The following is a 139,638-nucleotide window of genomic DNA, read 5'->3' on the forward strand; positions in this document are numbered from 1 at the left end:
AGAGGTTATCCATTACTAGAATCAATGTTTCGCACAACTTTTGTAACGCTTCTTTCTTCTGTCATTTGATGAGCATTTAATAAAAAATATCGCCAATTAGATTCAAGACAGCTGATCAAAATAACAAGGTTTTCTTTACTATATGAGTCAAATTTAAGTTATAATTTTTTGACATAAGTTTTTTTTTATTTCAGTCAGATAATTTAAAAATTTAAAAACTTAATTTAAAATAACGGTACAAAAAATAATGAACAGAAAAATATACTTACGGTCCACTTTATCGTCGCTGTCACTATATCGGAGAGGTGGGGATTGTTGGAGAAAAATATACATATCACAGCGATATTTTATTTGTCTTTAAATTGACCCTACTGTTAACTCTAAACATCAATATTTATTAGAAAATTGTATACGTAAAGATTTATAGGATTCAAACAAAGACCCTGTGTACGGTAAACATAAACTGTATGGAATAAAAGTCATAGAAAATGTAGTTACATAATACCCGTATCAAAATAATACTGAGGTTAAACAACAAACCTCTTTTTATTTTATGCCTGCCAACTAAGTGATTGCAAATATAATCTGTTAAGCAATACATCTGTAGACAATTTAATAAAGGAAATATCACTTATAACAAATAGATCCTAATTAAATGAGCATTAAAATCCTTTCTATACAACTTAAATGATTAATTTCTTAGAATAACGACATATTTAGTTTACCAGAACGAAACCGTACAAGGTGTACAACAAAATTTTAATAATAAAACATAATATTATCTAGTAATATTATCTAATAAGTAGTTTAAGATTTAACATGGCTACTAAATTACGTATTCTTGTTAAGTTAATCTATAATTATTATTGAAGCGTTTACACAGAAAGCACTAACTACTTAAGCCATTCATCACATCGAACCTTACGAACTAACAGTGCAAGAACATCTATGAAGTTATATGTTGATACAAATAAACCAACATTTCTGAAAAGAAAAGGCCATAAAGGCGGCGGAATGACAGGATGCCACTCTACGTAATACGGCTTTAATTGAAAGGGCTATTCTACCAAAGTTTATATTTTTGTTTTATGTGGTAGAAGCAGATTTATTTAACTTGTGCTACACAATCAAAGCGTATTTATCATCTAAGAACTTCAGATTTGCCACATTTTACTAGGGAATGAAAAAAATATCTATACCATTTTTTTAATAAAAAAGAAACTTTAATATTTTTAATAAGAGTTCCAACCAATTATAAACAGTTTAAAGTTGTTCAGCGATGTAAAAATATGTAAATAATCTGAAGCTATCTTTTTTTTATTAAAAATATGGAATTATTTAATTGACTTATTACATAGATTTAGGATCATGTAGTTAGGAGGTAGAAACATAATTGATCATTTTATAACTAAGTACTAATTTGAATAAGTTTAAAAGAGATCTACTAAAATCGTTCCAAATTCCAATATAATTTTAAAAAATCCGTTTTATTCCAAGTAATCATAAAAAAATACGACGGCATTTTTATTTTATTCATAACTATTTCAATTTTACCTTGTGTTTAAAGCTCCCAAATCTTATGAAAGATTCATGTCAATTTAAAAATTGTTCCAAATTTTTATACAATAGTAACAGGAGCAAAAGATAGTTTTAGGCGGACATTATTTTAACATAAAATTAAAGTTTATGTAATTAATGAGCATCTTCCGAAAATATTAATTAAAATTTTCAAAAATATTATTACATTCTCAAATATACTTAATGTATAACAATGTTCAAAGAACTTTATTTAGTGGATTGTTACATATTAGTCGTAATTATTTACAGAGGCGGGCTTTTCAGCAATTATCAAAAAAAGAGGTCCTTACCTAAGAGGATGACGAAAGATTAATTTCGAACTGTCCCAATTTGACAATTTCCAAACACAGTAAAAGCCTTTTTCAGTCTTCTGCGGTTTTCTACCGCCTCTCAAAATGGAAAACGGGGGCAAATTTTAGTACTATTTTAAATTAGGCTTAAATGTGATAAATACCAATGTCAATACTAAAGAAAAAGTGTAAAATACAAGATAAGTTTACTGACGGTGGCGTTGTGTCAATGCTATGCATTGTCGGACGGAACAAGCAGAAAGGAAATTGCAGCTTACAAAAAAACAAGATTATCTTTTAGTTACAACGTACTTTCGTATAAAAATAATATATCCTATTGAATTTAACTTTATAAGTTGACTTAAAGTCGAAAAGTTTAACAAAGATTAAGTGTTTAAAACGTTGATTATATTAATAAGGCTTTTCATAAATAAGTGTGACAAGGTAAGAGAGAACTAAAAAGGAACATGTGGTTTTCACTATACTGATTGTCTTCTGCTAAAAAATAATTCGAAATCATTGAAATGCAACAAAAAAAATTCGCGGGTTAAGGTAAGATCAAAATACATAAAAGGCAAATGTAAATCGCATTCACATTTGTGAATTTTTATACTAATTTCAAAACTACTGGACCCATTAACCATCCTTGGCTCTCCGGGGCTTTGAAATCACGTTCGGAGTTAAACAGCGAAGGGTTAATCTGGAATTGACTTTAATCTAAGAAATATGTATATACACATTTAGAGAAAACATTAAGTTACCTAATACCAAGATTTTTCTAACGCTACAGTAACATTGATATAAGTTTCCTACTAACATCAAAAACATCAAGAATGTCTAATAAATATTTCACAAACTGAACATGCGTTCGCGCTGTCACAGCTTTGTTATTTGTTAGTGTGAAATTTCATAGTCGTGCAGTAAGAATTATTTTAACACATTCAGTAACGGTTCTTGCTCTACTAACGCCCTGGCCAAGATTTCTGCGGCGTCCTATTTTTTTTACCACGTCTTTGGGGGTCACCCTTTCTGTCCAGTGTCATGGGCGGTCGCCAAACCGCGCCCTACCCTAACGCCGACACTAGACGTTATTGTTATCCCTGTCTTTTCGAAGACAATGAGTGGGATGTAAATATGATTTAATACAAGTTAGTAGAAAATCACAATATATTCATTGAATCCTTATAAATTAAATCCTTTATAGAGATATATTCTTCAGCGAAAAAGGTTCATTAACCTTTAATTGTTTCTAACAAAGAGGAAATTTGACTTCGATATCACGACATTTATTTAAGCAATATCCTATCCTAAGACTATGTTTTCTTATTATTCTACTTTTAAAAATAAATGTAACAAAATAATTGTACTTACATATTTTTCTTCAGTGTAAAATAAAAAAATACGTAAAAAATGTAAATTTTAAATGTACTTCTGAATATGTTTTGGACATTTTTCCTAAGAGAACTGTCTGAAATATTACTAAGAGTTGATTGTATTTATTTCATTTTTTTTTAATTCAGCTAAATTTCAATTACTATTTGTACTGTACCCTTTTAAATGGTTCGTGCTCATTTTCATCAATTGTATATGTACAAAAATTGTATCTTAACAAATAAACTACTTGATCTACGGTAAGAAAATGTATTTGGAATATATTTACATGTTAACAAAAATTATAAAGAAGAACAAAAAAAGGATTAATGTTTTTAACACTATTTTTCCTATGGCGCATCTACACAACATTATATCTACACAACAATGTAACAGTTAACAACTATTACAGCTACCACTACAAATAACAAGATGTGTAACTATAGGTTATAACTCGAAGTAAAACCCACCTAAGACGACACCAACAATGTCTGAGATATATAACTTGGTTTCATTCTTGTTATAGCAATAGCCTTGCTCAAGAATAGACGTAAATTACGTATAGAAATTTCTAATCTCAGAGCCTACCCTAGTAAGGATTGACTAAGTCATAGTCAACCACGCTAGCCCAGTGCGGATTGACTGACCTCTGACATATCTTTGATATTCATCGCACATATGTGCAGATATTTTACTCTATTGTACGAACATCAGTTGAATGTACATATATAAAACAAACGTCGAAAAATACATTGGTACATGACGGGGATTCGAACTCAGGGCTTGCAGATTACAAGTCAAATGTGTAACCCCTAAGTATTCGTCGCACTAGATATAAACTGTACATAAATTACTTTAAGTTTGTTAACATACGAAGCGTGCAATTGTCTTTTTTATACCAATCACTGACAACTATATGGATAAGCCCATGAATGCAACAACACATCTACAAGTACTTTACGCATACTCAATTAAAGAATCATTAATTTGAACTGTATTTCTGATTTGTTCATTTCTTTGCCTAATACACACTTCAATCAACAACGACTACAATCATCAGAATGTTCATGCAAGCAGTCAGCTATAACTATCCAGATATATCTTGCACTACAACAAGCACACTGTTTTAGTACATTCTATAAAATAGACATTTTTAAATTTCATGTTTACAAAAATTCTAAAAGTAATAAAAATGATAGGTTTACAGAGTTTAGTACAAAAATATATTTTTAAAACATATTCACTCGGTTTTAATCGGATTTAAATTATTAATATTATAACAAAAAGACGGAACTTGTATTATTATATACACGTTGTATTGTATACAAACGATATCCTTAGTTAGATAATTTATTTACACGGTAACCTAATATGTAACAGAAATAATAAACATAGCTAACTAATATGACTAACAGGGTTTATATCAACACAAAAATTATAAACGTTTTAACAACTCTTTAAACTAAAAAAACATTGTACCTAAATAGTGAAACCTGATCTTATATTAAACTCTGAATTTTCTTGTTTTTTTTTTTAATACTTAAATATCATCTATGGCAAGTGCAGCAACCTCTAAGTCTAAGGCTATACGTAAAATTTTATATTTAGTTTTTTTTGGGCCCAGCGAGTATGGTGACTAATAATGAATTAATTACATTTGACACTGAAAAAATATAAAAATTTAATAATATTGTAGTCATTTTCTTTTTGTAAAGTCCAATTGCGATGATGAAGTTTTAAATAAGAGCCGATTGTTTTATTTACATTACAGTTCAATATATTCAAATGGTTATATCAAAATTTATAATCATTTTTAATTAAATTATCAGTGTTGTTTACTTAGAAATAATTAAATTATATTATCCATATAATTTAGAGATTATAAGGTACGCATCGATTTATTTTTCTTCACTGTTCACCAGTGGACCCAAATCACGTATAAAAGAAAACGATCTCCTTTGTGAGACTATAAAAATGAGTATAAGAACTTATTTTCAATTCAAGTTTCACTACTTAGTCAAAATAAAAAATAAAGAACATATATCTAATATTATTGTGCGTTCTAATAGTTCGCATTAAAAAACACGGCACCCTGTTATCTTCACATATAAATAAGAATATATAATAAATCAAATTATGTACATAAAAGATAGGTAGTTATTGTCGAGAGTTACCTAGTGAATATGTAGTCAAACTTAACTAAAAAAACCTACATAATAAATAATTCTAAATAATATAAACAAAATTTATTAGAAAAAAATCTAACGTCTTATCAAATTTGAGCAATAGTTGCCAGGTCATTTTTAAAAAACTCCCAGCAAATTACAATATATGTGAATACTTTATGAAATAATGTTATGAAAGTAAAATATTTGAGTATAATACTCGCCACGGTTTATCTTTCTTCTGAAGGTTATAAATTAAAGATACGAACGAACAGAACTGTAGTCTGACCCCAATGAACGTTTTATTCGTTCTAAGTTCGTTCTTCAAGTAGAAAGTTCACACTGGAGCAGAATGCCCATTCACACTTTGGTTTAAGTCCATGTCTTTAGCGATTCGTGATTTTTGTATATGTTTAGTAGCTCATAACTAGCACTAATTTGTCAAGTTGACATATGCGTGTATATATGAAATTTTACTAAGCGCAGTAGCTAATCATAATTGGACCCAACTCGCAGCGTACATTTAACTACTACTTAACAAATACAAAAATCACGAATCGCTGATGGCCGAGCTCAAACTGAGCAAAGCGTAAAATGGGCGCAAATTTCACTTTCATACCCAAATGTACCAATAATAATTGCAAAATAGTGAATTTCGCTTGCAAATTCATGGCAAGTATATACTGGTCAATATTCAATATTATGATATTTCCCTCAAACATATTTACCAATAATTTCGTGCGTTTACGGTTCCTGTATTCATCAAGTAATAATATATTATTATAATGAATGTACATTATGTTAACACCTGTGCAAGTCAGTCTCACATTCGTCGCCTTACTATCAGAATACCTTTATAGCAAAATATTTACAAAGTTAGACTTGAATATTATTTGAAAAATGTATGTGTCGTTTAAAATCTTTTTGTCTACTGCGTTGGCATAATGTTTAGAGGTTAGACGATTTGCTACAAAAGAATTCTGATATTACCTCTCTGCCGTAAAGAAGACCAAGTCTTCATCGTCATTAAAAAAAAAAAAACAGCGCGATTGCGCGTAAATTCGACAAGTATTACACCTTTTTTAAATTATTTTTTTCGTAAATTTTTCATAAAACTGAACAATTTAAAGCCAATCAGATAACATACAACAATCTTTTCTTCCAAACACCTTAGACAACTGCATAGGTTTAAATTAATTACATTTGGTGATATAGTGTTTTGTATATATGTGAATGAAGTTTACATAGTTTATTGCAAAGCGTCCCTATGTTGCGGATACGTAGTGTACTGGTAACATTGGAAATATTCATAATGATAACAGTATACATTTGTGGGTACTACAAAAGGTTGGGGTTGCATCAAAGGATATACAAGAACCGGTTGCACAATACCCACACATGTATACCAAGAATAGTTGGGAACTTGGTAGGCAAGATGGGGCTGCGCTCTATATCTTTGCAACATGGCCTCATGCTAGGCAATTTCATGGGTCATTCTATGACCTGCATAAACTTTAGCCATGAGCAAGCCAGGATTTCGCTCATTAAAGCTGAAATAAAACGCGCTACGTAAATAAGCGTTAGTGTAATATTAGCAAGCAAACATGTGATCTAGCTCTCTATTATCTAATTGAACATTATAATTGTTTAAATATTTATAATGATTTATTAAAATGAAATATTAAATAAATATATAAATAAGAATTTAGAAGCAGCAAGCTTAAAATACTTACGCGATATTCCTTTGTGCTAGCCTCTTCTGAACTGCAGGTTTTATTCTAGGCAGACCAGGGCTGTGCAAGCCACGGCCCGTTATAAAAAACAATGTCATAAATTGTACATTGCTTGTCCCTTGTATCTCCCGTAGTCTATGTATATTAGAGTCAAGGAAAAGATCGAGGCCTTCCATTGCTTCTCTAACTCGTAAATTGTGCAAATCCATTGTCGCCGTGTAATCGTTTTTAGATGTACCCACCTGAAATTTTCATTAGTATTTAATTACCTTAACCTTATCAATGAGGAAATTTATGCTTAAAATTAGGGGTCGCCAGGGTTAGCGCAAATAAAAAGTAGTATGACATGCCCAAATGCATCAGCTACCTTTCCATCAAAGTCCTATAAAAGTCAGCCCAGCCGTTTGGAAGATTACCCGGGGCAAACGCAAACATACAGACAAACATTTTAAAAGATTTCGCTAAAAGCATCGCAAGGCCATCGTGTTTGCATATTATATACACACACTGCAATTTTATTTATTGCAGATATAGATATACATAGATAAATTTGCAAAAATCATGGAAAAAAAGTCTGCCATGAAATCCGCGTTTGTTCCGAGTAATCCCTGAAACGGCTGCATCGATTTTGACCGGACTTTGATTGCGTGCGGAAATATTATAGGTTATTTTTTTATTTTGGCGACCACTAGTATTAAATACAATCGTAGTATTTTTTATCAAAGATAAATATCAAATATAAAAAATGTGTTTTATCTTATCTTAAATATTGATACTTCTACATTTATCTATATAACACAATATTTATCGATCGTATTATGCATAGATATTATTTTAATTGTAGTTTATTTGTGTATAGATATTGTTTTTCTCCAATGCGTCGGAAATGTTTCTTTTAATTTTAAATTTTATTTTATTCGTTTTAAAGAAAAGAAAAAACATTACATAAGTACATCTCAATACATACTTTCATGTATTCTCTACATAAAAACACATAAAAATTTAAGCACAATTAATTTATCAATGCTGTTTTAATGTACAGAGTCATGTAATACGAGCCATTAAGGAAATAACCTTGAATTATTACATCTTTAATATTGTTACATATAAATATCACTTATTTAATTATATTAATTATTGCCTCATTATATCTATTCCTCCTAATCATTATATTACGTGGTGGTACATTACAACTTTATACAGTGAAACCTGGTTAAGTGAGACATCAAGGGACCTGCAATGTCGTTTCACTTATAGAGGTATTCCACTTACCCAGTGTCTCAGATATACAGGTATAAATAAATATCTGTCTCATTTACAGAGGGTTCCATTAATAGAGGTGAAAATACAGGTTATTTCAGTTTGACATTTTTCAAATAAACATCTGTATGATAGTAAAGCGAAACTAAAACTGAAGGTAATTGAAGCTCAAAATTTGTACTTACGTACTTGGAATTACGTGTGGAATTTGTGATTAGAATAAGAATGAGTAAACAAACAATGTTATCTCAGTTACAGAGGTTTATGCATATAAAATTTACTCGCTGTCTCAGTTATAGAGGTAACTATGATGATAAATCGAAAGAACAAATCCCAGATATAGAGGTTTACCTCGTCCCACTAATAGAGGTAATTCAGTGCCAAAGTGTTGGGACCTCAGCATGAGTTCCAGTTATGGAGGTTTCTCACTTATCCAGGTCCCACTTAACCAAGTTTCACTGTACCTCTTTTTAAGGAAATTGCGCAAACGGATGAACGTGAAATTTGACACAGTTATGTGCATAAAGATATTTTTAATCAAAAATTAAAAAAAAACTCGATGAAGTAAGTTTAGTTGGATGGATGGATGGATCGATAGATGGGTGGATGGATGTTTGTTACCAGGTAATTCCGGATCGGATCAGATCTCGATGAAATCTGTCATAGGTGTAAAACATAGTTTATTGTAAAAGAAAGTCTCTAATTTTGTATTGTAGTTTAATTATTCGGCAGTATTTTGTAACTACTATTGTTACATAAGAAGATATTTGTTTTAATTCATATTATTAATTCTTGTGCAAAATATAAATAAATTTATAGTCAGGTAGAACACATAGTCTACTTATTATTTTTTTTTATTCGCCACGAACGGATTCACTGGCGACAACTATTTATAATTATAAACTTACCTGTATGAGAGTTGCTACAGCCAAAGAGTTCGCATGATCAAATTCCTGTGTGTGCATTGCCGCAATCTCTGAATAGTATCTGGCGACTTGAATGTTACCATTTGACATGTTCTCACGAATTTTCTGGTATATCCTGGAATAGACCATGAATATACAAATTGAAAAGACAAGAGAGAAATAGATATGGTAGCAAATATATTTTAAAGGTAAAGTATAAAGAGTAAAGACCGAGCTATAACTAACGTACTTTCATAAAGATAGCCCTTTCTTCGAGAAATCCCCAACATGCTGAAAGATCGCGTTAACTACAAATGAAAACGCATTTTAAGGAAGCAATCACAACTAATCGATATTTTTACTCAGTAGTTTGTTAATAAACAAATAAGTTGCGATTAAAACGAATTTACTAATAAGTGATTAAAATTTAAATTACTCAACATGTGAAAGGTCAACCGCAAATTACGCCAGCACTTTGGGTAATAATTATATAAATTATTAAAAATACTACAGGGTGTGTCTGGGAAAGACTTTGACAGTGTTTTTTTTTTTTTTTGACAGAGAAAGGAAGAAAATTTAACGTTCCTCAATTTATTTAATTTCTGCGTTACTTACTGATTCCTTCTTATTAAGTGTAACTCAGCCTGATGGCGAAAACGTTCGACCAGATTCATATCAACTTTTCCCCCTCCTGCTAAAAACAGCGGTTCAGACTTTGATAGCTCCTGTTAATAAAAAAAAACATTTTATCTAAAATTCGCCGTTTCATGACTTCAATTATGAAGAAAATTTTACATCACTAGTTACTTTTATCAAGAAATATCTATCCCTAATTATAACCATTATATGACTTGATACAAATTATAAAAGGTCCGAAAAAAAATCCGTAGAACAAACCTTTACAAACTATTTTCTCGCGAAATAACAACTTTGAAAACATAGTGACAATAATTACTATGATATTAAGACTGTATTTTTTTTATTCAATAAACGTCTGCTGTAAAAGATCATCTGCTGGATCATATAGACAAACTCACTTTTTTACGTTCTTTACGCATTTTCTCCCGGTGTTCTGTTCCTTTAGCCATGATGAAATCTCTTAATCCATTCTCCCTCTCCAATATTTCCGCTTGTCCAGTCGATAATAACAGACCCTACAAAATTTTACAAAATTTAGATGTTGATGTTGATAATAAAAAAAATTTAAATGCATCAAATAACATACCTCTACAGTATTATTAAAATTGTTATTATGCGCAACCAGTAATTCAGACAAAACTTGTGGATGTATATCTGGAAACAAATTGTTCAATTTTTCTCGTGTAAGTTTAGCTGCCATGTCCATTGGCTCTTCCTTCCGCCAATCCGAGTTAAATTTGTTTTGCAAAGATATGGCTAATTCATTGTCCATTAAATCTTTAAAATCGGGTGTTTTCGGCTCCTCTGAAGCGTTTAATTCGAATTCGTGTCTCTCCAACTCCCTGAAACAAATATTAATAATTTTCATAAATACCAGTAATTCTCACTAAAATATAAGTCCCCACCGAGGGGCTCGGAGCCTACCCTAAGTTAGGGGTGACACTAAAATATACCAAAAACAAATTTTATAAAACATTCGGGTAGTGTAGTATAAAACATAGATTATTTCTTAATTATTATCAACTATTAAAAAATCATTGTAATCTGAATAATACCAACCTAGCTATTTCTTCATCTTGTTGTATCATTAATTCTGTTTCCTTAAATTTTGCCTGTGATTGATTAATATAGGATTCCATCCAAAAAGCATTTATTTCATTTAGCAAAGACTCTGGAATGTTTACTATAGGTGTAACATATTCAGGATAAATCATTTCATCTCTCCCAAAATGCTCATCTAATTTTGAGATAAAGTCCCAACTTAAATTGATATTTACAGTTTTTTCAGATTTAGGAAAATCGTCACTGTTGCTTTCATTATCCAAACCAATAGTATTATAATTTGTTCTTATTTCCATGAGCGCATTGGAAGTACTTGGTAATTCATCATCGGGACTTTGAGTATTGTCAGAAAGTTCTATGTTGTCCACGTTAATATTTTCTTGATTTTCGTTCACATTAGAATTAACTTCCGACCCAATTCCTAGACGCTGATTTCTTATCTTTAAGCAATGTTTCGAATAGTGGTTTTCGGAAATAACAACGTTTTTCTCTATTTGTCGCTTTAAATTAATATGATGCTCAGATATATTTGCTTTTTTACCTTTTCTAGGTGTTAATATGGCAATATACTTTGAGTTTTCTAATATGTGATCTGGTTTCGCGCTTGTGCTCGGTTGTGAATTGTCATAAGGAATTATTTTTCTTGTATTATTTATTGTTTCTTCTGACATTTGATCAGCTTTAGCGCTTGTGCTAGTTTTAGAATCATGGATTAGAGATTTATTATTTACATCATCAACATGATTTGACATTTTGTCATCAGTGCAAATGCTTTCTTCATCACTATCAGATGAGTCTTCACTTTTTACACTTGGAAATTCACCATTAGCCACTCCTTCAGCCACAATAAGCGTGGCCCAGTTAACATCACCACGGCAAATGTCAAATACATTCTTCAAATCGATTTTGGGGATATTCTTAAATACATTCCTGAAGGTTCTAAATTGTGTTTTTTTATCCTCATTCTTAAACGCTTCTTCTAGTATTTGTTCATTAATCATGCTACTCTGATCTAACATTCTCTTTTCGGGAATTTTTTCTTTATCGAGAGGCATGTAATATAAATTTATATCTCTCGATACTGCGCTCATAACTTTATAAGCTTTGTTTACATTACAAACGTCCGTATCACTGAGGTCCATGGAAGTGCCGCTACTAACTTTTTCGACTGCAATTAAGGGACTTTCTTCGTCTAATTTACAGGTATCATCCCATGGTTGCATAAACATGTCGATTTTAGTCCAATCCTGACATTCGACTAACAAATTATCTGCGTCTGGTTTTGTATCTTCTAAACTTCTCCTTAATTTGTTCAATTTATTTCGTGGTGGCTTTGAATTTTCCGAAATCTCATTCTCGCAAGTAACATCCTTTTTACTACAAGTTCTTTTATTCTCTGCCGGATCGTCTTCCCACTTTTCGTTTGTTTCCCACGCTGCATCAATCTCTTCAAGTTCTTCCACATGCATATTAGATTCTATGTTCTGCTCTGAATTATTGTCTAATTCATATTGTTTATTTTCTGCGTCTTTCGTATTTGATAAGTCATCGTTATTTTTAGTTATTTCCTGCATTTGTTCATCAGAACTTGACGAGCCTGATGGATTACATATATTTTCTTTATTTTGAACAGTCATATTTTCCTGGGTAGTATTACAATCATGTTCTGAATATTGAACACTAGATACAACATTACCGTTAGGATTAAGTTCTATGGGGACTGTTTGAATTGGTATGACAGGAAAATTCCTCAAAACAGGTGGAATGAAATTATTTGGATAGGACAATTTATAGTAATTCATCATTCTTTCAGCAGTAATACCATCCTGAAAGTTGCTAAGCATTCTTTTAATTGTATGCAATGATACATTATGAACATTTTTACGTGATAGTTGGTTTGCTTTCTTTGCCCAATGAGTATTTGGCTCCACGATTTCTATCAAATATCCATTATTTACCCCATCTCTGAGGTAAGGCTCCATTTCCCAGGGTTCAACATTTGTATTATCAATTATAACAGGACTCACTCCTCGGTTCATTGCTGATCTAGCTTTGCTACGATTCCAAATATGAGCGTCTTGAAGCTTCGTTTTGTCAAATCGATAAGAACCTTTTACCAAAAAATAATCATCAGCTGAAAAAATATGTGTCGAGAAATCACATTCATCACCTCCAATAGTTGCTTCTAGAATTTTTTTTGCCAAATATGTTTTCCCACTTCCCGGAACACCTCTCATTATAATTAATATGCGGCTACCTTTATTATGATGCATTAGAATTTGTTTAATTTGATTCGTCCAGAAGTTGAAATCTGATATTGGAAGAGGACTTAACTGATTACTGGTATATGTGCCAGGCCTTGCGCCACTTTGTGCAACCCCAGAGTAACTGACATTAGTCTTGGCCATATTTCCTGCTGAACTTGAGTTATGAGGTTTACAATGTTGTTCAATGTTTTGAGAACACCCTAATTGTTTTCTATTCTGGGGATTATTTACTGCAACATTTGGTACACTGTTACTATCATCGCTATTATTATGATCAAATGATAGTGTTCTTGGTGTAAGTGTGGGTTGATGAACTTCCACGTTATTTTCGACATTTGGTGAAGATGATTCTGCTTCCATTTCATTTGTCATATTCATGATGGCATTTGCAGATTGATCCACTGGAAAGTAGACATATAATTTTTTTATAGTATGATTTTCGTTTATTTTCTTTTGCTATTACAATTTAAGATTCAAATGTCCTTCGCAACAGTGACATCTTTTCATTATTGGTCCCACTGCTTGTTTGCCCCTGTTTCATACCATAGCATAAGCATATGTTTACTTAAATCACATATTTTGTACAATTCATTTACAGACTCTTTCAAGAACTTTATATTGCCATGCGGTCCTAATATGTCGAAATCATAAGTAAACATTTTATTAATTTAAGCATTTTTATTATTATAATTTTTATAAAAGTAACTTTTTTACTTATAATTGAGTTCAGTCAGATAACACTAGAATTAGATTATCAAAGATAGCCAAATGATACAAGTATTTATTGCATAATGTGTGGCATAATGTGTGGCATAATGTGTGGCATAATGGTAAATATAACAAATTTTATGTATGTGTATTTCATATATTTTTACATATTGCACCCACTTTCGCATTCATATTATCCAGGACTTTATCCTGTTGTAACATTAACATAAAACATGTTGTGATGAGAAAGGATATAAAAAGTACTTATGTAAATACAAAATATGCTGACTTAATGTGTGTGACATGATGTATGAAAACAGATAAAACCACATTAAACAGTAACCAGTGACAAAACAGTGTTTTTAAAGTTTTTCGCAGGTATTCAAAAGGGTAAAATATTTAAATATCACCCTATACAACAAAAAGCTCTAATCTCTATGAAACCCCTAAGAGATGTAACTCTTTCCACCCCAAAAAGTCAAGTTGATATACATATAATAGCTGAAGCTAGCAAAGTAAATACAATGTTAAATATTTAAATAACCAAAGGACTGCTGCTTTTAAGTAGGAATACTGTCAGATTCCCTGATATTACCTTACAAACTACTATATCGACGCCCCCACCGAATAACCCCGTAATATAGAAATAGATAGTATAGAAAAATCTATTTCTTTAATAACTTCATCAATAATTATTGTATCTTTTAAATAACAAAAAAAGCTAATTTTTATAGCTACATTGTATTTAATTTTCATTCTTATATTCCGGGCGTATTCTGTGCTACGAAGGATAAATGATTACACCGCAAAAAAAAAAATCTGTTTCAATAATGATTTTTACGATACTATGGTGTAAAATCCTACTTAAAACATTTATCAGTAAGATTGCATTACTATGTTATTCTTAAGAATATTTTCATCATCTGCTTTTGCACTAGTTTCTTACAGTTTTATTCTTGCCTAAATGGCATTTTTTGTGATCTGTAAAGTCTAACAGGGTTGTTAGTTGTAGGGAATAAAATCATATTGGTGTTGTGCCATTTAAGCTACTTAAAAACATTGACATAGACATGCACAACATAGTTTTTCGTATAAAACATTGATTGAGTGTAAGTAATAGAATAAACTGGTAAAATAAGTTATCTCCGTAGTTAACATTAAGAAAAATATGAAAAAAATTCACAATGTGTAATAGGACCTCTAGATACCAAATTCGATGGAAAATCAAGAACCCGGTAAGAGTGCATTACAGGATTATTCGATGTGGGCGTCGATATATACTTTACCTTAGAGATATACTTTATATATATAATTTATATATCTATACTTTACCTTAGAGATCATGCTTAATTGGAAGTTGCACTTGCACACAATGCACTTAAACTTTGATGATTTTAAAGTACTGCAGGCAAAATCTACATTATTTTGTATTTTTTATTTGTCTATTTGTCCAAGTTCACAACTGCCTGATTAATAATCCAAAATTAACCATTGGGATACTGATTGATTGATATGTTATTGTAATGCTTAAATTCACAAGAACTAAATGTCCATCAATTTCAAAACAATAGAATTTTAGTTAACACTCAAATTTCATAGATTTTATTATGCTAACTACCTGTGGCGCAAATTGTCTTTTTCCTTCAAACATGATAGGTACATACATATATATATTGGATATCGCTTATCGACGCAGTACAAACAGCGCAGCAGAATGGATCAATAACTACTCTCCGACCCCCAGAGACACACAAACGTAGACGTACTATATACAGTGTTGCAAAATTTCGCAAAACTATAACTTTATTACTTACTGTCTCCGTTGCAACCTTCGACTATTGCACATATTATATCTCTAGTCAGCACTTCACCAAAAGTCTGATATAAAGTCTCAATAACGTTATGGTATACGCCTTCCTGATCGCTGAGTGAATCTTCCATTATGAATAAAAATCTATATTAAAAAAATAAAAATTAAAACTCACACATTGAAAATCACAATTATTTTGTATAAACTTAAAATTTTACGTATAGTTACGGGAGAACAAAATACATATTATCTCTGCAGTAACGTATTGGAAATGCTATTTTGACTTTGACATTAAATAATTTTTTTGGATTTTTGTTTTTTACATTAGCAATAAGTGACAATGACAAATCAATAAAACAAAGATTAAATAAAACACAACAATGAGAATTGGGCACTGACTACTTTTATGCAATATCTATCTTACTAATATTATAAATGCGAATTTTGGATGGATGGATGGATAGATGGATGGATGTTTATTTGAAGGTAACTCCGGAATGGTTCATTGGATCTTGATGAAATTTGGCACAGATGTGGAGCATAACTGGGAGAATATATAGCCTACTAAACTACTAAATAAGTTTTTTTTAACTCCGCGCAGACGGAGTCGCAGGTGACAGCTTGTGAATAATACTTATAATTTCAAGGTGTTATGGCCTACCAATAATATTGTGAATATCGCAACGTATGAAAAAGAGATGGGTTGGATTAAAGGAAAAATAATAAGAATTTTTTGTGTCAAAAAGAATATATAAAAGTCGTCTTTTCAACAGCGAAAAGCTACAAGCAGCTATTATTTTTTACCATTTTACATTTACGAAACTTTACGACCCTCGTATAATGTCGTTTGTAAATGTCTTTTTTTTTGTGACTGAGTAGTCACTGTTTGTCTTGAAGAGGCATTTACAGCTTCACCGGGCTTGAGGTGGCCGGGCACGGGCACAGATGGCGCTTAGCCTAAACCTCGTGCGTAAATGTCGTAAATAGGGGTGTAAAAAAAATCGATTATGAAAAAATCGATTATTTTTAGGTTTTTTACGATTTTTATGGAACGATTATTTTTTTACAAAAATCGATTTTTTAAAAATCGATTATATAATTTATTCGATTTTTTAAAAAGCGCTATCGATTAAATATTTCACGCCCTGCGACATATAATACGATAAACAAGTTCATTAAAAATTGTTGTAAATGAACGAGTCAGTTTGATATATTTTTATAATCTAATTCTTATGCCATCTAATATTAAATTAAATGAGAAAACAATGTCTCGCTTTCACGCTAAAACTACTAAACTGATTTAAATTAAATTTGGTACAAAGATAGTCTCGATCTAGTGCCTGAAGAAAGGACATAGGCTACTTTTTAAATAGAAATATATAATAAAAATAAAAATTGATATAATAAAAAAAAAGGGTTTGCAAGTGGTTGAAAGATGGGATAAGAAACTATATGGAAGTATCATGAATTTTATAGTTAGAAGCGTGAAACTTATTTTTAGTCTGTTAATTTGATATAAATAAATATGATATGACATTTAAAATTTGTAAAAGTTTTACCCTCTAGGGAGCAAAATAACAATAGGGAATAGGAGATGGAAGTTTGTATGGAAATATATAAGGTTTATGAGAATGTTTTGTAAGTTCAGTATGTTTTGATGTTATTTTTATAATTTTAAGTAAAATAATTAGCGTAAATAATTAAAATGCTACCCGAAAACAGTGTTTCACACGGACGAAGTCACGATCACAGCTAGTTTATGATATTTGTGACTATAGATTTTTTTTTGTGTTTAAATGAATGTTTAAAAAAAAATTTATTTTATATTTTCGTTAATAAAACCATAAGTTTGTTGTTTTGGTTTTATACATCTACTTAATTTCATTTTATTCTATAAAATGTTTTATGGCAATAAGTATTTAGGAAATATCTATTGTATTTTTATGTTTTCCCTGTAATTTTAAAGATTAAAAAAAAAATCGATTATTCTTTCTTTAAAAATCGATTAATCGACTAATCAATTTTTATCACCAACTGTAAAAATCGATAATCGAAAAATCGATTTTTTTACTCAATGTTCTATCCCTAGTCGTAAATGTCACCAACGTTGGTGACACTATACTTTGGGTATGTTCCGATATGCACTGCGAGCACTGCACAGTGCTATCACTGTAGAAAAATTCGTTCCGTTATATCTGGACTGCCAGTATACTGCCGCAGTACCCTAGGGAAATATATGACGTCATAAATCGCCGCCATATTCTACTGTGAGCACTGGCGTTTTCGAGGTAAGGTACTCGCAGTACCTTGATCACGTGATCAGTCAAAACCATTCGAGTGCCTAACGTCTTATAATCAAAGCTACAGTTTAATCAGAAAATTTTAAAGTTCTGTAATTAGTTTGGATTAACAAATAAAACAATGGAAGAATTGCAAAAATTAACCTTATTAGACTGTGTTTATAATGAAAAACATATTTTTTTTATGAAAAATTACTTACTTTTATTATATTATAAATTCAATTTATAATTAATATTAATTAAAATATTTTTAATTTGACAGTACTCCAAAACAGTTTTTTTAATGTACACACACCCACAGAGTGATACAAGCTTTTTTGACATCCAAATCCAACATAAAGGTGTGTTCCGATTTGCACTGCGACCACTGTAGAGTGTGACGTCAATTCAGTATACTGTGAAGCCGTTCCTTTATAGCCAGTTATACTGGTTACGATTTAAAACGGAACGCAATCCCGTATACTGTCAGCCGCATTTTTTGACGCGACATTCAAATGAGTGTATTCAAGTTTTCTAGTACATTAAAAAAACTGTTTTGGAGTACTGTCAAATTAAAAATGTTTTAATTAATATTAATTATAAATTGAATTTATAATAAATAAAATAAGTACTTTTTCATAAAAAAGAATATGTTTTTCATTATCAACACAGTCTAATAAGGTTAATTTTTGCAATTCTTCCATTGTTTTATTTATTAATCCAAACTAATTACAGAACTTTAACATTTTCTGATTAAACTGTAGCTTTGTTTATAAGATGTGAGGCACTCGGGTGGTTTTGACTGATCACGTGATCAAAGTACTGCGAGTACCTTACCTCGAAAACGCCAGTGCTCTCAGTAGAATATGGCGGCGATTTATGACGTCATATATTTCCCTAGTGTACTGCTGTAGTTTACTGGCAGTCCATAACGGAACGAATTTTTCTACAGTGATAGCACTGTGCAGTGCTCGCAGTGTATATCGGAACATACCCTGTATCAGTAAGACTGTTGACTGTCAATGTGACACTGTCAGTGTCACCCTCTCATCGTTCGTGGCTTAATCACAATTTATGTTATATTTTTTTTTTGCTGCTGTAAGTGTAAGAAATAAGAATACATTAAAATGCAGTACAATTAACTCATACCTCTTGTATACACACATCAGTTTTTATTTTTATTTCTGATACCAATCTAAACCGATTACATGAATATACAAGCAGTAAATAAAAATATTTTTTGATGATCATAGTATTTAACTCTATATTTCCTAAAAATGGCTGATAATTTTCAAAATAATAAAACTATGGCTCCGGTAATGATGGACTACGACTTTAAAGTCAAAACTCAAAACGAGCGATCTAAAGTTGAAGATCTCTTTGATTTTGAGGGATGTAAAGTTGGAAGAGGGACATACGGACATGTATATAAAGCTCGGCGAAAAGATGGATCTGATACTAGAGACTATGCATTGAAACAAATAGAAGGGACTGGACTTTCCATGTCAGCTTGTAGAGAAATAGCCGTAAGTACATTTTAAACTATGTATTATAATACAGATTAATATTAAAATGTTATGCTTTATCTAATATTTGTTCGAAATAATTCTAGTTATTCTTTTTTCAATTTATATGAAATGACAAGTATTATTATTTTTCAGTTGCTGAGGGAATTAAAGCATTCTAATGTTATAAACCTTATTAGAGTTTTTCTTTCTCATACGGACCGAAAAGTATGGCTGTTATTTGACTTTGCAGAACATGATTTATGGCACATAATAAAGTTCCACAGAGCAGCCAAAGCAAATAAAAAATCTGTGATGGTTCCAAAGGGCATGGTGAAAAGTTTATTATACCAAATTTTGGATGGGATTCATTATTTACACTCAAATTGGGTTCTACATAGGGATTTGGTAAGTTATTTTTAACTTTTTAAAATAACTAAATAAGAAACCATTTAATGATTGCAATTGATAGGTTATCATTATTCATATCCATATTTCAATAAGCTGGTTTGCAGCCCACATAGTTATAGGTAGATTATTCCAATTTAGTTGTTGAGTCACAAATCAATGGTTGAACTTTTATGTGAACTGATCTTTTGACCCAAATCTAAGCTGATTTACATACATCCGCGTGTGGGATTATTATATATTATACATTGGTCTTTTCAGAAACCAGCTAATATTCTTGTGATGGGAGAAGGACCTGAAAGAGGAAGAGTTAAAATAGCAGACATGGGTTTTGCAAGATTATTTAATGCACCTTTAAAACCTTTAGCGGACTTAGATCCTGTTGTAGTGACATTCTGGTATAGAGCACCAGAATTATTATTAGGTGCTAGGCATTATACAAAAGCTATTGGTAAGATAATTTATGTATATAGTACACAATAGTATTAGGCAGCCTACAATATGAGGGCATTTACCAATTATTGACTGATACATACTGATACAAAAAGCTTATGTGACAAATCCATGCTTTTATTTTCTTATGGTAGTCTATCTTTGACCATTACAATAAATACATAGAAGTACCGTATTATGTGCAAATTATAAAAGTTACTAATTAAATGTAAAATATAAGAAAGTGTAAAATTAACATACTTTTCAGATATATGGGCAATAGGATGTATATTTGCCGAGCTGTTGACATCAGAACCTATTTTCCATTGTCGTCAAGAAGACATCAAGACGAGCAACCCATATCATCATGATCAATTAGATAGGATATTCAATGTAATGGGTTTCCCACAGGAAAAAGACTGGGAGGATATCAGGAAGATGCCGGAGCATGCTACCTTAGTAAAGGACTTTAAAAGATCAAAGTAAATATATTTTTAATTATTTACTTATATTAGATTTTAGATTATTATGTATTAGGCCCTTCATACTCAAGGAGAAGTCAATCTTCGAAACCCAGCGATGTTAATTGCTAAGCTAAACACGTAATACAATATCGTAGAACTTCGTACACAGGCACGCGTATTTATATATTGTTTTTAGATGCCAAAACATGTCGCTTGCAACCTTTTTGTAAAGATAGTCTCGAGAAATTAGCTGTGATTTTTTAATATAGAGGAGCGAGTTGGAACTTGTAGTGGCCTGCACTGACTGAATAGACGATAGTTTTCGACGATTCAACCAAGTGTGTGTATGGAGCGATAATTGTGATGCAAGGATTAATTCAATTACGTTACAAGATGTAAAGTTTGTTGAGAACTTTAAGGTTTATCTTTAAATAACATAGCAGTAAGGGGAAGTGGACTTAGCGGGGGAGGTAATGGATAAGACATAATTTTTCTGTATCTTCCCTTCTCTGTTGATTTGTTTATATACAGTGGTCACTTTATTATGTTAACCGAAACTCGTGGCTGCTTGCTCATTTACCACCCTTTTACAATGGAAAAGAATTGCGACATAAAAACGTTACACTTATACATTTCCAGTTACCAAAATTGTTCATTAAGTAAATACATGGACAGACATAAAATCAAACCGGACAGTAAAGCATTTAGTTTACTCCAAAGATTACTCTTAATGGATCCAAATAGAAGGATAACATCGGAACAGGCGATGCAAGACCCTTATTTCACTGAAGATCCTTTACCAACACAGGTAAGTGAAAATAAACTTATATTTAATCATTACCACCTTATTTTTTCGTTATTAAAAATATACATTTTAAAAATAAGCACTGAATCTTTGATGTTTTTTATTTTGCGTATTTAATTTCTAAACACATTGAATAATAAACTATATATTTCGTGGATGAACATAAACTTTATTACCGTAAGTTTTCACTGGCTATAATACCTATGATTTTGTATATACTTTTGTACCTGTTTCAGCAGTGGAAACCGTCAGAACAGTTTAATAATTTAAGATTGAATATGTTTTGTATGTTTACAGGATGTTTTTGCAGGATGCCCCATTCCGTATCCTAAGAGGGAATTCCTGACTGACGACGACCAGGAGGACAAGAGCGAGTCCAAGGCACGCCAGAATCAGCAACAACAGCAGAACCCTAATGTAAGTTTTCACTGCATATTGATAAATTTATTTAAAGATACATTTTCATCCCATTTCATTCTCAATGAATAAACTGAGATAATATTTTTTTAGGTTTGTAATATTTTTGAAATCTACTTTGAAGCAATGTAAGAGGAAGAATTTTATGTTTGTATTCTTTTATCTAGTAACTAGCTTTTACCCGCGACTCCGTCCGCGCGGAATAAAAAAAATGCACACAAAATAAAAAAGTTCCTATGTCCGTCGTAAATCAGTTCGATCGATCTTGAGTTATAAATAGTGTAACTAACACGACTTTCTTTTATATACATATAGATGTCCTTTATTTCAGACCCAACAAAATCAAGTACAAGCAAACAGTCATGACCATGGAGCTAACAATGCTAAGAGAATGCGAATGCCAGGTAAATTATTTGCATGTACAATCGCCTTCGTTCGCGGTGTTTTAATTTAAAATCAACTAACGTTTGAGCGTCTCATACGCCTCGAAAAGATAAAGTTTGATTAATGTTATAACTATAAAGTACTTTACGTTATAACATAGTGTGAATTACAATGAAGGTAACCAAGTTTTATTTCGTTGTGAGATGCAAATTAATTTTCTCTAAATGGAATACCGCGAACGTAGGTGACTGTACCTGTGTGTTTTTAGGTAAACTGATAGCGAAAATAATTATAAATGCTTACTAATATTATAAATGTGAATGTTTGGATGGATGGATGGATGTTTGAAGGTATCTCCAGAACGGCTCAACGGATCTTGATGTAATTTGGCACAGATGTAGAATATAGTTTGGAAGAACACATATGCAACTTATTAAGCTAGTGTTACATATAGTTGTAATCGTCGAGTGTATATACTTAATTACATGATTGATCTACCTACTATCTTTTCAGGACCAAATCAAGGCCAATCAAATCAAGGTAACGGCCAGCAAGAGTTCCACCAACAACAACAGATGATGTTTGGTGCACAACAACAAGGAGACAATTCACAACAGCAGGCCAACTTCCAACAGAGGTTCTAGATGAGGAGTCTGATTGATTTAGAATGACGAAATGTCGCTAATATGTCAAATTTTAAAGCCAATCTCAATGTTGGACGAATGAAACATATCATTGGCCAAAAATGTTGACAACTATTAAATAGTAAGTAGATAAAGGTCTTAATTAGTCAGTTTTCATTCCAGGATTTTTTTCTGTTTGACATCATTTTTTATACTGTTGTGATAGTGTCTTGTTGATCGTAAAATTTTTTTCCCACTGAAAATTTTCATAAAAACAAATTTCAATATAATTTAAATGTGTTGTTGTGTTTGTATGGATGTATTTGTAATGATATTAAATAACGATCTCTACAGATAATAAAATGTAGTATTTTTAATAATCTTTTTTTTTTTAATTTCCATTATGTTTTTGGATAACTCAGGACCTGCCGATACCTTTTCATGTAAATATGAATGTCATATGAAAAGTGCAATATCTACAACTTACTAACTAACTTACTAAAACTAGCACCACACGTGTTTTAATTTTTCGTATAGACTTTTCCTTAACATATTAAGTGAAAAAAAAAGGTTTTTTTCTTAATAATCTGCATAGATAAATAATTGGGTTCTTGGTGATCACTTAACAAACAAAATGAAGTAAAAAAAAGCAAAACACCAGTTTTATTAACACTGCAAAGCTCTTCTTAGGTATTTTTTTTAGCAGAAAATAAAACATTTAACGTAATTCATACATTTTTATTTATATTTACAGTTATCACTCTACACTCTATGACGACACACTATTTGTAAAATATATGTTATATCAATATGTTTAAAAATAACTTAAGTTACTAATTGTCATGGACGGAATTGTTCTATTAAAATTAGTAGACAAACTTTAAAAAAGTAAAATTAATGGTTAGACATTCTTGAATAAAATTTACTATAAAATAATCGCAATTAAAAAAAAATTACATCATGAATAGTACAAAGATTTATTGAAAAAAAAATATGGAAAAACAACTTCAAAAAATATTTATTGATATTTAACGGACATTTCGTTAAACTATGAGGTTAAAATAACTACAACTACAAACCTTTAGGACTTATTTCAACATAAAAAATAATACTTGAACATGTTTTAAAATTGCCATTTAATAAGGAATGTTAAATGAATCCAAACAAAAATCTTAGATAATGAAATTGCTGGGTATATTTATAACTAGCCATAACGTTGGTTCTTTTAGTGATAAATTCGGAGTATTCATATTGAATCATAATATTATCAAAATGTAGTTGCCTAGACTTATATTCGGTAATTAGATTAGATAGAAGTCATCATCAGCTCACAATACGTCCCCACTGAGGGGCTCGGAGCCTACCCTAAATTAGGGGTGGTTTATAGTAGTACATGAAAAATACTGTCGGTAAGTGGTAGATACCTTCAGTCTGCTATTTCTCTCTTAGTACAATTTTATAAATTACTAGCTTTTGCCCGCGACTCCGTCCGCGCGAAATTAAAAAAATAATAATAAGTAGCCTATGTGTTGTTCCAGACTTCATCTGTGCTAAATTTCATCAAGATTCGTCTAGCCATTCTGGAGATATCTTCAAACAAACATCCATCCATCCATCTAAACTTTCGCATGTATAATATAAGTAAGAAGTAAAAAATTATAAGAACTACAACCGAGAAAAAATTTAAGTCGTTGTGCAAATAATTGTTAAATTGTATTTAGTACGTGAGTTATTTAATGTTTCCAATTCATAAAACGTGATAAAATCAATAATATTGTAAACATAATATAAAACAAACGCACACGCTTTGAAATTATGCATACGTATAATGATACAAGAACATCATTAAAACGAAAAAAAAATAGCACAACGTATATTAAAAAATGTTACACAATAACTACTTTTTTAATTTCATATTATGTACACGATGTAATAAACAGGTTGTTACAAACACAAGAGTACTAAAATTTTTGCGTTCAAGTTTGTAACGTATTTTTGGTTCAATAAAAAGGCGGTTTTATATTTACATAGCACTTAAGAACTGAAAATGTAAGGCAGTGTTAAAATAGCTTCTTATATTAAACAAGAAGATACTAATTTGGCAACTTACAGCTTTCCTAAAGTACCATCAGCAAAAAACTGTATCAGTTTTTATTGATACTTGAAAGGCTTGCTTGATATAAAACATTTCAAGCACTTCTCTCATTGGGTATTATTTGAACAACAGTTTCTTGGTTGTTACTGAGTACAGTGTATTGCGATTTGTTGAGTTCATCCCTTCTTATCTTGCTTTTGTCGACGGTACGAATGCGCGTTCTCAACTTGCTGCACCGACCGTCCATGATCTTCTCATATGGCTCTGGAAATTACAAAGTAACATTTCAAAATTTAAACATACAAAAATATATTATTAAATAATAATAATAAAAAAAAAATAAAGTAATTAATTTTCTGGAAATTGTCAACTGTCCGGTGAGTTTTTAACTAATTTAGGACAGGATCAACAGCAAATTTTCTTAAGAAAATCATATAGAAATCCATTCATCCATCCATCCATTGAGTGTTAAGGTATTATGTAATAATGCGGTGACAGACATCATTATTGTACAAACAAAAGGATTCCGGATTCTTGTTTACAAAAGAACACTTGATGCTTTAAATATAGAAAAAAGTTATTTTACAATGAACAATAAGTTATTTAGGCTTATGCTCGGTGATATTTAGAACGTAAAGTGATTATCACCTGCTAAATGTAATGTAACAGCGACATATCTAATTTATGTGCCATATTTCTACCGATTGCAACAAAAGTGTTTAATTATAGTCCACATTTTTACTTTGTATCATTATCTATCTAACATAATTGAGAAAAATTATATGAATACTCACGATTTTTTCTGAAGGAGTTATGACACGCCAAGTGACAAATCGAAGGAAAACCTTTGAGCTTATCTGGGTTTATCGGGACCATATTAAGGGGAGCTCCACAAATAGGTTCCTTTTTTCCTTTGCATGAGTTGACACAGACGCTGTAGTTGTGTCCTTTCCGGCTCTGCGGTCTACGTGATGTCGGCTTCCTTGTCGTAGTCGACGGGTTAATTTTAATGTTTGTGATCGAACCTCTCGGTGCGCTCACACGTATTGTCAAAGCTGGGGTTTTATTAACGCGTTGTGTGGATGGGACTGCACTTGTTGCATTAGTTGTTGGCATAACGCTCGCTGTGGTTGCAATAGGGGTTGCAGAAGAAGAAACGCTAGGGGCAATTGTAGAACTCGGAAAGATCGAAGGGCTGTAATATGCTGGACCTAGTAAAGTACTTGGATTTTGCCATGGCCCACCGAAAAGTATAGGCGATGAAGTGATGAAGATCTGCTCTTCGCGTTTCATCGGTCTAATAGTTGATGAGCTCATTTGTACCGCAGATATTACGTCCGGTTGCGGTCTTTTCGATGTGGCATCCGTTGTAGTTGTCGTCGATTGAGTTGTAATCGACGGGGCAGTGATTTCTTGAGTTGTTCTCGGTGTTATAGGTTCTCGTGTGCTTCGTTCAGTCGATTCCGGAATAGTACTTGGTCTAAATTGAGAAGCAGATTCGGGATATTGTTGAATGGATAGCGGAGCTTGCTGATATATAAGAAAGTAATTAGGTTGCCCGGTCGATTGCTGTTGCTGGGGCGATGATTGAAATTGAGGAAATGATTGTATTTGAGGCATAGGGCGTTCTGGAAGACTTTGCGCAGATATAACTTGAATTGGACGAGGTTGAGGCTGGTATATGACTCTCTGTTCTCTTTCATCTTGAGGCCTAGGTAATATTGAAGTATTTCTGTCTATGGGTAAAACTCTCCTAGTGGTATCTTCTGTAGTTGATTCCTCTATTGAGGCTTGACTTGACGTTGTCGAAGATATGGTTGAAAGCTCCTTTTCGGTTTCGGAAGTTGTGGGTGAGGTTGCAACTACGATGGGATGAGATGATAATGTTTTAGGGGTCGTAAATATTTCAGTTATTGGTTTCGGTTGGTAACTGGACTCGTTTATGAGATTTGCCTCGTACCATTTTGGTAATGAATTCGATATTTCTGCTCGGCATAGTTGTAACACTGCAAAAAATAGAAAGCCATAAGTTGCAACGGTCATACATAATTGTGTATTTATTAAACGTATTATATTCTATTAATAAGGTACTTTTTGTTGTGAATTAAAATATTTAAATTGGAACAAGAAATTGAAAATCCTTAGATAGTAATCTACTAATCGTTACTAATTTACGAAATCATTGATGATTTTTACATTATTTGAATCTTATACGTTGGGTCTACAATGTTTATTTATTTCATTCTTATTGTAGCGAGCTCCGTCACATGTTGCGGCGGAAAAGAAACCCGTTTTCAAGGTCCGCTTTTTGCAATCGGTCTCCCCTAAGGTCAAGTCCCTTCGTCAATATAGAGGGAATATTTTCGTTTCATTGATCAAACTCTCGCTAAAAATAAAACGTATATTATCAACTTTATATCAATATGAAAAGGAAGTAATTTATGGAACATTCCAACTGTATTTAGCTTAGGTCACAGCTAATAGTAGGCTAGCGTAAAACCTAAAACTGTGACTAACATTGATAGAGCCACCTTCAGCATCTGTTGTTGCATAAACGGCTTTCGCGGAATCTCCGCATACTTAATTGGCACCTGTCAAAAGTATTTTTTACTTTTCTATAGTACACGGTACTTTCTGCGTTTCGTCTGATGAGTAAGGTGCAGATATGTGAGATAGTTGATGGGAGATTAACAGAAACTATTTGATATCAATAAAGTATGAAGGATATTGAAATCGTAAAAATGATAACAGTTTTTACTTGATCAGTAAAGTTTTGTTTCACAACATTATTATTTTTCACGGTCTATGTGGTGACCTAATTGCAAATGGCCAGTGTGTCTTTCTTTACCAAAGATCTATTTGAAGGTTGGTTGGTGTGGGTAGTATTAGTAGTAGGTACTTAAATTTTTTAAGATATCATGAAAATTGGTTATAAATTGTTTTTAAAAAAGTGTTATCTTATTGGGGTTATCTCTCTTTTGTCAAAGATAATGACACTGATAATGTCATGAGACCAAAATCTAGAAACCAACAGTAATTCTATGTTATACATGGAAGTTTCTCAGTAGCAAGGAGGTTTGAACCCGATCGATAAACACCATCGCATACGCAATGTCTACTGTACGTATCTAGATACGAATAATGTGTACGATAATGTACACAGTGTCCATATTTAGTATAGGAGTGAATGATACGTTTCACATTCCATTGGCAACTGTGACTTGTGTAGGACAGCAGTTGCATTTAGAATTTTATAACCACGGCTCAAACCTCGTATTATCTCTGCATACCTTAGAATTGATAGCTTTAAATTGAAGTAAACGATACGACTAGAATTGAATTTAAACGCAAATTTTATGCAGTTTGAAAAGAAACCGAAACATCCCAGTTAGAACCGCCTAGGATAATTTTTCACATGCTGAATTAAGTATTTGTTGAGAACTTTTTATAAAAACGATTTGAAAGAAAATATTACATTTAATATAAATACATAGGTATGTCCAAACAAAGTCCGAGAAGAAAACGGTCCGAGAGTAATTGTTAGAAATAATAATAAAAATACTACTGCCATTTCCTGAATCATCGACCATCGACCATCGTTTATTTACTTTTTCTTTATGTAACAGTAATACTGTATAATAAAGAATGCATAAATACACGAAAGGATATGATGTAACTGTTATTTCGCAATAAAATTTATTTGACCGAGAGCTGTTCGTTGAACCGAATACTTATGAGCTTTTGGTGAAAAATAGTTTTCTCACAGCATAAGTTGTTCCTACTATTGCCCTTGCACGATGGTGCTTCAAACTTTTATTACCTTCTATAAAAATATATTTCTACGCTTTTTTATTTTAGCGTTAAAGAGACTTTAATTTACCACTAAAGAATCAAAGAAACGAGATAGACAAATAGAAAGCCAACGATATTTTAAGTGAAAATACAGATTTAGCTGTCCATCTCGTTTGTTTTAAAATATACGAGAGCTTATTTATACAAATCACAAACACAAAATTCCGTAATTTTTATTAACATTATACTTATGCATTTAGAATACAAAACATTTCGTGCATTGATCACTTAATGTATGTATACGAAATATATAGGCCGTATACCATGCTCCATTAAACCTTAACACACCGGTTATGTTTACGTTGTAACAATATGAAAGTGTACTCACGCGCTATAACGACGAGCGTCGGTACGTGCTTCATGGTGAACTGCTGAGGACGGAGTGCCGACTGCGGCCACCGACCGTACGGTAGCAGTAATGTGTGAAAGATGACCAATTGTTGTCTGAACGACCGGACAGTCCCGTTTTTCTTTACGGTTTACCATAACCCGTCCTTCCTGTGTGTATCTTAAACGGAACACTGACTTGTCTTGGTACTCAGCATAGTTTTTTGAGTTGGTTTGCGTTTACGACGATAGTTTGATCTTTTTTGTCTTTTTAGTTTGGATTATACCTTGCCTAGTATCCACTGTCGCATAGAGATATGGTCACACTTGGTCTCAGTTTTTCAGAGATAATCCAAGGGACGATGATGTCCTAAATACATTAAAATGGTATCTATGAAATCTATGGTTTAATTATTTTTAAATGTTTCCTTTAAATAAAAAAAAAAAACCTTTCAATACATTGGAATCAATAGAGTTTGAAAAAATCCTGAATCTTGAATTAAATGGTTCTAACATTCGGATTCAGGATTTTTTCAAATGAAACGTCGTCGTGACGTCTTATTCAATGCTATGTTGTATTCTCTTAATTCTTATTGGTTGGTCCCGTTCATTTCATACATTTTTCTCATGAACTTGGTTACCCTAAGCATGGGAGTGGCAGGCTGGCCGAGTGCGTGCTTGGCACAAAATCATCAAAGGCGTCGAAGTCAACTTTAATCGAGTCCATCAGGAATTGTAATTGAGTAATGACGAAATTAAAGGCATAATTGTTCGCATATTTACTGATATGTCTAGCCATACTTAAGTATCTATGAAGTTACTGTACTTAAGTGATCTAAAAGAACTTTTAAATAAAATTTAAAAATATGTAACTAAACGTAATTCTGGTAAAGGTAAAGTATTGCTCATACCTTCTGGATATTTTGAAAGGTATGGATGACACAAGCATTGAAAATAAATGAAGAAAGATTATTGTGGGATTCCACTGCGAAAAAGTTGAACAAAACACTATCATGCTTCAAATTTCTCATTGGAATAACAAAGATAATATGTTCTTGTACATTTGTTTCGGTAGTGGAACTTACCTTAATACTACTATTATACAACAGTGTGTTCATTTCTCTTTCATATTAGTTTGAATTGTATCTATCTATACTGTTATTGTTCGAAAGGATATATACTTTCATTATGATTACTCATCGAGTATATAAGCCGTCAAGGTAGGCAGCATTGTAGGATAGGATCTAAACATTACTGATTGCACCTTATGTAACTTTAAACAATATTGAGTGACGAATTAAAAGATGCTATAGATATATATTATAGTTTTATAAACCAAAACACATTATTTATATGTCTTGAAAGCTGAATTTAGGCGCCTTATTGATAAAACGAAACGCAGCATACTACGCCGTGTTTGTCGTCTTTGAGGTCATGGTATTTCACCGGTCGAACCGGCCCATTTGGCAACAGATGTTGACAACAGTTTGTGGGCTCTATAAAATGTTTACCTCTGATATGATTACAAATATAGTTAACCCTTTAAGTGCTTTTAAGATTTTTCAAACTCGCATGTAGAGTCGATTGCACTGAACGGGTTTAATGCTGTATGGGAAGATAATATTTTCTATATAAAACGGATAATAACAGTAGAAGAACATAAATCATAACCGTGGTGTATAAAGGACAATGGCGATTGTACACTTATTGTAAAATCTTCAAACGTGGAAACTTCAATATCAGAAGTGATCTATGTCTTAGATAATAGAAGCAATATCAATAAGCTCCCACGATCGTGTACCATTATAGAATAGAAAGAAATATAAGAATAGAAAGGTGCACATGTAAGATAATTTTAAGTTGAATTAATCTTCTTCCAGCCAGAATTTATTTATACCTTCACCATTGCGTTTAGCCTCGTATTGTAAGACTTTTTTTATGAGGGAACAAGAAACTTTATTTTTATAAATATTAATTATGATGTTACTAATTTATTTTGAACATATCTTTGTAAACCTAATTATGAAATTTTCTCTATTATATAATTATTTGAAGCTTTTTAAAAGAAAGTACGTAGTACGTACGAAAGTACGTTTAGTAAGAAAGCATTTATCAATCAAATAGGCTTGTTTTAGCGTCTAGTTCAATCTATTAGGATACTATGCGACTGCGATAGTATGCGTATGATGTCCTTACTCCGAGAAGTAATCATAATTGAGGACTGATTAACATTGATTTTAAATTGAGAAAGTAATTGCTTTAATAGCTTGGATATTAGAGACAATAAAGAGTAAGGTTTACTACAAATTGTCCATAGTCAGTTTAAAAATAGCGAAATTATCTGCCATCATCGAGCCAAGGCTCCCACTAGACATAAGAAGACTAGTGAAAAAAAATTCTTATGTAAGTCTAGGTAGTGAATGTCCTCTAATTTTCCTACTGTCGATAATTATAAGAGTGTGATTACAAATGTCTTCGCTTGATTAAATGTTTAGTGTTATGGCTTCGGGGTTGCATCCAGTCTTTTTCGTCCAGCCTTTTTGGACTTTTTTATAAAATATTTTTAAAATCTTCTTCTTGACATCTTTTCGTTTTGACGTTTTTTTTTATATCTTCTTGTTCGCATTTTTATGTTGTGTCTATTATATTAAATTTATTGTAAAATTCATAATGAAAGTTTAAACATTCCGCATCATTCATTTGGCCATCCAGTTTTTAGTAATTATACTTTGGTATGTGTAGTCATGTTTACAGAGCAACTGGATGTTTATAAGATAATCATCTCTGAAAAATTACAACAAGCACATAATGTTATATTGTAAAACAGCTTGATTATTTGAATTTATAAAGATGGTTCTGTACCGCAGATTCTGCCACCATATCTAAACATCTGGAAACTTTCTACAGTCCGCAATGCTATACAGTGCACATTAATAAAAAAATCATTTAAAATTTACATTGGATACTTTTATTGACTTATGATCTATAATTCTCTTCAAATTCAAAATGTATTTATGAAATGAAACAAAATCAAAGTGATAAAGATTGCGCCAGTATAATTATAGCATGAACAAAATGTGAAAGACTTTTCTGGATTGAATAGGATTTGTTTCTTTCTATGTAATTATAAAAAGAGGAAACTCTTGTAAAAAAGGATCCCACTCTCAGTCGGTGACCGCTCACGATGCCCACCAACACTCCTGCTCCTTTTTCGTTAGGATCACCGGTCCCATTGCAAACTAATGGACCACCAGAATCACCCTAAAATTACCACATATTTATTGAATGGGGCATTTGAATTGGTACATTGGAATCAAGAGTAGGTACGCTTCTGAGCGACGTGCCAAGTGAATATATTAAACTTTTCAATATTCACAATGTCATTACCACACATTCCTTGATGTCTTTAGCTGAACTTTTGCATATTAAATTTGTTAATTTAAATGGCAGGTTAAGTTAAATAGTAAAAATAAATGTGGCTAAAACTCACTACTTGCCTTTCCAACATCTGTAACCACACTAGAAGTACAGACAAAATGGCGCATATTCCTAAAATGTTTACGGTTACATACACTCCTAGGCACAATTTCCAGATGTGCCAGAAGTAACTTTTCTGACTTAGCCTGAAATATAATACAAATAAGGTACATTTCAATATCCTTATTAAAACATAATTGAAATGTTTATCTAGTAATTAATGTATTTATTTATTTACTTTCTTAAATTATTATTGAATTTGAAATTTTCATCGCATTAAAATAAAAATAGCCTGAGTTACTCCTGTACCTTCACCGCATCAGGTACCTTCCAGTAAAATTCCCGTCAAAATCAGTTCAACTGGAGAGTACCAGAACCAAACGAAGATTTACAGAAGAAGAGACAGACAGACAAAGATTTTCAAAGTTGAATTTTCATTTTAAGTAACGCAAATACATCATGTGTACAAAATATATTTTTTATTACATACAAACAATCCAATGTCCACTATAATACTCGTAGTACTGACTGGCGTAGCTCTTGCGCAAAATCATATTGTCATCTAACTCATTTGTTTTGATAAAAACAGAGAAAACAATATGCGTCAATCCAAATGTCCCGACGGTGGAATTTCACGGTAAGAGTATGTAACTACAAAACAATTCAGAAACAGTGAGTTAACGGGTAACTTACCTTGCCGACGGATACAATTTGACCATAGCCAGAAACCAGACACTTGCCTTTGTAGTCGGCGTACTGCTTCGCGTAGGGAATAGGGCCCACATTGCTATTGTATATGAAATCTTCCAAAAGGAACTGGCAGGAAATACATAAAGATTTTTTTTTTTTTTCAATTATTTTTACATTAACATTATTATACATCCTCACATTATATTTGATTTAAAATCTAGACGTATTTTTGTAAAATCCAAATGCATGATGCAAGATGCATGATTCGGGAAATATAATTTTTTTTGATGTTACGTACAGACACTACGATTTTATGAATTTTATATTGATAGAAGATCATCTGTCATTTTATGAACAAGAAATTATTTTAAATTATAATCTGTAGTTAACAGATTAGTTAACATTTACTAGTATTGAAAATATTAAAACTTTGTTTTGAATGGAAAAACAAAACCAATTTATGTGGAATAATAAGTGCGGACATTTTTCCGCTATTGCTAGCTGATTTAATTTGTAACTGAGTTCTAACGATTTGAAAAAATCAATAAAACGTAATTTACTATTACATATTGTACGCGTTACGTTCTGATTAGCTCACTAATTATAGCGCTTAAGCACAAAAAAGTTTTCTGGTGGTCTGTTACAAAAGTAACCACTGATTTATTTATATTTACATATCGACGCTGGAAAGCATAAACGCTGTAACCCTTGAAATCGAATATGTTTTTCACATTTTAATAATTTCAACCATTATATAACGATAATGATTTTATTATAGATTAGCACAAACTACACAACATTGCTAAATACCGCATGCTTGTAGGCGTATCAGCTCACGAGTTATCATTTTTTGGCTCTCCTGTAAAGTTCATACTTTCGGGGTTACAGCGTTTACGCTTTCCAGCGTCGATATGATAGATATGAACGGTTATCGGAAAAATAAAAGAACATATTAGGGAATTCGAAAAACAATCCAGACACATATTTACGAGTATCTCTTACTGCAGCCATACATCTGCTCAAGATTCAATTCAACTATTCGTCTCATTGCATAACATTCTATTTTCTTTCAATGTTTTTAGCACTTAGGGTTTAATAAAGATCTGTCTTTTGGCATTTGATATTAATAGCCAAGGTATATTATCGTAAAACTGATACAAAATAAAATTGCATACCACAAGTGCAATGTCGTCTTTTGGGAAATTGTAAGTTTTTGGGTAGATTGCTTCCTTTAGTGCTCTCCATTGGCCCTCATCTGTATTGTCTGTTGTTGGTCTCTGGCCGCTATTCTTAAGTGTTCCGGCAACTGCGTACTTGTTGAACAATTTTTGTTGATCTATGCGTCTATAAAAAACCGTTAACCTCCTTCAAACTTTCGTGTACTAATTTGTTTTGATTTCGAAGTGGTAACCAATGATAACCAGAGTTGGTATAAGGTATCACAAATGATCACATCATCCATATCATTTAAACAAAATCATATTCGTAAGTAATTTAAGCGCATTAATTTTATTCTAATAGGAGAAAGAAAGATAGGAGCGTCACACTTAACCTTCATTTTTTCATTTGTTGATTGCAAATTGGTGAATAGGTATATATATATTTATATGTTAACGTTTGTTGGAGATGATAGGAATATTAAAACGAACCCAACTTTTACGAAGATCCTGACACACATGCTCATGTCTGGGACGAAGCAATGTGCAGCGGAGAGCACTTTGTTAGGAGCTACTATTGTTCCGCCGCAGAACGTCATGTACGTTTGTCTTGTGCGAGAGGAGAGCGCTTTGAATCCAACCTTACATGAAAATAACTTTAATTTCAGTGAGAAAAATTTTGATTTTCAAGCTGATTATGAGTAACTTCTATCACTTCCTTCAATTTATGTCTTGTATAAATATGTAGGGTAATTTTTTTTTTAGAGGTTAAAATTAATACTTCTTAAACATGCAGGAGGAGAATATGCTGTTTAGCCTACCTGATACGGGACATCCCCGAGCTTGGCCGGCCAGCCATTGACAACACGAGGGTAGAAATCTTCGTAGACTACAGTTTTATTTTTTTCCAATAAACATTTATCGACAATGGCGAAGAAGACGAGAAACACAAATTGATTTACAAACATTAACACATCAAAATTTATCTAAAAGAAAATGTAAATTGACGTTGACATTGCTTGGCCAAAATTTGAAAGACTTTTGACAACAAGAAACATTCTCTATTTTTACAATCGATTCTAGATTGACAAATACTAGTGACCTCTATATACCTTTTATATCTATACAACGATATCTATGACAAATACGAAACTATATCATTTGCCCGTGGTTTCACGCAGATTTAAATTTTCGGCATTTTAACCAATGATAGAACTTTGAAGGCTTCCAGCGGGTCGAGCGTTCATCAACCACATTTATTTGGTATGAAGAATTTACACATTACTTTAGAAAGTGATGAAGTTGTTTAGGTCATCGTAGTTGCAAAGCTGCAGCAGGAAACCTTATGACATGGATTTACTGCACATTGATCCACTGGAATGATTGGAATCTGAATGGATTATATCCATTATAATCCATTTGTAGGACATCAAACTGTAGCAACCGGCGGATTAAACCAGCCGTACGAAAGGAAATAAAGCCATTTACGGATTAACTTATAGGATTAATGAGGGAAAGATTAAATCCGCAAAGATTATTCATGTAGGAAAAATCCTCTCACTGCACTAATCGCTTCTGACGTCTGACTCGAGAGTTTAAATTATTAATGCATCCATAAACTCAAAATACGTCTTCTAAAAATTATAGCAACATTATTTTCATCTTCTTACATTCCCAAGTAATCAAAGAAATATTTGTGAAATGTCATTTTTGTCAGGCAAAAACTTTTAATAAATTTACAAATTATTGATATTACAGAAATGCTTTGGTGATAAGATAAACTTCTATAATATGTTCTTTAAATTAATAGTTTAATTTACATAATGTATAAATGAGGGGAATACGGTGTAAACGCACCTTAACTGTAATCATTGTTTTATTGATGTTTTTTGAACAATATACGTGCAAATTGGAGCCTTTTGTTGAAGTTGTCACAACTAACGGTACTTTCAACTTTATTGTAAGTACCCAATATGCAATGCCAAATACTTAAGTATTTGGTAACAATCCATACTGTGGGAACACCTACGAATGTTTTGTTTAGTAATCCTCCGAACAAAATCTTAAATATTAATATTCACACAATTCATTCAAACTGTCTCTCTTTCTAGTGTCTTGAACTATAAGTCATATTTAAGAGTGTAAATATACTAAAATAGTGTGAAAACCTTTATACTCTGCTTTCCTTTTTCTTTATAAAGTAGAAAGTATAAGAATTAAAGAAAACGCTCCGAGAATTAAATGTTTTCTTAATTATTAATTAACATTTTTTAAGGATATATTGAATGAGAATAAGAAATACCAGGCTATTCAGGACTTTTGCCCTTTGAAGATAGTAGGTGGTAAGGCAGTCAGCAGTGCTTTGGTGCCTTATCAGGTAAATTAAACTTACCTCTTTACAAAACTCATTTAATTTCGTAACCTTTAGACATTTCACATTGCTGTTGATTCATAATTCCTAACAGTGTGACTAGAGAAATTTATAATAACTGTAGGTTATTATCTGAATAGTAGAAAAAGGTGTATTAGTTATTATTACTTATTTTTCAGGTTTATTGCATTACACATTCCTACGCGTAACAATACAATAGTCAATAGCTCTATAAATCAACTCATTTATAATTCAATATGACTACGACAAAAACTCACTACACCGAATGTGTATGAATCGTGACCGATTACATAGTTAAGACAAAGTTTTTTTCTATAAGAAAGGTCTAGCGATCATAACATGTAATAATATTCTATTACTTGAAATTCTTAAATTCGCAACAAAATAGAGCTATTTTTCACCTATCTACAATATCCAGATGCTGGCATTTATGGAATACTAGCTGTAACCCACGACTCCGTCTGCGCGGAATTAAAAAAAAAACTTAATAAGTAGCCTATGTGTTCTTCCAGACTATGTTCTAGTGGGTATCCCTTAATAGTATTGAGCTTATTAGCTTAATCGATTTATAAATAGTGTGAAATAAATTTATGGCTTCAGTTTTCTTGACTTTGTTATTTTTATTTAACGTTTTGTTGATCATTATTTTTTTCAGGTAGCTTTAAGAAAACCACATTATATTGGAATGTATTGGGACTCTTTTTGTGGTGGTTCACTCGTCACTTATAAATATGTGCTCACCGCCGCTCACTGTATTGTTTCCGATAAGTAAGTGTACAGTAACAAAAATGCGACAATGATACACAAAGTTTTCACCACCGAAATACCCGTACAAAAATATGTTTATAAAAAAGTAGAGCTAAAAATATATACTTTTTTGTATTAATATAACGTTTCCACACAAACAATTTGCATAGAGTTATTTAAACGCCCTTGAAATTGGGTCATTTATACATTTGCGTTTCATGCGTTGCGTTTATAAGTGTCGAACAGAAAGCTACATCTCCCTGTTTTTTAATTTATTTATCATCTTAAAATATATTCATATCTGTATTTTGATGATTACAATTTATTTAGTTTATTAACTGTTTGTTTCTTCGCTGCCTCTCATTAAAATATAATTGCATACAGATTAAAATTAATAGCGAGTGATATTCGAGTGGTCGCGGGCTCCGCGCTGTCAGGTTCGATGTTCCTCGCCATGTATTTCGAGAACTGGCGCAGCGTCGAGCATTACTACATACATATGAACTACCATACAACATTCCTGGAAAATGACATTGCTCTACTTAACGTAAGTTACAATTTTCTTTTCGTTTCTATCGAACATATCACCTAACCTAATCTGTTCTTCCTAACAAATAGATGCTGACATTCTGTTTAGTTGTACGTTGAACGTCTCTTCAACTTTATGTTCCATACATTTCTTTATTTCCATCCACATCCGTTTTATCTGAGTAGAGTTAACAACAGATGTTAATAATGATAGATGACTTCTATCAAGTCCACTTATTGTCTTAAGTAAAAAAATCCATGCATTAACATAGGATAAAGATTATCTTCAAACTACAACTCTGAGCAGGTGTTCTTTTTAGCCGACTTCAAAAAGAAGGAGGTTATCAATTCGACTGTATTTTTTTTTTTTTTTTTTTTTTTTTATGTGTGTTACCGCGAAACTCCGCCCCTGGTGGTCCGATTTTGATGAAAAATATTTTAATCGAAAGGAAGTGCTTGCAGGTGGGTCCCATTTTTTTGTTTTTTTTTTTAAATAACTAGAAGACTAGTAGATTTTGAATATAGCTTCAAAATTTGTTGCGAACATTAGGGACATTTTTGCTTTCAGCGCTTACGTAGGCTAAACTATAGGACCTACATAAAAATGATGTATGGCGAATTGTAGCTCTTTAAATGTGCTAAATAAAAGTCCGCGATAGCATATATCTATCTTTTATAGTTTTCTCACAATAACCATTTTTTTCTTCAGAAACATCAATTAAATTCATGCCCTATTTCCGACGCTATTATTCGAGTTCAGTATTAACCCTTATGTAAATAAACATGTTCATTATCAAGAGAATTTAATGTAGATTATATTTGCAATTGAAACTATATCATTCTGCCTAATAGTTTAGGAGATATCGTAAGAATAAAATTACCCGGAAACGAAAAATGCTACACGAAAAGCACAATTTTGCTTTCTGGGCTTACGTAGGTCAAACTATATGACTTACATAAAAATGATGTATGGAGTAATTATAGATCCTTAAATTTGCTAAATAACAGTCTTCGGTGGCATATATCTATCATCTATGGATGTCTCACAAAACCATGTTATTGTGAACAAACTTCGATTAAAATGCACACGAAAAACAGCGTCGTAAGCTTACGGCGCTATTATATTATATTCGATATGAATCCTTATCCAAATAAATATGTTTTATGGCTAGAGTATTAAATGCAGATTACATTAGCCTTTAAACTATGTAATTCTGATCAATAGTTTGGGAGATATTAAATAATTAAAAACTACGCGCATTCGAAAAATGCTAGTGCGGCGCGCGGCTGGACAAAATTAAAGGCACGCTACGATGTATTAGTTCGGTAATTTTCAATTTGTATACCGATTTTGATAATTATTTCATTGTTTAAAGGATAAGTGGTTATCTGCTGCATTCTAAATTAGTTTTTGAATTGAAGTACACACATATCAAATAGGAAAGTCCTTTTCTTTATTTGTCTTATTTATGTCTTTATATGTATTAAGGAAATTTGTAATTGAACTTCAAATTCACTAAAAATTGTGAAATAAAACAAAAATTTTAAGAAAAAAAAATAGCCGACTTCAAAAAAAAAACAATCTCAAACAAAATGCACTCAAAAGTAACCTAAAAAAAAAACAATTTCCAACAAAATGCATTCAAAAGTAACATAAAAAAACAATTTCAAACAAAATGCACTCAAAAGTAACCTAAAAAAACCAATTTCAAACAAAATGCACTCAAAAGTAACATAAAAAAACAATTTCAAACAAAATGCACTAAAAAGAGACAAAATAATGTCATGAAAACTCTCTAAACTCTAGTAGTTAGAAGTAGGGGCTCAGTTTTCCGCAACTCCACGATAAGCGCGTATTTTGCGTGTCTCTAAACTCTAAAGAAAGTTCTCTTCTTTCTTGTAACATGTCTATATTGTATAATTATTGTTATTTTGGAGTCGGTTTCGGCCTAAGTAGGGACATAAACGTAAGTATGTCTAATACATCTCAAATACAAAATGTCACCTATTTACTTCGGCCGACACCGACTGCGAAATAACAATAATTATACAATATAGACATGTTACAAGAAAGAAGAGAACTTTCTTTAGAGTTTAGAGACACGCAAAATACGCGCTTATCGTGGAGTTGCGGAAAACTGAGCCCCTACTTCTAACTACTAGAGTTTAGAGAGTTTTCATGACATTATTTTGTCTCTTTTTAGTGCATTTTGTTTGAAATTGTTTTTTTATGTTACTTTTGAGTGCATTTTGTTTGAAATTGGTTTTTTTAGGTTACTTTTGAGTGCATTTTGTTTGAAATTGTTTTTTTATGTTACTTTTGAATGCATTTTGTTGGAAATTGTTTTTTTTTTAGGTTACTTTTGAGTGCATTTTGTTTGAGATTGTTTTTTTTTTGAAGTCGGCTATTTTTTATAATAGTAACATTCAGGATAGTTTAAAAACAGAACAAGAATTCTTATTTAACATTATTATCGGCAAAGATGAAATATTTATCATTGCTCATATGAAATTTAGAAAATATAATAAGTTTAACTGTGAAAGATCTCTGTCATAGTTTAAGCACTTTCATTATAATGTTTCTGTTGTCGTAAAGAAAGGAATTACTCATTTAAAACTATACTGATGGATTGATGATAACACCAAAATAAGTTTGCTTTTGCGAAGCGATTGAGTTTTGATTGTTTTATATTTTTTCAGTTGCAAAAGCCATTTATCAAATCAATTGCGGTAAGACCTATACGCCTACACACCGAAGATTTAAATGTGAATATCGACGTCGGCTCCAAATGTATGATTTCTGGTTTCGGTACCAAAGAAAATGTAAGTATAGTTATTGGTAGGAATTACGATGACTGAAGGATCCTGCTTCAAGTTGAATTGATATTTTACTGAGTTTTGGGATGTATATAGTTCCTAATCAAAGTCATTTAAGATAATATTGATAATCAATACGAACTAAACCGTAACCCATGCATGACAAAATGTAGGTCTTATTCCAAGAGAACTAAGTTTAGTCTGGCATGCCCGCATTTGTACTGAGACTGGTTTCAAGTCATGTCAAAAAAAATTCAGCATCTGTATCTAATGACTTTATCAGAATGAACCGTCAGCAGAGTTGAGAATGGTGTGCATACCAATTTTGCCAACCACGAAATGCGAAGAGACGTATGGTATGGCGTATCAACGTGATTTCTACTGGTGCGTCGGCGCTAAAGGGAAGGACAGTTGTCAAGTAAGTAGGAACCCTGAGGATTTTGTACCAACTTATGTGATTAGGCCTGATGAGAAAAGAAAATGCCAAGAAGATAAATCATATTCTATAACTAGTGCATTAAATATAATTTGAGGTGTGTAAAAGTTAATGACTTAACTACGGAATAAAACAAATTTTTGCCAAAGGGGGAAGAGACGTATAATGCGAGTTGACCGATTACCAAAATCTTAATCCTATGACGGTTACCTTAAAGTTAAGCCGTTGCTCATCATAAAGTGGTAGGCGCATAGCACAACGACGAAGTGGCGCGAACAGTGTGTCTTAGTAAAGTATGATTAACAGATATAATTGGGCCCAATATATGGCTACATTTATACACAAGTAGTAGATCAATTAATGTTTATAATTTGTATCTGGATCACACATTATCCCAGCGCTTCTGTTCTTCAAGTCAGAAATGCTGGCAATCATCTGCTTCAATTCGGCCGTTGTGGGCACATTTTTCACCAATAAATTCGCGGTATTTGGTTCTTCGATTGAATGCATATTTTGCGGGTGCTTTTCGTACACAACGTAATAGTTATCATTGATAAGACGAAAAATGGCTTGCCTTTTGATTTCGTCATTACATTTACATTTTAATTCCAAGGCTGGTGCAACTTCTTCTATATTCTCAACTACTAAAGTTGGCATTACTATTGAACGAGCTGGTGTATCCGTTGGTCCTTTTTCTGATGTTATCAAATCTGCTGTTTGATTCCCACATGTGCATGCATTCTCTTTTTTCACAGTCATGGTATATTTGTCACATATAGGGTATGTTACTACGTTCGGAAATGTGACTATCGGTAGCCATTCCCCCATAAACTTCTCTATTGATGTTAATTCCGCGGCACTGAACAAAAATAATAAAATAATTCTCCACATGTTTATACTTTGGAAGACTATTTGTAACTGTATTAAAAATGGCCAGTTTCATTTATAAATAATTTATGGTATGATAATTATAGGGTCAATAACCAAATAGTTTAGATAAGTCATGTTTACATAAATGATGTTCATTGTTTAACAATCGATTATATATTACCACAGATATAATTAACAACACTTTAATGGGTTATAATTATAATATTATTATTTTGATAATATTGTAGCAAGTAGTTCCTGTTTGTACATTGTAAATTAAAATTTAGTTATTAAGTTATATTAAAAATTTAATTTTAAAAGTAAGTAAATAATGTACAAATTGTTAATATTCTAGACTTCATTCGAGACCAGAATTAGTGATTTTTAATTAGGTACATTTGAGAAATGTCTAAACATCTATGTTACTCCTTGAAATGAGTTATATACGGTTGATTTTTTTTCTTAATTTCATTATTGTTTATATAGAATTTTAATACCTTATTGGAAGAGATTTTAGGTTCAGACAATTTAGATTATTTTTTCTTTACTATATTTCTCTAGGGTGATTCCGGAGGTCCCCTTGTGTGCTACGGAGTTCAAGTTGGCATCGTGTCGTGGGGTAGCGACTGCGGGATGTACCCTGGAGTTTATACACGGATTTTGCCACTGACCAAACAGCAATATGTGCCGTTTATACAAAAAGACGCTATTTGTATACGTCTGAATGTTGCGACTATGCTTGTTTGTTTTTTAATAACACTGTATTTTGTTTTTTAATAAAGATCGTATGCATTTCGTTACATATTATTCTTTTAATTTGCAAATTTGTTTATATAGAAAATAGTGCCATCTATTGGGAGTTTCGAACACGCGTATGACATAATGTTTGTGCTTCAAGTTAATGTTCGTTAAGTTTGCTTTTATTAGAAGATGTCACTGGTTGTTTTTATTTAGTTGAAGAGTTTTTTTAATTGTTTTTATCAACTTAACCTTTGTAATACAAATAAGATTTGCCATTCAGAAAGCTTAATAATCTTAAATTTTTTATAGCTAGTTTATATAAAGATAAATAAATTGTTATTGGGTCACAAATTTGAACGTAAAAGTACGACAAAAACGTCTTACCTATTGCACTCAACGCTTAATTAAAAATTGAAAACCTACAAATAAACTTAAATCTCATGAGTAAGAAAATAGATTGCTCAGAAAATTATTTATGAAACTAAGATTTCAGTATTCTAAGACCCGTCTTGCGAAGAAAGTTATTTCCGCGTTGATGTAATCTTGGAATTAGTTATAAGTCGATCTCAGACGTCTGCTTGCATTATATATCAAGAGTTTCATTACCGCCTAGGTACCTCTCTGCTGGGCCCCGACGGTGCGGACGTGAAGGCGGCGCCCGGAACTCGCTCCATAAATTATAACTTCCGCTAGTTTAGAGATGGATGCCTCTAATGCGTATCACACTATAGGAAATTTGCTGGAAAACTATTCTATTCACTATTTAGTAATTTACCTACGATTACTATAGAAATGAGTTGACGAGAATGTGACGTGATAGTGATCCAGGTAGGGACCTGAACTCGAATTCACCCGCTGTTGAGACATGGCAAGACTCGCTGCGACGCGGCGCCGGCGACCGCGACGTCACGACCGACGTCACGACCGGCGGCACCAACGAGCGAACGGCGGTCGACGGCGACGACACTCGCCACCTCGGACTCCACCGGCAACGGACTACTCTTCTGAACTAGCCTTGACCCGAACTTTCAGTGCGATTTAAGAAGGCGATACAACCGGCCCTTTCATACAGTCCACTTATCCTCGTAACAATAACATTGGTCCTTTAGGATTCTCACCGTCTTAATTTTCGAAATCGTCGAAATAACGGTCACCGCAATGTTCAACGTCGAGTCTCTGCGCACTTCAAAACGCGGTCTTCAGCTATAGAAGATCTTCGGGAGCCTTCATCGTCGTCAAGATCATCATCCTGCCGAAGAAACTTCGCCCGGCAACCGCGCGCGCTCGAGAACAAAGTAGTCGACGGAACGCCGGACTTCGGACCAACCCGCTGAATCTGCGAGTCATCGTCAAGAAAAGGAGAAGATTGCATCAGCAAGGATTCACTGGTGGATGGTTTGGTCACTCGTGAGTTCGTTCCAATTATTCCTTCTATCTTTTCCTTTCTTTTAATCTTAAATTCCCTAAAACAGTTTTTTTTTTTTTTTGAGTGGGTACACACATTTGTCGCATATTCTTTGTCTTACTGGCAGCGTATTTCTTACTTTTATACAAGCTTAAACAATAATAAACAATATTCTATGCCTTTAAAGCTTAACTTCGCTTGCATTTAGCAAAAAACATTGCTCCCGCATAACGGGATATTGTTTGTCGCACTCCAATCACTGTCGCTAATTAGTCTGGCTCGCTGCGCCGCTGCGCATGCACACCTGTATTTATTATTCGTACGAAAGTAGGTCAAGTTTACGTCATAGTGACCTATTTATTTAGTTTCCCTTTATAATATTTTTCATAGTTAATCGCTAACTATTTATCGTCTTTCGCTATGACGGACGACAAGTTAACCAAGTTAAAACAAAAACGGGGGTGTATAAAAACTAAAGTGACTATTTTTAGTAAATATTTAAAGCAACTTGTGTCCGGCGGTCAGCCTAGCAAATTACAATTGTTAGACTTAGAAGGCCGTTTTAAAAAATTCGATGCCTTATATGCCCACTTCGATAATTTACAGTGCGAGATCGAGATGCTTTCGGACGACCCCTCCGTTTCCGAGTTGGAGCGCGAGGAGTTCGAAGCCGGGTACCACCCGCTGGTAGCTGAGGCGCGGCGCCTGCTGGGTGCACAGCCCCAGGATACTTCCGTGATACAGCTCGAAGATGCACAGGCAAGCGTTATTAAATCCAATTGTGTTAGGTTGCCAAAAATAGATTTACCCGTCTTTAATGGTCACTATCAACACTGGCTTGAGTATCGTGATACTTTCACCTCTTTAATACATTCCCGAAGGGATATTGATGACATTAATAAGTTGCACTATCTTCGTGCATCTCTTAAAGGCAGTGCTTTGCTAGTTATCGATAATTTAGATTTTAAAGCCGAAAACTATCATTCGGCGTGGAATTTATTATGTAATAGGTACGATAACAAGCGGCTGCTCGTAAATAATCATGTCAGGGAATTATTTAACGTAGAACACATTCGTAACGAGTCCTACTCAGCTATTCGTCGTCTTATAGACGTCACGAATAAAAATCTTCGTGCACTGTCAACCTTAGATCAAAATACTGAGCACTGGGATGTGTTAATCATATACATGATGTCTGAAAAGCTCGATAGTGTTACTCATAGGGTCTGGGAGGAACATAGAAATACTCTCACTGATCCACCATCTTTAAATACATTTCTTACCTTTCTTAGCAACAGAGCAGATTTATTGGAGACATTGCAAGAAAATAAAGGTAAAATGCATAAACCAGAATCTCATAAATTAAATACAAACTTGCTTATAGCTTCAAACAATCAAAAATTTTATCAAAATAGTAATAAAATAAATAAAAAATTAAATTCATCCAACAAAAAAATATTTACATGCCCCTTATGCAATCAAACTCATTTTCTATTTAACTGTGAAACATTCAGAGCCCTCCCTATTGAAGTTCGTATTCAAAAGGCCAAAGAAGCTAAGGTCTGTCTTAATTGTTTACGACCTGGGCACTTAGAAAATAATTGTAGCCTTGTACCATGTAAATATTGTAAAAACGTCATAACACACTTTTGCACTTGCACGAGACGCAAATAATTCCTGAGCCCGCTCTGCCTTCAACTAGTAACGTTAATCACTTTGCTAATTCAAGCAATTCAAAGCAGTTTACTACTCCTCCGCACGTTTTGCTTTCCACAGCGCTGGTGAAGGCGGTGGACAGCCAAGGTGCCGTCCACGCCGCCCGGATGCTCCTTGACAACGGGTCAACGGCCAACTTTATAACACAATCGCTCTGCGGTAAGCTGGGATTGTCACGACGAAGTGCGAGTTCCACGGTGACAGGTATAAACAATAATACTTCTCATATTACACAGTCTTGCAGCCTTACCTTTGAGTCCTACCATAGCGACTATAGACTTACTGTTGACTGTCTTATATTACCAAAAATCACCAACGCTTTACCGTCTTCCTTCATACATATTGAAAATATTCCTCTTCCTACGGGAATAAGTCTAGCTGACCCTACATTCAATGAACCGTCAGTCGTAGACATCTTAGTTGGGGCCGAAGTATTTTGGTCTGTCTTATTAAATAATCGTGTTGATTTAGGTAAAAATCAGCCCACATTACATGAAACAAAACTGGGTTGGTTGGTGACAGGGAACGTTTCCCGTCTTAAGTCACCCTCTTCTCCTATCTGCAATCTTGCAAATGAGGAACCCAATCCAGACTTAACTCGTTTCTGGGAACTTGATACTGTTTCAGCCAAGCACTCCTTATCTCCTGAAGAACGAGCCTGCGAACAGAGCTTCGTTGACAACACTACACGCAAAGAGGATGGCACCTTTGTCGTCACAATGCCGCTGAAGGAGGACCCTTCAGTCTTGGGCGATTCTTATCAAATGGCAAAGTGCCGCTTTTTGTCCTTGGAGCGTAAGTTTCATCGAGAACCTGCCTTTAAAGATAGGTACATGGAGTTCATGCAAGAGTATGAGCGCCTTGGTCACATGACTGAAAACAAAGAGTCTGCACCTAGCTGTCTTCAACAGGTCAACTACTTCTTACCTCACCACGGCGTAATCCGTGAGTCGAGTCTTACTACAAAGTTACGTACAGTTTTCGATGCCTCGGCCTCCACCACCTCAGGTGTGTCTCTCAACGACATTCAGATGGTCGGTCCTACTGTACAAGAGGATCTTTATTCCATTTTGCTACGTTTTCGACAGCATAAGTACGTCGTGACTGGAGACGTAGAAAAAATGTATAGGGCGATTGAGCTCAATCCTGTTCAACGCCCCCTTCAACAGATCATCTTCAGGTATGATTCATCAGAGCCTTTGAAAACCTACACTCTTAATACGCTTACGTATGGTACTGCAAGCGCGCCATACTTAGCGACAAAGTGTTTGGTTAGTTTAGCATCCAGTGCTATCGATAATGACGTCAAACAATCGATTCAGCGCGATTTCTACGTTGACGATTATTTAGGTGGTTCATCCACTATCGATAATACAATTAACCTCTGTAAAGGAGTTATCACCACCTTAAAATCTGCAAATTTCAATTTGAGAAAATTTCGTTCTAATAACACTACAATACTCGAACAAATTTCCACTTCATCACTTGAATCTGACAAAATTCTAGACCTATCTAGCAGTGATAATGTTCACACGTCTTCAAAAACTTTGGGTCTCAACTGGATCTCGAATTTAGATATGCTGTCATATTGTATCAACATTGAACTTCGTGAAAAGGTCACAAAACGCAGCATACTTTCCGTGATAAGTCAGATATTTGACCCTTTGGGTCTTGTAGGACCATGCGTCGTTGAATCAAAATTAATCATGCAGGAGCTTTGGATTCAACAATATTCGTGGGATGCAGAGGTTTCAGAAGACATAAAAGAAAAGTGGATCTCGTTCGCCAGCACCTTACCTCTTCTAAACCAATTAATGGTTCCACGTTGGGTTCTTGTCCACGACTCTGTCTGTCATGAAATCCACGTCTTTTCAGATTCTTCAGAACGGGCCTACGGAGCGTGCATATATGTGCGTTCTGTGACTGCTTCAGGATCTGTAGAGGTACATCTCTTGACGTCTAAAAGTAAGGTGGCACCGATAAAGCCCATGACGATTGCTCGTCTCGAGCTTTCCGGAGCTTTGTTAGCTGCAAGGCTGTGTGATAAAGTATTAAGCTCTCTTACCATACCTATTAGCAAATGTAAATTCTGGTGTGACTCAACCATTGTGTTAGGGTGGCTAAAGACTCCACCGACTAATCTGAAAAGCTTCGTTCGTAACCGCGTTCACGAAATTCAGGAAAGCACGGAGGGTCACACGTGGAGCTACGTACCGTCGAAAGACAATCCGGCGGATCTTGTTTCCCGCGGGCTGAAGGCTGACCTCATCAGCTCTTCGTCTTTGTGGTGGTCAGGGCCAACCTTTTTGGCAAAAAATGAATGTGACTGGCCAACAATGCCCAATTGTAACGTGAAACAGGATCTACCCGAGTTGATTACTTGTTCTTTAGCGCTTGATAATAATTCTAATGCTGACTTAATTGCTAACTTAATCAAAAATAAATCAAAACTAACTAGCTTACAAAATACAATAGCATATTTACAGAGATTTATTTATAATTCTCGAAACCAGACCAACAAATTAACAGGTCATCTTTCGGTTCAAGAACTTCAAAATTCATTAAATTTAATCATACAGAAATCTCAAATGGAGATGTTTCCTGATGAATATGCTATTCTTAAAGCCGGCGAGACATTGCCCAATAAAAATCGCTTGATTTCATTAAGTCCATTTCTAGATCATAATAATATTATCCGAGTCGGTGGCAGGCTAGATAATTCCCCTTATAGTTTTGATACCAAGCATCCCATCTTGTTATGCAGCAAGCATCATTTTACAAAAATATTATTTAAACATTATCATATAAAATATTTACATTCCCCACCTCAACTTCTGTTAGGTAATATCAGACAGACTTACTGGCCTCTAGGTGGCACAAACCTTTCCAAAACCATCGTCAATAAATGCGTACGATGCGTCCGATTTAAGGCTGAAAACGTTCAGCCAATCATGGGCCAATTACCAGCCACCCGTACGGAACTGGAGTTTCCTTTCTTACACTGTAGTGTTGACTATGCAGGGCCAGTGTTAATAGCAGATCGAAAGGGCAGAGGCTGCAAACTCATTAAGTCATTTTTGGCAATTTTCGTTTGCAACGCAGTAAAGGCTTGTCATATCGAGCTCGTTACGGATTTATCCAGCGAGGCTTACAAAGCTGCATTAAATCGTTTTGTTTCTCGCAGGGGGAAGCCCAAAAGCATCACGTCCGACAATGGGACAAACTTCGTCGGCACTTCCAACGAGCTGGCTCAATTTCTGGTTCAGTCCGACCTTGAAGGTCACATGGCTCAGGAAGGCATTGAATTTAAATTTGTGCCTGCCTATACACCTCATTTCAACGGACTCGCCGAAAGAGCCGTGCGCTCTACAAAGCATCATCTTAAGCGGTTACTGCAAACCACTCATCTTACTTATGAGGAAATGGCGACTTTACTCACTCAAATAGAAGCTGTTTTAAATTCTCGCCCTCTCATTCCCTTTTCCACTGATCCTACAGATTTTTCCGCTCTAACCCCTGCTCACTTCTTAATTGGACGCTCGCTTATGACTGTTCCGCAACCACAGGTGCCTGATGTCAGCATCACCCGCCTGGAGCGATTTAGGAGGATTGAGCTTTTGAAGCAGCACTTTTGGAGGCGCTTCTGTAATGAATATGTAACTCTTTTGCAACAAAAGCTTAAGTGGCATTCTTCAAAATCCGAGTTGAAACTTGGTTCTCTCGTCCTCGTGAAGGAGAAAGCTCTCCCGCCATTGCTTTGGTGCTTGGGACGCGTCATTCAGCTTTATCCTGGCAGCGACGGCACCGCTAGAGTCGCTGAACTGAAGACAAGGAGAGGCACCATTCGAAGGGCATTTAATAACATCTGTCCCCTTCCAGATTTTTGAAGTCTTTCAACACCTTCAGTACTTCAACCCGGGGAGCATGTTGAGACATGGCAAGACTCGCTGCGACGCGGCGCCGGCGACCGCGACGTCACGACCGACGTCACGACCGGCGGCACCAACGAGCGAACGGCGGTCGACGGCGACGACACTCGCCACCTCGGACTCCACCGGCAACGGACTACTCTTCTGAACTAGCCTTGACCCGAACTTTCATTGCGATTTAAGAAGGCGATACAACCGGCCCTTTCATACAGTCCACTTATCCTCGTAACAATAACACCCGCAAAAGTGAAAATCTCTCTCAGTGATGTTTTCCCTTAGTTTTTTTATTATTTTATCATTGAGGTTTATTTTAATATTATTATACTGTCATATGGAGATCGTGTATTTTATGTCAATAATGAATCTAATCCGGCATTCTATTTTTCTATACTTAATTTTAATATTTATAATTCTTCGTAATTGTAGATTATGCAAATACATATGTAGCAAAATTATTTATTCATTTTTATTTAAAATTAATTGATTGATTTATTTATTTAAATACATGTGTAATATCCCTAAATATCTTTGTATTTAATTAGTTGTAAAGCGAGACAATTATAAAATTACATACATTGTAACATTTTCACATCGTGTGAATAGTTCATAATGTGATCGCTACGTATTGTCTTGAGATTCGTATTTAATTAGCGAAACCACAGACAGATGGCGCTGCCCAGATATTAATAAACCATTTTAACTTGGTGTGTTACATCTTGAATTTTAAAGTAACCAAATGTTATGGTAAATACTAAAGGTGGTACTGATGATTTTCTTGTACGATGAAACAACGAGAATATTGATCTTTACATTTTGTTCACCATAGTTCAAAAATTTTGGCTCCTCCGTAGCCATTGAAAACTGAGATAACTAATAAAAACTAAGATCTTAGACTATACCTTATGAGTCAGTAGTTCGTGTCTGTTATTTAAAACAATTTAACTTAAATTTTAATCACAAGTATGATTGAAGTAATTTCCTTTGAGCAATAAGCATATAGTATGCTTGTCGATTTTGTATGACATCAGGTCTTTTCGGAGACCAAAATCCCTGTATAAAATATATCACCATCCCTCTCATAATCTTTGACAAAACAGAGATAACAATATGTTATTTACAATGATTTTGATCTCAGAAACCAACGATTAGTGGGATTGTCATGATTTTACTCACTTCTGCGACACAAAAATATGTCATGCTTATCTTTAATTATTGTAGCTAGTAACTAGCAAGCTCTATTTTGCACAGTCTAGCTAGAACAATCCCTCCAAGGCGTTACTAATTAGCTTTTACTAAGTCCAACTAATTAGAACTATGTTAAACTGAGCTACTAATTAAGTGGTACGAGACTGTTGCACTAAGTTTGCAAAGTTGATTCCAAGTTGTATTGCCTAAGACCGAATCCTGTTAACCGCAGCGCTAACTTGCATTAAGTTACTAAACTTAGATACTCGTACTTCAATATTAAAATAGTTTATTTAGTTAAATATTTAATATTTAAAAAAAAATGACATTTTTTTTATCTTCAAGTTTACTTTTACCTGTATTTCTTTCAACTTAGTTGTTTAATTTAGGAGTCACGCAACAAGCGTTTAGCTTTTAAAGATATGTGCATATATTTTTATTTTCACTTTTCCTCGGCAAATTTTCGTAACGTTTAAGTAATTTACACTAATTTACATGATTTTCACTAATTTAAGTGAAACAATACACACTTGTTTTATTTGTATAATAAGGGTTTTTAAACATTCTTTAAGTAAAAAAATATTAGTTCGTTTTTTATTTGATTTATGTAATATAAACACATTATTATTATGAGAGGAGCATATTTCGTGAAGTGCCGTCCGCGCAGCTAACGAAGTATTGTAAGCCATCTGTTCCCTCATCGCTCTAGTGGTTTTTTGTGTTCTTTGACTTTGATGGTTCGCTACCATACGCATTCAATAATGTCTATCCATTTGGTTCGTTCTGTGACATTTATGCGTGTTATTTTTAACAAGATACCAAAGAATATTATTAATAAGACAAACTCTTGTTAATATAACAATAACTGCACAGAAACTAAGGTTGTATACTCTTAGATATCAATAAAAGCACGGTAAACCATCATTTGGAGAATGTAAAGGCAACAAGTAAGAGTAGATGTGACATATTCTGACGCCTTTATTGACGTAAAAAATGAATTCATGGTATTGATTACTTAATTAGTTACTAATATTCTTCAAGTAGATTTTATTCTTCTTGAATTTTACTTTATAAGTTAATTTAGTGATTATAATCTCTTCATAATGAGAATGTCACGCTTAAAAAATTCTAAGCATGGTGAGCAAAGGTCAAAATTTTATTTAAATCTGTAATAAACATTCTCCTTCGCTTTGTTTCTAACGAAAAAAGACTGAGTAACCAGTTCAAAAGTAACCATAACTGACCAGTGGCAGGGGCGAGTTGCTAATGGCATAACAAAAAGCTATTTAAGTGTGGGCCCAGCCGAGCCATTACTGCTTGCATCGGGGTCCGCGCGACGGCGCTTATTAAAAATGTGGCCTGAATATCAAATTGCTATCTCTCCATTGTGTTGCACCCTAAAGAGCACAGATACACCAGCTAACCCTCGGATTTTAGAGTGAAGTACACAGAGCAATGCGAATACAGAGACTAATTAAATATAACAGGTTTTCTAACTTTTTTATATTAATCAACTAATATGGCATTCATAGTGCGTCGGTGGCTCCAAACCAATATCCAAAATACGTTACACAAAGAACAAAAAGCTTTTAGTCTCCACCGACGAGAAAAATAAATAAGATGCGATCAGCGAACCCAATAAAGAACAAATTTTTTACACAATATACTTACACATTTTAGTACTACTTGTACCCGTGTTTGAATATAATTAATTTACATCGATCGAGCCTACCTAGTACTATACTAATTACTGTTATGGCAATACTAAATACAAAGTCTAATACTTGTACTTATTACCAGTATATTATTGCATTATCTGACACAAATTGGAAATATCTGTTTATTCCTACTCTATACACAAAAGACTTCGGACAAGCAAAACTGTTATTCAGGGGCACAAGCCCATCCCTAACAGCGCTATTGTTTGTTTTTTATATAAATAAATTCAGTTGTCACATCTCCCATGATAAATGGTACTTCTGACACGTCGGTCATATGGCGAATTTTGAGCCACTTGTCGGCTCAAGGTTTGTTATATCTAAGTTTTTGAGGGTCGCGTTTTGATATATGGAAATGTTGTTTTTGTGAAGGGAAATTATTACCATTGTTATCGGTTAAGTGGAGAATGTCATGCAAACAAACAAATGACGGAGTACCGGTAAATGAGTAAAGAGCTTTAATATAATTGAGAAATGAAAATATAACTCAATATTATTTTTCTTATTCGATTCAAGGCAACGGATACTGTTCCATGACGTCTTTTTATTATTAAACAAATATTTAATTGTGATACAAATTGGTCCTCAGTTTTTCCTTGGTATTTTTATATTATGTATAAGGTAGCAAGCGAACAAGCGGCCACCTGAATTCATCGAAATAGTGAAAATGGCTGTTGCCTGTAGACATCCGCAATTGCCGATGCGTTGCCTACCTTTACCTACTACTACTACCTTTTTAATCGATGGAGGAGGAGACGTACCGAAAGAGAATACTTGCTCTTCCTATGCGTTCACTTCTTCGTCAAATGCACTTCCCCTTTTCATCCTTTCTTTATAATAAAAGAGTGGTGAGGGAAAGATGATTTAAATTAGGCCTCCGGCACGCACACTCATCAGACGAAACGCGAAATTGCGTCCACTTCACGCCTGTCTTCTGCCTGGTCGTGGTATTTCACCGGGCGAGCTGGCCCATTAGTGCAATAGGTGTTATTTTTGCTGACGTCTATCACTGTTAATGTATCTGGTTGTTGAAACATTAATGTTTTTAAAGTTTAAACTCAAGTCGTAGTCTTCTCTGTCAAAACACATTAGTCATCTAAATCGCAGAACTAACCGAGAGAGCAGTTTTTTAGGCGAATTTCGGCGAGTTTAAATAAATAATGAACGCTCAAATCCATTTGCCAGGACTTCCGAATTTTTTTGGCTCCATTACAGCAGCGCGAGGCCAATTTGAAAATATTGAATAATATAAAACCTCCCGAAATATGAATGTGAAGATGATATTACGTAGAAGCGACACAATATGCGATGGTTGAAAATTATTTTTTACCTAACTTCTACCTATTTTTTATTTACTTTAATACCTGGTTATATAATACCACTAATTGGATTTATGTGTTCGTGATTTCATTGCCCAGAAAATTTTAGTAAAATTTCCGTACATCCATTACTGTTTTTTCTATAATCGCATATTACTTTTGCTTTTGAATCAATATTTCAAAAATTATTATTAAATTTCTCTTTAATAAAGAATCGAACACATGACCTTTAAAGCTTAGCATAATTTCACTTTAATGTTTTAATAGGTTTGAGGTAATTTAATACCTAACCGTATGGCAACTTTTTCATCTATGACCAGGGGAAACTGCTAAACGCATTATGACGAGTTCACGTCGCATCTCACACCGGTGAAATAGAGAAATGGCTGCACAGATCCTGCGAAATGTGTCAGAAAAACGTAAAGCTAACAAAGTTAAACTAATGAGAATTGTTTGCGACACAAAACTCCTCCAGGAATTTATAAATATTATTGTGAAATGTTTACTGGATATACGAACCAATACTTTTAATAGCCAGTCATGTATATTAGGATTATAAGAACACAAGGTATCCAATACTTAAATTTAATTCAAAGGGGAGTGGGGTCAACTTTCTTTTTTTAATTTTTCCCACTTCGCTCTAACCTCGACATTTTGATCTGAAATTTGGCACTTGCCCTTGTCTTTCAGCATCACAATATTGATATGCATAAATAATTTAATTAAATGTAAGAGAGATAAAACGAGAGAAAATAAAAAACAAAAGAGAATGTCTGTCGCTCATTCATTGAGTAAAATGGAAATTTCTAGACATACTTGATCTGTACATCTATCTTATATATATAAAAGAAAGTCGTGTTAGTTACACTATTTATAACTCAAGAACGGCTGAATCGATTTGACTGAAAATTGGTGGGCAGGTAGCTTAGAACCAGGAAAAGGACATAGGATTTTTACCCCTTTTTCTCTATTTTTTATTCCGCGCGAACGGAGTCGCGGGTAAAAGCTAGTAACTAATATAACTTAATTTACTTTCAATTATTACACGTACGTATTGCAACCACAACTCTGAGTAAAAACTCACCAAAACATGACTGCATTACTCAAAAGAGTAATGCAGTCATGTTTTGGTCATATATACGGATGCTAGCAACTTTTACCAGTCTATATAATATAATCCTAAACTAAATGAATCCTTATATCTCAATTTAAATATTTCTTACGCGTAGCTAAGACGCTTCATTTGAATGAAATTATCCATTTCCTTGCGGTAGACCTTAAACAGAACAATAGGATCTAGATCCAGGCATTACAATTAGGTTACTATTGTGTTAAACCTGGTATCCTTATAGGTCAAAATCCTTAGGGAAATAATTTGCATTTGAAAATAAGGATCTCCATTTAAAATTTACTATGAAAATTTATATTATTATAAGATAACTCAGTTAATTAATATTCTGAATTAGTCGCACGCCTTCAAAACATTTTTGTGGTAAAAAAAATACTTTATACTGAGGCAAATCACAAGTACTTAAAATGCATGGTAATATACATTATAGTACATTTGTAGCAATTATTATCCGTCCAAATAAAAGAGTCTAAAAAAATTAAGAGGTTTACTTTGGAGTTACATCTACCTGATTGCCAAGGAAAACAAACATAGGAAAATGTTAAGAAAAAATTTACACAGCATTAGAGAAAAAGATTATTGCGTACATTCGCTGAACCGAATCGGAATATCGTACCCCATTAAAGCAGCAATATACAGTAACTTATCCTATCCTTGCCGTTGGAAACGGACTCCTAGCGATTCCCTTCCTACTTCATTTTAATTCGAAACCTTAAGTCAGCTTTAAATTACACTTTTTGCTGCCCTTATAACACCCTCGACGACTGTCCCGGATTAAGGGCTACCAACGGGTACTTTTTCCAGTGCCAAGAAACATCGTAGTACCTTTAGATGCCCCCCGGGGGGTACTTTCAGACCCTTAACGTTTACGACTACACGATTGCTTTTCTATGAAGGGACTAAGAAATGTTCGCGACAAAAACAGACATATGGTTCGACGGAAGTTGATAAGAAATTGATTAGGCGAGTGAGTGTGAACATCGTGTCTAGTGGCCACTCGAGTGGTTACGGTTACAACTTTTGACACCCTTGTTTGTTATTTAATTGCTTCCGATTTTTTGTAGATTGTTTAAGGATTTCGTAATACGTGGACTTAAGTGTAGCAAAATCGTCTTTAAAAATATGTTCTTTGATTAATTTATTGTAAATAATAATGTAAGTTACAAACTCCCTCATTTGAAATAAAACCCAAAATAAACGCTTCCTAATAATGGTTTAAAAATATTCTTTTAGAAACTAATTATTTTAGTTCTTTAGTCTCTTCTGTTATTCGAAATTTATTTTTTCAAAACAAAATGTAAATTCTGTTAACTTATAAAAAAAGAAACGACATTTCATTATTAGTTTTTGTCTACGTCGGTGCTATTGATCTGACACTTTTCTAACAATGTTTTTGTCTAATTTTGTTCGCTTTGTTACTTAAAAGAGTAGCCAAAAGACTTCTTGCCCATTGAATGTGCCAGTCAAAATGTTTGTCGATTTGTTGAAACCGCATGTGGCAAATATTGTGGTCATTTGATTTTAAACAATCCACATTTTTTGTTTCTTTTTAATGCTATCTTTTTGTTATCGGCAAACAGTAGTTTGCTTAACTTGTTTACTTATCAATAGTAAAATTAAGTGAAGTTGTTAGTGTATACTTTCTGTATTTGATTGTACCACGTTTTATGTTTTTTTTAATACTACAAATCTCCGGTGAATATAGATCAAAAATTATGCTGACTACTTATGAAAACAGCTAATTAGCTGTTTTCATTTTGCAGCATAATATTTCTCTCCTCGAGTATAGGTACAGTTACTTCGAGATCTTAGTGTTGTACACTTTATTGATCATACATCTCAAGTTGTAGCAAAAAACAATATATCACATGGATCAATTCTCTAGGCACTGTCGAGAGGCGTGGCTAAGAGTGGGCGTGTTGAGAGGGCGGTCCCTCTGTGGCCTCCCAGAGCACTTTGTGTCCGCTGAGGCCTTGCCAACTTGTTTGTTGTTGTTCAAATAACTTTGATATTAGTCATTTTATATATCTACGTTGCTGTATGAGAACTTTTTATTAAGTAGGCAAACAGCTTTCTCATTTTTATGTTTGTTTAAGCTGAGTATAAAGTGTAATTAGTATTCTTTAGTTACAGTATTCTGCTAAGACTAAGATTTCGCTATAACTATGAATGTATATGAGATAAATGCGTCACTGATTAAATCAAGGTACTAGAATAATATAATATGTGTTTCTATATTGTGAAGAGGTTTGAATCATTCTTTGTGCGTACTTCAAAGGATAGGTACAAGTTGCCAGCGATTGGTTACAAATACAAATGGCCGAAATGCCTTTACATTTCAAATTATAAGAGCTTTGTAAAAAGAGATGTTAGTGAAAGATGAAAAAAAGGAAATTCAATTGAGGAAAAAAGATTCTTGTAGTTACGGTTGCTCATTGGTTCGCAATTAAAATTTTAGTATGTCAACTTGCACTGATTATTTTACAAATATTTCATTCGACCACAGATAACGAATGATAATGTCTAAATGCATCCATAGAATAGTGAAGAAAATCCATCTTATAATTGAAAATGGAAGCTGTTTAACAATTCGTCGTGGAAATTATAGTCAAATTAGGTAAAAGTAAAGGCGTAAGCGTGTGAAACAAGACGATGCTCGGCAAAAATTAAAATGTATCTAATAGTTTGTATGAAAATTAGATTTGAAATATTAAAAGAACGCTCCGAGGGCGTGTTGAATTATCTTCTAAAATTGTAATTAAAGTTTAAAATTACATAAATAAGTGCGTTATATCAATTTGTGTCTTCTTAAGTTTGCATTGCCGATACTAATAAATTCGCAAAGGTTCCATATTCTGTAAGCTTGTAATAGTTGCATTTATATTTTCAAAAAATAAATATAATTAATATATAAATATTTCAAAATATCTTAGAAAAAAGAAATAATTTATCTTACTTCTTACTAATATTATAAATTTCAATGTTTAGATGAATGAATAGATGGATGTATGTTTGTTTTAAGGTATCTCCAGAACCCCTCAACGGATCTTGATGAAATTTGGCACAGATGTAGAGCATAGTCTGGATAAACACATAGGCTACTTATTACGTTTTTTGTTAATTCGGCGTTGACGGAGTCGCTGGCGACATCTAATTGATTTATATTTTATAATAACCCTATACGTGTCAAATGGGATACTTAATAACACAATTATCGCAAAATTACTGAATCTGCTCACTGAATTAAAATAAATGAAAGTACATTTATTCTTGTAATAATTTCTGTGTTAATAATAGTCTATAGCAATTTAAGTTAAATGTAAATTCGTCTATAGTTAACGTTGGGACTACACGGTAATAATTAATGACCTGACATAACCTCATCTTAGTAGTTAAAGTCAATTCCCACTGAAATTTCATCATCGTCAATCCAACTCTGATTAATAAGTAATTCTTGCGCCGAGCGGCGAGCGGCAAGCGGTGAGCGGCATGGGCCATCCCAGTGTGGCCGGTGCGGCGCGCCGTGCTGCGTCTCATCTCTCAACCTGTCCCTTACGCGCGCCCTCGCCGAACGGTCTCTGAGGGAAACCTCACGACGACCCGCCATTAACATACACTACGACCTCATTGCGGCGAGCACACGTCTGTATTCCCCTTTCAAAAATTAAATTATAAAACTATCTAGCCAGTTGTAATAAAACAAAATCGAACTATCGAAATTTTCGATTTTAGAACAGGCTTAGAAATGAAAAAAGTGGCGCCATCTGCGTCAGTCGCGTCGTCTCGCTCTCGAGGCGAGGGCGTGTCCCCAGGGCGCCTCCCACAGTCCGCGGGGACGGACGGGGCGCCGCGAAGCCTTGCACTCGGCGGCGCGCTCCCGCGACGCTTGTTAGTGTGCCGCAAATCCACAGCGGGATCGCCCGCACAACCGGGACCTCTATCCCTCTACGCACATACGAAAATAACATACGGCCCTCTATTCGATAGTTATACAATTTCGTCTAGTCCTACTTAAACATTTTCTACGACGTATTAGCACGGTTTTTTCTTACTTTTAAAAGTCCTTGGTGTTTTATTTTTTCGCATTTGTGTAACGCATTATGATTTGGAGTTTTAATTAATTTCAAATAGAAGAACGAAAAAAATAATTTTCTTTTTGAAAAATTAACGTTGCTGGAAAAAGTGCGTGTAGCTATTTTGAAAGCGGTTTGTTAAGCGCGGTATTTGCTTACCTTCGTACCAGTCCGGGGGTGTTCGCGCGCTCTCGGGCGCTTGTGTGGGAGACGCGCGCGCTTCGCGATTCGGTCGGACGAGTTGAACGCGGCGGGCGGGTACACGGGCTCACCGTGGCCGCCGCTGGACCTAGACCCCGTGGGATGGGGACGCAAGCTGTACCCGACGGGAGCGCCGAGATCCTCGGGTAAGTACTTTATTTATTTCACACACAATTTTTTTTACACCAAATCTCTAAAGACATAATCCGAGAGGGACAGTCAATTAATATACGTTGTCTTTCAAAGTAGCTTTCAAAAATAGAGATAATTTTTTACAAAAAAAAAAAAAAAAACTATATTGAATACACTAAAAAATGACGCAATAATATTTTTTAATTACTGTCACATTTTTATTGATTTTTTAACGATTTTTAACATTTTTTTTAACGATTTTTGATCACTTGAGTTTTTTGAAAAATGTTTTTGAAATGATAATTATAAATAAAAGGAAGATAAATTAAATATTATTATTAAAATCATGTTTTTATTTTAGTTCGGTACAATGTTTAATAACAAATAAGTCGAACACTTTACAAAGTCAAACAGTCGTTGTGAACAAAAGTTGCCGGAACTTCGCTTGTAAAATGTGTTTTGGTAAACGATGCGACAATTATTCTCAAGTTGAGAAATTGGGTTGTAAATATAATAAAAATTTCAATTATTTAATTAAATATACGAGTATTCTTTAAAAACTGTCTGTCTGTTATACAATCTTATTAACACCTAATTTTAAATCAGAATAGTTAGTAGAGACTGAGATTTACAACTCTCTTATTTTTTTTATTACGAAACACTTCTTTGTTATTATATTATCGCCAATGTGTTTAAATAGATGTAATTTAATAATTTGTAATTCGGATAAAATAATAGACCACTTTTCAAAGACGAGTAAGAAAAAACTATTTTATTAATTTTCATTTGCTAGAAAAATCGTAATCTTATCAGTTTCAATAGAAACGCACTTCAGTTTACATTTTCATTTGTTGCCCGATTGGTAGGAGGTAAATTTTTCTAAAATTATTGAAAACTACTTCATGTAAATTCATATATTTAATAAAATAATCCAGAGTAAAATTAAGTAAAAAAAAAAGCATTGCTCAATTAAATTGTTAAAACTCCAGATAATTATGAGTGTTGTTTATTATTAATTGCTTAATTGTATCATATCGTAAGTAGACCAAATAAATTAACTCCTGTGTCTTCCCACAGACTTTCCAGTATACTCGTAGTACAGTTTTGTAATGAGTTTTACATCAATTATTTGCGATAAAACGACCGAGTGACTTAGTGGTTTTATTGTTCAGCAGGTGGGCTGATGTTCGGACTGCACCACCAGGAGGCGGCAGGCGGGCTGGCTCAGCCTCGCGGGCCTGTCACCTCGCTCAAGGAGGAACCCCTGGCGCGCGCCTGGATGACACCCGGGGCACTAGTTGACAACACCAAGTAAGTTCTATGATATAAATGTGTTTATCATGTTTAATATAAAACGTATGTTGGAATATTAAAAAATAGTTGACCAATCTTTACTAATATACTTTTTCCATGAAAAAGCAATGACTATAGTAAGTTCATTTGACATATGTATGTAAAAATGTCAATCCAATAACTCCACAACAATGTAAATCTAGTATTTTGTCACAGTCACTTATTTTTTTTCTATCTTCACAATATAGAAACTACCATTTTCTTGGTATAATTCAATTTCACAAATATTTTATTGCGCTTATTATCTTTATATACCAGAATTTAACCTACAGATGTAGGTAACAAATATACAATATATAGTAAGTTATTTTACAAATGTAAATAATCCTTTATTTACGTACTTTTATTAAGCCTGTTAGTTTCCGAAAAGAGCAGCCCACTAAACAGATTTGTCAGTAAATTGTATTAAAGCCCACAGAACCGGCAAACCGAAACAAACGGTAGCTCGATGCCTAATAACTAAACTAAATAACTGAGAGAGATTATGTATCCATGAGATTACAGTTTTGTTGAATGGGGGACCTTTACTTGACGTTAAACTTAATTCCTATTATTTTCGGTAACTGAACATTAAAATGTACATCAAATTTCTTTGTTTTAATGTATTATTTTGGTTTATGCATTTTTTCATCAACTTTCGTTTAATGGACGTGTATGAGATTGTCTTGTTCAAAATTATCCCCTGTAGTGTTACAAGTTAGGTAGATTTTTGCTTGTCATATTGATGCTATAATATGTACGCTATTATGTATAACATTATAAACTGAAAAAGCTATTTAGTTTTGCCCGGCATAAGATATGTTGTAATGTTCTTTTTGATACTATGAACAAAGTACCTACACAAAGTCAACTTGTCGATAGCACAATGGCTTCATTACACGGCGTGTCCAATCAGGGTTGCTGATAATGAAGCGGTACCCGTAACAAGTGTATTCATAATCGGTAAGGGCGCGATAAATCATTGCGTGGTAGGGGACGCCGCGCCAATGCGGTTCTCGAAATGTTGCACTCAAATTAAATTTGTTATGTTACAAACACTTTTAATTTTAAAATATTCAGATTTTTTTGCATAAACGCTTTAAAAATAAAGTTAAAAATAATAATTTTTTAATCTTTAACGTTAAGGAGGAGTATGCCGGTGACAATGCGTATTGAAGCCAATTTTCAGTTCAGAAATATTTTACATAGTTTTTAATTTGTTATCAGTCAGTAACACTACATCTTGTTTTATTAAAATCCTAGAGTTACAGGAATATATTAAGGAAACATTTCAATCTCTGTATCCCTCTTTCACATATACAATTAATATCAAGTTTCCCTTTTACGTATTTACAGTCAGGCGTAGAAATGTTAGTTGAACTGCATTGATAATGTTTGTTTATGAAATGGACCACTAAATAGTATAAATAAACACAAATAAAATTAGTTTTTATTCCAAGAGCAATAAAGCTTAAAATTAGGTGACTGGGTAAAATGGACTATGTCTTTGTTGTAAGCCCTTCTAACATCTGTTATGTTTTTCACTGCGGTTTGTTCCTTTAGATGTTTATTCAATTAAGGACCTCTTGTTTATTTAACTATGCAATTCATTATTTTACGCTTTAAAACATAATAATCGAAGTTAGTACAGATTATATCTTTGATTTGTCACGTATATATTGTTCGAGTATTCGTAAGAAGGTTATGTACAGTCAAAGCCTTTCGCGGTGTTCCTTTTACAGAAAAATTGGATTGTAAGGAGCCAAACTCTGCCACTTATTACAAAATAACAAATTAAGTAGCAGTGAGTTATGTAAACGACGGCACAATATAAAAAAGCAATTAATCATTTTTTTCGTACTAACACATTTAAAAGCTGCTTCCTCTTAGTTATTACTTTCGCGTTGTCTTCCAATGGTTTTGAACCGTTATAGAGACTGTCGAATTTTATGTGGAATACCGCTAGATTTTCCGATAGTACCTACCATTTTTTTATTTAAAAATTAAATTGTAGTCGCTTTGGTTTTTGCAATCAAACTAAGTTATCGAAATTGACTAATTATGAATAAAAATGCTGTTAATGTTATTTTTCGATGTCATAAACTTTATAAAGGATAAAAATTCAACACATTAAAAATCTCATAGCTTTTAATATTAAAAAAGCTATTTTAATTATAAAAGCATCTGCCCGATAGGAATATTTTGAAATGACAAATGCTCACAAATGACCGTCCTTCAGCGCTGACAGACACATTTATAAAGTCGGCTTTAAATCACCGACCCGCCCTAGACTTATTAGACCCACCATGTTCGTAGGATTACGTCCACCAGACATCGGTAATGATGCACATTTATTATCTATATTCCTTTGATTAAATAAAAACACGGAAATTATCATACAATTACAATGTTGCACCGACTACTCTGTAGAGTTTTTCGTTAATATGTATGTATGTAATTGATATTGATTTGTTAAATTTGAAATTTGTTGCCTTTTGATAACAATTACAATTTTGGAGCAAACATTTTGTACAAAAAAGTAGTATCGCAGTCATTGTATTCCGAATGAAATTTCCAACGCGAAGATGTTTTCTTGTATAAAGAAAAAAGTAAATCACAAAAGGGATTGACAAATCTAACGTGATCTGTAAGCGAAAAAAGCGCTACGACCTAATCGCAAGCGCGCTGCCAAAACTGGTAGCGATAAATAAAACAATGGAGCGTCGCGCGCGAGAGTATAAAATGGCAATCGCGAAACCAATTTGTTTACGCAAATTCTGCAGCGGAGAGAGATGAATGGCCGACCATAGCGTAATACGGTCCTACCCGCTGCTGTACCCTAGTGCTGTCTGCGCCCACGCTATAAATTATATCGATATACTTTATTTAACATAAGTTATTAGCTCAGATACTAACTGCGTTGTATCAGGATATAAATGTCTAGTATTTTTTTTCTAACATTTTAGAACCGATAATAACCGAATCTCGATATAAGTCGTCTATATTGGATGCAAACTGCAAGATTGGAAAAGTACTTAAATCATACACAACTCACAAAGATCAAGGTATTGTAGCTTGAAGCTTAAATTTTATTTTAAATCTGAGGTTAAGGTTCTGTCATTCAAAATGATCACTTCGTGCATTATGATAAGAGTGATAATGAAAATGAATTTCAACTCATTTCGCCATATGTCGATATCGAACCGGGTGGCACTATTTGTGTGTCAACACTCTATTTTATATAATCGATATTTTGGGCTATTAAGATTTATTGTTTTACGTTAAAACGAGTTTCAATAGTTTTAATTTTTTCGATAGTACTACTGAACAAAACAACAAATTTTGACACATTTATATTTCCTAAATAACATTATTTTGTTCCTATTAAATCTGTAGTCTAATTGAAAATGAAAAATGAAAATCTTTATTATTGCACATAATTAAGAATTAGAATTTAGTCAGATTACAATTTTTAACGCATTAAAAAGAAATTTAGAAAAAAGGAACATGTCAATGTCATTTCTAAACATCTGTAAGTGAAATGTCACTGAACGGGTTTTAACAAAAAAAATCAAATGGTTGACCACACCTCGGAACGGTGACGATCGTAAATCAATTTTAAAACTAACATGATCTATTCTATTGTTTTCGTTTTCAAAGCGGCAACAGTTTAACGGTGGTTCAAACTGGTGGCAAAATGTCTGCATCCGTTGACAAATAGCGGGATAAATATAAAAGGACCGTGAAAGATGTTTAAAATTTATGACCGACTTATGGGTGTTCGCCGAAAGGAATTTTTTGTTGTCAAGTCAATAGCAGATTATGGTTGCGGTTTGTCACTTTATTTCGCTATTGAAAGTTTAATTGTATTTGTTACTTAACCTAACTTAAACCTCTTTTTTGTTTATAAGTATAACTAATAAACTATAAGAATAACTCAGTTAAATATTTAGATGCCTAATAAGTTTTAGAAAAAAAACCTTACTGCCTAAAGTCACTACGTTATAAAATTAAATCACGTTATATATTCAATTAAATTAAATATAGGTATCAATATCAAAGTTTAGAGCTTTTCGCAAGACTCAACCGGTTTTTACATAGAGCATATCCAAAAAACAGAACAAAGAGAGAACAACCTAACAATAGAATAATTTTAAAAATAACTAAATCATTAACCTTGGCATGAGTAGTTGAATATTTAATTCCTACTACGTATCCTAGTACGTAGTTGGTATCAACTTTAATATATGTACTAACAAAATAAAATCATTTAATTAAAATACATTTCTAATATACCTACGTCGTCTTAATCTTTTAACTGCTTAATCATTTAACTGATAACATTATTTGAAGCAGCAGCGTGGGCGTGGGGCGAGCACACTTCGAGAAACAGCCACCCAGCAACCTGCGCAAGAGCAACTTCTTCCACTTCGTGGTCGCGCTCTACGACCGCGCTGGACAACCCGTTGAGATTGAGAGGACAGCGTTCATTGGATTTATAGAAAAGGACCAAGTGAGTTACACCAATAAATATAAAGACAACTATCTACATCCGTACTGTGCGCTATTGTTTTAAATGTTATAAAAGTTATATCGGTGGGACAAACAAAAATACTTACCTATCAATAACTTAAAGGCTTTCATTGGAGTCTTAGGTACCTAATAATATTTTGTCCAATGCTCAAGTGAAGCTTCATTCCTCTACTCAACTCTATTTTTTTATGTTCGCACCCACTATTTTTTTGAAATGGCTAGTAATTAGTAAGTTAGCGACAGTTTCACTATGAGAAAGCTTCTTGCATTCATCATCCTACTATTTTTTTTACCCTTTAAAAATAATTAGATTGTACGTCTTGAAAAATTTGCTTAGTACCTAGAATATCCGTTATACTATTTGACTGATAATATTCTTTTGTATTCCAATCGTCATTAAATGTTGCTTATCAATAAATCCTTAAACATCGATGGTATCGTGAATTAAAGCGGTCCATCAATCAGGCTCGACCCGACGTCATGTCTATTGTGTGGTACAATGAACATTTACATAATTCAGACTCGACGTATACGTGGCCTGCGACAATTCGATACTATAAATTGTTGATCTGTATAAATTCGTTATAAAGCTTTTGTTTGAAACTCTATAAGATAATAACACGTGCAGACGTACAGACGTGATTCGGAATATCCGAATATTTTCCAACATCTGTTTATTGATACGCATTTTATTTGTTGGCAACGTAACATACATTTTTAAATTTATATTTACGTATTAACACTTATGTTTAATTTTCAAGGACATATAATTCTTGTCGTAAAATATTTTTTTCAAACCTTACATGATAAAAAATAATTTTATAAATAATTTGAATTAGTAAGATTTTTTTTCCTCATTCTTTAGGAAGCCGAAGGACAGAAGACTAACAATGGAATTCAATACAGACTTCAACTACTGTATGCCAATGGTAAGTTATGTTGTACTATGCTTAGCTTATAACAATAGAATGTAAACGTTTCATAAATCTGTCACTTTTATTAATATTATATTATTTAGCTACGGTTTTGTATGAATATTTAAGTTACACAGACAATTTGAGAGACTGTTGAATTAAACAAACAATGCCTCTGCCGTACGCATTGTCAACCCGATTTGCTTCTCTATTGTCTTGCTTTCCTCGATAACATTACGTAAACACCATGTTAGAGTATTGGGAGATGGTTAGCTTACAAATTATAGCGAATTAGTTATAACATGCTGTGCATTAATAATTTGTTAATTTGACTATCAAAATAAAGATTTTTAATTATATAACTTTTGAATCTAAATTATTTTCCCTTATTATTAAAATTTTGAGACATACCAAAACTTTAAAAAATTTAAAGATTTTTATTTGTAATTAATTTGACTTTTAAATATAAGCATCAAATATATTATATTTCGACTATTTAATTAATATTCATTGTTTTTATAGGACCATAGTTTACTTTATTAAAAATTAAACCTCAAAAATTATATTCCATTATCGAAACACGAAAGCTAACGCCGTGTTAATGCTACAGTTTCATCCAATTACGTGCGAAATTAGTCCCGTTAAACTCGACGGTTTTTAATTTTCCGCCCACACCATGTCTATTATTTTAATTCTTGTCGCGTGAAAGGGAAAAAAGAGGAGAACGTGTGGAGGCAATTTCAGGAGGTTAACAAATTGTGCAGTCTGCCTCTACAAGGCTACGTTGCTACGAGAGGCTACGTTGTAGCCAGCGCGCTACGATCTTTATTGCTACTATGTGTAAACGTTACTGCTTGAAGCTGTTACAAACAAAGCATATTTATTTTATAAAATGTGTATTGTATTTCTGAATTTTTTTGCTATGTTTATTTTATTTTACGCTAAATCTATTGAATTTTAAAAATTAAGTTTATTACGCAAAAAACAGCAATCGCTATATCGCGGATGTAAAAAAATCTAATTACGATGACCAAAATATTACGTTAAGAAAGAGCTTAGAAGTTCTGGTTTTCGAATGACTAAATTAATGTTTTATTTCTCAGGTATACGTCAAGAACAAGACATCTTCGTTAGGCTCATTGACTCCGTCACAAAACAGGTGAGTTAAATAGATACTTTATTTGATATACTAGCATTAAACATCTAATAATTAAAGACCCTTAATACTCATACTTTATAACATTCTATATCTTTGTTGAAGTTCATTATCCTACTTTATCCCAATCAAATTTATCTCAAATACATCGATTTAATGATAAGAGAAAGCAATAACAAAACGTTATCATTGGAAATAACTCAAAAAAATATATATTGTCGTCATTAAGAACAAGAGATTTTTCTATTAATAATTTGAGATCTCAGCTTCGTCCAGTTTACCCGGCATACTAGTAGTAGTTAGTAGTTCCCTTCGCTTGCACGTGATATGCACGCGCTGGTCACGTGACTTGTTGGCAGATTTTCATCGCCGTCGTCCGATTAGAACCTAATCCACACGCCCCCGCATCATCGAATTGGCTTGCGTTAGAGAATAATCATTAACATTATCTCATGTTTCAAACTTTATTTCACTGCACTTTTGTAATTCGACTTCGAAAGTGCGAACGGGTGTCGAGTTCTGCTTTTGTGCTGCGTCACAAATGTTTAAGTTTTGATTGGCAGTCAAAGGGTTCAGTAGTGTGGACAATCGTTATGTTTCTCTCGATCGGATATAATTACGTTGTAACTTAATATTTAGTGTTGCGAAATATTTTATCGCTTGAAATATTTTTTTCGCTTAAATATTTACTTTTTTTATGAGTTACAACCATGATTTAGAATAAACTTGAATGCGTTTATAAGTGTGAAAATAAATATTATGTGCTATGTTATAAATTATAAAGGAAGTGATAAGTGTAATGATAACGAATAACTAAGGCTGTATACACATTGAGACAAGACAAAGGGTACAAAACGCACCGGCCGTGTGTAGCAATTATCACGCTCGCTTTTATTACATAAATAACAATTTTAACGCTCGAAGCCATCATGAAACTTCAACGTGTGCCCCACATATATAATTTCAACACGTCCCGAGCTCTTAGTGTTGTGTAACAAGAGGCCAATTACGAAAGATTTATGCCTTGAACATAATTAACTCGGCCCGAACGTTGTTAACTAAGAATTACGGAATTACGTCTGCACGGGGTAGGTGCTCAATGCACGTATTCGCGGCGTATGTCTTACAAGATGTGTAACGATGCCCTCTAATGATAAACTTATCTTAGTCATACGTATTTACCAAGATATGAAATGGATTTTTGTGATTTTGAAATAATTCAAAAGTAAATGTTATCTCAGCAGGTTTTTTAGTTATTTTATTAAAAAAAATGTTATAAATTAAATTTACAAGTAAATATTTAATCGACATTAAATCGATTATTTAACGAATCTTTAATTAATGTTTGCATTAAAAGTTATAAACTTAGATGAAGCGTTAAAAGATATAAACATAAAAAGATAACGTGAAGCTAATATTAATAAACTATGTTAATAAACTTGTAACGATGTCAGTGATTCATAATACACTTAGTTACTTAGTGTATGATGATGTATTATTTTCAATATACTTAGTAAATGTATTCGGACATAAATCGAGAGGAGATTGACACGCAAAACAGTCATTCACTAAAAATTGCGTAAAGATGGCGTCCAGATAATAGTGAGTGGTCAATTTAATTGTATTAAAACGTCAGGCACATGGCCAATCAGCTAATGTCCTGCACTGCATGCGAGCACGACACGCGACAAGACTTTTGAACGTTTCTCGATATTACATCCTTGTGTTGTCTTTCGAATCGAAAACCACAAAACACGACACAAAAAGTATTAAATGTAGCTTTTGAATTTTATATTTTAAGTATCGATTTAAGAAAAAAAAAATCCAAAAAACAAGTTACGAAGAGAGAATATTCAAATGTAAAAATAGTTAAGTACAAGAAAAAGATAAGCATAATGTTGCTTGCACAAAATTTTAGTTATTCCACACCTGATAATTGTAACGTAAAGCCTATCATTATTATCATTAAAAGTATTTGACTCTTTCGACTATCTCTGTACAGAAGATCTTATTTTTTTAAAGCATATTATGAATAGCGGATTAAGAAACATGCTGTTAAACGACAGAACGGTTCGCACACTAAATAACCATCATATCAATATCTAAATCATCAATCTGCCAACCCTCTGTTTGAATATAGTCTTAAGATACTGACTCGTGGACCTCGGAATGAGATTCGCACAAATCCCATAGAAGTGCCGACCGTTCGCAAAGAGAAACGCGCGCGGCGCACGTGGCCCAGTGATTGTGTTTACTTAACAACGATCAAACAACATATTAATTTAGGACTTTTTGTTATAGAAAATGAGCTTCGGAAATCATTGTATGCATAGCATGGGATGGGAGTTGTTATCGAACAAATACAACACATTAATGTTGTAGATTGTATACAATTTTGACGTAATATGAAGTGAAGTTAAGAAGTTTTTATGTTTAAATTTTAATTAATATTTTTCATAACTTAACCGAATCAATCTTACTAATATTATAAATGCGAAAGTTTGAATGGATGGATATTTGTTTAAAAGTATCTCCGGAACGGCTCAACGGATCTTGATGAAATTTGCATGGCACAGATTTTGAACATAGACTGGAAGAAGACATGTAGCCTATGATAAAGTTTTTTTTTTAATTACGCGCGGACGGAATCGCGGACAAAAGCTAGTAATTAATTATTAAAGATATTATTTGTTTAATCGAGGTTTAATTTATCGACCCGGTAAAATAACTATAGTCATTTATCGTTTATATTTATAGTACAAAATGTGTTGTTTGCATAAATTTATTGATTGATCAATAGTGATAATTTACCTTCACATTTTAACTTTTATAATGTAATTGTTGATAAAAAAATGTCACGTAAAAATTTCATAATTCCGATTCATAACAATTTATATTTTCACAGCAGTAAAAAACCAGCATGTACCAACTTTTAAACATTCAAAGTGGTGCAAAAGCAATAATAGTTAAAATATGTAGGCATGTAGTAGTAGATGGCACTGGCGAACGCGACGCGCTTTGTCGCCGGCGTAGCGACGTGTAAATCACGCAGCTCGTGCCTTTTTAATGTTCTCCATCTTATTTCTTGGTGTCTCTATTGCATTGCCAGCGCAACTTATCAGTGCAAACAATGCTTTAATATAGTACTTATTTCAGTACTTTATATAAACATCTTTGGAAAATATTATTGTGAAGCATATCTCCACCGTTATTGGTACTACGTCATATGGATACAACTAGAAATTCTGATGCCTACAAATCGTACTAATATTATAAATGTGAATGTGTAGATGAATGGATGGATGGATGTTTGTTTGAAGGCATCACCAAAACGGCTGCATGTACCTCGATGAAATTTAGCATAGATGTAGAACATAGTCTGGAAGAACACATAGGCTACTAATTAAGTTTTTTTTGTCAATTGCGCCCGGAAGGAGTCGCAGGCGGCAGCTAGTCTAGTATAAAAAGGTTATATCCACTAAAGGGAATAATTATCAACATTCTTGTTTCTCTAACGATAGAAACATGTTTTATATGATTATAGTTACTATTACGTTTATTATTATTCTGTGAATTTTCATATTTTATCTTAAATGTAATTTTTGCCTTCCGTTTGCCATACAATTTTGTGACGACCTAATATACCGAGAAAAGAAAATCTGTGTAAAAGTGTTTCTTGTGTTTTCGGATTCGAAAGCAGTGCGGCGTTGTCGCTCATGTAAATCACTAGACAACTGCAGTTCTACATTTCGCCCGCTCGCTGTTCTTGTAAAGAAAATTTTTATTCCTTGTTTGTCTATAAATCTAGGACAATGGTAGTAAAGTCTTGACAACTTGAATTTATTCTCTTATTTTACTATTACCGTTAATAATGTTTCAGATGCTTTTATGTTGCGCAAATGGATAATGTGTGTCTTCTTTAGTCCAAGTGAAGTTCGGCACTATTCAATGCAGACAATAAAATCTTTCCTCTTTATGATATTAGTATGGATAGCAAAACTTTTTATTTCTTGATTTTGTATTACCTACCTTTATTATACCATTGCTATTTCGTAGCATGTGCATTTAATAATGCATTAATTAAACCATTGACAGTAGCACTAAATAAGCTTATTTTTTTTGAACGTTGACTAATTCCCCTGAGATTGAATCCCATGCGGCGCTGCGCGGTGAACCCGCCTCACTCGCACAGCCTAAGGGGCCCCGGGGAGGCGACAAGAAAAATGCCGGCTAGTTCTCTGCGAGATTACACCAGCATTACATCCCGTATCTATACAATAGTATGTTCTCTCACATTTAGTTGTTGGCTACTTTATAAATGAAAGGAATCGTTGACCTTAGGACTAGTAATGTGTTTTATTACATTTTTTTTTATTAAATTGTTAAAAATTGCTTTAAAATTATTATACAATGTTGATTTTTGAAGAAATGAAACTTTTTAAATAACATATTTTTAAAATATTATTTATCGATAGTCCGCTATGACGGATCCTATAAACATCTATAATTTATTACCTGTAATCCTTGACTCCCAGTATTTTGAATAATAATTTAATATATTACTGTAGGAACTCGATAAAAAAAAAATTTTTTTTTTTTCAAAAAATATCAAATATTTATATTGAAATTGCTCAACATCTGATGCTAATTCCTAATATGCTAAATAATATTTCCATTTTTCCCTAACCATTCCTCCCCTCCATTTATTTAGCTATGTTGTCAGGTTTAAATACTTTTGTATGATCCTTAAATACCTTCCTATGAAACACCCTACGAAGCTGAAATCCTTCCAAATCCTACGTACAAAAGATTGTAATACCCCGCTATTTCATATTCAATTAAACGTTTTGTTAGGGACAAAAATCTATCTTCAAGTATTTTGGGGAGATTATGGATACTAATATGTGCTATGGAGGGTAGTTGTACTCTTCATTTTATGTTTGTTTTATTATGTCCTTTCTATTTAATATGCTCATAACAATATTATCAAAGCTGATTTATGTAAAGTGGATTTCATATAAAATTTTCGTGTTTTAGATTAAGTATTTAATTATTCACATTAAATACTTAGAATTGTATTAAAGAGTAATCTTATTTAACTGAATATTTTAATTAAAATTGTCCAATAAATTATATTATTATGAGGTTAATATTTTAATCACATTTTAAGTTACATACGGGACTCTTAATAACTTTAATTTCAAGTTACTACTGTAAACTATAAAAAAAATCCTCTATCGTCAGACCCTCTACAAAAATTGAACGAAACGTATCTCGGATTATAGCGCACCCCGCAGCTTAAGGCCAACCAGTAATTAGATATTAATAGATAAACGAACCTGACACGTGTTCGAGGGGAAGTTTATTGCGAGCCAAATAAAGTTTGTCGACTTTATATTAACCCACATCCTGAGAATATTATCTAAATGGATGACCGAACATTGCACTTCTTCGATTTATTGCATTCATTTATGTAACTCTCAGTGTTCACAAGCAAATGTAAAAACATTATTTTATTTTATTATTTTTTGTTGGGATTGTTCTAAAAAAAATCATGGGCCTAACTTTGATAGTGTTTCCATTACATTGTAGCTTAAACTTATGACAACCGTATTATCGCACACTGATATTGGACACAACGCATTAACGCAACGGACAAAGTGCATAATAAATAAAAAAGTATCGGAAGCAATTTTGGTGGTATATGTTTAAGGGTAAACAGCTTTTTTTATAACTATTACGTCTATAATATCAATCAGCATCGGACAAAGGGCTAAAGTACGTATTTAACTAAACAGTGTCCTAGTGTATTGTTTCGAGTTATATATAATTTTTAGTTACAAATGTATGCAATTCCTAATTGAAGTTACTCAAGATAAAAGAGGGTGCAGCATGCTTCGAAATTAAATAATTATAAAAATACGTAAATATATGTTGACCAAGATAACAAAGCGCAATTATAGCGGAAGGGGTGCATAAATTACTCAAATGTAATAACTTGATGAAGACGAAAAATTATCTTATCTGAACTCTGATTTTTAATTATATAATTACTTTTATTTGGGAACAAAAAATATGACTAGTTGTCGCACATTAGCTGCCCTATAGTACCAGACTTTTAATATTATACTACTAGCAATCCCTTAAGATTCTTCGTACTATTTTTAGACTAAGGCCGCGGGCACGGAATTAGCGACGAGCGTGGCAATGTAAACAGAATACTACTCCGCTCCCGCTAGTTTCGGCCACGTCGCTGTTTTGTGCCGCACCACTCGTTGCAAATTTCATGCCCGCGGACTAATGGGTATATTTTTATTATTAAATTATTGAAATAATTTTTCTTGTTGTTTGTTTTAGCCAATCGTCTACGAGGGTCAAGATAAGAATCCAGAAATGTGCAGAGTGCTGTTAACCCACGAAGTAATGTGCAGGTCAGTTCTTCTTAAATCTTTACATTACACAGTATTGTGAATTTTTGTTTGGTTTCGATTGACCCAAAAATAACGTTCGCAAAACTTGTTTTATAACGTCCAAAACCTTTCCTAGAAGTGTCTTTTCATTTCTAATATTTTTTTTATATAAATAAGCAAACAAATGCAAGTCATCATTCCACAGCATTCAGCTTTGTGTCATATTTCTGTCTGTTTCATAATTTATCATATCATGTCCATTTTTAAACGCAAGACACTGAAATATGATCTTAAACGTTTGCTTTTATATCCTATAAACATTTACTTAGACGATTTACCCTGGGTTTCTGAGACCAAACCTGACTCCTTTTAATACAAATTGCTATCTTTGTTATGTCAAAGATAATGACTCCCTGTTATTACGATATGTTTTATACAGAGATTTTGGAGTCAGAAACCCACGGTTATTGTATTAACGAGATTAAAGCATTAGTCAATAGCCATGATTTGTAATTGTTTTTTGGAATCTTTTCTTGTATTTACCGGATAACTTAGAGATTGAGTAAGGAATGTCCATGTTATACATTATTTTGTTTGGGGGGTATATTTCCTGTCGTAACCGTAGCGCATCGTCTCGTCGGGGTATCGATGTGTTTGTGTTGTAGCAACGCGTCGTGTTTGTGTACGCAATTAAAATTTTATTCTACCTTAGACGTAGTTTTGCTGTCTCACCGTGCGCTATATGTGCATCCCTGTTGTTCGTCTTCAGGGGAGGAGTCTCTGGGGAGTCTGTCCTTTCAATGTCTTTGCCCTTTGCGTCAAGGAGGCACGGTAGGGCGCGTGCAACATGCTCTTTCGCTTAGGATGGATAAGACTTTTGTAGCCGATTATTTTATTTTTACTCTACAACCAAACCACACTTTTAAATTACGCATTTTTGAAACCATTGTGTTTGTTTCAGTCGATGTTGCGACAAGAAAAGCTGTGGAAATAGAAACGAAACGCCTTCGGATCCTGTTATAATTGATCGGTAAGCGATTTAATAAACATAAAAACTTCAAATATCTTCACGAGACGTTTGTAAAGTATTTTTGAACCACTTACAAGTGAAGCAAAATATAATTTACTGTCCAATTAATTAGTGTTAATACATTTTCCGTCGCATTAAGCTCGATTCGTTTTATTTTAGATCCGTCAAGCTTGGCGACTGCCATATCCAAACTTTGCAATATTCAATGCATTCTCCACGTAGTCCGAACTTTGGAATGCTGCCACTTTACAAGCTTTTATTTTTTTCGGCATTTGCATTCGTGCAATATATTATAATATGCGAATTTCACGCTGAAAAAGTTTTTAATTTATTTGTCGTGGAAATTGTTGCTTTTTCACGTTTTTAAGACCGCGGTCTGCATCGTCTGGATGAACTTTAATATTGTTGAATATAAGAGATATCAAACAGTTCAGTAGAAGAAATATTTTTGGTGCTAATTTTACCCAAACGTCACCGAGTGTAATCAGCTAATAATTGTGGATAGAAAAATGAAACCAATATTTTGGTACTTATTTTAATTTGGTATAACAGTGAAGGGAGCAATTGTTAAAGGAAATGAACCTAAAACCTCAGGATGTACGCGCATTGATTACATCAAGCCGTGAGTTGGTCGGCTCATGCTGCGCCATTCAGTCCCCCTACAAAGACCCGGGCGGTGTGCGAGCTAATCAGGCTGACAAATATCGAAATTTCAATAGAAGTCGATGCGAGCACTATCCGCAGGGGGGTGTAAGGGGGGAGAGTGTCGCGGTGCTTTTATTTTGCGTCCTTTTTCGGGAATTCAATTGAGATAGGCGTCTCCCGTTTCGAACAACGTTCGATATTTTCGAATTTAGGGTTGAACAGATAGCTGCAAGAGATTGTTTGTTTTGGTGATTTTATATTTTCATAATAATTTTAGTCTTAAATGATAACTTTTTTTGTTATCATTTTCCATATAATTCCGCGATTGACTACGAGTTGATAAGATTTGATTTGAGGAACTCTGGGCAATGGAAATGTAAGTTTTGTGTTGTGAACTGTAGATTTAATCAGGTTTGAATGCTTTAATAAGCGTATTTTAACAAACCTTTCCAATATTATAATTGACCTAGAGATTGATTAATAATCTACTTACAAATGAGAAATTACAATTAAAGGTTATTTTGATTTTGTAAATTTAATAACATTTCACATCCCTATTTCCGAACGTTCCTTTTGTAATTCGTTCGATTCAAATTTTTTGTGCTTTAAAAACAAAAAAAAATTAAATGACGGCCTTTGTACGCCAACTCTCCTTTGCTTTTCAACAGAGCATAAAGTTGATCCTGGAAATTTTGTAACAGAGAATAAACTTGTGATTTACGAACGTTTGATGTGTCTAAATTAAGCTTTGCTCAAACGTACGATGGATTCCTTCATTTTAAGCCGATGCAAAAATCGTGATTGCTAATGAATATTTATAATCGAATCAAAATCGATTTAAGTATAGGTTTTGATAGCTACGATTTATTTTTAAATACCTATGTATTTTAGAATTCGTTGATATAGAAAATTATACGTACAAAAACAGCCATTTCTCGGTTTGATTATTAATATGAACTGACATTCATGCCTATTGGAATCAAATTTGTAATTTGTTCTAAGAATTGATTCTAAGGCCAAGTTTAAACTAAACCAATGTTCACAATTGTCGTTGGCAAGCAACAGTAGGGTAACAATTGCCACAACTATTAAATGTTAAACTTAGGCAAGTTAAGCCTCTAATAGAAAAGCTACCGTGAATCTATTTGATAAACATTGTAAGTTAAAAAATTAATCTAAAACAAATAGTGCGAACATTTAAAACATAGGTTGGGCAAACAATCCATCAGGCATTGAGCCTCGCCCAGTATCACTCACACATTCATACAAACGACCCGTTCGTAATGTGATAATTGAAATTGTGCAATTGCGTGCAAAACGCCGACGCCGAATTCATTACGCGGCGTTTCACAATTTGTCTTTTTTTACATTTTTCGTACGCTGTCGTTGCCCGAGGAACGATACCTTTTTCGTTGATGTTTTAATTATATTATGCGTTAGTTTATTTAGCAAATGGACGGCTTTCCATGTTGGACATTTGTTGGGTTCTTAATTTAATATCCTTGGTCGTGATAATAATTATACGAGTATTAACTCGCACATGCAAACTTTTATCAGTGTCATCGTATAATTTATGGTGGAAATTTATAAATGTGTCCGTGCAACATGTTTTAAGCGTACACCTTATTTTTTACCCTAATAAAGTTAGCTGAGGGTTTTTCCTAAATAATCATGTTGTAAAGTAAAAATGTTTGCAGGATATGATATTATTGTAGGGCAAACATAAGTTGAAAACTTGGAATTTTGATAAATCTGCCGTTTAAATTATTGTAATATTTAGAAAACTATTGATAAAATAGTAATGTTGTAAATTGGATTTTGTAAATTTAATAGATATGTACTGTTTTTAATTATTATAAATGTGTAAAAATTCTAATATGTTATCATAATGCCATGTTAAGAAAGGCATCATCGAAGCACGTAGATAACATTATAGGCGCGAAACAAGGTAAGAGAGGAGGAACTGGGAACAGCGCACAGTCGGTCGAAGCAGCGGTAAGAGCGGCCAACAATCCAGAACCCTTCGAATCAGCAGCAATTTGTTAAGTGGATTTTTGCCCGAGACAAGCTCGCGGCTCGTTGCGCTCCTGTACACAATTTCATTATCTCTGCCCGCTACCCCGCTACCCCGCGCGCCTTCCCCCGCATTCCCAGTTTCCTCTACTATTAACTTATTTGATGCTGTGTTTCAACTATGGAAATATTTTTAAATTTATTTACCACGATTTTGATATATTCTGACGTTCATAAATATACAACACTCTCTTTGTATCTCATCTTCATAAATGTTATAAGTTACTATGAAAATTAAATGAAATAGGAAATTACGCTTGTAACAAAGACCGGTAGATAGGAATTAGAGATTTCAATTATGTACGAATGAACATTAAAAGTAATTGCAAAATCTGTAAAAAGTCTCTCCTTGTTCAGGGTCAAATTCTGGACGAAAGGGTAACGTAGATATTACGCCACGTGCCAGGACCAAGGTACACAACGCTCCTTGTTGTTTTCATAGTTGTCTTTCAATCAAAATATTGAATTTGTTATTTCCATTTAAAAAATTAACTCGTTTTTATTAATCAAGAATTTTTAAAAGTATCCTCGCAATATAATTTTCACTTCTTAAAAACATTTTTTTGTATACAAAGCATTACATTATGTCAGCAGTTAGTACGGGTAAAGTGGATTATATTATGCTTTGTTTGAATTCTAATTTTAGTTTTTGAAACGACAAATACATCGTTTGTGGTAACATCCAATCGATAAAATGGCTACCACACTATATTATGGGGACAAGTACTTTAAAAAGATGGACTTTCGAAATCAATTCGTGCTCACGCAATCCGTCCCCCTTACGCAATCACTTAAGGGTTTTATGAAGCGTAATGATTAAGATGTTTTGTCGTGCTTGAATTTAAAACGATACATGACCGAGGGGGCGCCACTACTCCAAGTAAACTGCTTTGTTGCATTTAACATATTGTGACTCGGATTTCTATTAACGGATTAAAATCCCGTTTACAATTTGTTTGCTCAATTAAACTGATGACAAAGAGAATGTTTGAATTTTAAATATTATGGCAAAACCGAACAGTCTATAGTAATAGAAAAAGAAATGTAACTTATTTCAATGCATAATTTTTGTGTAATAACTAGACTACTTTTTTATATTTTTAAATGTTACATACATTCTTATATTTCATTTTGATAATTTCGAAAGTTTTATGGATACTTAATAGAAATGTTTTTTTTTATCAACAAAGTATTCGAGCAAAGACAAACAATCACAGTGAGTCAAATAGTAGGAACTCAGTCGACATATGGGCGACATCTAAATTACAATGGGATCTTTACACCCTATTTCGAGTGCGACAAAATCGATTCTCAATTCGATATGACCCTCTTGTACTCGCTATTTGATAAGTATATCCCATTTGGTAACTATTCATTTAATCGATACATCGATGTTTTTTATTGTTATTGAAGATTAAAAAAAAAAAGTGTTAAACTACTGCTTAATCATATTATTTTAACAAATATTTGTACAAACTTAAAAACTATATTAAAATATCGTCTTGAGATTGTCGATGCTTTGGTCGGTAATTTTTTTTTTAATAAAGACGTAGGTACACTTTTTAAAAACCAATATACATAAGTCTATAGTAACTTATAAGGGTAGGCTATATTAAAGATGAGGTAACCTCGGCTGCAGTTTCCCGGTAATTTTGGGCGGCTCGAGCACCGGCGCGGGAGAATCACGGCTATTATATTATCTGATTAGACACGCCACGCTGCCGCGCCGCCGCCTCTTGCCTTTTCGCCAAATAAATTCTTCTTTCTCAGCGGCCGATTTCTCTATTACATTTTTTTGAGAATTAATTTAATTTATGTAAATGAGAATTTTGATTTCTTCTGGTAAAATCATTATGTAAACATTAGATTCTCTGACCCTGAGAGATTTTACAGAATAATGACGAATTAAGCCAATATCTTCCCAGGCACTTTTTTACTCTCTTTGTTTTTAATCGAAATAGCATACGATACCATGCATATCATGGTATTATTAGGTCTCAAATCTGTTAGGTATTATTGTTTTGTGTTTTTTAACTTTTTTAAAATTAAAAATAAAAAGTTAAATTTGAAATACAATGATTACAGAATTATACTACAAATAGTTTGCAAACACAAGTTTGTTGGTGCGCGACCTCTGAACGGGCCGCGTTCCACTTAAGCTGGCAAAGTTTCGATAACTTCATAACTCTTTATTAATAGCTTACCGTGCTCTTTTAGTGAGAAATAATACGAATTCTCTTTAATAAGCTTTCTTACGAAAACATTTTAACAAGAAATTAGATTCACATTTGTCATAAAAATCTTGTGTATCTGTATAAAAATACGCAACAAAAGAATTCGGCACACTTACAACGAAATGTAAACCAAAAAGAAAACTGGTCCCAGAAGAGTACCCCGGGGAACACCGCTCGCCGCTCGCCTCTCGCCCGATACAACCACCACTGGTGATTAGACTTCTTATCCAACTGATAGCGACACAAACTGTACAAGACTTAACAACTAGGGCCATTTTCATATTCCCTCCGACCAAGGATTTTCTTTGCGCACTTATCTAATGCCACAGCTCAGCTAAAATATCTATGTTACGTAAAGGCAAAGTTTTCGGCTTTCATGAATTTTTATTCCGTCATTACCTAACGGGACTATTGGATGAATATTTTTATCTATTATCCCACTAAAGTACACAATAAAAAACTGTCTTCAATTGTAATGTTCTAATCTGGGTTCCTGAGATCAAAATCTCTGTCAAAAATATAATATTACCTCTGTTTTGACAAGGATGACGATTTATTTTAAACAGAGATTTTGGTCTCAAAAACCCAGTCAAAGACATAAGAAAGAATCGTCAGCTCTACATAATATACGCAATATTAATTGACATCAATTATTATAACAGGCTCAATTCGTCAAATCAATATACCCATATTCAAGATTCTTGATAAAATATCCAAAGTATTAACAAAGTCAGATCTGTGATAAATAGAATTCACTCCGAATTTTTAGATTCCGATGCTAAGTACCTAATACCATGTAAAATAAATCAGTGGATCGCGGTAATGAGACGTCTCGTGTTTGATTTATATCGCGCACTCGCCTGCGCCCTCTGATTTTTCTGCTCGATAAGGCCGAGTGACGATAAATTGAAATATGATAGAGCCGATCTAATGAACTTCCGTAATTGTATCGACCCTTCGTCACATAGATATTTCTGTTGAATAATTATATAAAATCGCTATTTCATTATACTCAATAAATATATGTGTTTAGATATAGTTACGTAGAAACTAAAAAGTATTTTTCATTCACACCAGTACGAGCTATTTCTTGAGTCTTAATTATACTAAAGATACAATTATTTCTTTTTCTTTGTTAAAGACTGGAAAAATTGTAATTAATAAATTTAATAATCTCTGAAAATAGGAAATAAATGCTATTGAAGAGATTGTGGCGTAAAAACGTAATGCTCACCGACGCGACGGCAAATTGTTTCCGTTTTATCCTTATCCGTTTCTCACTTAATGCTACTTTTATCCCGAGCCATGTACAGGTCTTCTATCTCAATTTCCAACCTCATCCCCGATTCCAATACGTGATTCGTCGGTTCTGGGAAATTATTCGGTGAAAATTCAGCATCTCGTTAGAATGTGCGAACCGGCGAGCGAGGCCGGGAGAGACCGGGAGAGGCCGGGAGAGGCGAGCCAACCGCTTGATAAATTGCCTGGAATAATAATGATGAATTGCAACTAGTGCGATCTTGATGCTTGATCTAATCTATGGACCAATTTTATTATACATACATTATTTTAAGTGTTTTCCTCGTAATTCCAAAGAAAAATAAATACTACTGTGTGTTGATGCAAATGTTATATTTTTAATTAATATAAATAAAATAAATTACATAAATTGTTTAACTTTTTCTTTCCAGTAATTTAAAAAGTTATCTTACTAATAGTTGTTAGAAGGTTTCACCGGAACAGCACAGCGGATCTTGATGAAATTTGGCACAGATGTAGAACATAGTCTGGAAGAACACATCGGCTACTTATAAAGTTTTTTTTTAAATTCCGCTCGGAGTCGGGAGCGACAGGTAGTAGTAAATAAACGCTCGACTACTCAATTATTATGTAAGTACTAATGAAACTGAAATACTATCGATATCTGTATTTTCATTTACTAATGAAACTGAAATACTATCGATATCTGTATTTTCATTTACTAATGAAACTGAAATACTATCGATATCTGTATTTTCATTCCAAACATTTATTATTTAATTTTAATTTCAAGTTTTATATCTCTTCAAATTAGCAGCAAATCAATTACGAAGACGACTTGGTTCCATTTAATTGGACGGGGGTTTTATCATTTGCCCTCTTTCAGCTTTTCACTCGTCGGAATTTTAGGCTGAGATTATATGAGCAAAAATTGAATTAAATTTTAAGAGAAAATAGCACGATACTTTACGGTATTTTGATTATCCATACGTGCACTGTAATTCTACCAAAACTAATGTGTTGAGATTTACTATTTCCTTTGTAGACGTAATTTAATGAGATCCATTAATGTGGTTAGTTAAAACGAACGTAAAATGTCTGACATCTTTGAAGACAACACCCAGTTGGTAGTAAAACGAAATAAAGTTAATTGTTGCTTTTATGATAGTCTCGCGTGAGTCAGAGCTCCGGTAAACAAATAATCGTCCTTGTTATCTAGGATTCAATACAAAAATGGATATGGTAATCGTTTTTATTAAAGTTATCAAATATTTGACAAGACAATGCGTTCTAACGAACTGAAAATAAAAATAAAAGCACCTTAGAAGGTTTAAACAGACATAGACATGTTCTTCTCTAAATATTGTTATTATGGCTGTAAAATCAACTTATTGAGGTCCTGGTATTGCGATTTAGATCGATAGAAAAAAATCTGAATAGCATTTTGCCTGTTTTGTTTTGTAAATTTATAACAGCCATATCCATAATATATACATATCCTAGTAATTTATTATCCGTCGCTTTCAGTCATTAAACTATAATACCAGGAAAGCTTGCCCCGAGGCAAAAGCAGAGCGTCGTTTATGTCAATTAATACGAGTGCGGTATTCAATTAGCGATCAAGATTCGAAAGTAATCTGACCTTTTACTTTGATTAATGACAGATTTGTTATTAATTTACCATCAAAAAATACTATTTTATGTACTTCAGAAATAGTATTGAAGATTTTTATACTTTATGAGCGAAGTTGACTTGATTTGTTTCTTTGATTTGGCTTTTCTCACAACATTATTTTATGTTAGGAGAAGAGCTGTTTTGACTACTTTAGCTTTTGAAATTTTCATGATGATTTTGGTAAATCAATTTGTAAATTTGGTATAGAGCATACACTTACGAGCACTCTCGGAGCATATGCAGGCTACAGTAAGTCCCCCTGTGGAGGAAGCAAGACGTCAGCGCGTTTAAGCGGCAATTAATTATTAAGGAACACTGAGCTCCTTCCTTTGGCTCTTTGACGGCGCCCGTACAACAATGTGGCCGGCTCTCTTGATTGCCTGCTTTGTAAATTGCATTAGCGTGGCTTGCTTGTTTTGCTCACTTAATTTATGCACAGCAAAAGATCAAATTGTAAAATAGTATTTCATAATAGTATTACACTTCACACATATTTTGTGTCTGATATGATGACCTGGCTTATCTACTATCTTTTATTCGTGTAGTACCTAGTTTAAAAAAACTTTTACTGCATTTCATTAAAATTATTTTGAAAATCAATTTTAAAAAAAAATTCTAAATCCACAATTATTTCATTATAAAACTTACAGTTTGAAGTTTAGAGTCTCAAATCGCTTGAGCTCAGACTGAAAATGGCGTATACAAGAATAGAAAGTGCTTTTAAAGTGTATTTCGGTAAACATATCGTAGGGGTCGGTATTGATAGAAGCGCCTTTTTCAATTGTCAGTTGTAAATCCAATTTTCGCTTTATATCGATAGTGTCACTTGTCGCAAGAAGCAATATCTATATATAATATATATGTATGTTTGTAACTCTGAAATGCACAAAATATTTTAAAAACAACTTTGATTATATTACAATTATTTGACATGAAGTTAAACAAATTAGTTTGACAGTACTGAGCCCGATAACGTAGGACTGACGGGAAGGTACAGTGAAAATTATATTTAGTGCGTTGGAAAATTTACGACCAATACATCTTGTACAATGACTTTGTCGCTTACTGTACCGATCTCGTGAAGAATCCGTAGTCAATCAATAATCAAACATTATAAAGCTAAACACATACAAATTTAGATTGAAAATATGCATTTTAAATGTAATCGTAATATCCGCCTATATCAATGATAAAATCATATTAAAAAGAAAATGCATTGTAACAAATACGCGTTAGGAGCTCGAAAAAAAGAAATTCACTTACGTGCGTCGACAGGGGTTGTTAAAATTGCATTGAGCCACCCATTAACGCCTTGTCAGATCGGATTTCGATTTATAGGTTTGATAAATGAGATATGCAGCTATTGAGTTGGGTCTTATATAAACATATAAAGTAATCGTATTTCTTTGCTATTACCAAACATTAGAACAAATACAGCTAAAAATAATTATGCTACTTTTAAACCTGTAAGTTAATGTTAGCACAGATTATAAAATGTATTAGTTTAATGAAATAGACATTTATTTAAATATTTAATCTACAAGAATAATAGTAGAAATCCCTTATCCATTATTGCACAAAGAAAATCTACATAGATTCTTGGCAACAGTAGGCATTCGTAAGCGTTTGTTTTCTTACATTTTTTTCCCAATGTCGCGGCGAGTTAATGAAAGAATTAGCTTTCATTACAACTGATACGATTCGTTAAAGGGATCGCCGAATGAAGATGAAGTGCCTTCGCAACCTTTCTAAAGGCTAAGGATCAATGTGTGGACGTGAGGCCGTACGCTTATCTGTGATTAGTTTTTTTCTCGGGGCAGGACGCGATTGGAATGTTTGGTGAAAATGAGACTTTATTATATTTTTCATGTTGTTATAAGTACGCATCATGTAATTTATGATATGCATGCATCGCAGGTAAATTAGTTATAATTAAGATAAAAAAATAAAGTCTATAAAATTAAATTTTAGATAAAAAATCCTAATTTTTTTTCAAATACTATGCGAGCAGGAATTGAAACTTCTGACTTAGACTTATTTAAAAACTTTCGATAGAAACGTACAGTAATAATATGTCCTCATTTCTTTCATTTAAACAGATTAACAGATTTCATAACAATGAAATAAATCTTATATCTTTTCATTTAACGACCAGAATGGCAAGGCAGGTGCGTCGTCTCCACGCGACCTACAACTTTAATACATTAATTAAGCCCCCTTCTGCCTGATCTCCGAAAATCGTCTCGAAGCTCTCTGCCTCTGCTTAAATTAGTACGGAATTCATTTTCTTTTCTTTTTAATTTGTCTTCCAAATTCAAATAAGACTTTTTTTTATTACACGGCGCCGCATAAAAGGGTAGATCAGGATTCGTCGCTTCGTCGTTGACTTTCAAACGCTAATTCCTCTTTGCCGGGGACACTGATTGAACGATATATTTAACGTTATTTCGGGCGCATTTTAGCGCAAAAATTCCGAATTTTCCCGAGCTTAGACTTTTATTAGCAGTAACGAGAAGATATTTTTGTAGCTAATCCTTTTGATTTATCATGAATTTGTATTAGGACAGACTCCGAATTCAACTTGTAGCCTAGCAATTTGGTCATTGAATTGTTCGGAGATCATTCAATCCTTGTACACTTATTTATCATCATTATTTTTAGTTGTTAAAAATGAAAATAATTTTTGCTTAGTCTTACTTAATAGGAATAGAACTGAATAGGTACGTAAATGTAGACAGGGTGTTTAAGAAAAAAACTACATATTTCGTCTAACATTCGAGGTTTCCGTTAGATGCAGATGGTCAATGTCTGACTAGAGAACGGCTGTCTCGAAGCTACATAGACATAAGTCCTCTATACTAGTGATGCAACGGAAGTGTCTTACCGGAACCAGAAACGGAAACAGATGTCAAAAATAAATTTTAGCAGAAACGGAAACGGAAACGGAAGCGGAAACAGAAGTGTAAATAATAATAAAAAAACATATTTACAATTTTTTTTTTTGTAAGAACAGTTTGTATTCGTTTTTAATTTATTAAGGCATTGGATATCGGTGTCCTTTGGCCTTCAACATATGTATTTTTACTGTTTTGCAATAAGTTAAATACGTTTTTTTTTAAAATTTATTTTCAGGAAACAAAATCACACTATTTACAAATTAATGTACGCCAAACCACTCGTGTTGATAAACGACAAATGTATTTCTTTATTAATACATTCACTGCTGACCACTCGGATCCGAGTGGGCAGAGCTATTAGTAGCGGCGCCTCCCCCTCGGATCCGAGCGAGAGGCCCGTTCACTTTGTAGTAGCCAGTAAGCCGCCGGCGTTTGAAGCGAGTCCATGTTGCTTTGTGTGGCCACTCTGGCAATATTGTCAACTAACGAAAAAGAGTATTAGTTTCATTCTTACAGTGTTGTAGTGACCACGTTCGTACGGAGGCAAACATACAAATATCTTGTATCACATGAAGCTAAGGCTGAACTTTATGTTATGTATGTATATTTTTTAAATATATGTATGTCCTGTATGTGTGTGTACGTGTGTGTGTATACGTGTGTGTATGTGTGGGTGTGTATGAAATGTTACAAGATCTTGAACCGAGAAGATAAAAGCTGGTTTTGATTAGTATCCTTACATGTTTTACTCAATATTCTGGAATTTCATGAAAAACTTGACTTTGTCAAAATCTTGTAACATATGAACAGAAATGCAATCGTGGAACAAATATCTACATATTAGTGAACTAAACCATTGCCATCCCTAGCGCTCAAATACAAAAAACATTATTAATTTATCTATATGTTCAAACACTCCCAGATATACTAAATAAAAATTCACCGTAAAAAGTTTGGCTCCAAGCTGTTACATTTTTTATTTTGTAAACATTGAATGTGTTAAGTATCAAAAACACCAAATCTAGATTAGAAAAAGATATAATTATTAGGCACTTGACTTGCAATCTGCAGGGCCTGGGTTCGAATCCCGCTATGTACCAATGTGTTTTTCGATTTAGATATTGACATTTATCCGACGTTCCTACGGTGAAGGAAAACATAGTGATGCTGCCTGCACATATCTGAGAAAAAAATTTAATGATATGTGTGAAGTCAACCCGCTCTGGGCCAGCGTGGTTGACTATGGCCTAGTCACCCCTAATTTGGGGTAGGCTCCGAGCCCCTCAGTGGGGATGTATAGTGAGCTGATGATAATAATGATGATGATATACTACATGGTTATCACTTATTCAAAAGTACATTTAATAACTCGTAAGTATGAAATAGGTGCATTGTGCCAGTACAACTACTAGACAGTTTACTCCAGCAAGAGAAACTGATTGTTTCAAACAGCAGCAGAAAATATTACGCGCTTAAATTCACGAAAAAGTACGTAAACAAACAAATGCGACAAGTGCCGAAAGGCCGCGTACGGACTGCGCGTCTCGCGCCGCGCATTTGGATCTCTCAGCCGTCGTAAAGTTCCGTTTTATCTCCGTTATAAAAGTTGCGGAAACAGAAACAGAAACGGATGTTGAAAAGCATGCGGAACTTCCGCACTTGCGGAAACGGAAACAGACATCCGTTGCATCACTACTCTATACTATACTGGATATTTAGGTATACTAGTCTAGTCTGTTTTACAAACAACCAACTAACAAACTGTGTTTTGACGTTGGACATCATAAAATATTTAACACCGATCTTACTGAGTGGTCCGAATATTATCGATTCGCCTATAAAACGAAAAACTTCTGCCAGAAAAAGATAGGAAATACACATTACCACTTACGACAGAAAAGGATGTGCAATCGGTTATTGTACGATCTTTGGAAATTCATCGGTAATGGTTGCTTTCTTTTCTATCGGTTTTATAGCGGTCGTTATATTTTGATAGAGCAGTTTGGAAAGAATGCCGGTATAACATTTACGTTTCGGCTTTCGACGTGAACCTTCTAAAGAGTGGTTCAAAAATAAAAAGCCAATGATCTCGAAATAGAAAATTTTACTAATCACTGAACTAAAAGTAGATCCAATCCAAAATTACCCCTTTAATTTCTTAACTAATAATAATTTAAGTTTTTCAATAACAAAGATTGTTACATCTATATGTAATTAAATTAAAAATAGTGTACTGTTTTTAATAACTTCAATCAATACCAGAGTAAAAACTATTTTTTTTACCTAGAGTTGAAGTAAGTTAAATATATTGTTTTTTTGCAAAGCCTTAAACTTTAGTTGAAGTTTAATTTATACAATTATAACTAATAATAATAGTAAAAAGAGAGGATTGTAATTTATTTTTTTCAACTTAACATTTTATCAAAATAACTTAATGTATTATACAAATTTATAGGTCAAAAATATCGTTAAAATATTCGCATTTTATCAAGCAAGTTGCTACGAACGCGTAAATATGCTTTACCTTAAAAGTTTCTTGTGATAAATACGATGCAGGGTTCTCGCGAATATAAAACAGGCGGTACAGTCATGTTTGAAAATGTTTAAGAAATTATTTTATACTATGATAAATTCAGAACGAATGTTTTCTGTTTTTGACTGTCTGATAACATTACAATGAAAGTATTATTACATAATATTGAATTTGGTAAATTGTAAACCTTAGAAAGCATTAAGAAAGTACTAGGGAATTATGTAAGGATAGAAAAACAAAGCAAACGTAAAATCTTGAAGCTGAATTGATTAAGGAAAATTGGATGAATAGTTAGTAGTATGTTATTCAATAAACCATCAGTGATTAATTAAAAAATAAATAATTCGTGCATGAATGTACCTCCGCTATAATAACTCAGCGCGACCCCTTGCGAAGATGATACAGTGCTCACTGCAACTATATTTTCCATTGCCAAGTCTAACCGTACTCCCAATACACGCGGTCTAATAAACGTTCACTATACGTTCTTGATAGTCATATGTTAGCTGTTTGTGTGTGTATGAATGGTATACACTTGCGTACCATGATAATGTGTTCGAATTGAAAAATAATGTTTTTGAATTACATTTGCAGTACATTTTGAATTATTTTGATCTTTAACTACACAACTAGCTGTCGCCAGCGACTCCGTCCCCGCGGAATTAAAAAAAAGCGTTATAGGTAGTCTATGTGTTCTTCCCGACTATGCTCTACATCTGTGCCAAATTTCATCAAGATCCGTTTAGGCGTTTCAGAGATACCTTAAAAAAACATCCATCTAAACATTCGCATTTATAATATTAGTAAGATTAAGAAAGATAAGGAATTAATTATGTTTCTTTATTTAAAAAAAAGCAACTTTTATCGCCGAAATAGTTTCAAACTATACTTATCTGGAATCCATCATTACTTATACATAATAATTCATTCGAAAGTAGACAGAATCCAGTCAAGATTATTTACACTGTAACGATACATTGTTCGCTGGTGACATTATGCCGCGCGTTGTCCCGATGGCCGGCCGATATTACGCATATAAAATGATCAATAGCGCATATGAAAATGCGCGCCCGCGAATTTTCCAATAATAAATTATGCTCCTTGTCCGCTTACCTCGGGTTAACCGGCTTTTATAAACTACCCGGGTAATTTATAACTATTACCCGGCCGAAAACGATCACGTGATATCACTTTATAGCATATTCAGCCGGTAAATATGAGGGAGGTTCGCTACATGTTACTAGTGTTTGTAAGTTTACCAACGCTTAAATATAAACACATTAAGCCGCATGAATATACGCAGGAAGGTTTTTCCTTCGCGTGAGATATCTTGATAGAGGTCTATTTTATAACTGAACCAACTGTCCTTATTTAGGGCACCATATTAAATATTGTGAGTATATGTATGTCTGTAATTTTATTCTATGTAGAATTTTCTAGTAGATAGTAAGTCTAGTGTTTTTAATTTTAAATTAAGAATTTACTAACCGTGGGTTTCTGAGCCCAAAATATAATAAAGTATAAAACATATCGTCATCCTCGACATTATATTTGACAAAACAGAAATAACGATATGTTTTAAACGGAGATTTTGGTCTCATAAACCAATAGTACGTCATCATCATCAACCTGCCCTTATCCCTTTGGAGGGTCGGCACAGTATGTACTACTCCTCCATACATCTCTATCAGCCGTCATATCTGAATTTACCCCCTTCTTACGCATATCCTCTTTCACACAATCCATCCATACTTTCTTTGGTCTTCCTCTACCTTTATAGCCATCCACATTCAATCTCATTACTTTTTTGTTTATATGATTATTATCCCTTGAAACCAATAGTACGTATATTATATAATTAAAAAAATACATACTCTCTGATGAATGGTTGATCAAATCAAAGAATCGTAACAAACATTTATGATCGGTTTCAATAATGATTAAGACATATTTATCTGTTTTTTTGACTACTACTATGCTTATCTTGCAAGTGTCGAAAACTAGCTTACCTCGCCCGACACTACAACGTACTTAATGTAATCGTGTTCAATATCCTTTGTTCACTTTCAGACTCATTAAAAAGGCGATGCAATTTAATGAGTTGATAGTGTGCGTTAACCCGCGCAACGTTTGCGAATACTATTCTAAACCAACATGTGAATTTGGACTTTACGTTGTTAGATTTAAGTTGAAAGTTGTTTGTTTAGTTTCGGCGTCGTATCGGTATGTTGGGGGTCGAAGATTAGTGGCACACGCCTACCCGTCGGAGCGCTGAGCGCCTGATGGTGCCCAAGAGTGTAGTTACAATTAGAACGGTGCCCACAATGAAGTGATGCCCGCGTAATGTTGCCTCTTGTCTTTGTATGTTGATTGTATAGGAACGAGGTCGAGGCGAATGCGGCGTTTTGCGTTACGACCACTACGACTTTAGTTAGACTATCGAGATAGTTGTTACTAAAATTCTATTGCGTTGTGAATTACTTCAGAATTGTTCTCTTCTACCTTGTTAACTGGGTTTGTTGAATATTATGAATGAAATACGGTGTAAAAAAGTTAAAATTAAACTTTCTAAGATATACGAAAAATTGCTCATTGCATTAAATGGGATGTTATTGAGTTTTCATTTCCTCGCATACGTTAAAGTAGATGTTGTTCATTAATGAAAGCCATGTATAAATCAGACTTCGTAGTATTACTGATGGATTATTATTTTCGACGTTTTTAAGCCGTTTATTATAATAAAATTTATATTAAAGAAGAAAAAGTAAACGAAACTTATAACGGCAACGTTTACAAAAAGCTCACATTGTAAGTTTTAAGGGGGGTCGTAAAAAACTGTACATAATATCCCGATATTTACTGCGAGCTTATCTTGTAGCGTTCAGTTCGCGGAGGGCTGTGGAAAGGCGAGGTTTTATCGCGTTGCCATGGCGACGGCGAGACACCGCGTCGCCCGCGAACCCTCCTAGGGCTCGACACGTCGGAAAAACTACCGCTGCCCCCTGTTTACAGCACATAGACAGGCTTACTTTATTCTGTCGTCTCTACACTAAAGTGTTTTAAAGTTTTAGTGTTTGTTTTATTTATTGTCATTTATTTTCTTTATTGCATTAATCGAATGTAATGTTCTATTTTGACACTGAAAAATTTTAGGAATTATTTTAAAAAAATTGTACAAAATGTGTACAGATAAAACAGTTTTCTCTCAAGAATATTACATTTATGTTTTAGTGTATTTACTAAGATAATCAAATTGATGTGACATAAATAGGATGATGAACAAGCTGAACATATGTATTTGTTTTCTAAAGAATACAAATATCGTTTATTAATACTGTAAGTGCGAACGTAAAACATAAAAGGGACATGTACGTCATAAATATTGTTAACGTTGTTTGCACAATTTCTAAACGGGGAATGTTGAAATGGTTGTTATTGTTTCCATCTATTTCCACCGTCGTTCGAGACGGGGACCAGTTAACCCTTGAATTTGGTACATACTGAAATATTAACACCGGCTATAGACGTATGCGGAAAAACAAAGTCGAAAACTCGGCCGGTTATGGGCCCGTCGCATGTTCTCAAAGATTAAGTATCCGCGGTAAATTACATTTTCGTTTGAATTATTTATTTTTAATTTACTCAATCTACCTTTTAACAATTAAATGGCGATTTATTGATTTTCGAACGTGACTATAAATATTAACAAAACACTTTTCATCGAATTCTATGTAAATATGTATTTATCATGTTTAGTTTAATCCTGATATTCACAAAATATATATGAAGATAATCATATTTGTTATCGTCAGTAAATAGCTATTCTTGAATTTAAAAAATCGCAATTTTTTAATTTACAAAATAACGTTTTGTCAACTTATATTAATTCAAATATATATTCGTTGAGCTCTTCACGTAGCAAAAATTATCTTACTTCATGAAAGATGCCGTTTCTTCTTTTAAAACTCCTTTTTTTTCTGCCCGCTTCCATTACAATATATGCAACATATTATATGTGATAATGTATCTTGTAAAATAAATGGTCATATTTTAGTTATGCACATAAATATCTTAGGTACTAAATATAGCAGATAGTTTTCATCAATCTTACGCGTACTTAATCTTTGGCGTCCGCATGGCGTGTCGGTATTGAGTGGTGGCAGGCGGGGCGGCGTGCGCGGGGAGTCGCGCCGGCCCTGGGGACCGCCTCCCGAGGGAGCGGGCGAGCGGGCGACCGGCCGGGGGGCGCGGGGTGAGGGGAACCAAAGGTTAAAAGGGAAAAGTTATAAGAGACCGCTTGTTGTCAGAACCCGCGTTCTTACAATGCGTTCGATTTTACGAATGCGGTTTCTAGCTTCAGTTTTGTACTGAAGTATTTGTTTGACTGGTTAGCCATCTTCGATTAGATCGTTTTAAATTATTTCTGATAAACACCTGAATTTGTTATTATAAGTCTAATCTGTATTTAATTTTTTCCACTTATTTCATCAAGCAATATTTCAAGTGCAGTTTTCACGCTAAACAAAACTGCACCTAGTTAGTAAAAGTAAACATTTTGTTTTACCGCATACGACCACATTTATATTTCAGTTAAGTAAACTTTATTAGAAACAATTAAAGTGATTGGAAGCTGTGCATTTGTAAGCTACATTGTTGTGTTCTAATAATACATCATATATATATGTTATACATGTTTAACTTTCCATATCTTTGTTACCTTTCTCAATAGCACTCTCTAAAGATGTTTTCAAAATTTTAACCAGGCCATGTACGTTTTTAGAAACAAGTTTGAAAGAACATTCGATGCAAATAAACATAACTAGTATAGAAGGCGGTAGTGTGGGAGATGGAGGGAGCTCAAGTGTTCCTTGAGAGGGCGCGCCTCCCACCAACTTAATGCCGTAGTAGATTTTTTCATCTCATAGTGCGGCATTTGCGAAACTGGCCTGAAATAAAAGTATGAATGGACCGAATAAGTTTTTATTAACAATGTTCCTAGTGTAATGCTGGCAATATCGGTTGATATGATTTAGCTTAGTTTGAAATTACTTTTTGCATTTATATAGGGGTTAAAATGTGTCTATTTAAAGCTAAAATGCGTCTAACAGATATAATGTATTCCTCGTTCTTGTGATTTTCTTAAATATTTTTAACAGATTACACTACCCAAAAAAAAAAAAAATTAGAATTTAAGGCAATTTAAGTTTATGTAAATATTACATCAGAGCTTAGTATTTAAAGGTTTAGATAAAAATGAACTTGTCATAAGCTGTTAAAGATCGTTCTAATAATTTCAACTTTAACTTCTAAAGGTTGTGTTTTATAACGATTAAAAAAAACAATAAATTGTGTAAACCATCATCTAAAACCTGTTAATCGACACTTCTTATCTGTTTATTGAAAGAGTTAAAATGTTACTATACAACGATTCAAATAATTTCAGAAATTCCTGAAAGCATGTTGCTTTACGTGTACCATATAAAATCTATTGATAAGCTCTACCGAACTGGGGCTGTATTATATACGCGGGCAAGGGATGAAAAGCGAGGGTAGTTTTTACGACGAAAATACAGAGTTTCCTTTCTTTGTGATGCGATAGGTAAATATTCCTAGTTATAGGTAGATGTTTTTCTTGTGTTTGGTTTGATTTCAGCGATTTTCACTTGAAATGGCTACGGTTTGTTGTGTTCTGTCACAACTTTTGAATCGAAAATAGTTGATAAGAAATTTATTTTTTTGGAGAACTCGGATTACTTGGCTATTTATCTTAATTTGCCTAATAATTATAACTTTACAAGTAAATTTCTATCAGTAGTAGAAAACTTTAAAGTGTGCACTTGAAGAAACTTTCACTTCTAAACATATAAATGCAACTTAATCCAAAAAAATATATAAACACAAGATATTATCTGACAACCAGTTAAATAATATTTTAACAGCGGTAGAGCCCTTAACAACATTATTTGTTTGGTGCGCGAACTGGTCAGCAAGACTGGTGAGATACCTCGACCACATAGAAGACAGCCGTCAAGTGGAAGAAATTACGCTTTTCGTCTAATGAGTATGCGTGCTGGTGGCATAATTTCAGTCCACGTTCCCTTCCTATTCTTTTGTTATAGGGAAATGGTAGGAAGGAGAAGTGGATTTGGCATAGGAGGGGATGCATAAGAAATATCCTCTTTCTGTGAGTTCCTTACTCCGTCGATTAAAGGTAGGCAACGCATCTGTAATTACAGATATCTGTGGGCGGCGGTCGTTTTGCTATTTTGGCGAATTTAGGCCAATTGTTTGCCACCTTAAATGCCATAAAGACTTAAAAAAATATTTCGTATCGAATTTTGATTCTATGTCTAGTTAGATAGACAAATCACAGAGCATTAGACATGTTACACGCGTTAACATGATCGTGCAAATAAAATTGAATGTGTGAGGCGTTAATGAATGTAAGAGAGCTATTAAGCTATCAGAGTTATTACCGACAGCACTCAGCGATCGTAAGGCATCATTCGGCATCGTAAATCGCGACGCTGCTCAGATAAATTAACGCCTGTCGGGTCTTGAACTCCATTGTGAATGTCACCGAGATTCACAAGTTAAATGTTCTTAACTTTGTGTGTGTAAATTTGGATATTTTATACTGAATATTTTGTCCACACATATATCGAAGTTTTAAAGTAAACATTAAAAAATAAAAATAATTGAATATCGTCGTTTAGAAGAACAAGGACTTTTTAAATGTCAGGTTATACTAGCCATTATTCGTTCACGTATATGTGACAAAAATATAGTGAAACTCCACTGCCCAAACACTCTTAAAACATATGTTATAATCTGTTTCCTTAAAGGAGAATGAAAGGATAACAAAAAAAGAAAAAGGAAAGGAAAAGACACATATTGAAACCAATCATACTAATATTATAAATACGAATGTTTAGATGGATGGATGTTTGTTTGAAGGTATCTTCGGAACGGCTCAATGGATCCTGATTAAATTTTGCACAGATGTAGAACATAGTCTGGAAGAACACATAGGCTACTTATTAAGTTTTTTTTTAATTCCGCGCGGACGAAGTCGCGGGTGACAGCTAGTATAAATATTAATCGAAAGTTGTGTGTTAAATGTCAAATATTTACTATACTTCGCGAATGCTAAAAGAAACGTAGTTTGGCCACATTTCTGTCTTCGGCTGTGACTAAAATAAAATCTCCATTCATAGCTCGGCGAGGCTCGGTGTCGCTTGACAGCCGTAAACTCCTAACTCGCGATATTGTGACATAAGGTGTTTAACATAAATAATGCGGGAACAGATGTGCGACGCCGCGGGCGCCCAGACCTCGAATACGTTGGAGCTACGCGCCACCTACAATACACTCATATTGTGAATCTTTAGAGTTGTAAACTTACTTTTAATTCTTATTATTTTATGACTCCGAGCCGACTTATAATTTTTAATTATTTCTTGAGATCTTGTCAGATCGTGCCGTTAACTGTTGCATTTGCACTGTACCTTGACTACTTCAATATATCCAGATACGGAATAACTTTATATCTGGAGATTATGACTACTGAACCACCAGTATCGTATTCATTATTAACAAAAACAAATTACATTTTAACAGTACAATTTTGTAATGCACAAGATTGAATTAAAATAGAGGTAGTTAGCGGGTGTAGTATCCACTCTATGTTTATACTTGACTGTTGGCACAACAATATTCGGCGTGGCGCTGGCTTTGCCGGGGGCCATGTAAAATATTTCTGCTAAAGCATTCATCGTGATCGGCCGCCTGATCGCATACTCTACGCTACGCATCAACAACTTTATCTTTACAACCCTTATAAGCTTAAAGTCGTATAAAATAAGGGATAATTTGGAATAACACAGTAATCTCACACAATAGCACAATATAGGTGATGTATAAGCCGATTTAATAGACATTCGATCTGAAAATTGTTTGATACAACAGTAAATGTAATATATGACTTAATAAAAATTTCTTAAAACAAATATTATAAAATTAAAATAAATACTCTGTAAACTAAATATTACGTAAGAGATATAGAAAGACGTATAAACTTTAATAATAATAAAAAATGTAAATTTAGATTCTTCTGCGTTTTGCATTTTAACAAAAAATTATGTGACCGGCGAAATATGCTTCGAAACTCGGGCACAAAAAATCAGACCGGAAAGGTGGGAAGAACAAATTAGTGAACACGAGAAACAAATTAATACGTTATTGCCTCTGTTTATGTCGTGGCCTTTGAAGTGGAAACAGCTGTCGTTAATGTCAAACTTTGGGTTACAAGTCTCGACCACAAATAAATAATAGACATCGCACTTTATCATTTTATCACTTTGGAACAGACATGAATGGAATTCAAACATTTATGATTATTAATTAAAATTCTGATTAATACAGAGCATTGTTGATTATTCTGTATTTTATAATTTATGGTAAACCAACAGCTGTCAAGCCAATATTAATAAGAGATTCATAACTAAGAGCACCTTAACCAACGTGCATGTACATATGCGTAGATGTATGAATGTAGATGTAGAAAAACTGAGAGAGTTGTACCAGAACCGCACCAAATGGACGTGGTCTCTGCTTACGCCTTTGGGTTACAGGCGTGAGTTATGTTGTTATTGTTGTTGTTGTAGTATATATTATAAATTAGATAAGCTAGACAGTAAATAATGCTGTCTTATTATTGAGAATTCATATAGATTATTTTGCCTTCTGTTTCTGCATTTAATATCTTATGTTACAAAATAATAAGATGGTTTTTTATTGTTTCAGATTTTTTCTTAAATTCTTTCTGAAATGCAATCAGAATTGTTTGAAAAACGCTGGCAACCCTAGAGATATGAGAAGATTTCAAGTAAGTATACATTTAAAAACTTTTTTGGTTCGAAATATTTTCGCAGTAATAACGTAAGTTTTAAAGTGGTCATTGTTTAATTAATAATAATAGCCTCAATGTAGTACTACAGTTGTACCAAATCACGTAATTAGTGTTAACTCGTATTTGATGATAATTTTATATGAGAAATGTGTAAAATTAATAGTTAGACGCAGTATCGGACATTTAAACTGCCTAGACTAGACTTTAGCGTATTTCGTGACTATCTCGCTTTTCTTTCATAACCATGTAACTCATCAGTTAAAGAAATTAGAAACATTTTCAGATAAAGATACATGGTAATTACACGAAAATATGTTATACTGCTAAGAACACAACTACGAACTGAATAATGAGATTTTATAACTTTATCTCGTTTGCGATTACAATAGTTAAATTTCGTCTCTCAAAAGGTCGTTGACTTGCAAGCCCCACCGGCTTTACGTAAATTAAAAGAGAATTACATTTTCGGAATAAAATTATAACAACGGAGTAAATTCTTAGCGGGGATGAAAACACGCTTCAGCAGTAACTATCTCATCTCAAGGTCCGGCCGTAATTATTCCTGCTGTCGACATGTAAATGGTCGCTTGTTTACTAGACTCGAGGAAAAATTACTTTGCAGCCTGCACGCTCTGTCTATACCGTTTCCGATAATAGAGTAAGATATAAGCGATAGCGGAAACATTTATTTTTAATATACGAAAATATTTGAATCGTTCTAGTAATATATATTACTAGAACTGTATACTTTTTATTATTTTAATTACATAAATCATAGAAATAAGAATAGAACAGACATGACATTGAGTCCATTTTTTTTAATTAGAGTCATTTACTGACCTAAAAATATAATAGACTTATATTTTGAAAACGTTTTTAGCAACAATGTGACTTAATCAGAAAGTTAAAATTTTTGCTTCATGTTGTGTAATTTCTTTGAATTCATGTTATTTTATCAGATTCAATTTTATTTGCTTTTTGGCAACTTTAAATTGGATATAGTCACTTATGAATTGTACCACACAGACAGTGGTATCACCCTTGCTGAAGAAGGGTTGCGTTCATGACTCTTGAATATTTGAAACGCCTCCAATTTAGAAGAGGGATGAAATTAAATTTATTTACACAACTTTATCTACTTACATTTCTACTTCCTTTATATTTTAAGATAAGATTTTGATTTATACAATAGCATCGTTACATAATACCTACCTATTATCATATCGAAAAAAAAAATGATTTAGAGAAGCTAGTGAAGTTAGTTATCTAAAACTAAAATATATTTCATCTTTTATTATTTATTGATGTATTTAACATGTAAAAAACTTAGACTGAATAAAATAATTACAATTAAAAGACGTTGACAAATTGCAACCATTTTAATATAAATAACTACTTTAATAAATTATTATTTAAATCAAAAGATTTATTCTAACTGACGATATAATGTTCCACTGTATTTCATAGTTAAACAAAACTTTCACAAAGTTACATAAATTAATTAGAGACAACCCTAACGCGGTTGACATTAAAGGTGCAGTCACACTTAAGTCTACTTATGAGTACAAATTTGCTGCCACAGTTGGCTAAGACATATTTGTCTTACGTGGTACTATTACAAACTTTAACCAAATATAGTGCTTATATGTGTTTGCATATAGCATATAATTCTATAAACAGTTCCGCTGGTGTGTAAAGCTATGTCTATATTTGGGCTTTCTGTGTGTCATTGAATAATTCAGTGGTCGTTCCCTGTTTCAAGGGTAAGAATATATGGGTATAATATATAACAGACATTTGTGGTGGCTCTTTGGGATCGAAGTTATGCAGTCTTCTATCGGTGCTAGTGTTAATATTAATACTTTTCATTATTATTTCAATCGATTTGATACTTGAATTTAATTAAGTAACATATAAACAGTAACTTGGAGAAATTATTAAATAATAATTAAACTAAACCTGTTTTAAAACATTAAACCTGTTTAAATGTAAAGATAAGAAAATAAATTAAATAAAGTTAAATACAAATTTCATTTGTTAACAAAAAGGGCTCTTAATACTACAATATATTGAAATGCAAAAAGTCCCCTTAAAATAAATCTTGAACATTAGTCCACCTATGTCAAAATATGCGAAGTGCACACATTCAATGCATTTCCTTGCATACCTATTGGAAGACTTACGTCCATTTCATACGGTCCCGAGACATTGGCTCCTCCCTAGGGACTCTCCCTTTCGATTCCCTTCCTGTACTTATGTGTGTGTAGTAGCCCCTCATTGTGTGAGAGAACGTTGCCGTTATGTGCGGTATCGGGGTTTTATTTTCGTTGAGTCAACTTTTTTTCTTGATCTTGAACTTCGTTCAGATGAAATTTATGCATGGCAAACTATGCATCAGACATCGTTGTAGCTAACAAACAAGGCTATTTTAACCACGATTTAAACGTCGTTTATGGAAATAAAACGATATTCATACGGAGTAAAAGATTTTTTACGGTTAGATTTGGTTAAACTCAGGTTTCATTAAATATTTAACTAACTATTCAAAATTTAATAATTTTTATTATTCATTGTTCATTCGATTTAATTATCTTTTCTATAATTTATAAATGGATCCCTATTTCCCTTGGTCAAGTGTCAAGGGTCAAGTCATCATGCGGACGGCTGGAACGATTTCGATTATTTTTTATACTTGTTATTGTCTTGTAAGGTTCTTATGAAAGAAAACGTTAGGAAAAAAGTTATAAACTTAAGATCTAGATTCAATTAAGAAGCAAGTTTAATTCCACGCGGAAGAAGTCGCGGGCTAAAAGCTAGTTATTTTATATAATGGATCTAACATTGATTTATCTCGCAGGTGGTGATATCAACACAAGTAATGGTGGACGGTCCGCTGCTGGCTATATCAGACAACATGTTCGTGCATAACAACAGCAAGCATGGCCGGCGCGCCAAGCGCCTCGACCCGTCTGAAGGTACTGACGCCGCGCCAGACAATCATTGTACGTTTTTTTTTTTTTTTTTATTATTTCCGTTTATCATTGCGTCATATTTTACGATATGCCAGTTGTGTTTGATATTCCATCATATTCGACTTCAATGTATTTACAACTGTTTATTTTTATTTTTAACGATTACAATATTACACAATTTAACGATGACTTTGACGTCATAGTGGATACGTAACAAATGTCTGAGAGTCATAATAGTCCGTTATATGGTGTCGTTTGTATGCAAGGAATCACTGTAGACATTCGCTCACCCCGAGGGTGTCCGGGGGTGTGAGCGGGTACGAACAGGAAAGGGATAATTTAGTGTGAGATTATTCCTTTCAAATGGTTGGACACGAGAATGAGTTCAGTTTTTTTTTTTTTGGAGATAAATTGGTTTTGCAGAACAGAAAAGTCAAATTATTAAATTGTTACACTAACCCCAAAATGTCATTACGAAAACTTGTATCTAAGGTACAAATTGTAAATTAGGTCCAACAATATTTTAAGACAATATAAAATTATTCGCCGGCCTTTATAATACCATGAACCCAATTTATGAGATTAAATATTATTTTGCCAAAAATATTTCTATTAAAGGCCACGACGAAAAATATTTTATTAGCCAAATTAAAAAGGAACCGACTGCGTAATCTCCTTTCGTCCCCTTAAATTCACTTTCTTTTCTCGTCTTTATTACCGAGTCGTTTTGTTCGCAAGATTTGAGCTTCCCCCCGTTGTCTTCAGGCGCGTGTCCCCCACACTACAACCTTCTTGCACCGCAACCTAACACTTCGATAATGTCATAACAACCGTTAAACGTTGATGCTATCTCCAACTTTATTGTTTGCCATTAAAATTCATTTTCAATTAACATCGTAGATCGCTTCTTCCCTTTGTAATGGCTCTTTGTAACTTTTACGGTCCACAATTGTCCTTTTTCTGGAAATCTACTAATACTGATGTTCAAGCAGGACGGAATTAGTTTTAGTTATTCGTGTACTAAAGTTTTTAGTTGGTTATAAAATTTGCCTTTTACTTGTGTGTTGTCTGTAATGAAGAACTTTATGACAATGCCTTTGGCTGCAGTTAAATTTATTTTTAACATTTCATATTAAATTAACTTTCTTGATGATACCAAACAAGGGACATTAAAATCCATTTCAGATTAAAAACTTTTAGTTTTTAAGTGAATATTTTTAATAATTATTTCAGAAATTAGTCACTATGAAAGATATCAATTAAGTGCCTAACTTATTTTTGAATTTAAATTTTAATAGCCTATAAAAAACTTACACAGTGTTTCAATTACATTTTAGGTTAAAAATAGGTCAACCATTTTATCGCACATTGATGTTAGACATTAACAGAAATCATGATAATAGAAATACGATTATGCACTGACTTCCGAAATGCGATCGAGTAAAACATTTTAATTTTAAAACCTAGGCAACTAACAACATTACTCATTTTATCATTGTAGTTATTTGAAGTATTACCTAACCTATGGTTGTTTTTAAATATAAATATGCTCCTAGAAACTCCAAAGGTTTTTTATCATCATATTAGCCTTTACAGATTCACTGTTAGACCTAGGTCTCTTCTCTTTCACAATTAATTTTCTTATGGAGGTTTTTTCCTGTAGCAGGTCTGTATCCACCCCTGCCGGTCGCGACGCCTTGTATCAAAGCGATATCACCCAGCGAAGGCTGGACCTCAGGAGGTTCCACTGTCATTATTGTAGGGGACAACTTCTTCGACGGGCTTCAAGTTGTGTTTGGAACAATGTTAGTTTGGAGTGAGGTAAGTAGACACAGAATTGGTTTTCAATTAGTTTTATCCTTTTGTTTAATTTCTAAATATTGCCAAACATAATTTAAATAAACAATAGCTGGATTCTTATAAGACATTTAATAAAATAAAATTATACGCGACTCAAAACTTAAAAATGACTCGGTTCTATACAATTAATAATGTTTTTTTAACAGTTAATAACATCACACGCGATACGGGTGCAGACGCCGCCGCGACACATACCGGGCGTCGTCGAGGTGACCCTCTCATACAAGAGCAAGCAGTTCTGCAAGGGAGCGCCCGGCAGATTTGTATATGTTTGTGAGTAGAAGCATAGTATGTGTTATTAAATATATTACATTTTAAGATAAAGTTATAACATGTATAAAAACAAAACACGAACGGATGTAATTACGTTTTTTGAGAAAGAATATACGAGCATAAGCATCCATCTTATTATTTAGATATTGTACGTAAGATCAAACGAATTCAGACATAAAAATCTCATTGGAGTTTTCTCAAGTAATCCTATTGGCGTATTCGATACACAATCCGTCAATTAGACATCGTTAGAGTTGTTCGCGTAATGATTGATTTTGTTTTCCTGTTCCGCATAGCAGCGCTCAACGAGCCTACGATAGACTACGGCTTCCAACGACTGCAGAAATTGATACCGAGGCATCCAGGCGACCCTGAGAAATTACCGAAGGTAAAGAAATATTACTTCACTGACCAATGGTCATAGATCAACAACAATTGTTGCAATGTAGCGAGGCGATGTAAGTAATTAACATGACGAGAAAATGTTATACAATGGTTCATAAATTTTATCTGAATATCGAACTAATTTTTTTACTTAAATAAATGTACTATGATGTTTGAAGTTAATCTAAAATTAATTATTCATAATTAATTATCTACTCAGCACTATTATGCTAAATACCCGCTAGTATTGGTGTTGCGAATGGTACTACATAAGTAATTTTTATTTATAGTACTAGTTTTAAAAACGTTGATGCAGAAGATGTGTTGCATAGACTTGAAGAATTCAGGGAATATAAAGTCGTATATGTGCGGGTTCTTTGAGCCGTGTTATCCGCATCTTACAAGATCTTTTCTAAGACCTGCTCGTTTTTCTGTGATAGTAACATCTTTTCATGAACGTAGGTTTTTGTAAAAAGCAACAACTTGAAAGGGTTTTCACGAATAATACGCATATACATATATGGGCTAAACATATTAAAGTTTAGTGTAGATGTCTCACGCTAAATCTACATTGAGGTGCTCCCTAAGTTACCATTTAACGATTCTGAGTACGGTAGTTAGTCCTTAATTCTAATTTCTGCAATGATACGAAGTTTATGCTTGCTATAGGAGATAATCCTGAAGCGAGCGGCAGACCTAGCGGAGGCGCTGTACTCGATGCCGCGCAACAATCAGCTGCTGCCGCGGTCGCCGCCACCCTCTGCGCCCTTCAACACCTATGCGCAGGACGCCACCCCTCACCAGTGGACAGAAGGTAATATTCCAATGCAGCTGATAATTAATTAGAATTTCTTTAGTTTTGTACGATATTGTGATATTGCGAAAGAAATTACACTTACTTTTGATGAGCATTTTGATATCATCGTCTATCTTCAGTACCGATTTTGAATGTGTATAATTTGGTAGTGGTTGTGAAATATAATGTATGTGCTAACTGCAACTATAATGTATTAAAAATTGAAACACAGTTCAATATATGCAAATAGTTTATTTAGTTTATACTCAAGTATATTTACGAAATAGTAGGCAAGGAGTATTAAAATTAATAGAATATAGTATATACGTAAAATATATGTATCGCATGTGTTCCTAACGTAATTTGTTGTTGACCCCAGGCTTTTTCTTTTAGAGGAGTACGCGCGCAGCGGCGGCTCTGTTTCTCCGAGGTACTGCGCGGGCGCCGCCACGCCGCACTACGCGCAACACTACGCGCCGCCCACCTCGCTCTTCAACTCCACCTCACGTGAGTAACTATAGCCAATGCTTAAATCGATAGAAACATTGCAGCGCGACCTGAAGTGAGTAACTGTGTATAGGTACTTATATAACCTCACGTTCTGTTAATAGTAGTTAGTTTGTAAGCAGTAGCTTATTCTACGACGATAACTTGACCTCTCGTGCGTAACGTAACTATAGGTAGGAACTCTAAATCACATGAGCGACTATTGGTTGTGCTCATCACATTAGGGACTATAGGTTGTGTATCAACTCACGTTAGTAACTGATTATTCTATGTACGGTGACAGCTTCACATAAGACCTGCTAGCATCATCAATAACTACTTAAGTGGGCACTAAGTTATATACATCATTGTAACTCATTGTGCTATTGTAACTCATAACGTAACTTTTATAACCCCTACATTTTGATATTCCCTCTGTACTTCTTGATAAATCTACATGCAATATCATTCTTTTCAAGGCTTATTTAAGTTAACCTATTTCTTTCTCCAACCCTAGTGTCGTTAGGACCTTACCACCCGAGTGCGAATGGACAAATAGCTGACCATCACAGCTATGACGTTTATTACTCTAAAGATAGCGTCCATTACGATGAAAGGAATGAGAAATGCTCGGACAACTTCCAAGCAAACAGTCATACAAAATGCAGTCCCGGCCTTATGAAAAGGCAACAGTGTAAAGAGGTCAAGCTAAGGAGCGCGTTCGCGGCTGTAAAACAGAACCAACTGCCAACGTTTAGTGCCAACATTTAGTGCAGTGTTAGTAGTGCTCCAATTTTTTTAGACATTTTTTTGTTTACTACAATTTTCAGAGTAACAATTAATATTAAATTTATATCTACATTAAAATCACGTTATGCCAACTGTCATGTTATGTTTCCATATTTCAGTAAAACATCTTTTCTCAACTATGTATTATCAGCATTGGAAGAACATTATAATTAACTCTCTGGGACCTCCTACCACATAGACCTTAACTCATAATATTCAATTTAACGCCTGCTTTGAAAGAACACGAGTATTTCACCAGCCAGTATTGAAGTTCAATAGTTGTTCTTGCAAGCTATACCACTGTAAATATCAGTAAGAATTCTATCGTTTTCCTTTGTTGCAGGAATGGGCGGATTGGTGTCGTCTCCGTTCAGTGTCAACCCGTTCTCTTTGCCGACTTGCAGCGCGCAGCAATACGCACAAACAGCACCATTAGCCTCCAAGTAAAATACTCAGTAATAATTATAATAGTTTTTGTGTCTTCCTCTTTATGTTTGTATCATATCAACTATTTGTGTAAAGCTAATAGTAACTTGTACTATATTTTTAACTAGAATATTAAAATTACATTTAAAATTCGTATTAAATACTATCATTTTGTTTCCCTCTTTAGAGTTTTCTTAATAAGAATACTAGATAATTATAAGGGTATTGTAACCAGCAAATAAACATAATTCATTTGTGTATATTTTTAAATAGTAGCCTGTAAACCTTCAATAGCAAGAATATAAAAGAATTTCTTATATGAGATGCATTTAAAAATTCTTTAATATTTCCTGGAAATTTGAAGGTGGAGAAATAAAGTTCAGTGTACTTAAGGGCGGCAATTGTACATAAATTTGTAATTTTCTTGTAAATACTAGAACTTTGTAAAATGTTAGGGTAATTTATAGTTAATTTGCTAGATCGATTTATGGCGTAGATTTTTATAAACGAGTCCCGGTTTTAACTTCAACTGTTCAGGATTTCGAATTAAACTATTGTGTAAATTATCTCATAAAGCTGTTACAATTCGTGTCGATGTTTTTTTTTTTTTTTGTAAAGTCTGTGATATATTTATTGTAAGTGACGTTTGTAAATTTTAATGTAATCGTAAATTCTCAAACTTTTAACTTGACTTAATTATTGTTAATATTATTTCCTTTTTTTTGCTTAAAAACATCGAATGTAAATATCAGAATCGATCATATCTCTCAAAACATATCGTATACAAAGTATAAATGTATTTGAAATTGTCTACGTAATACAACGAAATGATAAATCCTGTATACGAAATAGAAAAAATCTTACGCATCAATTTACTTGAATATTTTCAATACGGGAAGCGTGTCAGAGGATTTCCACTGGATGTATTGTATGTAGTTATATTTTAACAATTGTATATCAAGTAAGTCATGTAAATTGTAATCAATTTGAATACAAAACTATCACAAAATACCAAATTAAATTACTACATATTAAATTGAAACTGGTTTAATTTTATTCCTTTTAAGTAAAATACATATTCCATAAAATAATAACACCTACGAAGATGCGGACTAAAACTTTATTGAACCAATCATTCGACTCAATCCTGCCAGTAAAATATTTCTCATACAGATTTTAGTTTTTCAAAATGTTTCAAAAATTAAAGGTTAGAAATATATTTTAATCATTTTGTTCAGTTCGAACTATTAATATGTACATTCATGAAAACAATGTAATATTCAATACTTTGAATATTATTCAAATAAAAGAACACGATGCTAAGGAGACTAACTATTAATTTCTGAGACCAAAAAATCCGTATAAAACATATCGTCATCCCTGTCATTATCGTTGACAAAACAGAGATAACAATAGTTTGAATTTGGATTTTGGTCTCAGAAATGCACGATTAATGTTGTTATTATGTCTTTGTCGATGAGATCTCAAGTGAAACAATGCTTTTTCGTACTTTCGTATTATGTGAGCGTATGTATATTATTAAATAATTATCTCAAACACAAACTATGAGGCAAATATATTTTTAAGTGCATATATATTATGTACAATAATATTTTTAGTATGGCTACAAAATTTGAACAAGGATTCCACATTACTAATGATTTTGGCCCATCCATCATACAAGTGATCCAAACAAAAACACCATCACAAATACTTGGGCACCATTGTGATTTCACACATGCTAACGTTCGTACCCCAAATGTAATATTATACTAACTATTTTTGTACTCTTCCAAGGGTAATATTTTCTATTGTTAACGGTGACTAGATAATGCATGGGTTTATCGCTGCTCCTAATTGTGCCGCCGAAGAATGGGGATTGTATTACACGAATTAGCATAAAAAGAGGCAACTAGTATTTTGCGAGTGCTCTCTTTTGTAAATATAAATTAATTATGATAATTTCTAGTAGTTTAAAGGGTCTGGATGCATATATGCTTATTTTATTTAACTTGATATTATTTTAATTTGAAGCAAGTAGAATTACATTAGTTCGATGATATTAAAGGCACGAATAAGGCAACTTATAACACATAACAACAAAATAAGGCACAAACAAATAAGACAACAATTAAAAAAATCTTCATACAGAAACCAAGTACTTAATTTTAATAATATATATAAATATTACAAAGAATAACGATTTGATTGTTTTCATAGAATGGGTTCAGAAACTACTGAACATATTTGAAAAATTATTTCATTGTTGGTATGCTACACTGTATCAGGTAAACATGGGCTATATTTTTTACAAGTCACGGTCAACTGCAAGTGGTTTAATGTTTTTAATAGTTAACATATACAACTTCACTAATATTAGGTCCTTACATATGAAATTGGCGTTTTTCGTACTGGCCAATTTAATCACGAATTTCTCCTCTTTGGTAAGGAATTCCAAATTCAAATTTGTACAGCTATAGACTCATGTATCTGTGGTTCGATGACCGTCATTCGTTTGTTTTTTTTCTTCTGTTTTTTTCTGTTTGCGTCACTCATTTTACAAAATGGAAAACTAAAAATATCGCATTATTTACGAGTACGAGTTCCACGGTGGCACTAGTGCTGCGGAAACGACTCGAAGGGTGAATGATGTGTATGGCGGTCGTGTTGCAAAAGAAAACACAGTTCGTTTTTGGTTCAACGTTTTCGTTCTGGAAATTTCGATCTGCAAAACAAGCCCCGTGGACGGCCTGAGACTCAAGTTGATAATGAAGAGTTGAAGGCTATTTTGGAAGCGGATCCATCGCAAACCACGTCCGAGTTAGCTGCAGGCTGCGATGTTAGTGATAAAACTGTTTTAATTCACTTGAAGCAAATTGGGAAGATTAAAAAGCTTGAAAGGTGGGTACCTCACGAATTGACTGAAGCAAACCGGCAAACGCGCGTCGACTGTTGCGTTACATTACTAAACCGGCACAATAATGAAGGTATTTTAAACTGAATCATTACCTGTGATGAAAAATGGGTTCTTTACGATAATCGAAAGCGCTCAGCGCAATGGTTGGATCCTGGCCATCCAGCAAAATCCTGCCCCAAGCGAAAATTAACCCCAAAAAAGTTACTTGTAAGCGTTTGGTGGACTAGTGCCGGTATTGTTCATTACAGTTTTCTCAAATCTGGCCAGACTATTACGGCTGATGTCTATTGTCAGCAATTGCAAACCATGATGGAAAAGCTATCGGCTAAACAACCTAGGCTGGTCAATCGCTCCACGCCACTGCTGCTTCACGACAACGCTAGACCACACACTGCGTAACAGACGGCTACTAAATTAGAAGAGCTTCAATTGGAAAGTCTAAGACATCCTCCGTACTCCCCGGACCTTGCTCCAACAGATTACCATTTTTTTCGAAATTTGGATAACTTCTTGCAAGGGAAAAAATTCAACTCCGATGGGGCAGTCAAAATCGTCTTCAAAGATTTTATTGATTCCCGTCCGACTGGTTTTTTTAGTAAAGGGATCAATGAACTACCTATGAGATGGCAAAAGTGCATAGAAAATAATGGTTCATACTTTGATTAATTAAATATATTATATTAAAAAATATTCGACTTTTTTTCCTCCCATACAAAACGCCAATTTCATATGTAAGGACCTAATATATTTGTCGGACGAACTAATGACAAATAGGCAACAATTTAGTTCAATTGCCTCGTAGCGATGGCGGGCGTTGTTTCGTAGTCGTTTCACTAGCCATGTGCGGCGCACGTGCCTACGCCGTAGCCACGCGTCTGAATGACATTCCCTCGCAGCTTTTACTAATTCAACAAACAAAATTATAATGTAAAAGAAATGTGATATGCACATCTTTTAGTTATCGTTGGATATTTTTTTATAAACGGAGAAGCATTTTCATAACTTAGGTAATTTCAACTAAATATTAGTATTTTTCTTACGCGACTGTAACTAGATAAATAATGAACATGCAAGCCCGCTCATAGCCTAGAAGGGTAAGTATAAATGACTTCTGAACTATCACAGGTTCCTATTGGACTTCCTCCTGGTAAATCTCAATAAGTTCTACATCTATCCATATATACATGCAAGTCGGCTACGGCTATTAAATATAATATAAATATTTAATATAATAAGCTATTGTAAGGTATTTGACTTACTTAACTTTATCCTTTTGTTATTAAATTTACATATTTTTGTAGCTTATGAAGATTAAAAATCCACTTTGAAATTTGATATCGTAAACTCATCAAGGATAAGTGACATTTTTATCTGTCCGGACACATATTTGTCGGTGCTAAGTTAGTTAAGTGAACAAATCGTGGCTGCGTGCGCGCGTGTCCGCCGCGTGCCGTGTGACCGCGCATTACTAAATTAGCACTCCGTGTACGCGCGCCCTTAAATCGTATTAGCAGGGGCGGGTTGGGTTACTAACTCGAATTATTTTTCGGGGAAATTTTAATGCGAACAAATGTGTTCAACATCGGCAGATTATTGTTAGACAACTACTATTATGTTATCTTTATTTTGTTGAATCAATAACAAAGAATACTTTTGAGTTCAAATAAAAGGGAAACTCGTTATTCACTTATTGTCAAATTGTCATTATATTGTCAGAATTAGCTTTAAATAGTTGTTACGTTGAATTTTTTACTTAAGAATTACCTTAGAATAACCAGTTCGATTCGCTAATAATAACGCGTAACACTTTTATTTATTAGATTTTGAAGACGATAAAATAATGTTATATCTCACAACACACAAGAATGATAATATAACGACGTAAACGAGTCAACTTAACAGAGTCGTACAATGTTTTGATAATAAAAGAATTGCATAATGCTTGGAATTATTTAGTTTCTTTGTTTTATATATTTTTTTTTTAAATAAATTTGATTGATATCAACAAGTGCCTAAAAGAATCAACATTGAAACAAACAAACACCGCTGACTTAAAACCGGGAAAGCTCGTGGAAAATAAAACAAAGCGTGAAATGCGTAAGAAAGTCCTTCAGCGGGTGGCCAGGGGGAGGTAAAGGGGGTGGCCGACAATAGGTGTACAGATAACTTTCCTTCCATAGTAGAGTCAATACCGACCCTAGGGAGTTTTACCCTCGGGGCTCGGTCGCTTGGGAAAACTAGACCCAACAATATAGAAAAGGACAGATTTATATGTCGTCCGCATGCGGGAGGAGTGCATGATTGTACTTATGTATTAATAATATATAAAGGAAAAATGTCGAGGACGTGAGCGGCGTGATATGTAGCGACTGTTAGCGGGAGAGGGATGGACGACATCAATTTGTCGTGTCGTGATGGGGTTTTATTTTGTTTCAACGTTTTCAATTCTTTTTTCAGATCGTTTGCCATTTTTTGCGATTGTCTAAATCTGTATCGGTTCATTTTAAATTTAGTAACAACATCGTAAGCAATTATAGTAATTTAGATTTTTTTAAATTCAAATGCTTTAGCTCTAAAAAAATAACTTGAAAATTAGTTTATGAATACTTTATTTGTAGTTTTTATTTAACCGGTTTTACATTGACTTGTTATTTTGTAAGCTGTTGACTTAAGTTGACTGTAAAGTCAACAACTGGAATTCGGCCACATAAGACAGTTGTAAAACTGTTATAAGGCGATACCGTAGCGGCGGCGGCGGCGGCGGCGAGGCGTGTCAACGACGCGGGCGTTAAGCGAAATTGAGTGAGAGTCGAGTTAAAGTATTAAAAGTTTTCAGCTAGAGATCCTTGTGAGCGGAACAAGCGGAAGACGTTGCGATCTACCGTGCAAGGGAGGTGACACTCACGTTATTTATCGATACGGATACGATTGTAAACATTTCTTTACAACTCTTAAATTACAGATTGTTAAATTTAACTATTCCAAATTTAAGAAAGAATTAATGTTTGTTTATAATTACCTAAAACCAAAATTAGTATGGCAACTAATTTGAAAAGTTGATTCAAAGTAGTAAAAAATAACTGCTTAATGTTTTTGTCACCGATTATTCAACATTTATTTTTATAATATTTTAGTTTACGGAATTAAGAAAATAATATTTTTTTAGAAATTCTGGTTAAAAAATTTGAGTAAACCCTGATGGAAGATTGTTACAAAAAACATAATCGATAAAAGAATTGTAAAACAACGTCGATAAAATACGTGACGTCGCATCCCTAGATCTTTAACACGGTGTAAGTTAATAATGTAATAGAATTACGAGGAAAAACTGTTGAACTCCAGTGGAGCGGGTCGCGGCTTAATTGTAGCAGTTTGTTCGACGCCGACAGCCCGACTTGCATTTAATCTATATGTTATCTTTCTATAGACAACTAAGTAGAAGTTTTAAGTCAAATAAGTAAATGTTATAAATTAACCTGTCGTGAAATGCAAGTATGTTTATAGCCACACAAATGTCATCAAATTTCTAATTCAAAATTTGTTTAAAATATATTTAACTTGTGACTAAAATGTGCTGGTTTTTAAACACAAGTCTTGGAACAGTTTAATAATAAATAAATATAAATATAAAACTATTTAATATTTATTTATTTTTACTTACATAAAAATAAAACAAACTTAGCCCAAATTAACATTTTTATAATTCTATATAAACTTAAGATACTTATGTATTTTTTATGAACTTATAAAATGAAAAAAAAAATCGTTGGACTACAAGGACTTGTTAAAATTAACAATGTTAATTAAATATATCTTTGCTAAAAACAATATCACCAGCAGGATTTCAACTAAGAATGTCCCGAGTGATAGATACACTGTTTGTATATGCATAGACGTTAATAAAACTGTATTCAAATGCACAGGATTCGGCTGGAAAATTTCCTGAACTGATGCCTCGGGACATCGACCGGTAGACTGAAGTTAGTTTCAAAAATCAAGCGAATGCAGTAGCAGTTTGGGAAAAATTAGGCGTTCGTACTGTCAAAAATGTTACCCGAAATAGTGAACTAATATAGTTCGTGTGCAGTCTGCGCTTGAAGTCTACTAAAAGCTGTTAAAATTTTCCAGTTGTTGTTAATTGTTGGAACGGTTTTGATCATGAATTATTACTGAGAAATAGAAATTTGTGTTTTTGTAAAATTTTGGCACTGTGCAGCCAATGCAATACTGGTTATGTGTAATCAGATAAGTCTGAATATCGAATAAAGCAAAAAAAGACAAGGATAATGGCTAACTCATTTGACTACACGATACAAAATCATCGGCTACCATTATTTACGTATAAGCCAACCAAAATTTATAATATAATATATTCCAACGTTGTAAAAATTAATATGTTATTGTTACCTAACGTTTGTTTAGTCTTGGAATTATCATGTACTGGACAAATGCCACATACATACGAACCTGTCCATATATCGATAGGTGAGTAATTCATTCAACACAAACGAGATAGGTTTGTTAGCGATTTTCGCGCGTCCCTTATCAAGATCACATCGAGTTTTATGGGTCTAATCGCTGCGACCGCAAATAGGGCCCGCGTGGCCGATTTCCTATCCCGACCGATTATAGGATTATAGCTAATTAGCTATTAGCAATACAGCGTAACTTAGTACGCAATTTTGTGCCTGTAATGCGTTAAACCAATGGACACGGATTTAACAAATACACATGTTGACGTCAAATAGAGAAAAAATATCTCAGTCTACATTTTCGTTTTCCATTTAATTTAATAAATAAAAGTCACAGAAGCATATAGTATTTATCAAGAGATATATATAATATTGCATAAAAAGTATTACAACAATGATACTTTTGTTTTCTTTGGTCCAATTACTTACTATGTTAACACGGTAAGAACGATGTAGTACAAAAACTCGTAGTAAAAATGATTAGAAAAATATCGTATCATAATTTGACAGGGATATTTTAACTAAAGCTTTAGGTACAATTTTTCAGGGCTAAGCGCTCACAGGCCGTCCCACTAAGCTCCCTTATAAAATTGGTAAGCTACTTATCAGAGATCGATTCCATGCGGCAATGTTTTATAGACTGCGCAGTTTTATATAGAATACAGCTTGGTCGGGGCTTTTGCTTTATGATTTTTCAAGATTTCCCATTTAAAGTTAGAATAAAAAGTTGTGACAAAAATTAAATGTATTTTAATTGAAAATTATTTTATACATTTTTGTTGAAAAATTAAATGTAATAAGTAAAAATAAGTAATTACGGTTTTATTTAAAAAATACAGACAATTATTTATGAAAAAGACAAATAACAAAAGCAATTTAGAGATATTATTTATAGTCGTAGATCAACAATAAAACATTTTTTAATATTAAAAAAAACTTGAGAGGTGTCAAGGGACACCCGGATGGAACGAAGTTCCTTTCAATTAATTAGTGAAGGAACCAATGTTTATTCTATGAATAAAAAACTTAAGTCTTCACAAGAAGTACATTTTATTTCTATGAATTTTCGTTGTATATTGTCACGTCGTTGCCATGGTGAAGTAGCGCTCATTCGTCGTTAACATACTTACTATAGCAAAAAGTGTCGTGACAACTTTTCGTAAGAATTTTTTCCGTCTAGCCCCATTTCACAACGCGCGATAAGGAACTTCGTTCCAAAACCATTACGTTATATAGCTTTTGTAAAAATCTAAATGGAACTATAGTAATCTTAGTTATATTACTAATGCAAAAGATTACCTGTATGAATGGATGTTTGGTATTACGCATCTCAAGAATAGATCGGATCTCGCTGAAATTTGGCAAAGATGTTGCACATAGTCTGGATGAAGACGAAAAGCATACAAATTAACTTTTTTTAATTACGCACGGACGGAATCGCGTGCAAAAGATAGTTCAATATAAAGTTTAATGTTAACATTTTCCTGCTAATAAAGATTCAATAAAATTAAAAGTTAAGTTAAAAGTTGTAAACTTCAAGTTTCAAGCTTTTACAATTTAAGCAGACGACCGGCGCCATCTTGCCGAAACTGAATCTGAATGGTACCAACACTTCTCAACAGATGGCGCTATTTAATCTCTTGGGATATTTGAAGCGAACCCGTTTTCAGTTTGCACCGTCCTGAAATACAACAAACCGGCTTGAGAAAGGGAGAGAGAAATTCTCAAGGCTCTGCCGTCGATTGCGTTTTGGGACAAGCTTGTTGTTCTGAAATTTTCCTTTTTGCTACGTTTGTGGGTGGTTTTTTACTGACCAATGGGAGTATCTTACAACAATTGGCCACTCCTACCCAGTTTTGATGCCTACTGGGAGTTGAATGAAAAAAATTGTTGGCAATAGGTAATTTTCAATGTCGTTTGTAGGTGACGTAATTGCGGCTTTATAGACGGACTTCGGTCGATTTGTAAACCCTACCCCAGGGTGCTGTAGCGCTGATTGAATACGGAATCAGTATAAACTTAACGATTACTTTTGCGTTAGATGTAATTTCTGTATAAACCTTTATAGAATCCGTTTTATATTATTTCAAATACTAACAATAAACTAGAAATGTTTAATTTTAATTCAAAGGAAATAACTTTAAAAAATACATACACCACGATATGAAAATAAAATCTTAACGATTTAATTGTTAAAATATTTTGTTTCCCATGTGAATCTACAAAGTAATCGCATTGATTTGAAGAATTATTCTTATTTCTTTATCTATTTTCCGGTTATCTGACTAAAATATTTCATGTTAATTGTTATTTGCTTTGAAAGATATTCTAATAATAACTAACATTTGTGATTCATGAATCAATATAAATTTATCAGCTACTAAGTCAATTTAAATTTGTCGGCTACAGCTACATCGGCTCCATAGTCCATACTTAATTCAGTTGATAGAATTGACTTTTTTAATTAAATTTCACTAGTTAACTGTCAAATCAATCAATCAATCAATGTCCGAATATTATAGGAGAAGCCAAAGCCCACAGACTCCGATAGCTTGGCCACCTTATGAGGATGGGGGAATACCGGAATGCCAAAGCAGCGTATCTCGGGACCCCGACTGGCCGCCGACTTATTGGCCGGCACAGATACCGCTGGCGAGACGCCGTAGAGCTAGACCTGCTGGAGCTACAAGCGATGGACTGGCAGGAGAAGGCACAGGATAGGCGACTCTGGCGATCTCTTATGTCGGAGGCCAAGACCCACTTTGGGTTGCGCCAACGGAATAAGTAAGTAAGTTTACTGTCAAACGAATCATTTTGGCGCCATCGGTCAATAACATAGGTGTTATGAAATTGTATGAGTAAGTATAATACGTTTTTTTTACGTTTTAAAAAAGTATTTTAATTTATACTTTAAAAAAAAAAGTTACATATCGACTAGACTACTAATGCAAAGTAATGGATAGTTTAAAATATTCTTCGTAGGTGTGAAAGCTCTCCATGCGGTCGTATGCAAAGATATTGATGGATAAGCGACGTGTCCCTGGGAATAGCGCGGTCCCGACACGGCTTAGCACTTTTAAGGCAACCCAACGCCGCCGCAAGTTTAAAGTGTATGTTACACGGGTTTGCATCTAAAATATTTTTATATTTAGCTATTTAAATTCTATGTATTTCTGATTTAAGTTGTTTTCAGTTTGACATTATTATAATCGGTGCTACTTATAAAAAATGAAAACGCAAAGAGAAGTGTAAAATTTCAAAGTTTAAAGTTCGTATGCCATATTTTAGTTCTAAAAAATGTCAATGTCAATGATCACAGTCTTTATTTTTATAACTTTTGCGTGTACAAGCACAATGTTGTATGAATCATACTAGAAGTAGTACAACATATGACAAAATGTTGATTATAGACTGTGGAAGCATAATCATATTTCAATCTTATATCGCTTCACCCCTTTCGACAGTACGTCATAATACCATGTGTTAAAGCAATTACCAGCAATGGCCACACACAACAATAGCAACTGTAACAAGTGCGAAAATTTGACAAGCAATAAATTCAATTTGAACGAGACTTTTGTTGTTTTTATTGACGTTCAATGTACGATGAAATGAAGACATTTAAAGCCCAGTTAGGGTTAGGATTGTGTTATTCTAAAATAGAATCAGCCCTTTGACGGCCATTGTTGCATTTTGAGAACATCAATAGAAGTTCTAAAAGTAGCTAAAACTGTGTAGAAGTGCACATAAAGTAAATATTACTACCACACTATTGGACGGGTCTTTCAACTTGTAAATTGATAATTTATTGGTAATTGTTGTCTCGCTGTCTTGTAATCAATAAACCAAATCAACCGTTTCCCGGTATTACCTGCTTGAAACTAACAAACCTCTTTATGTTATCTAAAATCTAATACATTTACCATTCTAGTTCTCACATTGTAGTGTGTACAGTCTAAAAGTAGTGAATAACGCTACTGTGTAAAATATCGTTAAGATATCATTTATTTTACTTATGTTAACAAATTACTATTTTTTCTCCCATGCCAATCTGCAAAAGCTTTACATTGACTTGAAATTATAATGCTAAATAAAAGAATACAATGTGACATCAGTTAGCTAGCTTTCAGGGGAAAATAAATCAGATAAGCGGCTTGTTTATTCGAAAGAATTTCAATCACGACGCGTTCGCGCCTCACCTGTCGCGTCCTGTTCCCGTCGACGGGATATTAATGAATTTCACCAGATTCCTCCCTCACTTCGTACGGAATTCCCGCGCTTGTGCCAATCTTTTTAGACGTGTTAAATTATACTTTATGTACCGTAATAGATTATGTTAGCGATACAAGGAAAACATTTCCTCCATGCTGGAAAGATTTTGACACCGAGGATGAAATGAAGCGTAGAATTGGAGGCTTACTGGTTTATAGAGTATCATCTATGAACAAAATTTATACTAAATACTCTAGGAATTAAAAAGTTAAAGCGCATCAGAAATGGAACAGAAATACGTGAAAAAGTCATATGACAGACATCATAATATTAAGAAAGCCTACTGAAGATACCTTGAAAGTGAGTATGAGTTTGAAGTTTGAGTGTTATTGAGTTTGCTCGTTGAAAACGTTGACAAATATTAAATTAATTAAGAACGGCTTAATTCACGGTGACGGCACCTAGTCGGTGCCGTATCAGTTCGGACCGGTCGAGGGTCCATCTTCAGGGCGAGTGTTTATTTTAAGAATTTCGCGCTGACGTCGCGTCTCACACCAGTGCGAGTTCTCACAGTAAACACTCGCCCTGAAGATGGACTCCCGACCGGTCCGAAACTAGCCCATGCCGTCACCGGACGATTATATGTGAGTTAAGCCGTTCTAAATTAAAGTTTAAACAATTTAGCTGACAAATATTCTTCAAGGATTGTGTTCATATGCTGTATTATTACACTAAGTGTTAGGTATCAATAATAGAATCAACAGTTTTTAATTTTAAACAAACAACAATTGTTTTAAACGCCTAATTGATTCCAGTCTGTTCGCAAATGGTTATTCCATAAACACTATTAAGTTAACAATTAGGAATTGGCTCTACATGGACCGGTGTGTGCGGGGCCATACATCACCGTGTCAAACGGCATTGTACCAGATGTATCGCATAACAACTTCATTTTATACGAATCGTAATCGAGCGGGGGACTTTAACTGACTTGAAACAGAGTTACAATGCTAACATATGGACATGACATCATTTCTGATAATTTAGGAACAAAATATTATAATAAATGTTAATTTAAACAATAATTTTTACTCTGTGAAAATTACTAGACATTTTTCTTTTGGAATTGTTAAATAAAGTATAAGGCAAACAAGTGTGTAATCTCATCATAAATTAAGCATTTTTTCATAATTTGTTTTTTTCGCTAAAATGTTTATTGATTTTATTATGCGTTCAATGTTCGTATTCTTTTGAAAGCAAAACTATTTATTTATCCCTAATTTAAAAGCGATATTTTGTTCCTGTTAGTCACATCCATACGTTTCTAATGTCACCCCACGTCCGAAGGGCGCATACGCACATCGTAACCCCGGATTGTGTAAAGTACGAAATAATTTCACGCATCACGTGTTCCGCTCCCGGATAATGACCCGAGAATCTCCCGGGCGATATCCGGCTCCGGACAAAATAAATACGCGGCTTCTAATAAGGGCACGAGTAAGTTTTCCCAAAGAAACCTTTGAATTATAAAATACATTACGCGCTCGCGTTTTTACTTGAAAAGAATTTTCGTTGTTCTGTAGTCTTCTACAATATTTGTTTGGGATATTTCTTTATATTACAAGTTGGCAAACGAGCAAACGGCCACCTGAATACGCTTAAAAAGCAAAGTGATCGCTGTCCATAGACATCCAGAATTGCAAATGAGTTGCCTACCTTTTATCGACAGAGGTGGGGATGCACAGAAAGAGGATATATCCTCTAGCTATGCGTCCCCTCCTCCATCAAATCCAATTTCCATCTTATCCTTATAAGAAAAGAGTGAGAAGGGAACGTGGAGTAAAATAAGACCTCCGACAGACACACTCATCAGACGAAACGTGGAATTGCTTCCACCTGACGCCTACCTTCTGTGTGGTCGTGGTATTGCACCGGTCCAGCACCCGAACCATTCGTGCACCCAACAAATATTTTTCTTGCGAGATCTACCACTGTTAAACTATGAAATACTTATACATAAAGATTACAAATAGATATTTGATCATATTATCAGATATCGCAACATATATATACAAGTACTTTGAATCAGTGTTATATTACAACTTACAAAAGTAAGAAACCTTAAGTAGTCTAAGAGACAGTGGACGGCCGACCTTCACCCATCTGATAACCAGATGAAATATTTTTAATTTAATAATTAAAAAAAAAAGAAAAAAAATACAGCTATGAACAGTCGATAGACAAGTTATCATAGGCATGTTTATTAATGAATATAATCAATAATATAACAAATAGCATGTCTTATCTGGTTATCAGATGGGTAAAGGTCGACCTCTGAAGATCTCTTATACTAACGCATACAATACTAATACGACATAATAAATGGACTTTTTCATATTACTTCAAAGGGTTGTTATAGGAGGATTGTTTATAAAAGTCAATCTATGGACACGGTAAATATTAATCAAGGACGAAACAAAAAGCAATAAAGTTCAATCAACAACACATTTGAAGAAGGACAAACAATCGGTTCCCTCGCGATCACCGCTGCCTCCGAACGCAATGTTGACAGAACCAATGAACATTCTTAATTATTTGCCCGGTTTAAGTAAACACCGACCCCGTGCATGACATCTTTCCAACATGCCTTGAACTCTGAAACTACAATGACACCCTAAGTCTCCACTAAAATGCTGGAACGAAGATATTTAGAAGGGGTCAAGCTATTGTGGTCGATTCGAACTATTGTTTGACATCGCATGCGGGGTCTGTCTCAATTAAAAATATTACTAACAAGACAAACAGTTGTCGCTCCGAACTTTCGGATTTTAATTGGCTGTTTATTCAGACATATAAATCTCTACATTGAAATGGAACTTATTGACCAATAAATTTTAAATTATCAAATTTAAGTCATGTATTTTTTGCTCTACATTGAATAACGTCTTTATTATATTGATCATAACCTGTGAAAACATTTTAAAATATACTAAATGTCTGTTAAAAATGGTGAGAAAGTCAGAATGACTATTATAGAGTAGTAAGACATTTAATGCTATATTTATATTTACTATTAGATTCAGCGATTGACTTCTTAATATATTAAATATATTTTTTAAACAGGACAAAAGTATTTTTTCGGGGCTGTTATTCCTAAGCAATATATCGCAGTGCAATACGTATGTGACAAAGGTCAATTTAAGTCCATTTTAAAATATTCACATTTAACTCCCCATAGATTATGTAGAAAAGGGAGCAGGTTTGCGCCATTTGGCTTTACTGTTTTATCAGTAGAGTCGCAGGGCAGCCGATATCTGCGGTCGACATCGCGAGGGTCAGCCGAGGTCTTGTAGTGCCAAGATGAAAAGCTTGTTATGACAAGGGTCACTCGCTTAATGACTTTGAGTTAATTTTAAATTACATTCCCATTTGGTCATTTTAGTCGTAATATTTTTTTTATAAATAACATTTACAGACAAAAGTTATGTTACAAAGCATATTTGATTTATAAATGTTATACGGCTAGAGACTAAAGGATAGGTCTTAAGTAGATAATGATTGTGAAACGTTTCTTCTTTCACTTTGTCAGTATTACACATTCTAATATGTTCTACCGAACTATCGATCGGTCATAATGTTCTTTCTTGGTTATTCACATGGTTAAAATAATTAGAGCCAGGGATTGGCGTTGTTGTCCGTATGTTAATAAGAAGCGAACAACTTGTTCAGTACAGTAGTAATAGTTCTATTTAAGAAATGATGTAAAATATGAACATGCCATAATGTGCCATATAAAATTCATGTATTGTATTGTTTCCCCGCACCGGTACCACGTCATCCGTGATGCGAACGCGTAATCAATCAGTAATTCAGAAGCGTCGCACGTTGTGACGCCCGAATCACTGGGGATTTAAAATTCCAACAAAGATTCGGATCTTTGCCTTTATGACGTTTGGCTTTGCGTTTAAAAACCGAACGCCTTCCGCAACAATAAGCAAGGAATGAATGCGCGGTAATTTTAAAAGCTTTCACGGCTGTTTTCCGAATTTACCGCCGCTCCTTGGGGACGTTGGTATGATTATTGATGTTTTGACAGTTCTTTTTTTTAAATATTTTAAAACTGTGGTATGTTAAACAATAGATTGAACGATTTATGTAATCTGCTTAATGGAATTTCTTTAACGTTTAGTGTGTTTTTGATATTTTATCGATCAAGAGTGCCTATAGTTATAGAAAATGGCTACTCTTCGATATGTTCGTCTTATTTCATTTTTAAACTAAAAGTATTTTACTTTGCGTAAGAATTTCGCCAACATGGCGTCGTTGTCGAGAACGATGAGCAATTTTGCTCGCCGTGATTGGTCGAATTTCCCCGAGGATGTCCCCGCGACACAACTCTTAATTTCTTGCTTCGACCGAGCTTTCTGCTGTCCGAGTATGAAAGTTTATCAAAAACTCGTTACTCGCATATTGGGCACGTGTTGTACCAGACAGAACAGAATGATAATATTTTGTTTTGTTCTATGAAACGTTTTTACAACTTTTTTATACCGTGTATACCGCCTTACGTGGACATGCGTACTGATGTTCCGTGTAACAAAGAATGCACAACAGTGGTAGATACCAACAACAACGTCTGTTGCACCAATAGGTTGGCAAGCCCGGTGCAATACTACTACCACACAGAAGACAGGCGTGAAGTGGAAGTAATAACAATTTTTATCAGATGAGTGTGCTTTCCGGAGGCCTAATTTTAGTCCTCTTTCCTCCCCCACCCTTTTCTTATAAGAGAAGGGGAAGGAGATTTGATGGAGGTGGGGACGCATAGGACGGGCAAATATTCTCTTTCTGTACGTCTGCTTCTCTGTCGATTAAAGGTAGGAAACGAATCTGCAATTACGGACAGCGGTCGCTTCGCCTTTTCGGCGTAATCAGGTTGCCGCTTGCTCGTTGGCCACATTATAATATTAAAAAAAAAAACATGCAATTAGAGATGTCGCTTAAGATCAATGCAAAATATCGTATCTCTCAATTCAAGTAGGCGTAACTTTGAAACCCCAATTGCTCGAAACAAAACCACACTCAAATCTATCCCCCGATGCGGAAGACTGAACCGGTGTTCATTTTGAGCTTTGAATTAATGAATATTAAGTATACGCACGCCATACCGAGACAATATAAATTTTACACAGTGCCATCTAGCGAGTAGACACTTAATTTTCTCGATCCTTAGGGACTGGATTTGAAATTTAAAAATATATATCTACATACCTTTCACCTTACTATTTTAAATTTATTATAAGTAAATTAAAGTTTTTGTTTCTAGAATGCTAAATTCAATATTGTTCAGAAGTTGTTAACTCGTATAAATGTAGTGCACGTGACTAAGAAACAAAAAAATCTATAAAAGAAAGTCGTGTTAGTTACACTATTTATAACTCAAGATCGGTCGAACTGATTTAGCTGAAAATTGATGGGGAGGTAGCTTAGATGTAGGAGACGGACATAGGAACTTTTTTTATCTTGTGTGCATTTTTTTTATTCCGCGCGGATGAAGCCGCGGGTAAAAGCTAGTAAGGTATAATTTATATTCCTATAAGATTCGATTTTAATTTTTCCGAAACGCCGAATAGGATACTAATTTTTCCGAATTTAAAATATCATTAAAAATAGTCTCATAAATAGTATAATAAGTAATAATAATTCTGTAAGAAGGTATTGGGTTCTGTTTCAGTATTATTCTTTTAATTCATTGTAACGTGTATTTCTTAGATAGTAGAATGAATTCTTATATTTGGTATTCCAGGCGGCTACGTTATTACGCCCGTCTTGGACGATGATGGATTGTAAGCACCAAATCACATGAGATTTAACCTACCCTTACTATGGGGTACAAAAATGTAGGGACATCGTCAAAAGCATTTTTTTTTAATTTATATTAAACTAATAAGTATAGAGCTCACTAACATCGTTTCCGTTTTTGATTTGGACCAGTTTGTCAGTACTTAATAACGTACAAAGTTATACCTATGTTTAAAGGTTGGAAAAGGCATTAATTGTTCCTTTTAGTCATTATTTTTAGTGACAATATTTGAATTTTTATATTTCTCACAAAAAAAAGTAGCAACTTACATTGCATTTGTTATAATTTTTTAAATAATAACCTCCTTTTTGTTATCGTTTTAGAAGTATGTATCACTTATCCGCGTATTTTCGTACCGTGGTGTATAAGGCTGCGTACATTACCATTCGCAACATTGGCTCGACGGTGAACCCGACGTAAATATTTGACGACGTTGTGACGACTGTCTTATGCTTAATTTATTTTGACAAATCATCTTTTCTTTGTATGTTTGGGATAATGTTTATAATAAGGACATTTGTGGAAAAGAAATTCAAGGGATTTCGTATGAATTATAGCATTTTTTTGTTAACATTGATGTATTTTATTAAAGGACGCTTGCGAGTTATTCTTATTTATATATATATAAAAGAAAGTCGTGTTAGTTACACTATTTATAACTCAAGAACGGCAGAACGATTTGACTGAAAATTGGTGGGCAGGTAGCTTAGAACCAGGAAAAGGACATAGGATAATTTTTACCCCGTTTTCTATTTTTTATTCCGCGCAGACGGAGTCGCGGGTAAAAGCTAGTATATTTTATATAAACGAAATCTCGGCCACAAGATAAAGGCATATCTTATTTCATGTGTAGTAATCACGCCTTTTGTTACTTAATAATCTAATTCCTTTAAGAAGAATTTATTATAAAAACTTTTAAAACTTCTAATCAATTATTCCGTTCAAAATTACCTAAACTCAAAATTATAAAAACAGCCATCAACTTAAATAATAAGTCTTTGAACAAACCCATATTGTACTGACCCCATCAGTCCAAAGTAAAGAAACGTAACGGACACAAACGAGAGCATTTTAAATGACGCAGTTACCTTTGTGCAGGCAGATGCAAATATTGAAGCGGAGATAGTTCCACATGAAGTTAAATAAGTAAGCCGCGAGCAAATCCCAAAAGGTCGCGCCATACGACATTCGGCGAGCCTTTATTTTACCTCCTCAATAACCACCCCTTATTAACAGGATGTTGGTATTTCTTATATTCCAAATTAACGTGAAATACTACAAAAATTACAATTACATAAACAAATTATAGTTGTGTTAAGGTTTATTTTGTTTTATATTAATCCTGTATTCTGTGTACTATATTACGTATTAACCCGCAAGCCTGTATGTTATATTTACTTTTTTTTTCTCACTGTAAGCGAAACATTGTGTTTTTTATGAGAAATAAAGATCTTATCTCGTTTTTATTATATCGTAGTTAATAACTTAGACAATAATAGAATTAGATCGCGCGAACGTTTATTTATTTACTCCAAATACAAATTATTAATTGATATCAATTAAACCAAATTAAAATATTATTTCTGGTACAAATTGGTTGTCAAGTGATACGATTTAATTAATATAACTTTTCTGCTTCAGTAGACTGTTTCGTGTAGAAAAGCATCATGACAACAAAAAACACGAAAATAGCACGAAAAATTGGTTTACTGGAATGTATTTTAGCATCCGCCTGTATAAAGATGAAGTGGTACTGGCAGATACATTTGACACAGCTTCATAATATATGAGACGAGTTAACAAGCATGTAGTTACTGGCTAGTCTCTGACGGCGACGGCGGCCCGACTGGGAATAACTGTACGACTCTATGAACGCGGAAAATTACTTCCAACTGCAACTTGAGTAGGTTTTTAAAAGTAATATAAAAGATTTGAATTTAAAGTAAGCAATATAGTTATTACTTAGATAAAAAAAAAACCCGGTTGAAATCGCAGATGCAGTCGAGGATGTATATTTCCTACCCATTTGTGTGAAAAATCTTTTAGCGCTTACAATGTAATTAAATCGATAACTTGTAATAGCAACATTTTTCTACTAAACAAAATATAGTGTGAAAATGCTCTAAATGTGCAGCCAGATTTGTTAACTACTTGAGGATTACGATACTGTAGTTTACTAAAATTTAATCGAAACAACATTGAGTACACCATTAAGTGAATTAAAAATTAAGTTATTTACTTGCCATATATAAACCAATCTATCATTCGAATTAATTCGTGAAGCCTTTACGGGCGTATTCGCAAAATTAATTGCATTCCGCAAAATGGTCAGGTGAGGGCGGGACGGGGAGTGACTTGGGCCGCTTCTGACCGAAACTAATCCGTCTCACTAATTGTGTTAGCGACAACTTTGATCCTCATTCCCGACGTCGCTTCCCTCAGGATATGATCTAACAAGAAATTAGATTAGATATAGTTGTTGGCTTCGTTAATAAACGGCGAAAAGTTACCCGCTAGATAAACGGAGAATGTTCGATGTGTGCCGCGTGATACTATTTATACAATGCGATGTAGAAGGATGGACAAAATTTCCCAATACATTCAATTAAATTGTCATATGCACTAATATAATGTGAGAAGCTTATCTAGGCCGGTAAAAGTTGCTGTTATCGCATTTAGTTCTAGTAAAAACGATTTAAACATATGAAATGAAATAAAAGAGAAGACATGGCAAAACAACTTCAGTACGACAAGAACCTTGTGACACTTTTGTGACATTGACAGAGGGCGCTAGTGTGCTATAATAAGTTAGATTGATTTATTCCCGCCGCCGCCGGGTCAGATAACTTTGTAGGTCTATAACTATTTCATCAAACATTTCAAATAGAACCAGACGTATTGATATCGCTGACATTTTGTTTCTAGAAGGCAGTAGTTAAAAATGCGGATTCAAATGACTTAAAAAAACTTTTGGTGAATATAAAAATATTTTTGTGTCTTTATTCACATTGTTTATATTTAAGCTTTTTTATCATAAATATTTAAAACGAAAGCTCGATATAGCCGTTACGCGGTGCTTGCGTAGATTAAAAGAATAAACGGAACGTCCCCGGAAGCCGCCGCATCTCAAAATGCATAGCCCATTACAACACCAAGTTTATTGTGATTTTGTGTTTAAACAAAGAGGGGCGGGCGTTTTTACAAGGCGCTGTAATGAATTTTACCTCGGCGAGACATCCAACGGTTTAAATATTCAACGGCCCGAATGTGGGGTGTAGAACTTCGTACACCTCATTGAATAACATTGCTTCATGCATAATTTTTTCGCGTTGGATATTTGTCGTGAGGATATAATAAAATTCTTGCTTTATCGAAGCTATTTTTGTTCTGTTCAGAAGAAGCAAATGAATATGCTATGGTATTAAAGCTGACAGAAAATATCTTCCGTAGTTGTGTTGCAGATCGCAAAATTGAAATTCATACCTTGCATTCATATGTTGATACGAGTACAAGCCTGTAGATAGTGAACATTAACGAATAAAGGATACAAATCTAGGCTTCCAAAAACATGGATAATTTTCCCATTTTGAACATAGATCAATGGACTATTCATGTGGACTAAGAATTAATAATAACTTTAAAAACAAAATACATAGTATAGTAATATTTATGAGCAGACGTTCGAATGAGCAGAAATCTAAATAGGCCTTCGTAAATGGATTATCCAAGTACGCAGTCTAATATTACTATTGCTTCGCAATGTTCGTCTGGATTGCGACTCCCCAAAGGCCCGACTCAAAATTTGCAGACTGTCTCTGGTCACTTTAATCTGAAGCTACGCCCGATAGTTACGACACATTTATGTTTAGAAACTCAATTTAACTGCTTCTACTTTATCGTCATTATTGTTCATTTCATTTTATGAATTTGAAAACTAACATCAAGAAAATTAAATAATACGTATATCTTAGTGTTTAACTTCGGATGTCACAAGGAGAACTAAATGAGTGTGGCTACACAGGTAGTGGAAGACCTAGGAAGAACTGGAGGGATTGCCTGAAAGGTGACAGGATCAAGAAGGGAGTGATGTTTGAGTGACAAAATATTGATCGATATGGAAGACTAAAACATGATGCACCGATTCTCCGTGTGTGGGAAGTACATGGAGATGACAATGCTCTTAAAGTTAAACTTATAAATTAATTATTTTTACTAAAGTTAAAGTTTTGCTTTATTTCCCTGTGTTTTATAAATTACTTACTTTTAAATCTGCTATTTGTAGATAATTAAATATTTCATCCATGTCGAATGTTCGAAATGATTTCATATTGTCTCTGTTTGATACTTATATTACCGTAAAGACCTTTAAATGAACCGTTAAACATTTCATTTGGGCACATTTATTGGCAAATCAGCCGGGACGCGGCAGCCATTATTGCGCAAATTTAGCGAATTTCGGTGTCCGCGTATAGTTTTAATGTCAATCTCGAGGGAAATATTACCGGTTATAATGATACAAAGCCCTTGTATCCGCTTCGTTAAGTACTGGCCGAACAATTTCGTTCGTTAACCCTGTTTACGGTAAATGTGCACAGAAATTCAATAACACAATCGGTAAACTGTAAAAGATAATTATATCATACTGTATCATTAAAAATAAACACAATTTAGTTACAAGCGTGTAAATCGAACTTAATGCATAAATATGTATAAATTTACAAAGATTCAGAAACTTATATAGGCCTTCGGTTTCAAAAATATGCATTCACGTAGGCTTTAGAACATGGGACATATTATTGACAAGTATCCACTTGCATGCTTATTTTTGAAACTAAAGGCCTACACAAAATTTTAAATGTAAAACAAAAATATTTACACAACCACCTACGCAAGAATGAAATGTCAGATTTATACGTTTCAGTTTTATCGTGTAGTAATGTTTTATAATATTATCAATTTTGTGTATTACACGCAGTTACATTATTTTACACGAAAATTGTACGAAATTTTATAAATACTTTTAACTTGATTTAAAACGCATTGTTCGTTAATAATGAGACAATAAATTAGCTTGATAAAGTTGCGTCGTCCTCGTTATTATTTACAGCTGGCAATACGACAAATTGAGCGCGCATTGTCGCGATTGGCGGGAATTTGTCCGCGATATTTATGAGCCGTCCACATTCAGCCATGAAACAAGTGATTTTTTTTTCTTCAAATACATAATAATTAACTATTTAAAAATTAAATAATTTTCACAAATGATTTTGGAAATTTGTAAATTGCACACATTTATATCATTTAAATATGTTACATTTCAAAGCGAGTTCTTGAATAAACTTGAGGTGGGAGCCGTAAATCGTTAAGTTTAAACGTTTTTTGGTCAAACAAATGTGAGCATAAATTAGCCGAGGATTGATAAGGGTATCTCTGACACAAGTAGAAAAAGGTTTTAAGCGCACCACCTGAGCTCATCCGTAAGAGAAAACTGACGTAGGTGTTTTGTTATACAAGGATTTATATATTATTTAGCTGCAATTGTTCTGACATTTTTTTATTTGTAAATGCTACTAATCTACATAAATAAGAGGAACTCGAATCGATTTTAATAAGAATGGGTTAACAAATTTAGCGGTCAATGAAACCTTCTATTGTCCGTCAATATAACTAGAACTAATACTGTGACAATGTCCAGCGCCCGCTGGGACGTCCGGACACGCCTCGATAAATTAACACGTAATTCACTGTTACATGTGTGCGAACACACACATAATTAGATAATACATAGTATATAGTAACTATAACAACATTACTAATTTAATTGTACAAAGCAATCATTGATTAAGAAAATTGTGAACTTAATTGAGAAAGTTCTTAACAGCCAGCATAAAATACACTTACTTTTGTTTCTCGAACTACATACTTGTAAAAATTTTCTAGACTTATCACATGATTTAATTTAAATACATTCCGTATATAAAGTTTTAAATATGATAGAAGAATAAGAAAATAAATGTAAATTTGAATTTAATTCTTCAGTTACCATAATAATAGTAGAGTCAGACACGCCCCCATACAAAATTTAGCAATGTGCATAAATAGATACAATACAATCGGTGACATTGACGGCTGCCACCGGACGACCGCAGCCCTAAACATTTATTAAGAACATAGGCGTCTGTGGAGTAGAATATACTAATTGAAATATTTTTATTTCCTTAGGTCTTTCACTACATCGTCTTATAAACTCTCGAACTTTTCTAATTATTACGACTTATTAAGTTACTATCTTAAGACTTTTTTTAATAGTCAAAAAGTCAATTGACCAAGTTTTTTAATTAGAAAAAACACGAATTTGTAATAATGTACGAGTATATTCAGAGATGTGACAAAAAAATTGATTCGTAATGAGTAAAATCATTAACTTGTTGTTATTCTAGCGTGAAAACTTAACAGTTGCATTAAAATTTAACACTTTCTAAGAAATTCTAAGTTCATAGGAATGAATGGATATTTTTATAAAAAAATATGATACAAAATTCTAAACATTTTTTTATGAAAACAGACTCTAAGTATTTTATTGTGCCGTGCATGCCATGCATACATCACTAGCGCTGGACCATTATTCTAATTGGTCACAAATTATTGGTGATCGGGTTAACGTTTAGCTTGGCTTAGCTTTAGGGGGGGCGGTCACGAACGCGGCGTAATTCACTTTGTTGTCTATTGCGCTTGATTGTTGCGATTGACGCGCACTATTGTGAGTACGCCATTACACACTTCCTAAATATTAAATGTCCAACAACTATTTACTTTAGTCATGTAAATTACGATGTACCGGAAAAACTAAGTTCTATTCTTAGTAAGTATAGAACGATATGTTCAAAAAAATTGCCTTTATATTGTAAGAAATCGGCAACCAAATCTACAAATGTTTTAATTACCTATTGAATCAATAATAATCTTAACAAATGACAGTAAAATAATTTTACGTTTCTATTTTTTCTTATAGAAATCACACAATTTAATAGAACAAGTAAAAAATCTAAACCTTATATTCCAGTATACTTGACATGCTAGTGCTTTAATTAAGGTTAGAAATATTTATATTTATAAAAATTTATACATTACCAAAACTGTTTTTGTGTTACAATTCCGTAACATATAGAAAAAGTTACATTAATATAGTAGCATTAGCATAACATGAAAATCCCATAAACATATCACATTTATTTCAACACCCTTCTGCGTAGCCGCCAACGAATTGTCAAACTTTCCCTTGCCGAGAGCAGAACACGTTTCATAATGAGCATTGGATGGACAGAAGTTTCCCTCTTCTAACCGTGGGTGTCCACTGGGGCAATATTCAAACGACACAATTTCTGTAAAAATAACTGAGGTAACAATATTCATTTTTTTCCAAAAAAAAACCGACCGACCGACTGTAGCACACTAGCTTTTACCCGCGACTCCGTCCGCGCGGAATAAAAAATAGAAAACGGGGTAAAAATTATCCTATGTCCGTTTCCTGGTTCTAAGCTACCTGCCCACCAATTTTCAGTCAAATCGATTCAAACGTTCTTGAGTTATAAATCGTGTAACTAACACGACTTTCTTTTATATATATAGATTTTATAAGTTAATATTTAATGTCCAATGTTATTTTGAAATGTTAATTTTGAACCTTTCTTTTCAATAAAATCGTTGCATTTTAAAACTTTTTTTTACCAATTTAGTTATCAATGGAACGGTGATACTTTGACGTCATTAAAATTTTAAAGTAATATAATTGAGTTTCGTGCCAGGCACACATCAAGAGTTGAAAATGAATTGCATTCGTTAAGTGAAGATACGTACACGTACGCTACACGCCCAACAAATGGATTGTTTTAATTAAAATAAAGTTAGGCAGATCGTTGTCTTGCGGTGGATTAGAGAATCTACTTAACCCCTTCTGTTTTAAATTTCACGCTGTCAACTTAATGTACGTGTTAGGTTTTTCGATATGGTCAGTAAAAGAATGCTAGCTCTTTTAATAAATTATTAGTTGTCAATGTTACTTATAAGGTATCTAGATTTCAAAATATAATCAAAATATGGTACACTTTTTGACTAATTCCCAGAAGTTTCTCAAAAAAACTTTCGAAATTTTGTGTTTGGGAATGACTGATTTCATTTCAAAATTTGTTACATAACTTTATACTGACTTTTTGTTACAAGACAATAATGCTAATTGCTCAACCGTAAAAGATAATGTTGATGGTAATTTCTTACACTTGTTTATATAAATTACAAAAAAATAAACTATTTTGCTGTCCGTACACAATTTGCTTATAAAGTACAGTGCGTGATCTCTTTATATCTTTATACGTTATTGTATGGGTTCCTGTCACGGATTTACATTTTATAAATTTTGAGGATGGTATTTTCGTCATAGCATATTTAATTGTGATTTGATAATGATAATTTTGTATTAATAAGTTTTAAAATATTGTATTTTAGATTGATACTAGCTTTACCCGCGAATCCGTCCGCGCAGAATTTAAATAAAATCTTTTTATGACATGTCCCACGGAAATTGGATAAAATGTCCTTTTTCCATCTCCTGGTTCTAAGCCACCTGTTTTCAGTCATATCGGTTCAGCCGTTTTTGAGTTATAAATAGTGTAATCAACACGACTTTCATTTATACCTACATATACAAATTATCTAATAGAAAAAAAATCTTTTTACAAACAAGCTTTTATTATGTTGTTTTTATTTCAAAGAACTAAAAATTAAAAAAGACAAAGTACACGTCCATACGATTAAAACGAGCCCAAACTCGATGAGGTTGTGTAAAAGACGCATTGCGAAGTTCTTAATGCCACTTTCCAGCCCCACCATTAGGTCAGTAACATATCATCAAAATATTGCATTGTCACGCTATTTACAACTGTATACTGCTCAATCATTAACCGGGATCAAATTTAATTTGATCAAAAACATCGGGACAGGTGAAACTAAATAAAACTTGTAAAAATCTAAGTAGGTCTCTTTAGATCAGATTTTCACAAGTAGGTTAAAATTAGGTAGGATTACTTAACTACTAATTAGATTCTCGGACGTATTGTATGTCATACAGTATATGAACAGTCCTACACTCGTTAGTAATATACTTTTTCATGTCTTAAATTGAACCATGCGAAATTGTAAGTGGATTAAAAAACGCAAGACTAGCTAAATGTAATAAAAATAAAGTAGCATTTGTTTTTTTGTACAAAAAGTTCGAAAAGGTTTGCTAAAGCCACGTATGTTTTATTCAAATTTACTTACATTTATACTAACGGGAACGACCTCCGGTACCGGAGTTGTATTCCCTCGCCACACAATATATCTTCTTCACGCCGACTGTTCTGCGCTACACTTATTTATTTCTGTATCGTATATGTAACCAAAAGACGGATACTTCCTATTCTTGTTTTCTTTTATATTCATTTTGCATTAAAAGATTATCTATGCAGCAAATTAACATATTCCAATTTATATCTGGCAATTTATTTTATCGTTAAAAAATCCCTTGAAATTAATAAATGCAATGAATAAAATTACTAACATAATTTTTAGAATGTCACTAAGTAAAACTTGACAAAAAAAATATTTTTTGTTAGAAATTAACTATTTACATATTTCGCAAGGAAAAGATTCTATAATGTTATATTCATTGCGAACTTTCATACATACAAGTTTTTATCGCGTAACACAGCGTCTATAATAAATAACATTGTATGTCTTATAAATTATTATGGTGTTAGCTCACAGTTCATTTGCTGACGAAGTTTGGCCCCCGGGGAGTTGAGCCAATCACGGCGCGTCGAGTGAAACCTGAACTTATTATGGCAAAAAGTATCCGAGACTATCTAAGATACGTATAAACTGACAATGTGAATATTATATAAGGCATATATAATCTATATTTCAGATAAAACGCATAGGACTTGACACTTGTTATAAAATAATGATAGTGATAAGCTGTAACTTAAAAAAAACCGGCCGTAAAAACTAAAGCCAAAACTTTAAGGTTTATAACCTCGTGTGCCGACCCCACTTGAGTGGTTGAAAAAAGCTAGGGAGATGATGATGATGATGATAAGCTGTAACTTCATTATTCTGGTTATAGTAAGAAATATTTAATATCTTTAATTTGTGTGTAGCTAAAATGTTTTTTTTTTTACTATACGGAGTCGCTGGCGACAACTAGTTTTTAATAATTTCCTAATAGACATTCTAGTCTCTAAGAAGTACTCTAGGAAGTTACTTATAAAAATATCAACAATTACTTTACAGAAGTAGAAAATTAAAATGAAAAATATTAGAAAGTGAGCGAACGATGCATCATCGTGATATAACAAAGGAGACGCCGAGTTTGCTGATGGCGACAATTTTTCACCGCAAAGCGCGAATGAAACAATCCCTGATTAATCCGCCGGTGCGACTATTGAAGCGCACCTTCTAACTCAGGGATAAAACATTCTTGATCGTATATTATTATTTAATATTAATGTCTCATTTTATTTGAAAGTTAACAGTGGTAGAGCCTGCGACAACAATATCCGTTGGTTGCACGAATGGGCCGACTCGACCGGTGAAATATCACAATCACAGAGAATTTAGGGGTGAAGTGGAAGCAATTCCGCGTTTGGTCTGATGAGTGTGCGTGGCGGAGGCCTAATTTTAATCTACGCTCACTTTCCCCCCCTTTCTTATAAGGAAATTATGGTTAAGGGAAATGGATTTGGCAGAGTAGGGCACGCACAGAAAGAGAATATTTATATGAAATATCCAATTTTATTTCGTTAATGTATCAAGAAGTTGCATTGCTTGTATACATTGCGAGTCAATACTTATCATAGAACCTGTGCATTAATATTTTGGTTGAGTTTTTCGCCGCCGCCAATTCCCGGGAGTTGATCTTCGCACAGAATGGGAGGAATATTACTTTGGCAGGGGGGATGCTGGTGCTCCGTCTCAATTATCTGAGACGAGCGAGAACATTAACTAATTACCGACATCGATACCTGGCCGATATTGGCAAGAAATTTTATGAATTATGAAAATTGTCAGCGAAACCCGAATTTAGCTTGTAAAATTTTAGTCGACATGTTAAGTATTAAATATACTATAGTAGCCTTATGAGTAAGTTTTCGCTCAAATGTATACATTTTATGACAATTTAGGTGTCGACGAGTAAAAAGTGTCCAATATTTGTCGTAAATTATTTTAGTCAAAATATCAAAAATCGATGAATATTTCGACTAATAAAGGGAGTGTAAATATAAAGTTTCACTATTTAAATGGACCATACAAATATGTATGTTTTATTAGGTGTGTGATGTGACTACACTGTTATAAGGTAGTTAGATATGTTTGTTATTATAACTGGTAATTCTTGCTGAGCACGAATAAATATTATTAAAAATAAAAATATTGATAAATTCTTTTGAGGTAAACTCAAAGTAATTTTAATGAAACAAACAAAAAAGTATTCATAAGTACAATCAGTGTCTTTTTTTAATATAACTCAAACAGAGAGAATCAACTCCAATCTCGCCTCTTTGTTGCAAACGAAATGCAAATCCAGACATTTCACCCTTTACCCGGCGCCTATATTTAATTCAAAAGAGCGGAATGCAAGTAACAATCGGGCTGGAAACACCGGTAACTGCTGTAAGTGTAAACGAAGAGGAAAGTACGAAAAATTTCCCCGGCGCTTGAAAAAAAAACAACAAAGTGAAACTCAGCCTTCCTTATTTCCCCTGGCGATGCCTCGCCGACGTTCCCGGTTTTACCCCGGAAATGGAAAATATTGCGATAAGGCGCATTATAGATTAAACACGTCCCGTGACTTAATGCGCTATACGGTGATCAAGTCGGCCGATAGCGCGTATGTTCGCCTTTTAAAAAAGTTGTAATGATGTCTCCCAAGTAAATAATGTCCCGATAAGAATAATTTCTGTAACACTCGCCTTTATCTTCACTTTATAAACGCCTTGCATCTTGTTCTTGACAATGAAAACGCCGATTTATTCATAAGTTATAAACGAAAAGTTTCTTCCTCCATGTTTAAATTATAAGGCACGGATTTGTATTTTATTGCCTTTGTTATTTTGTCATATCTTATTGAACATCATAAACATTATCATATATATATTTATAAAAAGTCATGAGCTTTTAAATGACAATGTCACATCAATAAAAGCCTCAAAGCACATTGACTGCGGAAACTTTAATCAAGCTTCAATCAGTAAATCAAAAAATTTGTTTTGTGATTTCTATCATCAAAAATTAAGATGAATCTATGAGTCATGTACATCAAAGGCGATGTAACATCACTTGATGGTCGGTGGCTGTAGGCTGGTGCGTGCCGGTAATCGGTATTAGATCAGAATTTAAAGCCGCACGCACATGTTCCGAGCTCGGATTACGTCATGTCAGAACACCCTTACGCGATGTGCATTTAACCGGTTGTACTTCACGAAATTTACAACAATGACTTTATTTGGAACAGTGCATTGTAGTCTATTTAACGGGACGACTTCGCAATACTTTACTAAAACAAAAAATCACAAAAAGAATTAACTGTAATTAAAATGATCGGTACCATAAATATAAGCGACACCTAGAATACAAAATGCAAATTCGTTGTAAATACGTTATTGTTAATGGAAATTAAAATCATGCCACTAGTATTAAAGTGAGAAATGCTCTATCAGGAATGCAACTTATTATAATTTTAATTTATATACAATACGAACTTGTTGTTTTTCTATCTAAATACATTCATTTTTTTTTATTCCAGAAATGTAGACTGTTCATGCCGCTTTAACGTACACCCCAAAAAAGAACAGTCGCGGCCCAAGTGTAACACAAGTACGGGCGCATATGGTAAGACTAATTCCACGCACTGCCCTTACACGTTGGGGTTGAAATAAAATAAAAACCAAATTAGGGGAAGATGATGCAACGACACACCCCTTCGATTTCGTTAAATTCCATTATACACTTATATCGTTTTGCATTAGCTACTCTCGGTGATGCATGGTGGTAAGATCAAATAGCATTGATAAGTTTTTTTTTTATAATTTACAACGAAAACATAAAGTATAATCTTATAATCTTTTTTTGTTTTCGAATGTTACTTAAAATTATATTTTTATATTCAAAAATAACTCATAGTTAACCAATTACAGATTGGTTTGTTTACCGTTCGCCAGATATTGTGAAAATCTGTTTAATAGAAACATTGTTTTTTTTTTCAGAAAGTTTCTGAAATTTCTCTATCAGCATTCATGATCATAAGCCAATAACTAGATATAGATATGAATACAGAAAGTTGACAAGACTATTCTCATATTATATTGTAGAAGTCATTCTTTATAACGATTTTTTTTCTTTTAATTTTATTTAAGATTATTTTATTTTAAGTTCCAAATAATATTAAAATATAGCACATGGTCATTAAATACGGAAAAGAAAATTAATATTTGATCCCTAAAGATATATTTACAAAGTATATCCAAAAGCTACAAGCCTATCGATTACGTAAACAGGAGTGGACCACATGTTATGCAATTTGTACTGAGCAAGAATCACCCGCTGCGTTGAATAAATTATGTCTCGCGATCCGCGCGCCCCTTCGCTATCGCAATCATTATTCGCAGTAACAAAGGAGAGCTGATTATATAAGTTATTATAAGTGACAATAAATGCAATGCTATATTTTTCCTATAATTGAAGGCACAAGTGTTTGTTTACTCACAACTGTTTCAACGCCATGAAATGCAGAAAGAACATTTCATGTTTTTACCTGATTGATTGCATTTAAGGTTATGTATATATGAACCTTAAAGAGTAAATAACACAAATTATGTGAGCAACTTTATGTATTTATTTTATAACGATGAGTCAAAGATACAAGCGTTTCAACCAAAAATGTGGATGTTGTGGACCAAGAATTTACGACGCTAATACTTAACCCATTTAAAGGAATTGCTTCACAAGAAAGTTTATTTTGGAACCTGATTGGACAGACGTATTCGCACAATATTTTTTACCGTCGATTTAGTTACATTATTAAGATATCCCGTGACGTAATATAACGAAAAAAAAAATCAATGAAAAACCCAAACAAGCTGTAGACCAAAACGTTATGTTAGATACATTAATAGCAGCGGTGTTCCAGCGTCGGTTCCGACAATCAGTCCTACGTTCTCGGGTAATGAATCCCGTAGGAATGATCCCGGACGCTACAACAATCGTGACTTAACTCCTGATCAATTCCCAATACGTATTTAGAACGTATATTGTCCGTCTAGAATATAACAGGCACGTTTTGTGGTGAAAAGTGACGTTAAATGAGGGAAAAAATTCGTAGACGTTCGAATTGTGTACTTAATAAAATGTCTCGTTAAATTTTATCTCTTACTCGTATTAGACAAAGATCCAGTTCATCCGTCTGAGAACCAAAACTAGATGAGAATATTTATCAAATTATTATTTTAAAAAAACCAACAAACCTGATGTTTTATTTATTAACTTGATCGCCTTTTTGTGAATAGAAACTGATAAGAATAATATTTCATAAACAGAAAACTATTGCTTTATTAAAATGAATTTCTGATCACCTAAAAATGCAAACTTTTCCTCAATTATTCTCTGTAATTAATAAACAAACGAGGTCGGTCCATTAACGTCGGTATCGATTAACTACTTCTTGTAATAACTTGATCCGAACAACCCCCTCGTGGATTAAGCCAATAACGCAAAAAAGAGGGGCAGCTTGTCCTAAATGAGCCGTCTCCGGCAACTTGTGAATATTTATGAGTGGCTATCCGGCACTAGATGGAGTTTATTTAATGTTTTTACTTGTACCGTGCTTTGTCTAAGTCCAACACCATGAAAAATTCCAACAAAGTTCAGCCATTCCTGAGTAGAAGCGAGAAACAAAAACAGTTTTACGCTATTCATATCACCAATATTAAATTTAACGATAACATAGACATATAATTATACTCTTGGTACTCACAAACATTTAAAGAAGACAAGAACCTAGAAACGTTTAAAAAGTAAACTATAAAATTTCATTAAACCTAACAGTTTTCATAGAAAATCTATCAATAGGTAATCTAAAATTTTAACAAGCAATCCGAGGTCGTATTGGACGAATGCGTCCACCAGATCGCCTCACCTTCCAATATAAATGTAAATAGGGAGCTACCCGACTGAAATATGACGGTTATAATTGCTTTATTGTACTTGGTCCCGGCTAGAATTGTCGCCGCTCGTCATATGCTAATTTTCATGTCGATATCAACTGACGTTATAAGGGAACTTGCTTGTTTTAAATAATACATTTAGATTGGTATTTTTATCTAACGTGTGCTTAAAAGATGATGTACCGATATTGTAAAAAAACGAGATACACAATATTATAATAATAGCTCTTATCTTAGATTTTATTAGCAGGTTAAATTATATAAGCGAAGTTTTAATTTTGATATTTTTTAGTGTTTTAATTTTATTGCAAGTGTTGTAATGTCTTTGAACGGATTTAATGTCTTATTATTATTATTAATTCAATGGTTAGCAAATTTATTCGTCTTTTGACTATCACGCCAGCTTCAGAAAAAAACTCATGTGATAAACAATAAAAAGGGCGGCAATTTGCCGTTTTTATATTAAAACAATTTAGCTCAATTACTTATTGTTATTTTTGTATTTCTATCTCAACTAATGTATGTCAAGACTATCTGATCAGAAATGTCATATATGATACATTTTACATTTTCCATACATATCTTACAGTAATCGGTTGAACGATCAAGTCGTCTAAGGCCCAACATGCCGAGTCGAAGTCGGGTTAGAATAAAACCGGCAACGTATGCGTATTTGCAATTCGGTCCACGGCGGAGGCTGCACTCTTCCTGATTCCATTTGGGAATTACTCTGTCGCCACAAACTCACAAATCAGTATTTTCATTACAAGTTATATACGGTTGTACGTGAGAACTAGTTTTGGTCGCAACTTATTTTAACTGATACCAATGTTGTGTTTACATATGAAATATTGTTCTTATTAAATTGATAATAGGCTAGTTTAGAGGTAATATATGTTGTACTATTTTTGACACTAAAATAGCAATCACAATGTACTGAAATCAAGTCTACTATATTTCTGCATTTAAACGCCAAGCACACTCAGACTAAATGTATACTTAAAATCCTCTTCTATTGAAAGCGAAGAAAATTGTTAAAATCAAAAACTCCGATTACTCTGACTTCGCGCCGAAACCAATAAAACTTGAAATCCCTTGATGAAATAAAAATTCTCAACATGCCGCGTTCGAATAAATAACATTGACAGGGCCCATAATAGCTTTTTCACTGGTCAAGAGCGAGGGGGGCGGACTTTTTATACTATTATTGTTTCTGAGAAATTGTTACAGTTTTGACGAGTGACCTGACCGTTTTTCTTTCCCGACTAGTGGGCCGGAATGAAAAATTTT

The 139,638-nt window shown here is 33.5% G+C and overlaps 8 protein-coding genes across 12 annotated transcripts; 4 read left to right on the forward strand and 4 right to left on the reverse strand.

Annotated features, from left to right (window-relative positions):
• Positions 1 to 6,147: 6,147 nt before the first annotated feature.
• LOC106719705 lies at positions 6,148 to 15,979 on the reverse strand. The gene is made up of 8 exons (XM_014514132.2): positions 15,793 to 15,979; positions 11,001 to 13,671; positions 10,528 to 10,783; positions 10,340 to 10,456; positions 9,918 to 10,027; positions 9,306 to 9,438; positions 7,138 to 7,379; positions 6,148 to 6,954 (listed from the first exon to the last, which is right to left on the reverse strand). The coding sequence occupies exons 1-8, from the start codon at positions 15,917 to 15,919 to the stop codon at positions 6,879 to 6,881; spliced, it is 3,732 nt and encodes a 1,243-aa protein (XP_014369618.2). The 5' UTR covers positions 15,920 to 15,979; the 3' UTR covers positions 6,148 to 6,878.
• A 3,136-nt stretch (positions 15,980 to 19,115) lies between these two features.
• Positions 19,116 to 23,360, forward strand: LOC106719649 (cyclin-dependent kinase 8). Its single transcript, XM_014514033.2, has 8 exons — positions 19,116 to 19,593; positions 19,729 to 19,980; positions 20,242 to 20,431; positions 20,681 to 20,894; positions 21,516 to 21,684; positions 21,979 to 22,098; positions 22,430 to 22,502; positions 22,996 to 23,360. The coding sequence occupies exons 1-8, from the start codon at positions 19,345 to 19,347 to the stop codon at positions 23,124 to 23,126; spliced, it is 1,398 nt and encodes a 465-aa protein (XP_014369519.1). The 5' UTR covers positions 19,116 to 19,344; the 3' UTR covers positions 23,127 to 23,360.
• A 1,760-nt stretch (positions 23,361 to 25,120) lies between these two features.
• Positions 25,121 to 29,476, reverse strand: LOC106719637 (flocculation protein FLO11-like). Its single transcript, XM_014514013.2, has 3 exons — positions 29,381 to 29,476; positions 25,995 to 27,206; positions 25,121 to 25,464 (listed from the first exon to the last, which is right to left on the reverse strand). The coding sequence occupies exons 1-3, from the start codon at positions 29,412 to 29,414 to the stop codon at positions 25,295 to 25,297; spliced, it is 1,416 nt and encodes a 471-aa protein (XP_014369499.2). The 5' UTR covers positions 29,415 to 29,476; the 3' UTR covers positions 25,121 to 25,294.
• A 2,933-nt stretch (positions 29,477 to 32,409) lies between these two features.
• LOC106719584 (chymotrypsin-1-like) lies at positions 32,410 to 35,671 on the reverse strand. Its single transcript, XM_045680097.1, has 6 exons — positions 35,525 to 35,671; positions 35,196 to 35,344; positions 34,722 to 34,890; positions 33,550 to 33,672; positions 32,877 to 33,002; positions 32,410 to 32,640 (listed from the first exon to the last, which is right to left on the reverse strand). Exons 1-6 carry the CDS (start codon positions 35,669 to 35,671, stop codon positions 32,410 to 32,412), a joined length of 945 nt encoding a protein of 314 aa, XP_045536053.1.
• Positions 35,672 to 36,506: 835 nt separating this feature from the next.
• On the forward strand, positions 36,507 to 44,247 carry LOC106719585 (trypsin-2). The gene is made up of 7 exons (XM_045680098.1): positions 36,507 to 36,663; positions 36,979 to 37,863; positions 38,227 to 38,389; positions 41,071 to 41,193; positions 41,471 to 41,605; positions 43,055 to 43,242; positions 44,055 to 44,247. Exons 2-7 carry the CDS (start codon positions 37,781 to 37,783, stop codon positions 44,245 to 44,247), a joined length of 885 nt encoding a protein of 294 aa, XP_045536054.1. The 5' UTR covers positions 36,507 to 36,663; positions 36,979 to 37,780.
• Positions 41,737 to 42,533, reverse strand: LOC123721393. The gene has a single exon (XM_045680026.1). It carries the CDS (start codon positions 42,512 to 42,514, stop codon positions 41,981 to 41,983), a length of 534 nt encoding a protein of 177 aa, XP_045535982.1. The 5' UTR covers positions 42,515 to 42,533; the 3' UTR covers positions 41,737 to 41,980.
• A 38-nt stretch (positions 44,248 to 44,285) lies between the features above and the next one.
• On the forward strand, positions 44,286 to 50,515 carry LOC123721391. Of its 5 annotated transcripts, none has more exons than XM_045680018.1 (3): positions 44,286 to 44,966; positions 45,246 to 45,398; positions 49,540 to 50,515. In XM_045680018.1, the coding sequence occupies exons 2-3, from the start codon at positions 45,391 to 45,393 to the stop codon at positions 50,240 to 50,242; spliced, it is 711 nt and encodes a 236-aa protein (XP_045535974.1). In that variant the 5' UTR covers positions 44,286 to 44,966; positions 45,246 to 45,390; the 3' UTR covers positions 50,243 to 50,515. The 5 variants fall into 5 exon arrangements, with proteins under 5 accessions (XP_045535974.1, XP_045535975.1, XP_045535976.1 ...); XM_045680019.1 differs by having other exon boundaries at positions 44,286 to 44,641; XM_045680022.1 differs by having other exon boundaries at positions 44,297 to 44,966; positions 50,235 to 50,515.
• A 9,470-nt stretch (positions 50,516 to 59,985) lies between these two features.
• On the forward strand, positions 59,986 to 104,389 carry LOC106719668 (transcription factor collier). Its single transcript, XM_045680024.1, has 14 exons — positions 59,986 to 60,055; positions 61,214 to 61,352; positions 65,730 to 65,886; positions 66,772 to 66,835; positions 67,924 to 67,979; positions 74,334 to 74,407; positions 75,348 to 75,416; positions 97,539 to 97,620; positions 100,502 to 100,646; positions 102,280 to 102,437; positions 102,623 to 102,749; positions 103,046 to 103,137; positions 103,803 to 103,947; positions 104,309 to 104,389. Exons 2-14 carry the CDS (start codon positions 61,225 to 61,227, stop codon positions 104,320 to 104,322), a joined length of 1,311 nt encoding a protein of 436 aa, XP_045535980.1. The 5' UTR covers positions 59,986 to 60,055; positions 61,214 to 61,224; the 3' UTR covers positions 104,323 to 104,389.
• The last annotated feature ends 35,249 nt before the right edge of the window (positions 104,390 to 139,638 follow it).

This window comes from Papilio machaon, chromosome 11 (genome assembly GCF_912999745.1).
Source record: "Papilio machaon chromosome 11, ilPapMach1.1, whole genome shotgun sequence".
NCBI lineage: Eukaryota > Metazoa > Arthropoda > Insecta > Lepidoptera > Papilionidae > Papilio > Papilio machaon.

What these genes read in the sequence shown, in the direction of transcription:
- LOC106719584 (XM_045680097.1), bottom strand. Translation starts at nt 35,671, where the DNA reads ATGTTTGTAAATCAATTTGTGTTTCTCGTCTTCTTCGCCATTGTCGAT. An exon ending in TCGGGGATGTCCCGTATCAG is followed by an intron (nt 35,345 to 35,524) that starts GTAGGCTAAACA and finishes TTTTCATGTAAG; the next exon opens with GTTGGATTCAAAGCGCTCTC. An exon ending in AGGATCTTCGTAAAAGTTGG is followed by an intron (nt 34,891 to 35,195) that starts GTTCGTTTTAAT and finishes GGTTTTTTATAG; the next exon opens with ACGCATAGATCAACAAAAAT.
- LOC123721393 (XM_045680026.1), bottom strand. Translation starts at nt 42,514, where the DNA reads ATGTGGAGAATTATTTTATTATTTTTGTTCAGTGCCGCGGAATTAACA.
- LOC106719668 (XM_045680024.1), top strand. Translation starts at nt 61,225, where the DNA reads ATGTTCGGACTGCACCACCAGGAGGCGGCAGGCGGGCTGGCTCAGCCT. An exon ending in GATTTATAGAAAAGGACCAA is followed by an intron (nt 65,887 to 66,771) that starts GTGAGTTACACC and finishes CTCATTCTTTAG; the next exon opens with GAAGCCGAAGGACAGAAGAC. An exon ending in GAGATATGAGAAGATTTCAA is followed by an intron (nt 97,621 to 100,501) that starts GTAAGTATACAT and finishes TTTATCTCGCAG; the next exon opens with GTGGTGATATCAACACAAGT.
- LOC106719637 (XM_014514013.2), bottom strand. Translation starts at nt 29,414, where the DNA reads ATGAAGCACGTACCGACGCTCGTCGTTATAGCGC. An exon ending in GACGCTCGTCGTTATAGCGC is followed by an intron (nt 27,207 to 29,380) that starts GTGAGTACACTT and finishes TATTTTTTGCAG; the next exon opens with TGTTACAACTATGCCGAGCA. An exon ending in TAACTCCTTCAGAAAAAATC is followed by an intron (nt 25,465 to 25,994) that starts GTGAGTATTCAT and finishes TGTAATTTCCAG; the next exon opens with AGCCATATGAGAAGATCATG.
- LOC106719649 (XM_014514033.2), top strand. Translation starts at nt 19,345, where the DNA reads ATGGCTGATAATTTTCAAAATAATAAAACTATGGCTCCGGTAATGATG. An exon ending in AACAACAGCAGAACCCTAAT is followed by an intron (nt 22,099 to 22,429) that starts GTAAGTTTTCAC and finishes CCTTTATTTCAG; the next exon opens with ACCCAACAAAATCAAGTACA. An exon ending in TAAGAGAATGCGAATGCCAG is followed by an intron (nt 22,503 to 22,995) that starts GTAAATTATTTG and finishes CTATCTTTTCAG; the next exon opens with GACCAAATCAAGGCCAATCA.
- LOC106719705 (XM_014514132.2), bottom strand. Translation starts at nt 15,919, where the DNA reads ATGGAAGATTCACTCAGCGATCAGGAAGGCGTATACCATAACGTTATT. An exon ending in CAAGATGAAGAAATAGCTAG is followed by an intron (nt 10,784 to 11,000) that starts GTTGGTATTATT and finishes TATTTGTTTCAG; the next exon opens with GGAGTTGGAGAGACACGAAT. An exon ending in TGCGTAAAGAACGTAAAAAA is followed by an intron (nt 10,028 to 10,339) that starts GTGAGTTTGTCT and finishes TTTTATTAACAG; the next exon opens with GAGCTATCAAAGTCTGAACC.
- LOC106719585 (XM_045680098.1), top strand. Translation starts at nt 37,781, where the DNA reads ATGTATTGGGACTCTTTTTGTGGTGGTTCACTCGTCACTTATAAATAT. An exon ending in ATGACATTGCTCTACTTAAC is followed by an intron (nt 38,390 to 41,070) that starts GTAAGTTACAAT and finishes ATATTTTTTCAG; the next exon opens with TTGCAAAAGCCATTTATCAA. An exon ending in GCGACTATGCTTGTTTGTTT is followed by an intron (nt 43,243 to 44,054) that starts TTTAATAACACT and finishes GTGACGTGATAG; the next exon opens with TGATCCAGGTAGGGACCTGA.